This window comes from Xenopus laevis, chromosome 4L (genome assembly GCF_017654675.1).
Source record: "Xenopus laevis strain J_2021 chromosome 4L, Xenopus_laevis_v10.1, whole genome shotgun sequence".
Lineage (NCBI taxonomy): Eukaryota > Metazoa > Chordata > Amphibia > Anura > Pipidae > Xenopus > Xenopus laevis.
The window spans coordinates 137,101,840-137,207,839 of NC_054377.1; the positions used below are offsets into that span (position 1 = coordinate 137,101,840).

A 106,000-nucleotide genomic window follows, 5' to 3' on the forward strand; every position below is an offset into this window, starting at 1 on the left:
CATTTTTTCTTTTAGATGGGGTCAGTGACCCCATTTGAAAGATGGAAAGAGTCAGAAGAAGGCAAATAATTGAAAAACTATAACGAAGACCAATTAAAAAATTGCTTAGAATGAGCCATTCTATAACAAACTTAAAGTTAACCTAAAGATGAACCACCCCTTTAAACTTTAACCTTCAATTTTGGAAAAACTGTAAAATAAGAAAATGGAAAGCAATTGACAAAAGTCTGTATTTCTGGTGAACAGTGTGAAAACAACTAAATTGAAAACATTGTCATCACTTTAATATGATCAATTTTATCAGAATCCCTGCAAAGATTGAAAGGACAGAAATCTTGCAGTATTCCCCATGATATTTAATAAATTAGTTTATGCTGCACCAACTTGTTTTTGTATTTGGATCAAGTAAATAGTGGAATGCATTGGTTCATGCAATATAGTCATTACTGCTGGCTTTTTATACATTTTATTTTACCCTTTAATTATACAGCTTTTAGATAAAACTAGATGCTAGTTTGGCAGATTGTCAGTTTCCCTCCTACTGGTTGATATAACTTGATATGATGTCATAATGCTATTGCCACAGTAAACAGCTTCACTCCTACTGGTTGTTAGAAGTTGATTGTGATGCCATAATAACATTGCTATGTTAACCAGTTCATTGCCTACTTGTTGGCATCATTAGATGTGATGTCATAATGGTATTGCCATAGTAACCAGTTTATATCTTACTTGTTGGCATCATTTCCCATCATATTGTCTTGAGATAGCGATAGATACAGACCAGGACTTTTTTCTGACCTGTATCTTAATCTGCAATCAAGAGATTTTTTTTCCCCTATTTTCCCGATTTACTCAATTTTAAGGTGAGTGCTGTTGCATTAGCGATTTGACCAATCTTTAATTAATGTTAATTTAATGGAATTTTAACTAAATCTGTAATACAGGTTTGGGTTATCATCTGGGTATATGAAAATGATGACGTTGGATAGCTGGTTGTATTTATATGTGAATTTGTATGGGTGATTGTGAGTCTGGAATTGTTTGTAAATATATGTGAGTGCAAATGTATTTTGATAATGAAATAATAAGACCATGTTTGATAATGAACAAATGCCTAAAGCCCTACAAGGGCTAGTATTCCGAATACGTCTGTATTTTTATTTGTTGTGCTTTTTATATTAGTTTTTATTTGCAGCTCTCTAGTTTGAAATTTCAGTAATGTGGTTGCTATGGTCCAAATTACCCTAGCAACCATACATTGATATGAACAAGAGACTGGAATATAAATAGAAGAGGCCTGAATAGAAAGATGAGTAATAAAAAGTAGCATTAGCAATAAACTTATAGCCTTACAGAGCATTTTGTCTTTTAGATGAGGTCAGTGACCCCATTTAAAAGATGGAAAGAGTCAGAAGAAGGCAAATAATTGAAAAACTATTTTAAAAAAAAAGGTAACGCAGACCAATTAAAAAATTGCTTAGAATGAGCCATTCCATAACAAACTAAAAGTTAACCTAAAGATGAACCACCCCTTTAAACTTTAAGCTTCAATTTCTGAACAACTTAATTGAAAAAAATGTCACCACTTGAATTCCAGCAAAGATTGAAAGGACAGAAATCTTGCAGTATTCCCCATGATATTTAATAAATTAGTTTATGCTGCACCAACTTGTTTCTGTATTTGGATCAAGTAAATAGTGGAATGCATTGGTTCATGCAATATAGACATTACTGCTGGCTTTTTATACATTTTATTTTACCTTTTAATTATACAGCTTTTAGATAAAACTAGATGCTAGTTTGGCATATTGCCAGTTTCCCTCCTACTGGTTGGTATAACTTGATATGATGTCATAATGACATTGCCAGAGTAAACAGCTTCACTCCTACTGGTTGTTATATGTTGATTGTGATGTCATAATAACATTGCCATGGTAACCAGTTTATATCTTACTTGTTGGCATCATTTCCCTTCATATTGTCTTGAGATAGCGATAGGTACAGACCAGGACTTTTTTCTGACCTGTATCTTAATCTGCAATCAAGAGATTTTTTTTCCCCCTATTTTCCCAATTTACTCAATTTTAAGGTGAGTGCTGTTGCATTAGCGATTTGACCAATCTTTAATTAATGTTAATTTATTGGAATTTTAGCTCAATCTGTAAGACGGTTTTGGGTTATCATCTGGGTATATGAAAATGATGACGTTGGATAGCTGGTTGTATTTATATGTGAATTTGTATGGGTGATTGTGAGTCTGGAATTGTTTGTAAATATATGTGAGTGCAAATGTATTTTGATAATGAAATAATAATACCATGTTAGATAATGAACAAATGCCTAAAGCCCTACAAGGGCTAGTATTCAGAATACTTCTGTATTTTTATTTGTTGTGCTTTTTATATTAGTTTTATTAGCAGCTCTCTAGTTTGAAATTTCGGTAATGTGGTTGCTAGGGTCCAAAAATTACCCTAGGAACCATGCATTGATATGAACAAGAGACTGGAATATGAATAAAAGAGGCCTGAATAGAAAGATGAGTAATAAAAAGTAGCAATAGCAGTAAACTTGTAGCCTTACAGAGCATTTTTTCTTTTAGATGGGGTCAGTGACCCCATTTGAAAGATGGAAAGAGTCAGAAGAAGGCAAATAATTGAAAAACTATAACGAAGACCAATTAAAAAATTGCTTAGAATGAGCCATTCTATAACAAACTTAAAGTTAACCTAAAGATGAACCACCCCTTTAAACTTTAACCTTCAATTTTGGAAAAACTGTAAAATAAGAAAATGGAAAGCAATTGACAAAAGTCTGTATTTCTGGTTTACAGTGTGAAAACAACTAAATTGAAAACATTGTCATCACTTTAATATGATCAATTTTATCAGAATCCCTGCAAAGATTGAAAGGACAGAAATCTTGCAGTATTCCCCATGATATTTAATAAATTAGTTTATGCTGCACCAACTTGTTTTTGTATTTGGATCAAGTAAATAGTGGAATGCATTGGTTCATGCAATATAGTCATTACTGCTGGCTTCTTATACATTTTATTTTACCCTTTAATTATACAGCTTTTAGATAAAACTAGATGCTAGTTTGGCAGATTGTCAGTTTCCCTCCTACTGGTTGATATAACTTGATATGATGTCATAATGCTATTGCCACAGTAAACAGCTTCACTCCTACTGGTTGTTAGAAGTTGATTGTGATGTCATAATAACATTGCTATGTTAACCAGTTCATTGCCTACTTGTTGGCATCATTAGATGTGATGTCATAATGGTATTGCCATAGTAACCAGTTTATATCTTACTTGTTGGCATCATTTCCCATCATATTGTCTTGAGATAGCGATAGATACAGACCAGGACTTTTTTCTGACCTGTATCTTAATCTGCAATCAAGAGATTTTTTTTCCCCTATTTTCCCGATTTACTCAATTTTAAGGTGAGTGCTGTTGCATTAGCGATTTGACCAATCTTTAATTAATGTTAATTTAATGGAATTTTAACTAAATCTGTAATACAGGTTTGGGTTATCATCTGGGTATATGAAAATGATGACGTTGGATAGCTGGTTGTATTTATATGTGAATTTGTATGGGTGATTGTGAGTCTGGAATTGTTTGTAAATATATGTGAGTGCAAATGTATTTTGATAATGAAATAATAAGACCATGTTTGATAATGAACAAATGCCTAAAGCCCTACAAGGGCTAGTATTCCGAATACGTCTGTATTTTTATTTGTTGTGCTTTTTATATTAGTTTTTATTTGCAGCTCTCTAGTTTGAAATTTCAGTAATGTGGTTGCTATGGTCCAAATTACCCTAGCAACCATACATTGATATGAACAAGAGACTGGAATATAAATAGAAGAGGCCTGAATAGAAAGATGAGTAATAAAAAGTAGCATTAGCAATAAACTTATAGCCTTACAGAGCATTTTGTCTTTTAGATGAGGTCAGTGACCCCATTTAAAAGATGGAAAGAGTCAGAAGAAGGCAAATAATTGAAAAACTATTTTAAAAAAAAAGGTAACGCAGACCAATTAAAAAATTGCTTAGAATGAGCCATTCCATAACAAACTAAAAGTTAACCTAAAGATGAACCACCCCTTTAAACTTTAAGCTTCAATTTCTGAACAACTTAATTGAAAAAAATGTCACCACTTGAATTCCAGCAAAGATTGAAAGGACGGAAATCTTGCAGTATTCCCCATGATATTTAATAAATTAGTTTATGCTGCACCAACTTGTTTCTGTATTTGGATCAAGTAAATAGTGGAATGCATTGGTTCATGCAATATAGTCATTACTGCTGGCTTTTTATACATTTTATTTTACCTTTTAATTATACAGCTTTTAGATAAAACTAGATGCTAGTTTGGCATATTGCCAGTTTCCCTCCTACTGGTTGGTATAACTTGATATGATGTCATAATGACATTGCCAGAGTAAACAGCTTCACTCCTACTGGTTGTTATATGTTGATTGTGATGTCATAATAACATTGCCATGGTAACCAGTTTATATCTTACTTGTTGGCATCATTTCCCTTCATATTGTCTTGAGATAGCGATAGGTACAGACCAGGACTTTTTTCTGACCTGTATCTTAATCTGCAATCAAGAGATTTTTTTTCCCCCTATTTTCCCAATTTACTCAATTTTAAGGTGAGTGCTGTTGCATTAGCGATTTGACCAATCTTTAATTAATGTTAATTTATTGGAATTTTAACTCAATCTGTAAGACGGTTTTGGGTTATCATCTGGGTATATGAAAATGATGACGTTGGATAGCTGGTTGTATTTATATGTGAATTTGTATGGGTGATTGTGAGTCTGGAATTGTTTGTAAATATATGTGAGTGCAAATGTATTTTGATAATGAAATAATAATACCATGTTAGATAATGAACAAATGCCTAAAGCCCTACAATGTCTGCATTTGTTGAACTCATGATACTTATTAATATCTACATTCCAACACATATGAGTGGTCCCATTGCATATTAGAGAATCAAACTCAATCAGAAATAGAGAAGCTATTAGTATTTGTATTTTCTAGCGCTAAAAATCATGGATTACACTAATTGCTCCAAACTAGTGATGGGCGAATAAATTCACCTGGCGCGAATTCGCAACGAATATCCACGTTTCGCCGGTGAAAATTTGCATGCATGAGTTTGATTGTGCTTTCAAAAACCTCTAATACCGCTAAAATTTTATAAATAGGCCTCTGCATAGTTCAATAAGATTAGGCTAATTGTAAATATAGTGCTAAGCAGTAATACAATAGAAGAGGAGAGAACTGTATATGGCTGATCCCTATAATCATGTTGTTTTTTATCCCACAGACTATAACATCATCTGAACATCATCAAATACAGAGACAAGAATGTATAGGGTAAGTGTTGGTGTATGGGTGGGATTATCCTGCCAATTAATGATAATAATCCAATACCACTGGTTTCAGGGCTAGTTTTATCTTGGGCACATGGGCCATTTTTTATTGATTATGGGCCCTAGAATCATTGAGGATTCCATGTCATTTAATAACATGTATTTACTTTTAAAACATCTCTGTAATAATATTACTTGAGGCTCAGAAATCCCACGCCATTAACTAATAATATTTTCTGTCAGATAATTGTAGTTGATTCTGACACAGGAGAGAACTACCATTTCCCATTGTGCCCTATTTACACAAACAATTTTTAGTTTGATTTTTCTCTTTACTGAAAAAAGCATAAAATCATATTGATGGGACCAGGGTCGGACTGGGGGGCCCGGGCCCACCGGGACTGCTGACCAGGGCCCGGGCCCACCGGGACTGCTGACCAAGGCCCCATCAGGCTCCGCCATCCCCCTCCTGTGATGCGCCATGCATGAATGTTCGCATGCATACACGGCGCTCCTCAGCACACACAGCGCTCCTCAGCACACACAGCGCTCCTCAGCACACACAGCGCTACACGCCGCTGAAATTACTTTTTTTTTAAATAAAAACCCGAGCATCGGGTGAGGGGGTCTGGCCTGGTGGGGGCCCATGAGGGTCGGGCCCACCGGGTTTTTTCCCAATTTCCCACCGGGCCAGTCCGACACTGGATGGGACATAATATTTAAAAGTATAAAAGTATTTATATAAAATTCCAGACAATAGATCCCACATCTCTTCAATAAATATCCCAAAGGCTCATGATCTTTTTTGTCTCTGCAGAAACCTGAAATGCATCAATCAAAATCATCAATTTCTGTGAAAAAAGCAAAGGAGCCTAAGCGTGATGGTAAGTAGGCAAGCAACAGCCCCCAATGAAATATACACATTTCTGTCCTGTGATACCACTATTTGTCCTTTGTTTATATTGCTCCACTGTCTATTCCTCTGCACCTTTTCTAACTTCCAAAACTCTCAATTAAATCCCATTACCCCAATACATCCAGGCCAAGCTACCAAGACTAGGGGGGTTATTTATCAAAATCAGTAAATATCTCATTATTTTCTGAAAGCTACTCCGACCAAATCCGCATGGGTTTTTTTCCACCTTATTTATCAATAACAACTTGAAAAAAATGGTGAAAAATTAGAATCATACAAATTTTCAGATTTGAAGACCAAAAACTATGATTTTTTTAAAAAAAATTTGCCCGAAAACAACAAAATCTTCGGGTTATTTCACTTTTTTATTTGGACTTTTAACAACCTCGGGGTTTAATAAATTCCAAAAAATTTGAGGGTTTTTTCCACTAAAAATTCAGATTTTATAGTAAAAAAACTTTATTAAAAACCCCCTTAAGCCTTACCTGTTGGAAATTAGTAGCAGAATAGCTGCTTTTGTATCTTTCCTCTCTTTATACAATGGGTTATGCATTTCCATATTATTAGCATATAATGAATGGCTCATTTACAAATCAACTGTGTAAAATAAGTAGCAGCTGATACAACTTGTGCCTGATATTCCAAAAATCGTTCTGCACTTTTTAGTGTTTTTTAAATTCAGATCTTTTAATAAATTCCATGGCATATGAGGTTTTAGGCAAAGTGGGTTTATTTGTGATTTATAAAACCTCTAAAACAGGGGTCTCCAACCGCCGGGCTTCGGCTCAGAACCGGGCCACGGAGACTCCTGCACTGGGCCACCGAGCCCAGCGCACAAAAACGAGGCTCGCTGAATTGGATCCTGGTGCATCTAAACTTGCTGCCTACCCCACCAACCCCGCCGATTTTTACACCGGTCCAAACAAGGTTGGGGGCCCCTGCTCTAAAATCAACAGTCTCATTTTAGTGGTTTTAGAAGTTTTTGTAACCATGAGTAAACTCTATTTCTCTAAATCAACAATGGACAAGTGATCTATTAAAAGATCTGAATTAAAAAGCACAAATGGAAAAAATATGAATACCTCTAAAACTTCCAAAGATTTTAGTTTTTCTGGCCAATTCATAGTAAAAAGAAATCAGAATACATCTAAAAGCCCAAATGAATTAAAAAGGGTCCAGTAGGATGAGCACAACTCCCATTGACTTCTATAGCCTATTGGCTTTCTGGTTTTTACACTTAATAAATCTCAACTTTTTAGCTATATATATATATAGTGAATAAAGTACCCCCTCTTGTAAATTATAAGGACATTATAAGTTACTGAGGAGTTTCATGACCATATAAAAACACGAGGCCAAAGGCCGAGTGTTTTTATACTGGTCATGGAACCCCGAGGTAACTTCTAATATCCTTATAATTTACAAGAGGGGGTACTTTATTATTATAATACACAAGTTTCAGTGAGTCATGTGACAGAAATTACATCAGAACTCACCGTTTATAAGTAATGACATCAGAACTTACTGTTTATAAGGATATCATTTAAAGGACATTCATGGCTTTTGTGTATTATATATATATATATATATATATAGTGAATAAAGTACCCCCTTTTGTAAAATATAGGGATATTATAAGTTACCGAGGAGTTTCATGACCATATAAAAACACGAGGCCGAAGGCCGAGTGTTTTTATACAGGTCATGGAACTCCGAGGTAACTTCTAATATCCTCATATTTTACAACTGGGGGTACTTTATTTATTATAATACACAAATTTCAATGAGTCATGTGACAGAAATGACATCAGAACTCACCGTTTATAACTGATGACATCAGAACTCACCGTTTATAAGGATATAATTTACAGGATATTCATGGCTTTTGTGTATTATATATATATATACATATATATAATACACAAAAAATAATAATACACAAAAGCCATGAATATCCTATAAATGATATCCTTATAAACAGTGAGTTCTGATGTCATTAGTTATAAACGGTGAGTAGTGATGTCATTTTTGTCACATGACTCACTAAAACTTGTGTATTATAATAAATAAAGTACCCCTTGTTGAAAAATATGAGGATATTGGAAGTACCCTCGGAGTGCCATGACCTGTATAAGAGTACTCGGCCTTCGGCCTTGTGCTTTTATATGGCCATGGAACTCCTTGGTGACTTATAATATCCTTATATTTTACAATAGGGGGTACTTTATTCACTATATATATATAGCCGTGAGTGCTATCTTCTATTGGACTAAATATATATTTAGATAGATAGATTTAGCATCCTTATTTTCCTATTAGAGAAAAATAGCTAAATAGTCCTATTGGACACATTTATGTGGGAATGTATCCAGTGATGAGCATAAGAAAAACACTCACTATTTGCCCGGTATGTGGTAGCAGCTGTGTATCGGTGATCCTGTATGATTTAATAGATTAAAAAAGTTTATTTTTTATTTATTTATTTACAGCTTTTATTTATGAGGCATTTGTGAAGAAATCCGCCCATGACCCCTCAAAGGACCTGGGACTTGCAAGAAGCACCAGAGATATAGTGGAGGCAGCCATAAAGGTTGGTTATTTTTATTTATCACTTTCACTATCAGTGACAGGCTGCTTTGCCATAGGAATTTTCCTGTAATGTAAAATTAAACTCGCAGGCACTACATCATTGTCAGGCTTTGGTTACTGACATCAAACTATTGCATTAGTGCAGTAAACTGTCAGTAACATATATGATATAAACAAATGTACAGTATTAAAGGAGAACTAACGCCTAACTAAAGAAGTAGCTAGAAATGTTGTACATTATGTTTTGTGCTTCTGTACCAGCCCAAGGCAACCACAGCCCTTTAGCAGTAAGTGTCTCCAAAGATGCCCCAGTAGCTCCCCATCTTCTTTTCTGCTGATTCACTGCACATGCTCTGTGCTGCTGTCACTTACTGAGTTTAGGGACCCACTCACAATATACAGTACACATAGAATAGAAATGTCACAATATAAGGCTGATTAGTAATTAATACAGATAATTACTACATGGCAGCACAGAAACCAGTGCAATTAGCATCAGAATTTAATAATCAGCAAACCTGTAGCATCAGCTTATATTACAGGGGAAGCTCATTTTCTGCTGGATAATTAGTGACGAGCCCTAAGCTTAGCTTCTCAACAGCTGCTCAGAGCCCACTGAGCATGTGAGTGTCACAGACACTTTCCAAGATGGTGACCCCCTGTGACAAGTTTGAAGTCCTGGATCATTGCTGCTATTTACAAGCTAAAACTTTAAGCTGGTGCTATAACTTCAGTATATAAAATATGCCATTTTTAGCCATATTCATTTTTAGGGTTTAGTTCTCCTTTAACAGGGGTGCAATATATGTCACTTTGTTTTCTTTATCGACTTTTCTTAGTAGTGTAAATAAAGAAACCTGATCCCCACCGCCGAACTGGTGCCCCTCGCACTGCGCACATGCCTGTGCTCAAATTCTCCTGCCCGCAAATTTCCAATTCTGTAGCTCCAGCCCCTGGGGGTGCAGGTTTGGGTGCAATTGCTCCCCCCTCCATATCCCTGTAGTAACACCACTGACTTTTCCCCATCAAAAATGTAGTGTAAATAAATGGGCAATCTTTATTAATATGTCTTTTTCCCCAAACCTTACAGGATAAAAAGATTTTCAGTATTTCCGGCTGTTATCCTGTCCTGCGGAATTGCTTGCTGAGAAGAGGATGGGTAGAAAAGACGACTTTAAGAACTGGTATGGCTGCCCAAAGAACGTACATTTACGTACTATTTACAGGATTAGGGACAAGGGTGTAAATGCTTATAGTTATACTGTAACCTAGAACATGGAGTTCTCTTAACTTAAGAATTAAAGTTCTGAAATACAACCCCCAAAATCATATTCAAAAACTAGAAGATCTGAATCTTGATAAAACTATTTAGTAAATGGTTTCCCTATCCAATAGCCAAGTAGTTGCAATATGGTGTAAACAGGTTTTTCTTCGCTGGATATATCTGTAATTATAGCAGGATAAATTTTAAAGGGGTGGTACTTTTAGGGGGTTATTTATTATGCTCCGAATATCCGAAATTCGAATAGTTCATAGTTTTTGGACTACGAAAAAAACTCAGAATTTTTCGGAATTTATTAAAACCTGATGGTCTTAAAAGTCCAACTCTGAGTCGCATTTCAAAGCTCTCGAGTCAATGGGGAAGGTCCCAGTATCTGCACTGCTGTCCGTACTGATATCCAATAATTTCGGGGATTTTCGGCGAAAACTCAGAAAAATTTGTAGTATTTGCAGAAAAGTACAAAAAATTTGTAGTTTGCAGGCAAAGCTCCAAAGTTAACGGATTTTTGCCCAACCCAATTTTTTCTGACTTTTTTAATGATAAATAAGGTCCATTTGGGCAGTCATTTTACCTTGATAAATAACCCCCTAATTCTGTTATAGGATGGATAATTCTAAGCAACTTTTCAATTGGTCTTCATTTTGTCTCTTTTATAGTTTTTGAATTATTTGCCTTCTTCTTTTGATTCTTTCCAGCCTTCAAATAGGGGGTCACTGATCCCATCTAAAAAACAAAAGCTCTGTAAAGCTATACATTTATTGTTATTGCTACTGTTTATTACTCATGTTTCTATTCAGTCCCTCTCTTATTCATATTCCAGTCTCTTAATCAAATCAATGCATGGTTGCTAGAGTCATTTGGACCCTAGCAACCAGACTGCTGAAATTGGAGAGCTGCTGAATACAAAGCTAAATAACTCAAAAACCACAAGTAATAAAAAATTAAAACCAACTGCAAATATTATTAGAATATCACTCTCTATATTATACTAAAGCTTTAATGGAAGTTAAACAACCCCTTTAAGATAATGTTTCAATAACTGCTTATTGAACCAAGAAAGGGCTGACCACTGAAGAAATACAACTCCCAGTCTCCAGTCATAGACTTCAGCAGTTGTACTTCAACAATAAATGAACTAATGCAACTTGGCTATCCCTAGTTTAATGTTATGGTAAAATGAACGTATCTGTATAAAAGAGAATTTCTGTTTTATTTCCACATAGGAATTTCGTGTAAATGTAATGCTTTTGTTTGCTTTTCAGCTGCAGATGCCAATAAGTTGGTTGATCCAGATGTAAACGCAAGATTCAAGGTAAACCTATAGAAAGTTCCAGGTTACTCTATTAGTAGAACCTTCTTATTATTCAACTTTATTATTAATATTTAAATTAATTATACCCTATGTATTAATACAGCTGATCTGCTTTATTTCATGAAACCTGTTACCCAGAATGCTTTGGACCTGGGGATTTCCTGATAAGGGGTCTTTCCATAATTTGGATCATCATACTTTAGGGGCCTATTTACTAACAATCGAATTTCTATTTTTTCGACAAATCTCTAAAAATTTGTGGTTTCTCTATATCTCTTTAAAACTAAAAATTTGAGATTTTTTTTAAGGGTAAGAACCACAGCAAACTCTAATACAAAATTTACCAGGTAAAAGTAGTCGAGGTCCTACAGGAGTCAATAGGAGCTGATCATATTGGACCATTTTTTATCTATTCGGCTTTTACAGGTTTTCTAATTTTTTTGGCTAGGAGTTGCCTAAAAATTTTTAGAGATTTTATAGAGGTATTCGTATTTTTTGCTTTTTTTTTTATCACTGGTGCTTTTTGCATTTGGATCTTTTAATAAATTCCATGACATTTGTGGTTTTAGAGAAAGTGAGTTTAGTCGTGGTTTCAAAATAAATATAAAACCACTAAAATGAGAAAATATTGATAAATAGGCCTCCACGTCTTCTCAAAAATCATGTAAACATTAAATAAACCCAATAGGACTATTTTGCCTCCAATAAGGATTAATTATATCTTAGTTGGGATCAAGCTACTGTTTTATTATTACAGAGAAAAAGGAAATAATTTTTTAAAATGTTAATTATTTGGATAAAATGGAGTCTATTGGACAAAGCTTCCTGTAATTCTGAGCTTTCTGGATAACAGGTTTCCAGAAAACAGATACTATACCTGTATAGCGATTCTTGATCTATGGGTCAGGACCCAAAAAACAAGTCCTTATGATGTTAGATCAAATAATGGCATAGGACACCTTTTACAACACTGAAGAAGCAATGCTGTGCATTATTATTTCAGTTTATATTCCTAAATTGTGTGACAAAACCTTTTCATAACAATATGTCTGAGAAATCTTATTGTTTCTCTTTTGTAGGAGACTCTTCTCTTAACTGTGGATCCCAACTTCCTCTGGAACCCAAGGGCTGACGCAATAAACCACGACTCACTCAGACAGGATCAAATGATAAACCACTTTAAAAACGCTAAATGCTTCACAACCAAGGTGAGTCCCTTGTACGCGTAGAACCAGGACAACAGGTTCTGTGATTTTGCACAAGCAATATTATTGTCCTATGTCAGTTTCTAACCACTAAATCTGTGTCTTTCTGCTAGGCTGGGTTGTGTACCCTTATGGACAGCATGCGTTGGTTTTCAGATGTTGATCCTTACTCGTTTGTCCCACGTTGCTACAGACTGAGGCAGAATGATGAACGCCAGGAATTTATAAGTAAGATCACTCATACCTTTTGGCTTTGCTAGGCTCCTCTAATTTTAATACAGAGAGGAGGCAGTCATTTCATTATATTGATACAGTAGTTATTCTGACTCAAAAGTAGGTATTCTGACTAGGTTTGCTGCCTTTCACCGCTGCTAACTCTGGGAGAGGGGAGGGATGGTGACATAACATGGGCGTGACAATGACCTGGCGGGGGCGGGTGGTGACATCAGGGGCAGAGCTATGACGTGACGATTGTCCGATGTCAATGTCAGGGAATCCTGCCTGATTTTCCTAATTTATTAATCGGGTAGGCAGCTTTGACCCAGACAGCCCTTCAAAAAAATGGACTGTCTGGGTCCAAACTGACCAGGTTGGAACTGGGCCAGTAGAAAACCAGGAAAAAAACTGGTGGGCTCCAGCCCTCTTGGGCCCCCCCAGTCCAGGCCCACTCCCCCGAACAACCGCTCCCTGAAGAATAGGAGATTAATGGTGAGATGCAGTGCGACACTGTGCTGGAATACATGCAGAGGGGGGTGAGTTTAAAAGGCAGGAGGGGGCCCCTGGTGGCTCCCAGGAAGGCCCTTGGTCTTGAAGCCCCAGTGTTCCAGACTGACGCTACAAGTTACCCTAGTTCTGACTCGGCATTCATAGAAATGAATGAAAACAGTCCCATGGCAGGCATTGAAGCTATGAGCAATGGGCCTTGTTAGTTTTACAGCTCATCTGATCTCATCTTACAACAGACTATCATTTCTAACCAATACCTTCCTTTCCTTTAGATGACTTCATTCAGACAGCTGCCCGTGGCATTTTGAAGTGGGTTTCGGATTCTGACATTCCAGAATATCCATTCGATAAACCCAGACCCGGACAGAAACGTTGGATAGCAAGACATAGCTATTTTGAGTGGTTAGGTAAGTGATCATCACTGATCATTTCTGAACTAGTGTCTATACCTGTGTATACAGGTATGGGACCTGTTATCCAGAATGCTTGGGACCTTGGTTTTCCGGATAACAGATCTTTCCATAATTTGGATCGTCATACTTTACATTTACTTGATAATTATTTAAACATTAAATAAACCCAACAGGCTGTTTTTTTGTCTCCAGTAAGGATTAATTATATCAAGTACAAGGTGTTTTATTATTACAAAGAAAAAGGAAGTAGTTGATTGAAAAAAGTCTGGATGCTTTGGATAAAATGGAGTCTATGGGAGATGTCCTTCCTGTAAATCGGAACATTCTAGATAACGGGTCTCCGTACAGTGGCGGAACTACCGGGGGAGCAGGGGGTCCGAGCGCGCCAGGGCCCCTCAGGGCCCGTGCGCCACTGAAAATGCGGCCGTATGGAGGGGGCGGGGCCCGGCTGCACGTCACGCACCAGGGCCCGCCCCCTCTAGTGACCCTACTGTCTCTGTATAATGGATCCCATACCTGTACTTTGGCTATAATATGTCCATTGACATCAATCAGACACTACATACATATTCCCTTCAATAAGGCACTGATTACAACAATGGTGCCTCCACAGCCTTTTTCATGTGATGTTGCTACCACTAACAGATCAATTGTTGTAAAACTATTTTATTTCTTTGCCATAGTATGCTAATTCATTGCACAAGAAACCTATAGTAACCTATGAAATTATGACAGATAACAAAGGGACTTAAACCTCTATCAAAATTACCCCTAGCAGTTAAGACTTAAGAGTGCTAAACTATGAATTCTAGACTTGTGTGGGTCTGAATTTATTCTGTAATGGTATGAGATCCCTTATCCGGAAAACCCATTATCCAGAAAGTTCTGAACTCTGGAAAGACTATCTCCCATAGACTCTTTTCTGTAATAATAAAACAGTACTAAGATATAATGAATCCTTCCCTTTAAACAGGCCTTCAAATGTTCCCATTAGACTTAGGGTTAGGGTGGGGATTGTAGTCAATTGTGTTTCATTTCTCTAATGATCTTTGTTTTGTTTTTAACCCCAAAAGCTGAAAGGACCACTCACAAACAACGTGTCAAATCAGACATTATCTTGAAATCGATTGAAATCTGCCAGACGTATCTGGATAAGTTGCAACACAAGAAAATAGACCAAGAAGAGACTAAACCCAAGCCAACTGAGTTCTGGAAAGACTTCTTGAAGGACTATTCCCATGTTATCCAGTAAGTTATATCACATAGGATAAAATCCATGGCAATTCAGTTTTTAGGTTGGAAGGGGCTGTTTCTAGTGATGAAACGTTCACCTTTAAGTACATTTTTAGTATGTTATAGAATAGCTAATTCTAAGCAACTTTTCAATTGGTCTATATATTTTAATATAGTTTTTGAATTATTTACCTACTTCTACTGACTCTTACCGGCTTTCAAATTGGGTCAATGTGCCCTCATTCTTATATGTGATATGATAATGGGACAGTCGTTATATTATTATTATTATTATTATATAATAGTCATTATATGTTAACATTTCCTTTTTCTTTTTGTAGTGACGGCGCAACCATAGAGAATGCTGCACACTATGCTACTAGGTGCCATTCTCTCTTACACACTCTGGAGACAGTGTGTCCTCAGATTGATATTGAAGGTGAAAGGAATATCTGGATTATAAAACCAGGAGCTAAATCCCAAGGAAGAGGTAAGAGACCTTGCTTAATGTGTATTTGTATATTCAGAGAATGTTACAGTCTCTGTTCCATTAAGTCATAGATGAACTTGTTCTGACTATAAACATTTTTACAGGTATAATATGCAAGAACAATCTGGAAGACATCATGTCACTCCTGGACAAAGATCCTGTGATTCCCAACGAGGATTACTGTGTGATACAGAAATACATAGAGAGGCCACTGTTAATTCACGGCACTAAATTTGATGTGCGTCAGTGGTTCCTGGTCACGGACTGGAACCCTCTGACCATTTGGTTCTACAAGAGATGTTATCTTCGCTTCTCGTCACAGCCTTTCTCAGTGAAGAATCTAAGCAGGTTGGTAGAGGGTTGAATATGTGAGCTGCTAGATGGGTGTTTTTCCAAGAAAGTCAGAAGGACTTTATAGAGTTTTTTTATTCTCTGCAGGACAGAGTGCAAAGTGCCAAAGATGGGCATAATCCATGGAAAGAGGCACATAGGCACCTTCTCACTTGCCTGTCCCCTAATCTGTGCATCATTAGATACATAAATTGGGGAACAAAGATGGATGCAGGTTGCATCACAGTCCTGTACTTTCCAGCTGCCATATGACAGGTGGTGAGGACAAGGTTCCTTGTGCCTTAAACCTTGTGCAGGATTTGTTACACCTTATCTATCCCTGTGATGTTGCAAGTCAATATGTACATTACCACTAACTGTCTTTTGAACATATTGAGCTGCACCATCTTAAGAAAATATAAAGTCCTTCTGAATTTTTATTTACATTTTGGAATTTTAGCTTTAACAGGAGGCTGCCAGTAGAAATTCCTAAGCAGGCTATGAATTCCTGATTCAGACTTAAATATATAGATATTGTAGGCAACCACCTCTCCAATTTTATTTTAATAAATATCCCTTGTTCATTTAATTACTGGAAGACCCATGGTTTAAAATATTCTAAAGTGCTGGTGCTATATAAAAAAATATGATGAACCCCAAAGGAATCACTTTGGTCAGTATAAGGTTAAAGTATAGGTGCATAAACCCTTACAATTGTGTTGGTTATGTTTTTACAGATCCATACACCTGTGTAACAATGCCGTACAGAAGCACTGTAAGAACTCCCCGAAGCGTCATCCTGACCTTCCTGAAGAGAACATGTGGCATGATTATCAGTTCAAAGAGTATCTGCAGATGACAGGAGCATCTGATGCATGGGATGATATAATCTTGCCAGGGATGAAGGAAATCATCATCCATACCATGAAGAGTGCCCAGAATAAAGTTGAGCACAGGAAAAATTCATTTCATTTATATGGTGCAGATTTTATGTTTGGCGAGAATTTCCAGCCATGGCTGATAGAAATCAATTCCAGCCCTGCACTGTCAAACTCCACATCTGTCAGTAGCAAGTTGAGCACCCAGGTTCAAGAAGACATCCTACGTGTTGTCCTTGACCGGAAAGAAGATAGCAAATGTGATGTGGGTGACTTTGAACTCCTATTTAAACAGGTATGTATATACCAGTCAATATTTGTCTTTTTATTGATTAATCGTTATTTTGTGCAGAGTACCAGGGTCAGATTGGGGTGCGGGGCACGCTGGGCCTTCCGTCTCATGGGTCCCCCACACCCCTAGCTCCCCCTCTGAGCCACATCTCCCTGTTCTGCTCCACCTTCCCCTCACAGTGGGATCGGGGCCTAGGGTCACTGGCAGGGTGCAGACTGGATCAGCAGAGCCCACTGGGTTTCTTCCCGGTGTCCCCCTGGTCCAGTCTGACCCCACAGAGTACTTTTCAAGGATAGAGAAACAAGGATTGAATGGTCCATGTGCCCTTGAATCTTTTTTTCAACCTTCTGTATGTTTATTTTTTGAAAACAATTATATTTTTTATAAATCATTAATTATATGCAATTTAATTTATTTACTGATGTCCTAATAATTTAATTCATTTATTTTTAGCCTAAAATTGAAATTCCTACTATTTCACAAGAAAAACTGCTAGTGAAAGGAGTTGCCATTCAAAAACCTTGCCTGCTAGAGAAACAAAATACTCCTAGGGTCATGAACTGCCAGACTTTTAGCAAGCCAAATGACTTAGTCTATAAAGAGAAGAACATAAAGGTGGATCTTGCTAGTAATTTAAAGAAGATGGATATACTTCCCAGGAAGATAGTGCTAGATGATATTAAAGGAGGAACCAAGCCTGTAACAGTAAAGGAACGTGTGTTGCCAAAGCTTCCTATCCTGGAATATAAGCAACCAAAGCCAGAGAGAAAACTAAGAGATCATAGCAAAGAAAGAGTAGATCTCTATCCTATAACCCAACCTCAACATCTCAAAGTAAAGGATACCATGAGAAAACTGGATTATGAAAAAGAAAAGCCTAAACCTTGTGTATATCCTATAACCCAACCTCATCATCTCAAAGTAAAGGATACAGTGAGAAAACTGGATTATGAAAAAGAAAAGACTAAACCTTGTAGATTCTGTAGGCAACAGATATGTACTTGCCACAAACCCACCGCAAAGAAAGCTTTTATTACTGCTGAATTTCCTTCAGATCTTTGGAAGAGAAGAAAATGAGATAATTCTGTACCTGAAAGTGTACAACAACCTCCAGGCTAAGCAAACGGTATTAAGAATGGCACACAGTATAAAGTATTTCCTGCATATTCCATCTCAGAATGAGTACTAGGATTAAAGAAATGAAGGCCAGCCGAAAACCAGTCGACTGGACAAGACAATATTTATTTTTATTACTATTTATTTAATAAAATATATAAAATATACTTGAGGATTTTAGTTTTTATTCATGAAATATTTGTTTACACAGTTACAGCTTTGATTTAGAATGTGATTCGAATACGAAATATCGCAATGGTGTCTGTCCAACCTTTCTTACTGTAAATACAAGAAAACTATACACAAAATAGGGACTCTTTAATATAAACTCTTGTATGAATTCATTACAAGTTAAAATAATTGACTGGAATGAATTCTTCCAAATATTTAGGAGATTTCAACATATTAAAAAAATGTTTTTTAAATTTAAATATGATGTTAATTAATCTTGGTACGAATACCTCTTTTCTTTACAAAGAACGTAATCCATGACCATTGTTCTGTGACCATTAGTTCGCCGATTTCTGATCTAACTGGCAACCAGGACCAGCAGCCAGGCCCACGGCCCCCCTCCGTACGCCATTTTCTGTAGCCGGAGTCAGTGGCGCGCAAGCTGCCGGGGGGCCCTGAGGGGGTGCGGGCCCTGGCCCAATAACACCCCCTGCTCCCCCGGTAGTTACACCACTGGGCCAGACCTATGGACAGCCAGAAAATAAACATACCTAGGGGACAAAGCAGGGGGGTCATCTTCTCTGTTGCCTACCCCTAGTTCGGTCACCTGTCTCCACTCTCCTCGCTCGTTCTGCATTGTTTCCCCATAGTGGGAGACTGTGAGAGTCTTATCGCGTGCACGTATCAGGGGATGGGAGGCAAAGCGACTGGCTGGGTTGCCTATGGCACCCTGCCAGCCTGGCACTAATTGGACCCCTCCAGTGTCTGACTTTAACCATATGTTTAGCTGAACGTATTTTAAGAATCAATTGGATTTGGGAACCACAATAATTTGGTTCAGGAGGAAATATATTAACCAGTGCTATTTTGGGGCAAGATGCTTATTTTGGTGAAAATGTAAGACTTTCATTACATCAGGTCCACCACATGTGCATATATGTGCCCATCTCCCTGCTGCCTCTAAAGCATGTTGGGGGTATGGCACCTCTCATTTTATTGATTTTCTGAGGCATCATATACCATCTGGTTTTATAGCCCCCTCCTTAAGCAATGACATTTTATTAATATTCTCATATATTTTCCTCCATTCATCCTCCTCTAATGGGCCCCTAGGTCTTGCTCCCATTGGGCTTGGAATTTAGGTAGAGTCTTTTTACTCCATGTATGATATGGTGATAAATTCTATATACAGAACCCGAGAGCCTAGCCACTTGTTTGCATTCTAACTCAAAGCTAATGTAATTACCAACCTCTTTATCCTGTTGAATGCTTTCAGCCAATGTGGCAGTTGCATAAACTGAAAATGCTCTTCGTCTGAGATATGATATTCAGTGTCAGACTGGAGGTCAGGGACCCACATAATGCGCACAGAGTAGTAGAGCACATGTAAAAGAGCTATTGTGGTGAGTTCTTGCTGAACTATTATAAAAGGATATCATGGAGAGTTCATGCTGAACATAACTCCCTCCATGGTGCGCACAGTGTGGTACAGCACATACGGTGTTGGGGGTCCTTGGCAGGCCATCTCATGCCCCACACACAGGTGGATGTCCTGGACTTACACGTTTCTTGCCGCAAATCCAGGCCCGGATTTGTGGCGAGGCCACATAGGCCCGGGCCTAGGGCGGCACATTTATGGGGGCGGCATTCCGCCCAGCCGTCTGTGCTCCTCAGTGATTCGGCGCTTTTGCGCCAGCGTGTGGTAGTGCAGGCGGGCGCTAGGACTGCGCAGAGTGCACGGCCTAGGGGCGCCTGCCCAGCGAATCCGGCGCTGCGCAAATCTCGGCACTTCCTTAGAGTCACTAATAAAGCCGATTTTTGAAGATACAGTCTGTGACCTCTAATGGATTTCCAGAACAGCGCCCACACAAGCGGGATTCTCTAGTGCTAAAAAATACCAGCAAGCCCTACAATGTCTGCATGTAGAAGTCAATAGGACTTGTCATTTTTGAGTTGTAAAATCTTTCAAGCTTATAGAGGTTTTGGGTGTTTTTTGTTTGTATTTGCATGAAAAATTAGATGAGTTCAAGGTTTTGTGTAAGTATTCAGATGACTTCTGTATTTTTATTTGTTTGTTCTTTTTATATTAGTTTGTTTTAATAAATGACTTCACATTCGTTGTTCGTGGAGAATTTTTTTTTTTTCCGCAGTTTATAAAACCTATAAAACCACTAAAATCAGAATGTTTATATATGGGCCTCTAAGTTGCAAATTTTAAAATGTCATTATCTATGAACAAAAAATTTCACATTCAGATGTGCAAGCTTTAGTGGCAAATTTATCAATATACGAGATTGCTTGAAAAAACAGGATCAGAATATATTTGCGTTTTATTTTTGTTTTGTTTTATTAACTCCAAAATGTGAACATTTGAATGTTAACTTTGCAAAGTGTATCTGAAGATTTCAAGCAATTCTATTTTATTTTTCCAAAATTATTTAAACATTTGAGATTTTGCCAACAAAGAAGAAAAGAATGAAAGTATGAATACAACACATGTGGGGGCCTATTTAAAATTGCTCAAGCTTTCAGTTTGAGCAATCTTTAAGCAAACTCATGAATCATTGAGGATTCCATAGGTAGACTTTGTCATTTAATAACATATGTATTTACTGTTAAATCATCTCTGTAATAATATTACTTGAGGCTCAGAAATCCCACACCATTAACAAGACTAATAACTGTAGTTGATTCTGACACAGGGGTAGAAGAATATATATATATATATATATATATATATATATATATATATATATATATATATATATATATAAATGTATATACTGGATCTATCCTACCATTTCTGATTGTGCCCTATTTACACAAACACTTTTTAATTTATTTTTTCTCTTTACTGAGAAAGCATAAAATCACATTGATGGGATTAAATATTTAAAAATATTTATATAAAATTCTCTGTGCTGTAAATATTCTGAAGGCCCATCATTTTTTTTGTCTCTGCAGAAACCTGAAATACATCAATCAAAACCATACATTTCTGTGAAAAAAACAAAAGAGCCTAAGCGTGATGGTAAGTAGGCAAACAACAGCACCCCATAAAAGACTTCATGAAAGATACGCATTTCTTTTCCTGTGATACCATTTTTTATCACTTGTTTATATAATTCCACTATCTATTCCCCAATACATCCAGGCTAAGCCACCAATATTAGCAGGTCTGGATTGGGCATCAAAATAGGCCCTGGCATTCCAAGTACACAGAGGCCCAAATGGTACTCTACCACCCCACTAAATAGTCACCATCTATCGGACCTTACAGCAGCCCTTCTGGCATTTGCCAGAACCCACAGATTCCCAGTCCGGGCCTGAATACTTGGTCTGACCTGTTGGAAATTAGTTGCAGAATTTACTGCTTTTGTACCTTTCCTCTCTTCCTATAATTTTTATGCATTCTCCATATTATTAACATATAATTTATGGCTCATTTACAAAGCAACTGTATAAGTAGCACCTGCCTGATATTCCAATATTTGCCCAAATGAACACCTGCTGTTTTTGTGGAACACGATCCCATAATGGGGATGATGTCACTTTTGATGTGCCATTGCTCATAGGGGGCCTATTTACTAACATTTACATTTTAATAATTTGTGTTTTTTAATTTCTATAATATATATTTAACTCTAACATTTTGAGATTTTTCAAGTGTAAAAACCATGAAAACCACTAATGGAAAACTGCACCAGGTAAAATTAGTACCATAGAAGTCAATGGGAGCTGCGTTGATACATATATATATAGATAGATAGATAGATTTAGAATCCGTTTTTTCCTATTAGAAAAATTACCCGATTCTAGTGATGTGCGGGCCGGCCTGATACCCACGGGACCCGCGGATGGGGCAGCTTTGGGCCGACTTCACACTCCTCTTGCGCCACCTTGAACTGCTGGCTTATTATTTTATAGGTGCTGTGCCTGCTTGCCCCTGCCAGTAACCAAATGTGTCATTTATTTTGTCCATGCACAGCTTTTATTTATAAGGCATTTGTGAAGAAATCCACCCATGACCCCACAAAGGTCCTGGAACTTGCAAGAAGCACCAGAGATATAGCGGAGACAGCCATAAAGGTCAGTTAGGAATTACTCTTTTATTATTTCTTTATTATTATCAGTGACAGGCTGCTTTGCTAAAAGCATTTTTCCTGTAATATAAAATTAAACTCATAGGCAGAAGAATCCTTGGCCCCACCCTCTGAACTGGTGTCCCTCACACTGTGGACACAATTGTGCTCAAATTCTCCTGTACTTAAAATAACCTATTCTGTAGCTCCAGCCCCGAGGGGGTTCAGGTCCGGTGCAATTGCACCCCCCGCACCCTGGATGTTACATCACTGACTTTTCCCCATCAAAAACAAAGTGGAAATAAATGGACAATCTTTATTAATATGTATTTTTCCCCAAGCTCATAGAATAAGAAGATTTTCAGTATTTCCAGCTGTTGTCCTGCGGAATTGCTTGCGGAGAAGAGGATGGGTGGAAAAGACAAATTTAAGAACTGGTATGGCTGCCCAAAGAACGTACAACTATTTAAAGGATTAGGGTGACAAGGGTGTAAATGGTGTTGGTGCAACCTAGAACATGGAGTTCTCTTAACTTTAAAATTAAAGTCCCAGGCTCTTGTTCATGGTTCTGAAATGCAACCGCAAAAATCGAACTCAAAATTCAAAAACTCGAAAATCTGAATCTTGGTAAAACTATTTAGTCAATGGTTTGCCCCATCCAATAGCTAAGTAGTTGCAATATGGTTACGACACTTTTTTCTTCACTGGATATATCTGTAAGTGTAGAAGGATGAATGTTAAAGGGGTGGTTCACCTTTAAGTAAACTTTTTGTATGTCATAGGATGGATAATTCTAAGTAACTTTTCCATTGGTCTTCATTTTTTCTTTTTTCATAGTTTTTGAATGATTTGCCTTCTTCTTCCCACCTTTAAAATGGGGGGTCACTGACCCCATCTAAAAACAAATGCTTTATAAGGCATTTATTGTTGTTGCTTCTTTTTATTACTCAAATTTCTATTCAGGCCTCTCCTATTCATATTCCAGTCTCTCATTCAAATCAGTGCATGGTTGCTAGTGTAATTTGGGCCCTAGCAACCAGATTGCTGAAATTGGAAACTGGAGAGCTGCTCAATAAAAAGCTAAATAACTAAAAAATGACAAGAAATATATAATTAACCCCTTTAAGATAATGTTTTAATAACTGCTTATTGAACCAAGAAAGGGCTGACCACTTGTTGTTCCTTAAAGGAACAGTAACGTCAAAAAATAAAAGTGTTTTAAAGTATAAAAAAAATATAATGCAGTGTTGCCCTGCACTGGTAAAACTGCTGTGTTTGCTTCAGAAACACTACTATTGTTTATATAAATAAGATGCTGTGTAGCCATGGGGGCAGCCATTCAAAGGAGAAAAGGCTCAGGTTACACTGCAGATAGCAAATAAGCTCTGTCTGTCTAATGGTGTTATCTGTTATCCATTAGTTAACCTGTGCCATATAGCTTTTTTTTCAATTTCCGCCATTGCTCCACAGCAGCTTGTTTATATGAACTATAGTAGTGTTTCTGAAGCAAACACATCATTTTTACCAGTGCAGGGCAATACTACATGATATTTTCATTACTTTAAAACACTTTAATTTTTTGGTGTTACTGTTCCTTTAACTCCTGAGGAAATACAACTCCCAGTCTCAGTTGCACTTCAACAATAAATGAACTAATGCAACTTGGCCATCCCTAGTTTATTGTTCTGGTAAAATGAACGTATCTGTGTAAAAGAGAATTTCTGTTTTATTTCCACATAGGAATTTAGTGTAAATGTAATGCTTTTGTTTGTTTTTCAGCTGCAGATGCCAATAAGTTGGTTGATCCAGATGTAATCGCAAGATTCAATGTAAACTTATAGAAAGTTCCAGGTTACTCTATTAGTAGAACCTTCTTATTATTTAATTTCATTATTAATATTTAAATTAATTATACCCAACATATTAATACAGCTGATCTGCTTTATTTCATATTAAAGTATGAAGAGATTGACATACTGTGGGGCAGATTTATCAAGGGTCGAATTTCGAAGTAAAAAATACTTTGAAATTCGACCATCGAATTGAAATACTTTGAATTGAAATATCGAATTCAAACTTTTTTCATCTAATTTGGGTATTCTGCGGTCGAATTAAGATCGTTCGATCGAACAATTAAATCCTTCGAATCGAACTAATCGAACGATTTTATCGTAGGATCAATCGATTATACTTTGACTTAAAAAAACTTAGAAAAATGCTGTAGAAGGTCCCCATAGGCTAACATAGCACTTCGGCAGGTTTAATTTGGCGAAGTACTGAAGTCTACGTTTTTTAAAGAGACAGTATTTCGATTATCGAATGGTCGAATATTTGAACTATTTTACTTCCAATCGAATTCGAAGTAAATTCGAAGTCATAGTATCCTATTCGATGGTTGAAGTATCCAAAAAATTACTTTGAATTTCGAATTTTTTACTTCGAAAATTCCCTCTAATTCACTTTGACTCTTGATAAATCTGCCCCTATGTGTATAGGTTATTACTTTTAAAACTGCAAATTTTATCTCTTTTAGCAGAGTTCATATGTGTGTAATACAGGTATGAGACCTGTATCACATGCCTGGGACCAGGGGATTTCATACTTTTAGGGGCCTATTTACTAACAATTGAATTTCTATTTTTTCCACAAATCTCTAAAAAAAAATTGTGGTTTCTTTATATTTCTGTAAAACTCAAAAAATTCAAGATTTTTTTAAGTGTAAAAACCACAGAAAACAGTAATACAAAAATTTGCCATGTAAAAGTAGTCAAGGTCCTACAGAAATTAAGTATAACAGATGCTATACCTGTATAGGGATTCTTGATCTATGGGTCAGGACCCAAAAAACAAGTCCCTATGATCAAATAATGACAAAGGAAACCTTTTACAACACTGAAGAAGCAATGCTGTGCATTATAATTTCAGCTTATAGTTCTAAATTGTGTGACAATATCTTTTCATAACTCAATATTGCTGAGAAATCTCTTTGTTTCTCTTTTGTAGGAGAAGCTTCTCTTAACTGTGGATCCCAACTTCCTCTGGATCCCAAGGGCTGACGCAATGAACTACGATTTACACCAGTGTTGGACTGGGCCACTAGGATATCAGAAAAACACCCAGGTGTTAGTGGGGCTCTTGCTTCTTACCATTTGGCCAATTTCATGGTTATTCCCTATTTCTTTATGGGGAAAAAGAGGCTTAATATTGGAAGAATAGAATATAGTAAGTAGTTATAAAAGACTAGGAGAATAAAGAGGTTGAGTGAGGAGAGGAGGAATAATAGTTTGAAAAGTGGCCACAGTCTAAGGTTTTCTGGTGGGCCCCTGGAATCCGAAACTGATTTACTCAGACAGGATCAAATGATAAACAGTTTTAAAAACGCTAAATGCTTCACAACCAAGGTGAGTCCCTTATACGCGTAGAACCAACACAGCAGGTTCGTGATTTTGTACATGAAATATTATTGTCCTATGTCAGTTTCTAACCACTAAGTCTGTGTCTTTCTGCTAGGCTGAGTTGTGTACCCTTATGGACAGCATGCGTTGGTTTTCAGATGTCGATCCTTACTCGTTTGTCCCAGACTGAGGCAGAATGATGAATGTCAGAAATTTATTGGTAAGATCTCATTCATTTCATTATATTTATATAGTAGTTATTATGACACAAAAGTAGTTATTCTGACTAGGTTTGCTAACTCTGGGACAGGGGCAGGATGGTGACATAACATGGGCGGGACAATGACTTGCGGGGGCGGGTGGTGGCATCAGGGGCAGAGCTATGACATTACAATTGTCTGGTGGCTGCATCAATCTCAGGGAATCCTGCCCGGTTTTCCGAATTTGGTCAGTATAAGGTTAAAGTATAAGTGCATAACCCATTACACTTGTGTTAATTATATTTTTGCATATCCATACACCTGTGTAACAATGCCGTACAGAAGCACTGTAAGAACTCCCCAAAACATCATCCTGACCTTCCTGAAGAGAACACGTGGCATGATTATCAGTTCAAAGAGTATCTGCAGATGACAGGAGCATCTGATGCATGGGATGATATAATCTTGCCAGGGATGAAGGAAATCATCATCCATACCATGAAGAGTGCCCAGAATAAAGTTGAGCACAGGAAAAATACATTTCATTTATATGGTACAGATTTTATATTTGGCGAGAATTTCCAGCCATGGCTGATAGAAATCAATGCCAGTCCTGCACTGTCAAGCTCCACATCTTTCAGGAGCAAGTTGACAACCCAGGCTCAAGAAGACATCCTACATGTTGTACTTGACTGTAAAGAAGATAGCAAATGTGATGAAGGTGACTTTGAACTCCTATATAAACAGGTATGCTATGCTACACTATGCTACTAGGTGCCATTCTCTCTTACACACTCTTGATGCAGTGTGTTCTCATATTGATATTGAAGATGAAAGGAATATCTGGATTATAAAACCAGGAGCTAAATCCCAAGGAAGAGGTAACTGACCTTGCTTAATGTGTATTTGTATATTTAGAGAATGTTACAGTCTGTGTTCCATTAAGTCACAGATGAAGTTGTTCTGACTATAAAATTTTTACAGGTATAATATGCAAGAACAATCTGGAAGACATCATGTCACTCCTGGACAAAGATGCGGTGATTCCCAATGAGGATTTCTGTGTGGTACAGAAAAACATCACAGCCTTTCTCAGTGAAGAATCTAAGCAGGTTGGTAGAGCGTTGAATATGTGAGCTGCTGGATGGGTGGTTTTCCAAGAAAGTCAGAAGGACTTTATATAGGTTATTTATTATCTGCCGGACAGGGTGCAAAGTGTCAAAGATGGGCATAAATTATTGGAAGAGGCACAAATGCACCTTCTCACTTGCCTGTCCCCTAATTTGTGCATCATTTAGATACATAAGTTGGGGAACAAAGATGAATGCAGGTTGCATCGCAGTCCTGTACTTTCCAGCTGCCATATGAAAGGTGGTGAGAACAAGGTTCCTTGTGCCCTACACCTTGTGCCACCTGTGATGTTGCAAGTCAATATGTACATTACCACTAACTGTCTTTTGAACATATTGATCTGCACCATCTCAAGGAAATAAAGTCCTTCTGAATTTTTATTAAACATATCGGAATTTTAGCTTTAACAGGATGCTGCTATTAGAAGATCCTAAGAAGGCTATGTATTTTTGATTCAACCTGAAATGTAGATATTGTAGGCAACCGCCTCTCCAATTTTATTTTAATAAATATCCCTTGTTCATTAAATTACTGTAAGACCCCTGATTTAAAATATTCTAAAGTGCTGCTGCTATAAAAAAGATGATGATGATGAAGACCCCCCCAAAAAAAACACTTTGGTCAGTATAAGGTTAAAGTATAAGTACATAACCCATTATACTTGTGTTGATTAAGTTTTTGCAGATCCATACACCTGTGTAACAATGCCGTACAGAAGCACTGTAAGAACTCCCTGAAACATCATCTTGACCTTCCTGAAGAGAACATGTGGCATGGTTATCAGACAAAGAGTATCTGCAGATGACAGGAGCATCCGATGCATTGGATCGGGCCTTGGGTCACTGGCAGGGTGCTGGACTGGATCAGCAGAGCCCACTGTTTTTTTTTCCGGTGTCCCGCTGGTCCAGTCTGACCCCACAGATTACTTTTTAAGGATAGAGAAACAAGGATTGAATGGTCCTTGTTCTCTTGAACCTTTTTTTCAACCTTCTGTATGTTTATTTTTTAAGAACAATTATGGTTTTATAAAGCATTAAATAAATATATGCTTCTCATCACAGCCTTTCTAAGTGAAGAATCTATGCATGTGGCATGATCATCAGTTCAAAGAGTATCTGCAGATGACAGGAGCATCTGATGCATGGGATGATATAATCTTGCCAGGGATGAAGGAAATCATCATCCATACCAGGAAGAGTGCCCAGGAAAAATAAATTTCATTTATATGGTGCAGATTTTATGTTTGGCGAGAATTTCCAGCCATGGCTGATAAAAATCAATGCAAGGCCTGCACTGTCAAACTCCACATCTGTCAGTAGCAAGTTGAGCAAGAACACATCCTACATGTTGTGTTGTCTTTGACCGTAAAGAAGATAGCAAATGTGATGTTGGTGACTTTGAACTCCTATATAAACAAGTATATTTATACCCGTCAATATTTGTCTATTTATTGAATAATCATTATGTTGTGCAGAGTACCAGGGTCGAATTGAGGGTGTGGGGCACACCGGGGCTTCCGTCTCACGGGTCCACCGCACATCTAGCTCCGCTTCCTAGCCACATCCCCCCTGCTCTGCTGCCCCTTCCCCCCACGGCAGGATTGGGGCCTTGGGTCACTGGCAGGGTGCTGGACTGGATCATCAGAGCCACTGGGTTTTTTCCCGGGGTCCCATTCTGACCCCACAGAGTACAGAGTACACTGTCCAGTCTGACCCCACAGAGTATTTTTCAAGGATAGAGGAGCAAGGATTGAATAGTCTATGTGCTCTTGAACTTTTTTTTCAACCTTCTGTATGTTTATTTTTTGAGAACAATTATAGTTTTATAAAGCATTAAATATATGCAATTGAATTTATTTACTGATATCCTAAATAGTTAACTTGTTTACTTTTAGCCTAAAATTTAAATTCCTAATATTTCAAAAGAAAAACTGCTAGTGAAAGGAGTTGATGTTCAAAAACTTTGCCTGCTAGAGAAACTCTATACTCCTAGGGCCATGAAACATGACTGCAAAGAGTTCTAGCAAGCCAAATGACTCCCCAACCAGTAGCTCGTGAGTAACATGTTGCTCTCCAACCCTTTGGACGTTGTTCCCAGTGGCCTAAAAGTAGGTGCTTATTTTTGAATTCCTGGATTGGAGGCAAGTTTTGGTTTCATAAAAACCAGGTGTACTGACAAACAAAATCTCAATGTAGGTTGACAATCCACATAGGGGCTACCAAATGGCCAATAACAGCACTTATCTGGCACCCCAAGGACATTTTTCATGCTAGTGTTGCGCCCAAACTCATTTTATTTCTGAATGTTGCTCATGGGTTCAAAAGCTTGGGGATCCCTGCTATAAAGAGAAGAAAATGAAAGTGGACATTGCTAGTAAGTTAAAGAAGATAGAGATACTTCCCAGGAAGATAGTGCTAGATGATATGTCAATGACTTGACAAAGGGCCTGCGTAGCCCGAAACATTGCCTAAGGCATTTTAGTAAAGTTTTTCACTACTTTCAACAATACCGGAGTGCTGCTGCTTTATTTGATATATGCACAGTTTGCCCTGGCAGGGGGTACAGCTTGCACTTGGGGCTGCAAGGAACCTAATCCGCTTTTGAAGCACACTTGAACTACATTCGTTGAATACTAACTGGCTATGGTATTTTAGCCCCTTTATTTCAGCAATGAAATTTTAGTAATATCCTCATATATTTTCCTCAATTCATTCTGCTCTAATGGGCCCCTCAGGTCTTGCTCCCATTGGGCTTGGCGTTTAGGTGGAGTCTTTTAACTCAATTTACGATATGGTGATAAATTCTATATACAGAACACATGTTTGCACTCTGATTCAAATCTAATGTAATTATCAACTTCTTCGTCCATTTAAATGCTTTCAGCCAACGTGACAGTTAAACTGAAAATGCTCTTGGGCGGGATATTATATTTTTCCTGTACCTTCATAAACAATCTAATCCTATTCCATACCAATAAATTGGCTACCTTCGTAATACCATTCTGGTTCCACAATTGGAAGTGTGAGGGGGTAAGGCCTGGAGGGAAGGCTACATTATTAAACAATGGAGTCATTCATTTATTTTTAAACTGTTTTTATATGTTATATAAAAACGATTTTGGAAATGCATAAAGTATACTAGCAAAAAATTAAAGGGGTGGTTCACCTTTAAATTAACTTTGAGTATATTATAGAATGGCCACTTCTTCTTAATTGATTTTTTTCATAGTTTTTGAATTATTTGCCTTCTTCTGATTTTTGCTCTGTAAGGCTACAGATTTATTGTTATTTCTACTTTTAATTACTCATTTTTCTATTCAGACCCTCTCTTATTTATATTTCAGTATCTTATTCAAATCAGTGCATGTTGCTAGGGTAATGTGGACCCTAGCCACCAGATTGTTGAAATTGCAAACTGGAGAGCTGCTGAATAAAAAGCTTAATAACTCAAAAATCACAAATAATAAAAATTGAAAACCAACTGCAAATTGTCTCAGAATAGCACTCTCTATATCATAATAAAAGTTAATTCAAAGTTGAACAACCCTTTTAATTACCAATAACACTTGGACCCCTAAAATTGTTTATCTACTTTTTGATGTTGAAAAAGATGAATGTATTGAAAATAAAATGTATGATCTTTTTTATAGTTTCAGTTGAAAATATTATATGGGTCACAGGCCTGGACAGCCATTGTGTACAGAGAGATATGTTGGAAGGGAAAAAATTATGCAGACATAAAGAAGTAATCTCATGCACTGGGATTCTCCGTGTTTTGGATGCAGAGCACCTCATTATACAGTATGTAGTCCCATCTCATACAATGTACAATCCCCCCAATGCTCCTGTTATGTGAACTGCCTCTTTCCTAAGATTTGGGTCATATATGACCTTCCTTCCTTCTAGTGTTCTAGCCATACACTGCATGGAACCCCTATCATATGGTAACCCATAAGATAAATAGCTCGTCCATTAAGCAAATATCCTTCACAGTCCACTCTGAAGCTCAGTAGATGTGTATTGTTCTTCTGATGGCATTCTGATGCTGGCTAGTCTGTAAGAACTCAAATAGCCACACTATTCACTCTGCACACACCCCACCCTGTTCCCCTAGCCCTTATGAATCTATTGTCAGTGTGTCGTAGCCTGTCCTGCCCATACCATTTGCCACATCTCTGCCCACCTCCAGCCCAGATCTGCCAAGTATTTCCAAGGGACAGTCCATGGTTTTTACTTTTTATCCTCAGAAACTTCTGTCACAGAAGAATTTCAATGACCTGAAGAACAGAAATCCGGTGTCCCTGCCTGTTCTTTGCATGTCACCTTCTAAATATTGGAAAAAAGGACCATTAATTATATCTAGAGTTGCCAACTATTCTGGAAAAAATACTATATTCTTAGATTTTAACTATTAACTACTGTGGCATGAAGCATAATTTTTTTAACAAAAAAGTCTGCTAAAATACTGGCCAGATGGCAACCCTAAGCATATCCTGGATATTGGGCAAGGCACTAGGGTCACTAACTATTCCTGCAAAAGAAAACTGTCCTTTTTAATAGGCTACCAATGGTCCCAGGACAGTCCCCACCAGTGGGCCCTTAAAATTCCTGTTTTCTAGCTGCCCATCCAGGGCTGCCATCAAGGCGGCACAATCATCCCAGGCCTGGTTGCTTCTAAGTTTTAAGGGGAGCCCTAATTATGGTTTAGCTGGGCCCCCCTTGCGTCACTGAAGTAGCAGCCGCAAAGGGATCCAAGCCGCAAAGGGAACCAATGCCACGAAGGGAGCCAAAGCTGATGAAGGGAGCAGAAGGTAAGAATACACAAAGGGTACGTTGCACTCAGCACCGATTGTCCTTTTTTTTTTTTAAACCCCTGACCACCAAAGTTTTTTTTTAAAAATTTTTTTTAATGGGGACCCCTGGCCATCGATTCTTTTCAAACTTTTAGGACAGGGCAAAGAAAATGTTGTACAGGGCCCCGTGATTTCTTTATGGTGTCCTTGAGCATAGGGTTGCCAGCTGGCTGGTATTTTACCAGCCTGTAGTGTTGCCACCTTTCCTGGAAAAAAATACCGGCCTTCCTATATATTTATCTTTTTTCCCTATTAATAACATTGGGATCAACCATCATTTTTACCGGCCAGGCCCGTAAAATACCGACCAGGTGGCAACCCTACCGGCCTGGCTGGTAGAAATGATGCTTGATGCCAATGTTATTAATAGTAAAGAAACAGCAAGAATATAAAAAGGCTGGTATTTTTCTTCAGAAAAGGTGGCAACCCTACTTGCGCCCGCCAGAACCCCATCATCATTCCCCATATAATATAAAGCATGGCCGCCTGGGGAGGAGAGGATTGTGAACATGGGTTTTCTTTCAACATGGAGGTCACCACTGTTTCAGTCATAAAAAGTAAGGAAAAGCAAAACCACACTGTGTCGTCTTTCATAAAACCCATGGTGGTGGGGTAGAGGGAAGCACCACTGTTGACTGCAATGTTTGTGAATATGCAGCGCCATGACAGCTCTGCCCTCAGCTTGCTATAAACTTAAGCCTCTAACATTATGGATATTTTGTCTTGGTTAGTGTAGATTTATTTTTAATATGGTTTTATCTGCTGGCTGTGAGGTATCTGTCAGGGATCCTATAAAACTATGAGCGTCTGCTCTCAGAGAAAAGCTCACTTCAACACTCCCTCCCTCCCAGCTTTCTATGTTTACACAGCAACGAGGCTGGCCCCGCCCCTTCCTGCACTTCAGTCACCTGACCGTGTTGTCATCACACGACGTCCCTCAGCTGCAGACCCAGTGACATGAGGTAGGAGTTGCAGGCATGGCTTCCTGTATGAGCTACTGCACTGTGAATAGGCAGCACCTTGATATACAGATACCCGGCCCAAGATCCATCCGCGTGTCAGGAGACTGTGTGGGAATTAGTTTTGCTTTTATTGATTGGGGTCATTTACTGCCCTGGGTGCCCTGAAGCTGTAACACTAATGTTTCTATTTAGCAACTCCCAAATATAATGTTTTGCTTCTTTCTTGTCAGTAAATGCCAATTGAATTATAGTCTCCTCCCAGATTATACTCATAATGAGAGCTGAAGTTCAACATCAGTATGTAGTTAGTTGTAATTTCTGTAGCCACTTCTTATTCCAAGTTGGCTGGTATTAAATCTCGCATTACCCTCCAGCAACACTTTTATTGTGATATTCAGGTTATTTATGCCCCTGGAACTATAGCAGGGTGACTTTTACCCCAATGTTTCTATATATCTGTAACCTTGTTATGAGCTAAGGGAGCCCAGTCTGAAGGTCAGTTAGGGGGAGATTTGGGGTGAGTGCTTATTTGTAACCTGGGTACCCCTGGAACTATAGCAGGGTGACTGTTACCCCAATGTTTCTATATATCTGTAACCTTGTTATGAGCTAAGGGGGCCCAGTCTGAAGGTCAGTTAGAGGGAGATTTGGGCTGAGTGCTTATTTGTACCCTTGGTACCCCTGGAACTATAGCAGGGTGACTGTTACCCCAATGTTTCTATATATCTGTAACCTTGTTATGAGCTAAGGGGCCCAGTCTGAAGGTCAGTTAGGAGGGAGATTTTAGGTGTGTTTATTTGTACCCTGGGTACCCCTGAAACTGTAGCAGGTTGTCTGTTACCCCAAAGTTTCCATATATCTGTAACCCAATAAGCAAAGGGGGCCCAGCCTGAAGGCCAGTTAGGGGGAGATTTGGGGTGACTGCTTATTTGTACCCTGGGTACCCCTGGAATTATAGCAGGATGACTTACGCCAATGGTTCTATATATCTGTATCCTTGTTATGAGCTAAAGGGGCCCAGTCTAATGGCCAGTTAGGGGAGATTTGGGGTGTACAAAAAATAAAATAAAATGTCCTCAAAACATACCCACTTTCAAATAGGCCACATGCGTGCTAGTTATTATAGGTCTTCCAGGTTGTGGTCTTTACATTCTTTGCTTTGCTCTCATTCTGGCCAGGGCACTATCTAGAAGGAGTTTTTATGTTCTTTCTGTGTGTTTCATTTGTGTACAGGTATATAGCTTTAAAAATGATAAGGCAACTGTCGGGTACTAAAATTATATTGGCTACAGAACTTTTAAGTATATAGTACAAAATATAGCATGATAGAGACCTCTAGTGACCAAAAAGAGGTAAACATGCTAAGAAAATTTCTCTATACTGATGCCATTTAAAAATTGTATTTATTATGACATATTAAAAAAACACCAATCACCCCACATGGAGTTCAACGCGTTTCATGCTTATCCAGCACTTAATCATATGCAATCTGAGATAAGTCAAAGAGAGACATGTGACTTATCTGGGATTGCCTATGATCAAGTGCTGGGTAAGCATGAAATGTGTTGGGCTCCATGTGGGGTGATTAATGTTCTTTAATATGTCATAATAAACAATTAATTAACTAACAATTTTTAAATGGCATGAGTATAGAGAAATTCCTTAGCATAACCTGCCTGCGGTGATGCTACATATTGATTTCTGCAGGATATTCCTGTCTCCATGAAGAAAGGATCTCAAGGATTCTCTAGCTAGAAGTGTTGGACAATCCTAACTAGAAATGGAGTCTCTGCTGCTGATTTCACCGATTACAGCGCTGGAGTTTGTTGCTGACCATCTCCTGTCTGGTAGGTTGTAGTGACAGAGTTGCTGTATATAAGAACTGTGAAGGTTTAGCTGGGCGATGGGCTGCAGGCAGAACTGCTGTTTATCATATAATTAAATATTTAGCAATAAATGTAAGGATACAATTTAAATGTATTGACATAGAGCAATTTAACTAAGTGACAAAAAAAAACCCTCCCATAAACATTAGCAATTATCTCAGGCCTGCGCTTGTGAATGTATAAGGAACCTTACACAGTAACATCTGAGGGCAACCCTATAACCAGATGTCAAACCTGAGGCCAGAGGGTGTGGTTATAGTAAAAAAAAAATGCAAAACTTGGTTCCTTTTTCATGCTTTTGGTTCATGTTTCTTGCAAACACCAGATAACTTCTTTATTGCAGGCGACCTATTAAATCTTTGTTTATTCATTGAGAGCTATACATGGGCAAATTAAAGCTGCCAATATCAGTCCTTTAGACCGTTTCGGAAGCTTATCTGCCCATGTGTGGGAGTTTCTGACAGGTCTCCCCAATCGATATCTGGCCAAAAATCAGCTAGATATCGATGGAGAAGGTTTGATTTTTCCTGCAATTGAGGAACGCATCGGCTAGTTGATGCAGTCCTACAACCTGTCGGCGCCCATTTCCTTTCGTATAATCCGATTGTTTGGCCCAGATTAACCTGATATCGCCCTGCCGTTGGTGGGTTTATCGTGTATTGCCACTTATAGATTGCAAAGAATGTTTCCCTAAATTGTTCACACTTTTTTTTTTTTTTGGCTGCTCAGATCCTAGTTTTTCTTTACCGCAAATGTGTTGACTTTCAACACCTTTAAAATAGGGGCTGCATATCCAGCTCAGTGGTCTAATATATTTCATCAAAGTGTATGGGGGCTTGCTAAGCATCACAGTGGCTCACTGAGAACTATAAGATTAAAAATTGGCCATTTTGTTTGGCTTGTTACTTCCCCCTTGAAAGCTGCCATTGGGGTCTTGTAGACTTTATCTCTGCTTATCTGTTTATCAGTGTTGACTTTATAATGGCGTGTGGGAAAATTGTATTTTTATATACTTTGCAGGTGAAGGCCCTTATCTTACTGTGTATAGTTTGGAGAAAGATCAGCTTACCTCGCACAGGAAAAGGCAGAATGTTCTCCGAGGTTACTCCATCCATGGCATAAAGCTCCGTTCATCTGCTACCGTTGAAGGAGAACCTGTGCTAATAACTGTGTTTGGAAGCAAGGGGCTTATTGTTCTACAGCTGACCATCGATGATCATGAAGTGAGCCTGTCAGAAATCTGTATGCTTAGAGAACTACATGACTGGATTTGGGATGTACAGTGGCTTGAAGATGGCCTACAGCCAGCATCTTACCTTGGCTTAGCGTTGGGCCACAACTCTGTGGCTCTTTATGATTTCATAAGTGGTGAGGTTCTGAAAGAGGTCCATTGTGCTGAGAAATGCATCTTGTACTCTGCTTGTTTCTATGGCCAGAGCTGGGAGGAACTCGTGCTGGTTTCAGGGACAGTGTTTAACCAGCTGGTTGTTTGGGGAGTGTCAGATCCAACAAATAAAGACGGACGAACTGAACCAAGGCAAAGAATAAGCGGCCACAATGGTGTCATATTTAGTATCTTTTATGAAAAGGAAAGAGGCCTTTTAGCTTCGGCATCTGACGATCGCAGTCTTCGGATTTGGGACGTTGGTGACCTTGCTGCTAACAGCTTTGATGTCCAGTGCCTTCTTGTGTTATACGGCCATCAGTCACGAGTGTGGTCTGTGAAGCTGATCCCTGAGAACATTATAAGCATAGGTGAAGACTCTGCATGCATCATGTGGAATTACCAGGGAGACATTGTTAATCACTTTAAAGGCCACAAAGGTCGAGGCATCAGAGCAGTTGCTGTACAAGATCAGCACGGTTTGATAGCTACAGGGGGGGCAGACTCTGGCATCAGACTCTGGCAAACAAATGAAAAGTCTTCTAGGTCCAACGAGCTCCTTCCATTACATTTTAGTTCATCTCATAGCCCAGGGGCCCCAAAGGCCCTAGCTATGGTAGATACCACTTTGCTCATTGTTATGACAGATGTAGGCTCCATCTATACTTATGATTTTATCTCCAAACAGTGGAGTTTCATTCTGGCAGATGAGAACTACCAATCCTACTGTCAACTTGATGTTTATAAAACATCTAATAGTGTCATATGTGCTATAGGGAACATAACAGGTGACATCAAGGTTTTTACTCTCTCCTTTCCTAATATTGCCAGGGACCTCAAATGTCACCAGGGTAAAATTCATAGCCTGACCTGGGTGGCACCTTTATGCCCTGGGTCATTCACTTGCAGTCTTTTCTCATCAGGCCCATATGGAATAATGGTGTTGTTGGAGGTCGTATGTGTTTCTGGACATGTGGAGTCTGTGACAGAAAAGGGTCGATTTATTTTGCCACCATGTAAGCAGAGGTGGCATACCAGTGTGGCCTTCTTGCCTGATGAGGATTTCATTGTGTGTGGGGATCGTAGGGGCTCCTTAATGCTTTTTCCCACGAATGACACATGCAGAGAACAAAGCAACTTCCTGGGCACCACCTCCATTCAGAGTGATAGTGATACCATACATTTGAAGGAGAATGTAGATGATCTGGTAGGTGTAGAAGAAAACAACTGCCCCTCATCTGATTGCTCAGTGCTATCTGCAAAATGTCCTGTTTCGCCTCTGTTTGGGATTCATGGCAAATTAGGGGTAACATCCATCAATTGCCACAATGGGTTTGTGTACAGCACAGGGCGGGATGGATTTTACCGACAACTGAAGGTAGAAAAAGGCCAGCTAACTGTGTTGCGCAAACAAAAGTCCTGCAAGGGAATGGAATGGATAGAACGTCTGTCATTTACTGCTGATGGCAATTTGTTAGTGATGGGTTTCCATGCCACTGACTTTGTGGTTTGGAGCACAGGAACCAATGAGAAGCTTCATTGTGTCCCATGTGGAGGAGGGCACAGGTCATGGAGTTACAGAAAAGAAGAACACAGCGAGGTATTTGCTTATATCAAGTCATGTGATATTTTTGCCTATATGAGCCACCCAGTTGGGAATACCCACAGCATATTAAAAGAGCCAGTGCATGGCAGAGAATTGACCTGTGTCAGATCTGCTGGGACCTTTAAGACTTTCAGGAATGAACGCCTACATGTTTTATTAACAAGCAGCGAAGACACCACAGTGAATATATTATGCTTTAATGAGGCAACAAAGAGTCTGTGCCAACTTGCCACAATCAGTGATCATATCTCTAGTGTAAAAACCCTGGCATTAGCCAGAACTAAACCTCATTTCCAGGAGGACAGCATCCTGTCTGTTGTGCTGTTCAGTGCTGGAGGGAGGGCAGAGATTGAGTGTTATTGCCTACAGATTAACCAAGGCAAAGGTGAAGAAAGTGTATCGTGCCAAGTGATCCACCTTGCGTCCCACAGACTGGATGAACACTGGGACAGAATAAAGAATAAGCACAGACTTGTCAAGATGGATCCAGAAACAAGGTAAAAACTTACATATAATAAATGAAAAAAGACCGCACTCACAGGACTTCTCATGAAAAAAAGCCACAAGGGCTGTGGATTTATTCCTCAACGTTTCGGCTACCAAACTGTAGCCGTCCTCAGGAGGTAGCCGAAATGTTGAGGAATAAATCCACAGCCCTTGTGGCTTTTTTTCATGAGAAGTCCTGTGAGTGCGGTCTTTTTTCATTTTATATATATATATATATATATACTTCTCACTGTCTGCAGGTAGGTGGCACTAATGATCAACCTAAGGATCTAGTAATAGTTGCTAGCAACTATTCCAGTGATCCGATGGACTGTTTCTTAATGGGATTCTGTCATGATTTTTATGGTGTCGTTTTTATTCCTAAATTACACTGTTTACACTGCAATTAATTCACTGCCATATGAAATGTCATTCCTAATCCCACAAGTGTGTTTTTTTATTTATTTAGTTGTAATATTGATGTGTAGGCGCCATCTCAGGTCATTTTGCCTTTCAGAAAGAGCCAGTGCTGCACTATGGAACTGCTTTCTGGCAGGCTGTTGTTTCTCCTACTCAATGTAACTGAAGGGGTCGCAATGGGACATGGATTTTTATGGAGTGCTGTTCGTATATCTACCAGGGAGCTGTTATCTGGTTGTAGAAAATAATCGTAGCAGGGGATGCAGGTATATATGGCCCTGGCCTAGCCACACGCCAGTATAAATCTCAGAAAAGAAAGTATTGCCAATACCTGTATTTGATTTCAACGGGGTGCTCCCACTTTTATTCAAGGTGCTTCCAGACACTTAACAATGGATCAAACGTTTCGGGACCGCATGGCCCTTCCTCACTGAGGAAGGGCCATGCGGTCCCGAAACGTTTGATCCATTGTTAAGTGTCTGGAAGCACCTTGAATAAAAGTGGGAGCACCCCGTTGAAATCAAATACAGGTATTGGCAATACTTTATTCCTAAATTACACTGTTTACACTGCAATTAATTCACTGCCATATGAAATGTCATTCCTAATCCCACAAGTGTGTTTTTTTTATTTATTTAGTTGTAATATTGATGTGTAGGCGCCATCTCAGGTCATTTTGCCTTTCAGAAAGAGCCAGTGCTGCACTATGGAACTGCTTTCTGGCAGGCTGTTGTTTCTCCTACTCAATGTAACTGAAGGGGTCGCAATGGGACATGGATTTTTATGGAGTGCTGTTCGTATATCTACCAGGGAGCTGTTATCTGGTTGTAGAAAATAATCGTAGCAGGGGATGCAGGTATATATGGCCCTGGCCTAGCCACACGCCAGTATAAATCTCAGAAAAGAAAGTATTGCCAATACCTGTATTTGATTTCAACGGGGTGCTCCCACTTTTATTCAAGGTGCTTCCAGACACTTAACAATGGATCAAACGTTTCGGGACGGCATGGCCCTTCCTCACTGAGGAAGGGCCATGCGGTCCCGAAACGTTTGATCCATTGTTAAGTGTCTGGAAGCACCTTGAATAAAAGTGGGAGCACCCCGTTGAAATCAAATACAGGTATTGGCAATACTTTCTTTTCTGAGCTGTTATCTGGTTACCTTCCCATTGTTCTGCTGATGGGCTGCCGGGGGGAAAAGGGAGGGGAGTGATATCAGTCCAACTTGCAGTACAGCAGTAAAGAGTTACTGAAGTTTATCAGAGCACAAGTCACATGACTGGGGGCACCTGGGAAACTGACAATATGTATAGCCCCATGTCAGATTTCAAAATTAAATATAAAAAAAATCAGTTTGCTCTTTTGAAAAATGGATTTCAGTGCAGAAGTTCGCTGAAGCAGCACTATTAACATGTTTTCCCATAATAGTATTCCTTTAATAAGCAGATAGTCGTATTAGATGATGCTGCGCTCTGTAGCCTTAGGCTAAGGCCACACTAGGCGATAGCGCCGCGATTTGACTCGCGGCGACTTTTCGCCGCGACTTTTAAGCCGCAATCGCTGGGGAAACTTTTGCGCTGGCGTCTATGGGGAATCGCGAAAAATCGCCAGCGTAAAAACACGCGGCGATCTTTTTTCTATTGTCGCTCGAAATCGCCTAGCGAGGCAATTTTGAGCGACAGTAGAGAAAAGATCGCCGCGTGTGTTTTTACGCTGGCGATTTTTCGCGATTCCCCATAGACGCCAGCGCAAAAGTTTCCCCAGCGATTGCGGCTTAAAAGTCGCGGCGAAAAGTCGCCGCGAGTCAAATCGCGGCGCTATCGCCTAGTGTGGCCTTAGCCTTACGCAGGAACAGGCAGTGAGAAGGAGTTACATGGAAGTCTGAATTGCTCTTTAAAGCTTACATCAAAGCTTTCCTTGAAAGGCTACATGATTTTTATATATTAGACCATTTGGCCTATAGCTTTTCAGTAGTCTGCTATCTGCAATGTGCAGTTTTCATAAACTGAGTATCAGGCTGGGTATTACTGGGTCCAGGTGTTGCTATAATAGGTTATAGAGGGCAACTTGTGAGTCTCCCCACTGTGTCATTACCCTAAAAAAAGGTATTGGCAGGGGATTAATAAACTGAATTGCAGCATTGTCTAAATCAGTTCTTCATATGTACTGAATGTAAGTCCTGCTGCAATATAAATGTTTTAAAGTCTTGTAATGTTTCATCTTTCCAGATACATGTCAATCACAGTGGTTGGCGAGGAGATTGGCGACATCACAACTTCCAGTTTGGTGTTTCTTGCTGCAGCCTGCAGTGATGGATCTGTAAGGTGTGTATTACACTGACATTTGGTAACTGACTGAGATTTTAGGTCCCCAAACTTGTCCTCCCCAGTAGTGCACCATTGCACGGTCGAATCCATCAGAATTTAATCACTTATCAAACTATGTCTGATGTGTACTGATGTGAGTGTATCCAGAAAATGTTCCCTGTTGGTGAGGACTGAATACAAAATTGAGTAACAGTGCTGCATGGCAAATAATTGGGGTTGATGCATAGCCACAACCCATTTAGTGTGAAGTTGCAGTCCTGATGCTGCCTTCTTTTTAAGGTGCAAAATACAGGACTTGTGGGCACTATGGAACCCTGGAATTAACTCCATCCTTGAGGAAATGTTACTTCCATGGCTACGTCTGTGTGTTTTGCCTACAAACAAAATTGCTTTGCACAAAATGAACTACGTGCAAAAACCGTGACCATCTCCACCTCACAAATTACGCAGTTATCACACACACGACACTAGAAAAATGCAACTTGCATGCTGTTTATCAGTTTAGTATTTTTAAATACGCTAACTTGCATCTGCAATGATAAAGAGTGTGTATGTTGCAATGCATGCTATTTAGTGGGAGCTAGCTTTTATGCCTGAATTCTGGAAAGATGGAGCATAGTGATTAAGCAAGTGTGGCATATTGCATGTATTTTTGCATCGAGTTTGTTGTACTCGTATTGTAAATTGGCCTTAACACACTTCCCCATCCCTTTTTTCCAATGTCATAGATTTTTTTCCATGTGTACAAGGTATCGGAAAATGCTGCTGGTAGCAGAGTCCTTTTATCATCAGCGCTGTGTACTGAAGCTTTGGTCATTTGTGCACCGGTTTGTTGATGGAAAAAGGTGAGGATCCAGAAATAATATATTTCTTTATTTTTTATAAATATATGTAATGAGAAAGGTCCAGAACAGGACCGAAACGTTGACCACAAATTTTCCTTTTTAACTGCATTATGAAGTCCTGGAGTGCGTAAATTTTGGGAATATATATATATATATATATATATATATATATATATATATATATATAGCCAAGAGAAAAATGTATAGGTATGGGACCCGTTATCCAGAATGCCCTGGACCTGGGGTTTTCCAGATAACTGAACGTAATTTGGATCTCCATTCCTCATGGGGCACATTTACTCCGTTCGAGTGAAGGAATAGAATAAAAAAATTTCAAATTTCGAATGTTTTTTTTGGCTACTTCGACCATCGAATTGGCTACTTCAACCTTCGACTACGACTTCGATTCGAACAATTCGAACTAAAAATCGTTCGAAGTACTGTCTCTTTAAAAAAAACTTCAACCCCCTACTTTGCCATCTAAAACCTACTGAACCTCAATGATAGCATATGGGGAAGGTCCCCATAGGCTTTGCAAGCTTTTTTTGGTCGAAGAAAAATCGTTAGATCAATGGATTAAAATCCTTCGAATCGAACGATTTTTCATTCGATCGAACGAATTGCGGTTAATCCTTCGACTTCGATATTCAAAGGATTTACCTTCGGCAGTCGAATATCGAGGGTTAATTAACCCTCGATATTCGACCATATGTAAATCTGCCCCCATGTCTACTAGAAAACCATGTCAACATTAAATAAACCCATGTCGGTTTGCTTCCAATAAGGATTAATTATATCCTAATTTGGATCAAGTACAAGGTACTGTTTTATTATTACACAGAATAGGAAATCATTTTTATATATATATATATATATATATATATATATATATATATATATATATACATACACACACACTAAACAAGTTATATAAAACTATATTTTTTGGGTCTAAAGTTTCAGCCTCTCAATAGCAGCAATGATCCAGGACTTCAAACTTGTCACAGGGGGTCACCATCTTGGAAAGTGTCTGTGACACTCACATGCTCAGTGGGCTCTGAGCAGCTGTTGAGAAGCTAAGCTTAGGGCTCGTCACTAATTATCCAGCAGAAAATGAGGTTGGTCTGTAATATAAGCTGATGCTACAAGGCTGATTATTAAATTCTGATGCTAATTGCACTGGTTTCTGTGCTGCCATGTAGTAATTATCTGTATTAATTACTAATCAGCCTTATATTGTGACATTTCTATTCTATGTGTACTGTATATTGTGAGTGGGTCCCTAAGCTCAGTAAGTGACAGCAGCACAGAGCATGTGCAGTGAATCAGCAGAAAAGAAGATGGGGAGCTACTGGGGCATCTTTGGAGACACAGATCTTTACTGCTAAAGGGCTGTGGTTGCCTTGGGCTGGTACAGAAGCACAAAACATAATGAACAACATTTCTAGCCTACTTCTTTAGTTCTCCTTTAAGAAGCATGCAGGGCATTATGGCAGCTTTGAACATGATAGTGTGAGTGGAAATAAACATGTTTTAGATGTTTTATTCTTTTTCCAGTTGGTTTATTGATTTGTTGCTTATATGATTCTATGTGAACACATTTCTTTCCATTAGAGATTTGCTTTGTAGTGCAGCAACAGATGGACGCATTGTATTGTGGGATGTCACTGACACTATAGAACAAGCACGTAACGTCCTGCAAGAAGAACATGAAGATTTTCAGCCACTGAGTAAGTGATTCTGAACCCATTTCTGTACGGAAAGCAATGTGTGAACTGGTCACTGCATTGAATTATACAAATAAAGAAAACTATTTACATACTACTAAAAAAAGTATATAATTATGAAAATGGTTAATTTACATGAAGCTGTTTTATGCAATATCTTTTTATAGAGGCCTACATTGTTTCTTGGGTATAGTTTTCCTTTAAGTTGATTTGTACATGTTGACAGTCCATTTATGAGACCCGTTATCCGGAAACCTGTTATCCAGAAAGCTTGAATTATGACCATCTCCCATAGACAACATTATAATAAAATAATCCAAATATTCAAAAATTGTTTCCTTTTTCTCTGTAATAATAAAACAGTATCTTGTACTTGATCCAAACTAAGATATAATTAATCCTTATTGGAAGCAACACCAGCCTATTGAGTTTATTTAATGTTTACATAATATTTAGTAGACTTAAGGTATAACTATCCAAATTACGGAAAGATCCATTATCCGGAAAACCTCAGGTCCCGAGCATTCTGGATAAAAGGTCCCGTACCTGTAAAACAGGGAGGTGAATTCAACTATAATTCTGCTCATTACAGATTCATTAAGTAATGAGTGAGTTACCCTGGGCTGGTACAATAGTTAGAATCTGATACACAGCCCTTGTACGGTTGGAAGGCTACGCTTTTAGGGCCTTTCATCACCAATACAAATAAACTGTCAACCTGCTGTCTATCATCCAAGTTTGGAATTCATTAGCGTTCTTAATAATTAAAATACTGTTATATAAAACTGTTTGCTTTAAAGATATAAGACACTTCCACACTTCATAAAATAAGATTGTAAGTGCCGAGGCGTCCAGTGCAATACTGTTAGATATTTGATAGGAGTGAGCTGCCTTTATAAAGTCTGCTGCAATACTAATTAACTAAAACAGTGTTTTATTATGTATCAGAAGAAAATAAAAACCTGAGCAAAACTCTTAACGATTATCGGAGATGTGGCAATTTCTCTGCCGGTGTTATTCAGCCAACGGAGCTGCACTAAAACTCAAATGTTCAACCTGTCCTAAACACCAGAGCACTGTTACAGCAGCAGAGTACTTGCCTTCAGTTGCTACTCCAGGGGAGCTAACTTTTAGTATGATGTAGAGTGATGTTCTGAGACAATTTGCAATTGGTTTTTATTTTTATCAGCTCTCCAGTTTGCAATCTGGTGGCTAGGGTCCAAATTCCCCTAGCAACCATGCATTGATTAGAATAAGAGACTGGAATATGAATAGGAGAGGCCTGAATAGAAAGACGAGTAATAAAAGTAGCAATAACAATACATTTTTAGCTTTACAGAGCATTTGTCTGTAGATGGGGTCAGTGACCCCCATTAGAAAGTTAAAAAATACAAATAATTTAGAAATTATAAATAATGGAGACCAATTGAAAAGTTGCTTTGAATTAGCCATTCTATTACATACCAAAAGTTAACTTAAAAGTGAACCACCCCTTTAAAGGACCAGTAACATCAAAAAAATGCAATTGTTTTAAAGTAATAAAAATATAATGCAGTGTTGCCCTGCACTAGTAAAACTGTTGTGTTTGCTTAAAGGGGTACTACACACAAACATAACTTGAGCTTTTTGAATAATAAACACAATGTCAAGCAACGTTGCAATATACATCAATTAAAAAATATACAGACTTTTCATGATTTCTAATGGTTTGGAACAGTTCCCCAAGTCTAGCCCCCTGCTCTCCTACTGATCTTTCTGACTTCTTTGCTGAGCTGTCTGACTACTGTTACTTTGTATCAACAGCCATCTGTCCTCAGCCTGCATCCTCCAAACCCCACAATTCCCTGCACACATGATTTCAATAAGGAACAGAACATCCCAGTGCAATGCATTGTGGGTTATGTAGTTCCTGCATGCTGTCTGTAAGCTGTGTAGAAGTTGTTACAATTTGTAACATCAGTGTTTAGTCTCTCCTTCCCTGCCAGGATTTCAAATGATGCAGAAAGAAAATAACTGTTAAACAGCTGGATTTCAGCATAGAAAATGGCATTTATTCATACTTTTTTAAGAAACCGATAACAGTTATGGGTATATTAGGGGTTTCTGTGTTATGTGGGCCTCTTTATCACATTTTGGTTTGGAAGCCAGGATTCTCCTTTCAGAAACACTACTATAGTTTATATAAATAAGTTGCTGTGTAGCAATGGGGGCAGCCATTCAAAGGCGAAAAAGGCTCAGGTTACACAGCAGATAGCAGATAAGCTCTGTAGAACATAATGGTGTTATCTGTTATCCACTATTTATCCTGTGACATATAGCCTTTTTTCAATTTACGCTATTGCTACTCAGCAGCTTGTTTATATGAACTATAGTAGTGTTTCTGAAGCAAATACATCCGGTTTACCAGTGCAGGGCAACATTACATGATATTTTCATTATTTTAAAACACTTTAATTTTTTGGTGTTACTGTTCCTTTAATCCAATCCAATGCATTCTGGGGAAGCAGCAGGAGGAAACAGAGCAGTAAAATAAGAGCAGAAGCACTAATTAACTATTTACGCTAAACAATGGTGCCAAATTTGCACTTTTAATTAAAAATATAGATAGTATTACACTATTGATGACATATATAATATTATTTCTGCCCCATTTAAGTGTTTATATTTTAAAGGACAAGCTAAGAAATGTATGTATTCCCACTTTCCAAACTGCACCACCCACACTCCCCCATACTGCCTGTTTGCCCATAATGCAACAGACTTTGTGGTTGATGTGCTTTCCCCAGCTATCAGGAGGCAGTCACTGTCCAGGAACAATGCACAGTTAAAGTCAGGACTAGATTGACTTCAACTTCGTATTTTCTAGGTTCTACCAGGTACAATACATCAGGTGGCCCAACATGGCAGCCATCAACCCAGCTGTGCTATTCTACTCTATTGGACTCCATCCCCCCCAATAAAAAATCATAGGGATACTATATGGTAGAGTACTGGGTTTCAAAAAAAATGGACCCCCACAGGACTCTACTACATAATGTAAAGGTCAAAATTACATATATGAACAAAAGCTGAAAGTGAAGGAGATGGTTTGATACAGGGTCCTTAAAGGAAAGTCTTTTTTTGCACTTGGGGGTGCCAAATGTTAGGCACCCCCAAGTGATTGTATTGACTTGCCTGAAGCCCTGGGCTGCTGCATTTATCGGCAGAAAACTGCACAGGCCCGGGGGATTATACCAGTGAGCACCACGGAGCGATCTTCTTCCATCTTCCTCTTTCTTCGTGCGGTTACGCATGCGAAGTAGAACGAAAAGCCGAACTTTAACTAAATAGTTGGCTATTTCGTTACATGGTGGTCGCTAGTAGAAACCTCAGGCGAGTGCAGTTATCTGCCGATAGGAGCACCAGCCCGGGGTTTCAGGTAAGTCAAAACAATCACTTGGGGTGGATAACATTTGGCACCCCCAAGTGCAAACAGACTTTCCTTCTCCTTTAATAGAACTTAGAAGACAGGCATATTCAACAGAGGAGAAGAAGCAGAACTAAAGGGCTACATTTGGATTGCAGAAGAATAAAAGGCCACATTAGCAATGATGTCTTTACATTATAAATGAGTGTATTGAACATACTCCTAAATATCTATTTATTTTTTTATTTGCCAGACCTAGGAGACCCTTGCTTTACAATCCCTGCTCATCAGTGTGGGATCAACAGCCTCCACATTCAGGAGACCAAGGATGGACATTACCTGGTGGCCAGCGGAGGAGATGACAACTCCATTCATATCTGCCGTCTGACAGTGAGAGTCACAACTTTCAACACAGATAACAGAACAAGCTTCCAACTTCTCCAAGAATTTTCCATCCCCTCGGCTCATGCGGCCCATGTCACCGGGCTTCGTTTTCTTCAAGAAGATTTACTGGCCTCTGTCTCTGTGGATCAACGTCTGTGTCTGTGGCACTTTAGCAAGGATGGAGGTCTGCATCACACAAGTACCAAGCTCTGCCACGTGGCTGATGTGTCTGAACTAGATTGCTGGGACAATCTCACGACGGGAGGACATTATTGTGTTCTTTGTGGACAAGGACTGGAAATTGTTATGTGTAAACTGAGCAAAGTCCCCCAATTAGATCAGGAAGCATGAAACCAATAGAATTAAAGAAAGCACTTCTGTTAATTTTTATGTTTTTGACAATTTCATAGTAAAAAAAATTTAATTAAATCAATTTCTGTCGTTTATCTGATGTCTCTTGTATTCATGCTGACCTGACCTTTCACTTCCCTGCGTGTCCTGTTGCACATGCAACCGTAAGCGATACCTGGGAGTTTCTTTGCCGCCTTCTGATCTCTTTACAGCTTTTATAATGAATACAAATGGGCTGCACCATCCTCTCTCTGAATTATTAACTATTTTTTGCCCTTGATAGGTTGACATTACTCCTGCCTGAAAGGGATTGTATTAATATTTAATCTTCAATTTATTTCTGCATTCTAGGCATGTCATCGGGAGAGTCTTGCACAGGGGACACTTACCGTGGATAGTGAACTTACTTACTTCTCTTAGGTGTATGGAGAGTGCACGGAAAAGAAGGTATGTTTGTCTCTTTCAAGTAGGTCCAAGGAGGTTCAAATACAGGACGTCCAGCATGCATCATGCCAGGGTTACCCAAAAGAATGGAGGAAGCCCAGAATTAACAAGCAAGGTGATGTCTATGTTCTTACCATGCCATGACAGTGTTGCCAATCAGAGACCTTTATTACCTAGACCTCCGCCTTACTCCACGCCAGACAAGCTCACCTCCTTGAGCTTCACAGTACATATGGATTGGGCCAGTGATATAAGCATCAGCCCAGAAGGCCACTGTTGGGGCAAGGTAAGAACTAGATGACCTCATCAAATCTATATTACCCCCCTGAGGCTCAAAGCTATGGGTAGACTAGACAAAGCCAATTGTGTGAAATGTGGTAGGGGATAAGCTGGTTTCCTTAATTTTATATGAAACTGCCCTAGAGTAGCAGCATACTGGACAGAAGTCATCCACTACACCAATGTATTCCTATCCTTTTTAGGAATCAAGTCCCCTGAGACTTGCTTATTGGGTATTATAGATGAGGCAGCGCCCCTACAAAAATCACTTCTATGGTCTATTTTATAGTACGCCAACAAGTTAGTAATAATGAAATGGATGAGCCCCAGTCCTCCTACACTTCAGCAATGGATCAAAATTAATAAATGGTGCATTGCCCCTAATTAAACTGACGTACAATGCTAGGGGAACACCTGGGAAATTTGAGAACATATGGGAACCCTGGTTGGATGCCAACCCTCATGCATCCCTTTCAGAAGATCCAAAATATACAACGATAATCACTATGTTACATGCTTCTCTATGCTTTGAAACTGTTACTGTACATATGAAATTATTGTAAACCGTAGTCAAATAAGTGTCAAGAATATTTGTTTTATTTTTGCTTTATGTTTAAAATGCAAATTAAAAACCTTGAAAAAAAAAAAAGAACTAGAGGACCTTGTGCAGGAGACAAGTTATTGAGGCAGAGAGTGGGGCTTTATTATTGGCATTGCACCAGAGAAGTAACTTGCAGCATTTTACAGAGCGTGTTACTGTAAGACTGTTTACTATGGATTTCCGTATGCAATTCAGTGCAATCTTTTTAATGGGCAGCAGGTGACTACTGATGTATATCTTTTAGTAATGGAGATTGTGCTTGGAAGGGAAGAGAGAGCGGTAATCTCAGTGAAAACACAAGGGAGTATCTTTATCAAAGAGTGAAGTTAGAGATCCCCACAGTCCACTAGAGTGAAATTCCGCCACTCTACGTTCATTTCTATGGGATTTTAAAAGAATATTTATTAATGTGTGAAAGTTCACCCTTTGATTAATATGCCTTTAAAAACCCCATAGAAATAAATGGAGGGTGGAGGAATTTCACTCTAGAGGACTGTGGTGATCTCTAACTTCACTCTTTGATAAATATACCCCGATGTATCTGCCTTGCGTAGTGTATGGTAATGCTGTATTTGAAGTTGATCCCAATGTTATTAATAGGGAAAAAAGATAAATATATAAAAATAGGAAGGCCGGTATTTTTTTCCAAAAAAGGTGCCAAGATTGGGATCCTGAGTTTAATTCCAACCTGGGCACTATCTGCAAGGGGTTTGTATTTTCTCTATTGTCTGCATGGGTTTTCTCCTAATGACACTGACCCTGCTGTGTGAATGTGAAATTGGACTGTAAGCTCTACTGGAGCAGGGGCTAATGTGAATTAGATGCAATCCCCGTAAAGCACTAAGTAACTTGGCCCTATAAAATAATGGCTAATAATGATCAAAAAAATAAACCTATCTATATCTGAAAGCCATAGAGCGTATTGATGTTGCTGATATTATCTCATCTGATTAATTCTTAAGATGAAAATAAACAGCAGCATCTCAAGCTACAGCTTTGCCTGGGTCACACTATGTGTGTACGGTATATATATATATATATAATTTTCAGACTGGCACACCCTATAAAAATACCAACAACTTTATTCCAGACACAAACAAACATCTGAAATTTCGGTCCTTATTATATATTATATATCCTTAAGAAAAGTTCTAATAAAGGGCGAAACACAGGATTTTTGTACAATGCATCTGTGAGTTGTTTGTATTTTTTTATAGGGTGTGCTAGTGTTATACACACAAAGTTACATAGTACCAGGTCTGGACTGAGAATTAAAATAGGCCCTGGCATACCAGGTACTCAGAGGCCCAATCAGCCCACACAGAGGCCCAAACAGCCCCCACCAGCCCACTAAATACTGACTTTTTATGGGACCTTATAGCAGCCCCTCTGGCATTTGCCAGAACCCACAGATTGCCAGTCCAGGCCTGCATAGTACCACACTCAACGGGAATACTTGTGAAAAAAAATCAAGCTTTATTGTAAAAAATCTGACGTTTTGAACACCAACTGTGCTCTTTCTCAAGGATAACAAACCAGACTGTGACCAACACAAACTGCTAAATACCCTCCCACAGAAGTGAGTGCGTTTTTTTATGGTACAGTGTGTATATATATATATATATATATATATATATATATATATATATATATATATATATATATATATATATATATATATATATATATATATATATATATATATATACACACATACATACAGTGGTGTGAAAAACTATTTGCCCCCTTCCTGATTTCTTATTCTTTTGCATGTTTGTCACACTTAAATGTTTCTGCTCATCAAAAACCGTTAACTATTAGTCAAAGATAACATAATTGAACACAAAATGCAGTTTTTAAATGAAGGTTTACGTTATTAAGGGAGAAAAAAAACTCCAAATCTACATGGGCCTGTGTGAAAAAGTGATTGCCCCCCTTGTTAAAAAATAACTTAACTGTGGTTTATCACACCTGAGTTCAATTTCAAAGGTTAAAGCCATTTCTAAAGCTTTGGGACTCCAGCGAACCACAGTGAGAGCCATTATCCACAAATGGCAAAAACATGGAACAGTGGTGAACCTTCCCAGGAGTGGCCGGCCGACCAAAATTACCCCAAGAGCGCAGAGAAAACTCATCCGAGAGGCCACAAAAGACCCCAGGACAACATCTAAAGAACTGCAGGCCTCACTTGCCTCCATTAAGGTCAGTGTTCACGACTCCACCATAAGAAAGAGACTGGGCAAAAACGGCCTACATGGCAGATTTCCAAGGCGCAAACCACTTTTAAGCAAAAAGAACATTAAGGCTCGTCTCAATTTTGCTAAAAAACATCTCAATGATTGCCAAGACTTTTGGGAAAACACCTTGTGGACCGACGAGACAAAAGTTGAACTTTTTGGAAGGTGTGCGTCCCGTTACATCTGGCGTAACACAGCATTTCAGAAAAAGAACATCATACCAACAGTAAAATATGGTGGTGGTAGTGTGATGGTCTGGGGTTGTTTTGCTGCTTCAGGACCTGGAAGACTTGCTGTGATAGATGGAACCATGAATTCTACTGTCTACCAAAAAATCCTGAAGGAGAATGTCCGGCCATCTGTTCGTCAACTCAAGCTGAAGCGATCTTGGGTGCTGCAGCAGGACAATGACCCAAAACACACCAGCAAATCCACCTCTGAATGGCTGAAGAAAAACAAAATGAAGACTTTGGAGTGGCCTAGTCAAAGTCCTGACCTGAATCCTATTGAGATGTTGTGGCATGACCTTAAAAAGGCGGTTCATGCTAGAAAACCCTCAAATAAAGCTGAATTACAACAATTCTGCAAAGATGAGTGGGCCAAAATTCCTCCAGAGCGCTGTAAAAGACTCGTTGCAAGTTATCGCAAACGCTTGATTGCAGTTATTGCTGCTAAGGGTGGCCCAACCAGTTATTAGGTTCAGGGGGCAATTACTTTTTCACACAGGTTTGGATTTCTTTTCTCCCTAAATAATAAAAACCCTCATTTAAAAACTGCATTTTGTGTTTACTTGTGTTATCTTTGACTAATCTTTGATTAATAGTTAAATGTGTTTGATGATCAGAAACATTTTGTGTGATAAACATGCAAAAGAATAAGAAATCAGGAAGGGGGCAAATAGTTTTTCACACCACTATATATATATATATATATATATATATATATATACAAAACACACACACACATATACATAAACACAGTATATACAGTATATTTTAAATTCAAGTCATAAATTGATCTGTTGGTGGGGGGGGGGGTCACGGTCCCTGATTGTTTTCTAGTTTGGAAATTAAAGCATTTCTCTTTTAGGTCTCATCAGGCACCATAACGATTTTATTTTCTTGACTCCAGATTGTGCTTTTAAAGGTTATAAAGACACTGATCAACCGCCTCCTATCTGAAATTACTGAGCTACAGATTTTGCTGCAGAAGGGCCCCTGGTGTTGCCACTATTTAAAAAAACAACAAATCAGCACCTGAGCCAGATGAGAGATGGTAGCGATCCAATGAGCATGGTAAGTCTGCCCCCTAGAGTAAATCACGGATGGAAAACATATATATAAATCTATGCAGAGCACAATTCTGTTACAGGGTAGAACCTTTGAAGATGCCGACCCTACTGTACTGGGCTTCATCGTGAATATTCCAGCTTACATATTGTTTATACCTAAATATGCTCAGTCTTACCCCCCAAAGTACATGGCATAGCTCACAGGTCTTTAACACTCTCATCAGCACCACCAGAAGTGCATCACATGGGCTCAATCCAGAGGAATAGTAGCTGTCTTCATTTTTTTTTGGGGGGGGGGGGGGTTTAGCTGTGTCCTGCATACAGCACAAAAGCAGTTGATTTTGTAGGAGGGACTTGATATATCATTTGGAGAGGCAGACACACAGGAAGTTTCCATTAGGGATGCACTGAATCCACTTTTTTGGATTCGGCCGAATCCTTTGTGAAAGATTCGGCTGAATAGCAAATCCGAACCCTAATTTGCATATGCAAATCGATGAGGGGAGGGAAAAAGAGATTTTTTTTTTTCTTCCTTGTTTTGTGACAAAAAGTCACATGATTTTAAGGATTCGGATTCAGTTCGGGCACAAGGATTAGGCCGAATCCTGCTGAAAATGGCCGAATCCTGGCCCAATACTGAACCGAATCCTGGATACAGTGCATCTCTAGTTTCCCTGGCTGCACATTATATAAGCCTGCAAACTGATAATAGAATCATGTTAAATGGACACATGTTCATCTAAAATTATGAGCTCAGTTTTAATTGAGAATGTGTTTTTATATACCTGTTACCTTCTGGTACAGGTTAAAGGCCCAGTACCCCCCCCCTCCCTTGTTCAACATGAGTGAAATGAATAGGACTTGGGCTGAAGATAATTTTTGCCTATTGTTTTAATCATGAAAAAGCTTTGTTTTTTGGCATTTCTTGAACTAAGCAGGGCAAATAAGTAAACTGAAGCTACTTCATGTGTAGTCCTTGCAATGAAATTAATTAGACAACCAGTATCAGTATACAGCCCCCACCATTCGCCCTTTGTTGTGACTGTTTTGGTTTATAGATAAGCAGGCGTCAATTATGCAGGGGTGTATTTGTGCACTGGGAAGGTAATTATCTACCACACAAGGATTAAACATGGAGTGGCTTCAATTTCCCAGGGCTCCCAGTTGTACCTTGTGCCCCTATGCTTCCCTGTCTGCCTGGGGACATTCAAGGGGTTTCCCAAGTGCCAACCTCTTGCTGCACTGCTCAACACATTCTACATCCTAGGATAGGATCAGGCTTGATGGGTTTTTTTACACATTGCCCTCTAGGTACATTGAGAGTGAAACATGGATGTTGTACAGCAGACATGCACAATAGATGAGACAAGCTGTTTTAAAGGGAAAAATATACTTATTAGTTGGGTTCATCTGATTTTTCAAAAACATAACATATTGGCAGTGTTTATTCTGCATATTGCACATTTGTGTTTTTCTTCCTATGAGAGGGGCAGCCATGATTGCTCCAATGAGGTCATCATACCCAAGTGATGCCATAGCAGACACCCACATTATCAAGAAATATTGGACAATGTTTGATTCAGGGAAGCCTCACAGAACAATTGGTTAAAAATGGGAAATGGGTTGCTATTACTATACAGGTATGGGATCCGTTATCTGGAAACCATTAGCCAGAAGGCTCAGAATTAAAGAAAGGCCTCCCATTTTATCCAAATTTTTACAAATGATTTATTTTTTCTCTATAATAATAATAAAACAGTACATTGTACTTGATCCCAACTAAGATATAATTCATCCTTAATGGAAGAAAAACCAGCCTATTGGGTTTATTTAATGTTTAAAGGGGACCCGTCACCCAAAAAATTATTCCAAATCCTATTTTATAATGTTAATCAAGCAAAATGAACTTTAATTTTACACTGTAAAAATTATTTGAATCTTGTTTCCTTCTATCTGAGAATTCATAATTACAGCACAGCAAGCAGGCAGGAGCCATTTTGTGGACAGTGTTATTAAGACAAGTCTTGTATCATCTCAGAATCTTGTTTGTGCACCAGAATGGGGGACCTGATGTCCATCCCCATGTACTGGCTACACAATTAAATGGTGAAGAGAACTGGGAGAATGTGATGAGAGCAGTGACATCTAGGAAGTGCTGAATGGAAAGTGAACATAATCGCCTGCCCCGCCTCTATGCCTAGGCATAGAGGAGGGGCAGGCAGTATTTGATTGACAGCTAAGATTTTTAAATGAGTTTACAACAGCTATAAATGCTTAAATAAAAAAAAAAAGAATTTGAATTTCTTGCTTAATTTTAAAAGGACTTTTATTATACAGATTTTTATGTCTGGGTGACAGGTCCACTTTAAAGGATTTTCTGGTAGACAAGATCTAAAGATACAAATTACGGAATTATCTGTTTTTTCTGAAAGTCCCAGGACCCCAGGATTCTGGATAACGGGTCCCATACCTGTACAAAGCTGATATACTATGAATTATTTAACATGAGAGAGTCAGATATTCATTATGTTCAGGCTTCTTTATTGCAGACAGCAGCAAGCAGCAGATGTTTTGATGGAGCAATTACTGAGCCGCTGGATGAGAAGGGAAAGAAATCTGCTTTACCAGTAATCAAGAAAGAAGCTGGGAGGGGCGCAGGTAAGGTTTCTGTTGGGGAGCATATGCTTGGGGGGGCGTGTGGATCCCGCCCATAGAGAAATGATGGCTTCCATTATAAGTGCAGCTGTTTCAGTCTTGTAATCTTATCCAATGGACTGGGAATATTTTGTAGTGCAGGAGTATAGCCGGGCACCGCCCTACAGCGTAACCCTCATAGCACTCGCTTCTTTGAACCTGTGCCAACCGTTGATGATCCTAATCTCACATCTGCCATAATAAAGTGCCAGCTTTGCCAAGATCCATCAATATTATGTTTGGGTAATGACAAGGCTTGTGTCCACTCCCTGCTGCTTCATCCCAGATCTCAGGACGCCCTTCTGTTTACACTACACTTGGCACATTTGGTTGTATCGCCCTCCTTTTATTCAGCCGTTGGCTTCTAATGCAGTTTTGGGGCTGTCCTGTTACAGGTCGTGTGTCGGCACTTCTGTTGCAGAGAGATCATTTGTAAAGAGCTAATGAACCCAACGCAAAATTAATGATATGCCCTGTACAGCTGATGCCAGTTCCAGCCTCTGACAAGTCTGTCCAGGGTATCAGGGATTTATCTCTGGGGCCCACCATTGTTACCAGGGGGTAATATCATAAAATACTTTGCAGCAGTCACACATAATAAAACATATGTTTAACCACAATGCTGCCAGTTTTACCTCTGTGTGTGTGTATAGAAAGGCTAACCGTTTTCAAACGGATTAAAGGGGTTTGTTCACCTTTAAATTAACTTTTAGTATGATGTAGACATTGATATTCTAAGACAATTTGAAATTGGTTTTCATTTTTATGTTTTTTGAGTTATTTAGCTTTTTATTCAGCAGCTCTCCAATTTCAGCAATCTGGCTGCTAGGGTCCAAATTACCCTAGCAACCATGCACTGATTTGAATAAGAGACTGGAATATGAATAGAAGAGGCCTGAATATAAAGATGAATAATACAAAGCAGCAATGACAAAACATTTGTAGCCTTACAGAGCAATTGTCTTTTTAGATGGGGTCAGTGACGACCATTTGAAAGCTGAAAAGAGTCAGAAGAAGAAGGCAAATAATTTAAAATACAGGTATGGGACCTGTTATCCAGAATGCAAAAGGATGTAAATATTAAACAAGCCCAATAAGCTGGACTGAACTGAAAGATACATAATAAATAGTACCAATAATAATAATAATGTCAGCTCACAGAGCAATAGATTTTGGCTGCCAGTGACGTCAATTTAAAAGCTGGAGAGATGGAGAAGTGGAAGGAAAGTAATTTGAAAATAATAACAAATAAATAATGAAGACAAATTGCAAAGTTGCTAGGAATAAGACATTCTATAACATACTAACAGGTGAACCGCCCCTTTAAATACTTTCTTTTATTAAATCTGTATTTCCGGATGTGATCCATGGGGTCCTTTCAGCTTCATTGTGATAGGGAATGATTGACAGTTCTTTCTACTTGTCATTGTTTCCTTATATGTCCTGGGCCTGCCTTTTATTCCAGCCATTTGTAGCCCGCATTGGTGTAAATAGTTGCCTACAGCAAAATCTTTTTGGGCCCCTAAATATAAAAAATATACCGTATATACTCGAGTATAAGCCGAGTTTTTCAGCACCCAATGGCTCCGCTTCAGCAGAACTACCCGGCCTGCATCTCCCCGGCACCTCCTGCTCATGTGACGTCATCAGAGTATGTTCCTCCTACTGCAGCCTCCCCGCCGCTGCAGTCCTGCAGTGCCTCACGTCTATCTCCTGACACAGTTCATTTCCCAAGCACAGTGCACTGCTGACACGACGCTGACTCTTGTGTCACATGACGCGAAGCGACGTCTTCCAGGAAAGCCGATGCTCGCGCCGCAGATTAGTTGACGAAATAGGAAGTGGCATGACAGAAGTCATGTGACCTGTGCTAGTTCGCCTGCTATGGAGGGAGAAGATTACCGGTATATCGGGTTGCGTCTGATCGGGAAGCTCCCTGTAGCTCAGTGCCCACTGGTGAGGAGAGAGAGGGCGATTGACGGTTAGATTTATCGTAATAGTCTACTGAGCAGGGTCGGTTTTACTGGAGGGCAGAGAAGGCTTTTGCACTAGGCCTCCAGTAACCCTGGATCCTCAATATTATTTACAATCCATGTAAAACATATGTTAGATATATTCATTATACTGATCAGGAATGTTAAGCTTGCAGCAATCCAGCTGTTGTTGGACTACACCTCCCACTGTCTCACCAACAGCTGGTTGGATAATTTGTAACCTCTGTCTTCCCTTAAATTAACTTTTAGTAGGATGGATAGAGTGAGATTCTGAGACAACTTGCAATTGGTTTTTATTATTTGTGGTTTTTTAAGTTATTTCGCTTTTTATTCAGCAGTTTGCAATTTCAGCAGTCTGGTTGTTAGAGTCTAAATTATCCTAGGCGAGTTCTTCCCTAGCAGAGTGCACGCAGGAGCGTGTGTTCTGCTGAAGATGTCCTAAAATGCATTTCTCACCCCTAGGCTTATACTCGAGTCAATAAGTTTTTGTAGGTAAAATTAGGTACCTCGGCTTATACACGGGTCGGCTTATACACGAGTATATACGGTATTAAAACTGCCAATCACTGAGTGCCGCCCCCAACGGCCGCTTCCTCTATTGTTATGCCAATGGCAGCACTTGGTTTAGAGAGACAGTGTCATAGTGAGCTAGGAGCAACAGGGATTTAAAGGAGAGTCCGAGATGTACCTCAGCCCTGTCTGACATATCCTAACAACTAGGCAGCATGGAAGAAGAATAAGAAAAGGGTCTCTGTAGAAAGATTACAATAAAAAGTGATATTAAATGTGTCACCTCGGTGACCCAGTGCCCACATTCCAGATTGGGGCGATGCAGGCAATCAAAAGGTTTTAATTCAGAGACATTATATATCATATTTGAATTTGGGGAAATAATACAGGTCCGTTATCAGTTAACCTGTTATCCAGAAGCCTCCGAATTACAGAATGGCCATCTCCCATAGTCTCCATTTTAATGAAATTAAAAAAAAACAGATTTCCTTCTTCTCTAATAATACATTGCCTTGTACTTGATCCTAACTAAGATATAATTAATCCGTAATGGAGGGTTAGATTGGTTTATTTAATGTTTAAATTATTTTTAGTTGACATAAGGTATGGAGATCCAAATTATGGAAAAACCCTTTATCCAGAAACCCCAGTGTTCCAAGCATTCTGGATAACAGGTCCTATAACTGTATTGTATATACAGCTGCCACCTTGTATCACAGATTTTGCTTTAATAATAAAAAAAAATATATATATATATATATATATATATATATAAAATTCCTTTTGAAATCATTAAATCCAATTTCTGTTTTTTATTAACGCATTCATAGCTTCAAAATCTCAGCTGTCAATCAAATATTGTCTGCCCCTCCTCTATGCCTTAGGCAATTACTTTCACTTTCCATTCAGCGCTTCCTAGATGTCACTGCTCTCCCCACATTCCCCCAGTTCTCTTCACCATTTAATTGTGTAGCCAGGGCATGGGGATGGACATCAGGTCCCCCTATTCTGGTGCACAAACAAGATTCTGAGATGATACAAGACTTGTCTTCATAACACAAAATGGCTCCTGCCTGCTTGTTATAATTATGAATTCCCAGACTGAAGGAAACAAGATACAAATAATTTATACAGTGTAATTAAAGTTCGTTTTGCTTGACTAATGTGATAAAATAGGATTTTGAATATTTTTTTTGGGTGACAGGTCCCCTTTAAGTAAAGTCAATAGTTTTCTCATGATTAAAATAGGAAATGATTTAATGTCTGGAGAAGGGGAGCTAAAATGTAATACAATGTGTTAATCCCCCCCCCTCTTTATATCCAGTTTTAAAGAGCCGAAACCTCAGCAGGGTCACCGAGCGCTCCCCAGCACCTCGCTTATCACAGAAGAGGATGAATAGCAAAGGTGAGCAGTTCTCTGTGGGAGAGATAACACCGTGGGTCAGTCAGTCGCCTTCCGAGAGCTCCCTCAGTGCTTTTCTGAGTAGTATCCCGTCCCTGAGGGCCTGCTCTGACAACATCACTGACCCACCACAGAGAGATTTGGGTGCCAAGAGCAACCTGCACACAGACGCCTCCAGCCCACAGACACCCATTTCTGCACAGACCTCAGGAGAGAAAGATGCCAGGAGACCTAAACAAAGACCCAGGACCAATGTGATCAAGAGACGCTTACAGAATAAAATCCACGGCACCAGGTTACCGCCTGTCCCCCCGGTGTCCGAGCTGAGCTTTAGCAGGAATTTCAGCTTCTCCTTCTTTGAGCTTCCTCAGTACCAGAGTCCTCAGCACTGGCTCCAGCGCCAGAAAACAGTCTATGTAGTGATGAGGCAGCTGCACTGAATGAAATCAAATCTCTATTCGGGAATGCTATTGAAATTAAAACAATTAGGGCCAAGCCTTTCCGTGTCAGACTGTAAGTTCATTTACTTGGAGCTAACGTATATCTTCTGCACTATATAACATGGCAGCAAGATGCAAAAAAAAAAAAAAAAAAAAACAGTTGTAGGGCACTACTTTAGGCAAGGCCTGGACTAGTACAGATTCGCTTCCCTCTGCAGGTCTCGCCGACCCCCTCTGTCCGTCCCTCCCTCCCCTGTCTGTCCCTCCCCTGTCTTTCCCTCCCTCCTCTGTCTGTCCCGTCCTCCCATGTCCATCCATCCCTCCCATGTCCGTCCGTCCCTCCCTCCTCTGTCCGTCCCTCCCTCCTCTGTCCGTCCCTCCCTCCTCTGTCCGTCCCTCCCTTCTCTGTCCGTCCCTCCCTTCTCTGTCCGTCCCTCCCTCCTCCGTCCCTTCCTCCTCTATCCGTCCCTCCCTCCCCTGTCCCTCCCTCCCCTGTCTGTCCCTCCCCTGTCTGTCCCTCCCTCCCCTGTCCGTCCCTCCCTCCCCTGTCCGTCCCTTCCTCCTCTGACTGTCCCTCCCTGTCTCCTCTGTCCATCCCTCCCTCCCCTGTCCCTCCCTCCCCTGTCTGTCCCTCCCCTTTCTGTCCCTCCCCTGTCTGTCCCTCCCCTGTCCGTCCCTCCCTCCCCTGTCCGTCCCTTCCTCCTCTGACTGTCCCTCCCTGTCTCCTCTGTCCATCCCTCCCTCCTCTGTCCGTCCCACCCTAGGGTGCCTGGTCGGCTTGGCCCAGCCCTGACTTTAGGTTTACACTTTGCAACCTGACACTCCCCCATCAGAATATTCAATTGCTTGCAGGGTGCAGAGCAAAAACACAAGGGGTTACTAAATAGAATTGAAAGGATTGCCAGTGCTAACCATACATATATAACCCTCATTTGCCCATAAATTAATGTCCATGTACTAACCTGCTTTTTTATTACCACCTGAGACAGAAGTCTAGTCAGAGGTGTAATGATAGGTAGGTCCAACCCAATGGCAACTGCACTGTTTCCCAATAGGTGTGCACAATAATCCTCCTATCCCAGGGCTGGATCCCACTATTGCAATAATGTCTAGTTATGCCACTGGAAGTACAGAAGCAGTGGGGGCACCACAAAATCAATGTTATATACATACAGCTGATGTATTCAAAAATAGGAACACAAATATTATATTTTTTATTGCATTTTATTTAGCATATTCAGCTAACAGGTCAGTGGATGGAACATGCTCTATATTCTCATGATGGCTAATAAGGGCATTAACCGTTACATGTTCCAACAGGAACTTTCTCATGCAATGGTCACTAAACATACAATTATGTATAGGAGCAGATTCCCTAAACTGAACTGAACTGGCAGGCAGAGAAGCTAGGAAATATCCCTTTAAATTATAATGTGGTCCCTATTTTATGGCACAGGAGCAGCAGCACAAGGTTGGACTGTAAACAGTAAGGTTCCCCTTTATCAATGCATAGTCTGAAACTTTATTATTTATTCATATGTCTCTCTACATGCCCCACACAGAACATTGTCCTTTTAGAATTCTGTTCCTGGTCCTCCTGTCAGATTTGGTTGAGAGGCAGGAGATGCAGTGTCTCCAGTGCAGAATGCAGCACGCTCTCAATCGCCTTCATCAGCTGCAACCGGGAAAACATCTGGCCAAACAAATGGCTCAGGGGTTCCTAAAAAATATCAGGGCAGTGTGAGACGAATCAAAGTCAAGAGAAGACACAGGGTCAGATTGACCTGTCCACATACCAGAAAATCTCCCAATAGGCCCAGGCCCTAGTAAGATACTTCCCATCAGTTCTTTACTACATACACCCAAGAGTGATACCATTTACAATGTTTCACTTCTAACAGTTGTGCCAGGTTCTCTGGTCTGGCCTATGAGCTCCAAGAAGTTTTGTATTAGTGGTGGACAAGATTAAATTATGTTGGATTCTAATTTAATGCACTTGAAACCTAAAGAACCATAATCATCTATGTCCCACCAATGGTTTCTATTATACAAAGAGACTTACCCCTAAAATGTGCACCCTGTTATAGTACGAGCTGAAGTCCATGCTGAGGTTGACAAGGAACTTGCATACCTAGAACAATAAGAATCTAGAATAACATTTCAGCTACACTTATTTACAGATCCATTACTTTTGTCTGAATCCACCATACAACATTCATTGCACTGGGCACATTTCTATGACTGCAGTCAGATCTTTTCACTCTTTTTGACCACTCAGTCCAAAAGTTTATAAAGAAATGACAAGTGTTAGAGTGGCACACAGAGTCTATCATCTGCAGGTGTGGGGAGAGGATATGCTCCTTCTTGTAGTTCCACAATGCTGCCCAGGGTGGAGTATATATAGGGGCGGAAATGCAAAAGTATCTGATATCTGCTCAGTGTGGTTCCACATAGCCCAGCGCTGTGTCTTAAGCTGGCCATAGATGTTGAGATTTTTAAAAGATCAGATTCTCATCGTGAGACCACGATCTTCTCAGAACGATCGTACGAATTTACCATCAACTAAAAAGACCAATTTGCCAGGAAAACAAAGGGGAGCTGACTGCTTGTCCCTGCAAACATAGATACATTGCACTGGGACTGACAAAGATTTTTTGACCTGGCCGATCAATTTCCTGACAGATGTCGGCCGAAAAATCGTAAGATGTACGATCGTTCGAATCCCACTAACCGTATGATAATTTCGAAGGATTGGTCGGACTTTCCTAAAATCGGTCGTTCGGCAAGAAGAATCGTCGCGTCTATGGGGAGCTTAACAATGGAGCTACCGAAAGGAGTTCATAACAGTGGATCTGGAAGATGATCCGCTTTGTGTGCCCATGGTCAAATAAACTGAACTTAAAATGAGAATCCAGCAATGAAATCCAATGTATAATCCATTATTTATGCAGATAGCAGGTTAGACCAAACAGGTTAACCCTTCCTCTGCTTGCAGCATGGAATAATGCAAATAATGCAGGGCCCAGGCTAGAAAGCCTAAGAGATAGTCTCTGTGGGTGTCAATATGTCAGGCACCCCAGAGTGAGAATAACTGCTTAACTAAAGCTGGCCATAGACGTGCAGATTTACCTTCATATGAGACGAATGATCGTCATCTCCCGACCTGCCACTAACCATTCAGATGAAGTAGTAAAAGAACAGATCAGACAAGGCTCTGCCCCTGACAGCAATCATACGAATATATACGACACATATATCGGCAATGCATGCAGACATATTATCGGTAACCAACAGAAATGTTCTAACCTGTCTGATCAACTGAACGACCGATCACCTCACGAAAAATGTAGGGACACGGCACGGAAATTGTACGAAACGGAGGTTCGTATGTTCAAATCTTTGCGTCTATGGCCAGTTTAAGACCAGAATGAGCCCTGATTGTTAAAAATTGCATCGGCACAGGATACAATGTGTGCATCACAATAGTGCAAAAAGCCAGCTTTCTACCTCAAAATGTGGCTTTTTTCTCTATTGTTCATGTACATATTGGCCTCAAGGGACCCCAAGTAAACAGAATAGGATGGTGTCGTGCAGGGGCTATCCTGGCCCCTCCACCGCCCGAGGCAGCAGCAGTTGCTGCAGCCCCCCCTCCCCCGTGCGCTTACCTTTTTGCGCCTGAGGGGGTCCGGGGGGTCCACCAGGGCAGCAGAGAGGGTCAGTGCACGAACGCAGAGAGCCTAACTGTGCTCTCTGCGCTAGAAGAGCTGAATTTCCGGTTTGAAAACCGGAAATTCGGCTCTTAAAGTACCAGGAGCGGCATTTTTTCCGCCCCTGGTACCTAGTGGGGCGATGCCGCCTGAGGCGACAGTCTCAAGTCGCCTCATTGGTGAAGCGCCCCTGGTGTCATGCTGCTGCTACAGTAGTAACCAGGTTCGGTGTAGTTTTCAGTGAACAGAAGCACCAGCCTGAGGTCTTAGGTAAGCAGATGTATTGCACATTGAGAAAGTCTCCAGTTTGCATCAGAGAGAAAAAAAAGCCTTGCTGCGGTTTCCCCTGTCCAGAACTGAGCTTTGTGCATATATTGTGGGGGGTCATTTATATACATTGGGGGTGCAAGAGTGTGCCCCTTAGAGCTCACTTACAGAGCACTTGCGCCCCCCAGAATTGCTGGTCTCTGCACTGAGTGCTGGATCCAAAATCTGGAGCTCAGTGAAGAGAGCAGCAGCTCAAAGTAGAAAGATATAGACTAAATAAATATAGATTTTGGCTTTTTTTTGATACTACACTGTAAATGAGCCCTAGTGAGTTTCTGAAGTTCAAGGCTTGCACTACTGAAATGTAAGTGACCTCGGAGGCTCTTCAGACACACAGGAATGTAGCACTGGGGGCTTGATCATTTTGGAAAAGATCTTTATAGAGGCGCTTATTGCTTATTGACATATCTAAAAGCACCAACGTATTCCACAGCGCTGTACAATAGTCTAGATTTTAAAAAGCTGCAGCTTCATAGGAGAAGATGTTACGGTACAAAACCACAGTATGTGCTTTGGGGGGTGACTTACCGCCTCTGTGTTTGCTGTGACGCGGATCCCTGGGGAAGATAATGATATCTGTGCAGACTGCGAGAGAACCTCGGGGAAAGTCAGGATGTAATTGAACAGAAGGAGCCATTCTCCCTGTGGGGGGAAGCAGTGAGTTTCAACAAAAAGAAGGGGAGATGGGACAATGTAGAAACAGAACAGCATCCGCGTCCCCAGACAATTACTTTCAGCTTCTGTTGTATGTAAATAATATTGTCAATAATAAATGTCTGAGGGAATTGCAGTCCACAGAAATCTCACTGGGATGGTGTAATGAGCGTTGGGCAATTAACCTCACACATTTGCAACTGGCTGGAAGCCCATAATATACTGTTTTCTTACTGAAATCCATGTAGGAACGATGGAATTGCTGATATTGGAAAATCTGTCCAGGACATAAATTGCATAAGTTCCCTACAGCCAAAAGGGCAGAGCAGAGTAATTAAAGGAACAGTTTACCATGCAGGGCCTGTCTGGTCAACCATTTATCAAAGTCAGAATTTATTTCAATATTTTCTGAAATCCGCATGGGTTTTTTCCCCTCCGTTATTTATCAATACATTTTCCCGAAACTTTTCTGTGCAGGAAAAAAAACGAAATTCCGAAATTTCTGTATGCGGACTTTTTCCATCCTCAGAGTATAATAAATCCCCCCCCCCAAAAAAATCGTTTTTGGTTTTTTTTTTCTACCGAAAATTCGGATATTCTAGTAAAAACACACAAATTTTTCGGGTTTTTGGCATTCGGAGTTTAATAAATAACCCCCAAAATGAATGGCAGTGAATGCTAAAAGATCTGACATTGACATAGGTAAAGCTTATCCAACAGACATGGGACTGTGTCCAACAATATATTATTGATTAATGATCCTATACCAGCCCTCCAGGCTCACCAATGGTACAAGTTTCGTGCAACCCCAGTGTAGCACAGGTAGGTCTGTTGAATAACACATCCACTTACTGATCCACCTGTGTTACTATAGGGATATCCACAAACCATGCACTGCTGGTTAGGCATACAGACAGGTTTGGGAACCAATGCTATGAGTTAATTTTATGGAAAAAGTCGTGAATTAGGATTTGTTATAGGAAATGTAAAAGGCTCTATTACCTCTTCCCGCAGTGTAGAGTAGTTCAGGTCTCCAGCTGGCGGGAATTCTGGGTACAAAGCTGAGAACAAAACTTACTAATTACTTAAGGAATAAAAATGTACAGGTATGAGACCTGTTATCCAGAATGCTCAGGTCCTGGGGTTTTCTGGATAATGGATCTTTCTGTAATTTGAGTCTCCATACTTTAAGTCTACTAGAAAATCAAGTAAACATTAAAGGGATACTGCTCCAGCAGAATTCTGCTCTGAAATCCATTTCTCAAAAGAGCAAACAGATTTTTTTATATTCAATTTTGAAATCTGACATGGGGCTAGACATTTTGTCAATTTCTCAGCTGCCCCTGGTCATGTGACTTGTGCCTGCACTTTAGAAGAGAAATGCTTTCTGGCAGGCTGCTGTTTTTCCTTCTCAATGTAACTGAATGTGTCTCAGTGGGACATGGGTTTTTACTATTGAGTGTTGTTCTTAGATCTACCAGGCAGCTGTTATCTTGTGTTAGGGAGCTGCTATCTTGTTACCTTCCAATTGTTCTTTTGTTTGGCTTCTGGGGGGGGGGAAAGGGGAGGTGGGTGATATCACTCTAACTTGTAGTACAGCAGTAAAGAGTGGTTGAAGTTTATCAGAGCACAAGTCACATGACTTGGGGCAGCTGGGAAATCGACAATATGTCTAGCCCCATGTCACATTTCAAATTTGAATATAAAAAAATCTGTTTGCTCTTTTGAGAAATGGATTTCAGTGCAGAATTCTGCTGGAGCAGCACTATTAACTGATTCATTTTGGAAAGAATTTTTTTTCCCATGACAGTATCCCTTTAAATGAACCCAATAGGCTGATTTTGCTTCCAATAAGGATTAATTATACAGATGCACCGAATCCAGGATTCGGTTCGGGATTCGGCCGAATCCTTCTGCCTGGCCAACCAAATCCGAATTTGCATATGCAAATTAGGGACAGGAGGGAAATTGCATGACGTTTGGTCATAAAACAAGGAAGTAAAAAATGTTTTGCCCTTCCCACCCCTAATTTGCATATCCAAATTAGGTTTTGGATTTGGTTCAGTATTCGGCCGAATCCTTCGCGAAGGATTCGGCGGTTCGGCAGAATCCAAAATAGTGGATTCGGTGCATCCCCAATTAATTATATCTACGTCTGGATGAAGAACAAGGTACTGTTTTATTATTACAGAGAAAAAGGAAATCATTTTTTAAAATGAGTGGTGGCATCACAGAGACTGGTACCTTTCCGTACTGCTGAGCTGTAACTTTCAAACATGGTGGCGAGCCGAGCACAATTATACATCACAAATGCTCCACTTTTCGTCCCCTTTGTGGTGATGTTGGTATCTTCTAAGTCTAGTGTTACCTGTATGTACAGGAAAGAGCCTGAGGTCAGGTGAATCAGGATCCTAGAGCAGCTTATCCTAGGGTTACTGTATCATAGGTACCTACTAAGTACATTCTTACCTTCTTTTTAAAGGAGAAACAAAAACTAAGATTTATATTTAACATAAAAACTGTGGCTACAGTGAGGCCTGGCACAAGCAGCTATATGGGGTGTGAGGACAGCAGATCCCAGAACTGAGCCTATGCCTTGAGCCTCTGCATGCAGAATAAAGGAGCAACACAGCTTCAGTGTGCTTCTTGGGGTCATTGAAGCATTAAAGGAACAGTAACACCAAAAAAGTGTTTCATGGTGCAAAGTGTTTCCAGGTGCAGGTTACCTAGCAGAAAACAGATGCACTGTAGAATACCATTGTATTGTATTACAGAGCTTATATGTTATCTGCTATGTAACCTGTGCCTTTTCTCCTTTTTCAGCTTCAAGGGCATGTAAAGCAAAAAAAAATAAAATCCCATTTTTACTTTTTTTAATGAAAAAGAAACCTCTCTCTAATATACCTTAATTAAAAAATGTGTACCGTTTTTATAAGAACCCTGACTGTATGCAGTGAAATTCTGCCTTCATTTGTCGCGCGGCGAAACTTTTTTGACGCGCGTCTTTTTTTTTTTTGACACTCGCTGCCATACAAGTCTATGGGCGTCATTTCCACGGCGAAAGAAGGCGAAAAAATTTGCCCATCCCTAGATAGGGTCCCTAACTGCTCTGCAGGGAAACAATCATACTTATGGACAGCAGGGGGAGCTTTGTTTATGAATATCCCTAAGCAGCCCAGACCACACTGAGCATGTGCACAGTCTTAGTCTTGCAAAGATGTTTAACAAAGTTACAAGATGGTGACCCCCTGTAGCCAACTTTGAAAGCATAAATTATTTGTTTGATTAGGCTTGTGGTGCAGTAAGTTTATGTTTATATTTAGTATACAAAATTCAGCATTTCTATCCTTATTCTATTTTAGACTTTACATGCCCTTTAAATGGCTGCACATGAGCCTATTTTTTATAAACTATGTTCAACTTTCTAAAGCAAATTGCATACCTTTTACCAATGCAGGACAACAGTACATTATATATTAATTATTTTAAAACTCTTATTTTTTGGTGTTACTGATCCTTTAAGTATGCATGACCTAGTGAGCTTCTTATTTCTCGATGGGAGGGAGCTGGGTATGTTTTGGGGGCAGGCCCCTTCAATAGGGCTGTGCTTCTGAAACACTGCATCTTGATTTGTTAAACACAAAGGGGTTTCCCACATGCCTTCCTTCTGTACTGAGTATTGAGCATATTTAGTCGGTGTGGGTGTACTGGAGAATGTAATATAAGGGAACTAGGGAAAGCAGAAGACTGCAAACGTATAGGGTAGGTGAGGCTCATTATCCTACCAGCCTCCTGTCACTATCTTCAGCATCTCTGTCCATAAATACACAAAGCAGACCTAAAGGGCTTGTTACTTAAGGTTCATTTTTAGGGGCAGATTTATCGAGTGTCGAATTTCGAAGTAATGGGGGTTTTTTTGAACTCCCATAACTTTGAGATTCTAATTAAAAAAGACCAATCGAAATTTATCAAGAAATCAAAGGTTTTTTTTTTTGGGCAAATAGCTCAGTTTTCAATCAATTCGAATCGTACGAAGTCCACCAATTGACTCCAAATAGGTTCTATGAGGTCCCTAGAATTTTCACTTTGAATACAAACTTTCTCCAAATCTGCAAAACCAGTGGCTGCAGCAAAATAATCCTCCAAATAGAATCCCAGTTTATCTGTTTAAATCTGACTCCATGATCTTTGTCCCTGCAGCTGGAGTTGGAAACAGTAAAGGGGATGTAAAGCCAAAAATAAAATCCAATACAAATCTCTACACAGTTGCTGACTGCTCTACAGGGAAACAAACAAAGCTGCTTGAGTTCTGCATGGCTGGGAAGTAAGGCGGGGGCTCCCCCTGCTGTACATAAGTATAATTGTTTCCCTGCAGAGCAGTTAGGGACCATCTGACAATTCCTATCCACAGCAGTAAATAAGGGAAGAATTTCACTGCGTACAGTCAGGATTCTTATAAAAACGGTACACATTTTTTAATGAAAGTATATTGGACATAGTTTTCTTTTTCAGTAAAGAAAGTAAAAATGGGATTTTATTTTTTGCCTTTATATGCCCTTTAAGACTATTCCATGGCAGATGATACCAGCTATAAGAGATGTGACCAACACAATAAACGAGGCAAATGGGGAGAATGTTGGCTGTACTGATATTACCTGACTGCGATGTGCTGTAGACATCATCTCAAACTTGATGGCTGCTGATGCCAGGCCCATGATAATTTCTTCCCACCTGCTCCCTAGGCATAAAGCACAGGTTACACATATTAATAAAACACACTTGCTATTAGGAGAAACGCCCGTCACTCTTATTTAGATATTTCTGGGAAAGGGACATGGACTCCTCTAATGACGCCATTGTGTTCCTGACATAAACCCCGACATCCCAACTTTCCCTATTAGAGAGATATTTATGCTAATGGGTCTGTAACAATGTCGCTAGGCAGAATGAGGCCTAGCGAAAGCCTCAGAACAGCAATATTCAAGGCAGTGAGAAATAGGCAACACAGAATGAACCCACACGTATCGTCTTACAACACCACAATGGTAATGTAACACATTCCTAAAAGGCACCGGAGGAAAACCCATTTGTGATGTTTATGTACTATGCCCTGGCAGTGACTGACACACACACACACACACACACACACACACACACACACACACACACACACACACACACACACACACACACACAAAACAGGGATAAAAGTCCAGCAATGTAGAATACCATCCTACATCCTGATGAAGGGAGGGTGAACCCCCCCGAAACATTGATGCACATGTGGTGACAATAAAAGGGGCAAGCTCACCACCTGCGACAAAATTGGTGTTGTGCGACTCTCTTCCAAAATTCATTTGTATAGAAAACAGGGAGACATATGTTAAAAAAAATATCGCAAAAGAACCTTGAACACGGTCTCCATATTTCATGACAGAGGCTTCCTGCATCTGTGATTTCCGAATCCTGTGGGAGAGAGAGAATATGGTGGATTCTGAGAATTTCCCTACACAGGACTGGAAAGTAGTTCATTGCTGTTGGTCTGGTTCTGACTCATGAAGCAATGTAGCAATCTCCCCCAGATCAGTAGGCTGGCTTTTGCTGCGCTGCTTCACGAGTCAGAACCAGCAGAGCACAGACTATAAGCAGCCAGGCAAATACTTTTAATATAAATTATTATGCTGCAAAAACAACTACAGTGAAATCTCAATTTTAAGCCCCCTGATTTTAAGTTTTTCCCACATTTTACATTTTTTATTTGTGGTCCCACCAATTTATAATGCATTTTGAAGGATGCATTTCCCTGATTTTAGTAATGTTTTCTCGGATTTTATATCAAAACTTTGTCCTGATGTTCCCAAAAACTGATTTTGTTTCCTCTATGAATGTTATTATTTGTGAAATAAAGAGGATTAAAATACTAAGCAGATGTATATTTGCCCTGGTTCTGCCTGTAAATGGTCAATTGCAATGAGTCTGCCCCTTATACAGTCCTGCACCAATCACTTATTGCTTTAGGTTGTGTATGTGACAGAGAGTCTTGCCCCCCATAGTCTAACATTAACACTGCAATGTTTAACCCTTGTTATTAACACACTTAATATTGTATCTCAAAGGAAAACAGACTCCTGTGCTTATATCCTTTCTGTACTTGAAGAAAAAGTTACTTTAACACTGATTTAACATTTTCCCGGATTTTACATAATTTTTTCCTGGTCCCCTAAAAACTTAAATGGGGGTTCTGCTGTAGTTCACATACAAACAGCAGTAGAAATAATTATGCATCTATAATAACTTTCAAAAGAAAGATAATGTTGTATTATTCCGTGTTGCCTCAGGCTGCAGAGTGGGTGAGGTCTCTCCTGAGATAGGAGCTGGAACATGAATGGTTAATTAAATAGTAAATGCCTTACTGGAAGTATTGGGCGCTGCTGACAGGTGACAGTGGGTTCAGCACTTTGACTGGTCCGCAGATAAGATGCTTCTACAATACAGTAAAAGTTTTTATGAGGAAAGAGAAATGGGGTTTAGGCAAGTGTTTATCCTGTTGTTGAATTATAACTCCCAGAATAACTCTACTTCATCAGCACCTGCTAAGCATTAATGGTGCTGCTGGGAGTTGTCAAAGTTAGTGTGAAAGCCACCTCTGATTGTTTTAATGCTTTTAAACTAGCAATAGCTTTCCTATTGGCATCTATAGACTATATAGAGCAACGACAACAGCTCTACTTCATTGCTCTTCATCCATCTAAATGTCATGTCATATTCTGGTTATAGTGATACTCCCTGCACCTGCCTGGTCTTCAACAGGTGGCAAAACGTTTAGGCAGGCAAGCAAAAGCAACATGTCAGTGTTTTTACCATTCAATGGAATGTACCTCTGAGCCAAACTAAACTCCCACTGTGTTCAACAAAGCCTCCATGGTTAAAAGGGCACTATTGCGAAAATGAAAATTTTATATAAGATTCCTCATACTGAAATAAGAAACTTTCTAAATACAATCCAATAGTCTTCATTGTTTCTGAAATAATCAAGTTTATGGTCACTATCCCTCTCTCAGCATCTCTTTCTGTCTTCATGCAGCAGTTGGGTGTCAGATGAATGCTCCAATATATCTAATAGGGGGCTCCCTTTCCTAGCAGATGAATTAGAGCTCACTCAAATAACTGATTCCAGTGCAAAATCTAACAAAAAAGCTGCCTTTTGTACAAATTCTGCATGTAGAAACACAGGATTTCTGGTGATTTTAATAGAGTGAGCTCTAATACATCTTCTAGGCAAAAGGATCCCCCCCTAGAAGATATAATGGATCATTCATCTGACACCCAACTCCCGAATCAAGACAGAATGAGGAGAAACAGACGCTGAGAGAGAAATAGTGAAGATAAACTTGATTATTTCAGAAACGATATCGAATATTTAATTGATTGTATTTAGAAAGTTTCTTATTTCAGTATGCTGAAGCTTATATTACATTTTCATGTTTGCTATAGTCCCCTGCAGCCATGACAATGTAAATTAGCCTTTCAGCAGTTCTGATTGGGCTTATAATTCTATAACTACTGCCTTTTCCATACTAATTATTTTTGTGGAATCTTTATATTTAAAGTGAAATGCATGCTTTATTAAACACCTGTGTGGTCGCTCCAGGATCCAGTATCCTCCAGAGTAAGTCCAGCTTCTGCTGGTGGAATTCGTCCTCACAGCTCACCACGTGTAACACAGTGCAGTGTGCTGCCTCCTCCTGGTCATAGAGGGAAATACAATGACGCGTTCAGAACTCGGTCAAATATTTCAATGCTATTCACAAGGATGTATATCTATAATAATGACTAACAAGGATGTCTCTAGCCACAAAAAACTGCCATCTCTGTGTTGTTTGTCTTGTATGTTAAAGTGATTGTAATAATAATACATCTTATTTAGCTCAGTTCCTATAATACAGTCCCATACCTCATTACATGACGACATACAGGCAAAGGGGTTCATAAACAGGAGAGGCATGCACTATGTATAGCCCTTTGTTTTGTATTTGTCTGTTTGGTTGAACTGAAAATACCATATTAGGGGCCATAAACAGTATGAGTTCCTTCCTATTTTGGAGTAGGAACCAGCCCATAGAGCAGCACACACTTACCTGGCACTCCTGAACACACGTCTGCAGCCAAGCTACATGCTCCAGGTCTTCCTCACTCACTAAAATATACAACATGTTCAATCATCAGCCTTTACAGAGATCAGTTTAATTTTCAGTGCCGATGTAAGACTCGCAGATCCTGATGTGGACATATGCTTAAAAGGGACCTGTCACCCAGACATAAAAAGCTGTATAACAAAAGTACTTTTTAAATTACAACATGAAACCCAAGTTATTTTCTTATTAAAAACACCCATACCAGTTATAAAGGCAATTGAAAATGTCAGCTCATATATTGCCTGCCCTGCCTCTATACCTCAGGCATAAAAGTGAGGCAAGAAGAATTTCACTGGCACACAGGAGTTGCAGTAGCAGGGCAAGCCCTTGCAATTTTATTATGCAGTAGTGCAACGTTTCGGGGTCACGCCCCTTTGTCAAGCATTTGGCAACGTTTCGGGGCGTGACCCCGAAACGTTGCACTACTGCATAATAAAATTGCAAGGGCTTGCCCTGCTACTGCAACTCCTGTGTGCCAGTGAAATTCTTCTTACCCTTGTTGTGAGGTGGCCGATTCCTCTATCGCTGGGCACCAGGATAAGAACCTTTGGGAGTGTGTGGTGTGCGGCTTTTCCAAAGTTCACTTATAAAAGCGAGGCAGACAATTACTTTTACTTTCCTGAACTGGGAACTGGCACTTATATGACAGTGTTACCCACTGTAACCTACAGCGCTTTAATACCCCTCCAAATTGTGTCCATAAGTTACCCTCCCGTTTAGACTGTAAGCCCCACAGGATAGGGTCCTCCATCCTTTTGTCTCCTTGACACTGAGCACAATATGTATTGTAATTATATTTTATATTTATGTGAATTTTATTTCTAATAACGTACTTATTGTTACTTATTAATGCAGTGACCTTTTGTTTGTTACTACTAATTTATTGTATTGTTGTAGTATTATACAAATAAAAATATACATACATACATACAGTACATATATACATACATACTTTCTATTCTGCACCTCCCAGATGTCACTTTTTTCCTTACATCACCTCTCTGTCTACACAATCTATAATTGCTTAGCCAGCGCATGGGCAAGTGCATCAGGCCACTATTCTAGTGCATAAATAAGATTTGGATGATGCAAAGTTTGCCTTAATAACTGCCTACTTGCTGTAAAAGTGAATTCCCAAAAAGAAATAAACAAGATTTAAATGATTTACATAGTGTAAGTAAAGTTTATTTTGCTTCGCAAATACAACAGAAAAGAATTTGGAATTACATCTTAGGGTGACAGGTCCCCTTTAACTCTATGCACTGAGAGTAATCGGGTCACACTGGGGGAAATCTCTTTGTCAATAATCTTGAAAGTAACTCTTACCAAGGAAAGCATCCAGGTTTGGGTCATACCCCTGCTGAGACAAATGCTGCTCCTCAATAAATGGTCTTAGGTGCATGTTAAAAAGGACACGTGCTGGTGCCTCATCCTGAAGTTCCTGTTGTTCTCCATCTTTGTGTTTGACATAAGTACATTGCTTCAGGCTTTGCTGAAAAGCTGAAACTGCCTTCCCAACAGAGGGCGCCTCAGATACAGAAGGCCATGATACACCCAAGTGGTGCAAGAAGCTTATGACATCATGGCTATGCAAAGCGGGGGTCAACTGGACTTTTACTCTGAAAAAGAAGACACACAAAGCTGAGACAAGTGACAGGAAACAGAAATGTAGAATTTGTGTATTATGTGTACCTACAGGATTTTCCTTTTTTCTATTGTCATCAGCTGATTAATTATCAATTTTATGTTTCCAGGGCTGGTTTTAAAGGGGCTGTTCACCTTCCAAACACTTTTTCAGTGGAGTTGTTTTCAGATTGTTCACCAGAAATAAAGACTTTTTTCAATCACTTTCCATTTTTTACCATTTTTTCAAAATATAAGTTTAAAGTTTAATGTCCCTGTCTCTGGTGTTTCAATGGCAGCAAGTAATTCAGGCGCAGACTCTAAACTGTTACAATTTGCTCCATTAGTTGATACATTTCTCAGCAGCATCTGTGGAATATTAGCAACTATGTGAAAAATAAAACTTTACTCTTAAATATTAGAAAAACAGTCTACAGAATACAAAGTGATTGGAAAAGGTCTTTATTTCTGGTGAACTACCTGATACCAACTGAACTGAAAAAAGTTTGGATGGTGAACAACCACTTTAAAGGTGTAGACCTGGTAACCCAACTTCTGAGGAGGCAATGCGGCCAGAATATGGTATTAGTAAATGTACAAATTGTAAATTTTATATTGCAGATTTTTTATTTTGTGGATACACTTACCCTTCTCCCACACCTCCAGCACTAACTAGTCAATTGGTATGGTTCACATGCACCCTGTTCCAATTGGCTGTGCAGAACTGGTGGCTCAACATCTAAAGCCATGACAACTACAGCCCACAGACATTGGTATAGTTGACTAGGTTCAGGAGGAGAAACAAGAAAAATGAAGTGACCAAAACCACCCACCCAACTTCCTGTGCTGCAAGTTATAATTCAACAACAGCTGGAGGGCTGCAGATTGCCTATGACTTATATAAAGGCTGCTAACTGGGAAACTACTGACCCTCTAAGTCTAAGCAGCTCAGCCAGATGATCTGTGATCAAGACAGCTCTTAAATGGCTCAGTCTCAATGAATCCAGATTCCGGCAGGAGTGCAGTGGGCTACAGTTCAGTATTACTACACTCTGCCCGTTGGGTAAGTCCGAGGGTGTAGGTCTAAGATATGGAGAATAGTCTGTGAGGACACGTTGGAAAACAGCAGGTCTGTCCAACTGTATGACAAGTCCAGCATCATTTTGCAAGGAGCTGTGGATCGGGGGTATTCCTGGGGAATTCAGTGACTTCAGTTTATTTAATAGATCCCCAGGAACCTGTAGGTAGAAATAAAAGAGAGATGTATGTCATTGTAACTTACAACCCTGCTGCTGAACTATAACACCCACCAAACTGGAAGCGGTAGACATGAGATCTGTAAGTCCAAGTTAGCTATGTCATTGCCAGAAAAAAAGTAAAACATATCTGTCTATACCCAGCTATCAGTGCAGCTAAATTAGGTGTATGCAATAACACCTTGTTTGTGAATGTGTTGGTATCAATGGCATCTGTCGTTGTCTGTGCTCATGTGCATTTCAGCACAAAAATGTGATTGGCCTTGAACTAAACGAGGGAGGAAGAGAGGGTTCATGGCATCTAATAAGATAAGTGTTATGCAAATGAGCAGGGAAGCAGCAGGGCACCTATTGGAGGAGAGGTTTTATAACCCCCACATCCAATGGGATGATGCATTGCCATAAAAGTCAGAAATCAGACTGTTTTATTGATTTTTTGTTTAGTATAGGTCAGGTGTTGGGCAGGTATAGGGGTTGGGATGACAAAGTACTCTTGCTGGTTAATACCACCGACTCCTCCAACCCTGCTTATGCAAAAGCTTCCTTAGACACAGACGGTTTCAGGGTGGCCTCCAGGGGAAAAGGTGGTGGGGACAATCATGGGTAAAAATGGGCAAATAAATATGGTATGGCTACGGCATAAAAGTAAAATGACCAAAACGTGGGTATGGATAGCCGCTCAACCTCACAGTAATGGGGTCATGAGTGTGCTTGGACAGAAAGCTTGAGCTACAAGAAGGTAGTATGTTTCTAACAGGTATTTTGGCCTCCTTGCAGACTCCAGTAAAACACAGGTCTGTTCCTTGGCTCCTCGTGAGTTGACCCTAGTCTGTGTGAGTGTGATAGGCTGTAACTTAGTTCCTCCTGGGCAGAGACTGATCAGACAAGTGGGATCTTGGGTAATTATGCCACTGGAGAGGGAGGGAAATTACAGGTGGAGTGGGGCCTGTTTCATTGGCTGAACTGCAACTTGTCCCCATATTCGGGCCCCAACTCATGTATCCCTAATACAAACACAGAGTGAATACATTGGTATCTGCCGTCTCTCCTCCCCCAATTTTTAACACAAGGGGGACTTCCAATATGGGACCAACATTGAGAGGCTGCTGCCGCCTGAGTATGAGAGTGTACGCTAGTAATGTTATTCTGTGTATTGTCAATGGCTCTGCAGCTGCTACTGCTCAGCTACATCAGCCTGCTGGACTCTCACAGCCAATGTCATTGTCAGGAACAGCTAGCAGGCCATGTGACTCACCTCTCCATCCGGGAATGATTTCCTTAGGGCCCCTCTTGGCACCAGAAAGTCTCTGCTCTTCAGGTTTCTCGGGCTGCTCTCTTTAAACCAGACTGTAGGGGGCGCCCCCGAACTCTGAACTGCATCATTCAATGCCCGCAGAGCCTCTGACACCCGCACTGGCTCCGCTCCGCAGAATTTAGTCTCCATGGTGATTTTCAAGAGACAGCTCGGAACCTTTATTGTGCGGTCGCAGTTTCCGGGGAACGCTTGGGATCGTACACAGTACGCTTCTAAAGAGGGAAACGGATGTGACATCGTTGAACAGACCCTAAAGCCATGTTGATAGAGGCTTATCGTGCAGAACTGACGTGAAGATAATGTTTCTGTTTCTTAAATGAGCAGGTGGCCACGCCCAAGCCCCTATACATTCCGAATAAGGGACCCACCCTTAGATCAGGAATATAGAAACATGACCTGATAATCAGTTCTGCTTAAAAGAATTGTTCAATGTATAAATAAAAACTGGGTAAAAAGATAGGCTGCGCAAAATAAAAAATGTTTCTAATATAGTTAGTTATAAATGTAATGTATAAAGGCTGGAGTGACTGGATGTCTAACATAATAGCCAGAACACTACTTCCTGCTTTTCAGCTCTCTTGGTTTCCACTAGGGTTGCCACCCAGATGGTATTTTACCGGCCTAGCCGGTTAAACACCTGCCAAGGTCAGGGGCCGTTATTACAAATTTACCGGCAATGCAGTTGCCGGTAATTTGTAATATCCTTTAAAAAAAGCCCTATCTATCTCGCTTCGCAGAAAAATTAGTGTAACTGCTAGAAAATTTGCAAAACACATTGAAGTCAATGGGTATCATTACACGCGACAATTTTCCTCAATCAATCAGTCAATGGGAGTTTTTTCTTGTGGCAACTTTTTGTCTCTGCGACTTTTTGGTCCAAATGCATTAAAGTCAGTGGGTGTTTTTTCTTACGGGGACTTTTTTGTCTTGGCAACTTTTTCATTGCGGTACATTTTTCCACAGAAAATTTTTGCTGCAGTTTCGCGAGACAAATTGCAGATGGGGAAATGCTGAATTTTGCAATGAATCCATGGCTTGTGAAAAAATTTCGCTCATCACTAATTGTGATTGTTAATTCACTTCTTTGTGTGAAACTTTAATTTACTCCCACTGTTGCTTTTGTAGTTTGGTAACAGTAGTAACTATATGATTTTTAGACAGGGGTTTCCTGTACGGATGCACCTGAATCCAGGATTCAACCTGTTTCAGCAGGATTCAGATTCGGCCTAAACCTTCTGCCAGGCTGAACTGAAACTGAATCCTAATTTGCATATGCAAATTAAGAGCGGAGAGGGAAATTGTATATGCAAAATTGGTTCAATCTTTCTCGAAGGATTCAGGGGTTCGGCTGAATCCAAAATAGTGAATTCGGTGCCTCCCTAGTTTTCTGATGCTGCATGACATATATGGGGGGGGGGGTTTGAAATGTAGAAGATGTGGCTGTTCTCTCTTCTTATTTAATGACGCCACCTCAACCTGCCGTGAAAAGGCATCAGCAGATAAAATGTTAAGTTTGGTTAGCCTGTGCCATTAGGATCATCAGGTAAAAGTGACCAATCCTCAAGGCCCCACACAGAAGGGGAGGGAGCTTTCTGCCAAATCTGTATAATGAGGGAGAAGTCAGTAGTACTGTGTTTCATTCTCTTTAGCATCACAGTTAAGCCCTAAATATTACTGACAATAGATTATCATACCTCCCAACATTTTGGAAGTAAAAAGAGGGACAAAAAAAAAATTTTCCGCACGTAGCGCAGCAATTTTTTGACCACACCCCTTTATGTGGCCACACCCCCTAATTACCATGTTCGTTTTACAAAATTTGGCAGGTTATGAAAGTTTGAAAATATTTCTCCTTATCTAAACTGTCTTTTTGTGTCTCAAAATTCTTACAAAGTATCTTATTTGCACCTGTTAGCTGTTCTGGGCTCTCTGCTAAAAGCCAATTAAGTGAGAAACTTTGTTTCTTTTTCTGGCTGTTCAGTGCAGAGAAAAGAGGGACTTTCCAGTACAAATGAGGGACTGCAGGTTGAGCTGTTAAAAGAGGGACTGTCCCTCCGAAAAAGGGACAGTTGGGAGGTATGGATTATAGATAGAGAGCGAGAGACATATGATAGATAGATAGATAGATAGATGGATAGAGATAGATAGATGATAGAGAGAGGGAGAGAGAGAGAGAGAGAGAGAGAGAGAGAGAGAGAGAGAGAGAGAGAGAGAGATGCTATACAGTAGATAAATGATAGATGATAGATAGATAGATAGATAGATAGATAGATAGATAGATAGATAGATAGATTCCACTGCAAGAGAGATGCTATACAGTAGATAAATGATAGATAGATAGATAGATAGATAGATGATAGATAGATAGATAGATAGATAGATACCACTGCAACTTTTGTGGTTGGTGTCACCTTTTAAATACATTTTAATAAGTAATATTCTGATTACATTTGAAGTAGTTCCTAGTGTTTTTATGGTGGCGTTTAAATTTTTTTACCCTTTCTCCAGATTGGAATTTCAGCAGCTATCTGGTTGCTATGATCCAATTTCCCTAGCAGCCAGGCAGCTGTTTGAATGATGGACTGGAAAAAGAAAAGGGCCAGAATAGAAAATTAAGTAATAAATAGTAGCAATAACGTTTTATTGTTTTATTACTTTTTTATTGGTTATCTTTCTTAGCTGTAGCTTTATAGAATAAGGTTTTTTAGTTACCCGAGTCAGCGACTTACACCAATATAATAGAATTTTAAAATAAAAACAGGAGAGTAAGGCAAATACAGGTATGGGACCTGTTATCCAGAATGCCCGGGAACTGGGGTTTTCCAGATAAGGGGTCTTTCCATAATTTGGATCTTCATACTTTAAAGGGCACTTGTTGGGTAAAAATGTTATCCCCAACCAAAGGTGAGGGCTAATAGAGCCCGCATTCTGGTGGGGATAACAGTAGATTTTTTTTTTTAAAAATGCCCCCCCGCATGCGAGTGACCGGACATGGTTGCTCGCACTGGGAGCTCCCTCCCGGTGCGTGTAGCCTAGCGCTGGCGGGGGCATTTTTTTTAAAAAAAACTACTATTATCCCCAACCGGAATGCGGGCTCTATTAGCCCTCACATTTGGTTGGGGATAACTTTTTTTCCCCAACAGATGCCCTATAAGTCAACTGAAATATCATGTAAACATTTATAATATACAAGAGCCATGAATATCCTGTAAATTATATCCGTTTAATACACAAAAGCCATGAATATCTTGTAAATGATATCCTTATAAACGGTGAGTTCTGATGTCATCAGTTATTAACGGTGAGTTTTGATGTCATTTCTGTCACATGACTCATTGAAATTTGTGTATTATAATAAATAAAGTACCCCCAGTTGTAAAATATGAGGATATTAGAAGTTACCTCGGAGTTCCATGACCTGTATAAAAACACTCGGCCTTCGGCCTCGTGTTTTTATATGGTCATGAAACTCCTCGGTAACTTATAATATCCTTATATTTTACAAAAGGGGGTACTTTATTCACTATATAATATACAAGAGCCATGAATATCCTGTAAATTATATCCGTTTAATACACAAAAGCCATGAATATCTTGTAAATGATATCCTTATAAACGGTGAGTTCTGATGTCATCAGTTATAAACGGTGAGTTCTGATGTCATTTCTGTCACATGACTCACTGAAACTTGTGTATTATAATAAATAAAGTACTTGAAGTTCCATGACCTGTATAAAAACTGGTCCTTTAATAAGTGCAACTCGTTACTCAGTTGACAGTCAGATCCTATGATTTCCCACATGACAATTATTAGCCTGGATTGTTTGCTTTCCACACATACTGGGTTGAGAAATGCAAAGTGATATTGCAATAAATCAGGCAAATCCGCATCCCATGAGGCAAATAATTCCATTTGATTTTGTGTACCTTTATCAAACATATTATCAGTGAGTTGCTACTGCGCCAAATCTCTTTTCTTAGTGTCTGTATAATAATGAAGGATTTGGGAAAAATGACACACTGTCAAATATTACCAGATAGGCCAAAAGGCGGCTAATTAAGTCATCATTTTAATGCCCTACTTAAGTTAGTCAGCATTGTAAACATTTGCTTGACTCTCGGGTGCAATGTGCAAGTCTGGGCCATGGAGATGAACGGGGTGCAATTCTGGTTTGTGCAATTCTGGTCATTTTCTTTCCTGCTGGTTCAGCTACTAAATGGTTGGGTGATAAATCCCCAGGATTGCTGTGTATGCCATTGCCCTAGAAGAAGTTAAAATATAATTGGTCAATTAGGAGATTTGAGATGCCCTTTAAAGGTTAGCTTTCTTATTCTCTTGCTCATGATTACAATCATTAAAGGAACAGTAACAACATAAACTGAAAGTGTCTTAAAGGAATGACAATATAATGTACTGTTTCTCTGCACTGGTCAAACTGATGTGTTTGCTTCAGAAACACAACTATAGTTTATATAACAAGCTGCTGTGTAGCCATGGAGTCAGCCATTCAAGCACAGGATACACAGTCGATAACAGATAAATACTACTATAGTTTATATAAACAAGCTGCTGTGTAGCCATGGGGGCAGCCATTCAAGCACAGGATGCACAGTAGATAACAGATAAGTACTACTATAGTTTATATAAACAAGCTGCTGTGTAGCTATGGGGGCAGCCATTCAAGCACAGGATAAACAATGGATAACAGATACGTTCTGAAGAATCCCATTGTATACTACAGAGTTTATCAGTTATCTGCTGTGTATGCTGTGCCTGTTCTCTTTTTTCAGCTTTGAACGGCTGCCCCTATGGCTACACAGCAGCTTGTTTATATAAGCAAACACATTCGTTTTAACAGTGCAGCACAACAGTACATTATATTGTCCTTACTTTTAAAGATCATTTTTTTATGTTATTGTTCCTTTAATATAAAAGATTTATATCAGCGTGGGTGGGTGGGAGTGAAGGCACAGCATAAAGATGTTCCCATCCCCTGCCAGCAACCGTTCAAATGCCACAATCTGTTATAGCAAAAAGGATGTCAACTGGACTTATCAAACCACATCAAGAAACTCCCCTGTTGCAGCTTATGTTTCACACATGTTCATTAACGATAACCTCTCATTTTGTTGTGCAATTATTTTATTATGTAAATAAAAAAAACAGAACTCTGTTTTAAATAAAGACCTTTCCTAAAAGTTTATTATAGACTGTAAATAAATAAATGGTGAGTCAACTTTCCCTTTAATCAGCCATCAAAGCAAGTTGAAACACAAAAAAACAGCCCCATGTGTCGATTCTTTCACAATAGAACATATTAATTTGCTTTTTATTTTTCTTAATTTTTATAACAAGGGGTACAGAATCCGTTATCCGGAAACCCATTATCCAGGAAAGCTCCGAATTACGGCAAGGTCGTCTCCCATAGACTCCATTATAATCAAATAATGCAAATTTTTAAAAATGGTTTCCTTTTTCTCTGTAATAATAAAACAGTAGCTTGTACTTGATCCCAACTAAGATATAATTAATCCTTATTGGAAGCAAAACCAAGTTATTGGGTTTATTTATTGATTTTCTAGTAGACGTAAAGGTATGAAGTTCCAAATTAACTGGATAACAGGTCCCATACCTGTACAGTTTAAAAATTGTTAAATTAAATTAAAGTACACATTAGCATACCAAAATAGGAAAATATGTTCAAGTTTAAAAATAATAATAAAGAATAACAGAATAAATTGTTGTTAAAACAAGTTTCTGTATCATCCCAGTAGGGTAATCGTTAGTGATGTGCTGTCGGCCCGAAACCCACGGGCCGGTGGGATCGGGCCAGCTGCCGTAAAAAATCTCCCGGGAGCACTCACATTGCCGGCTTCTGTTCCCTCCACCTGCCCCCCCTCCTTTCGTGACATCACCACGGGCAGGTCTATAAACAGAGGGTCGGGCTCTGGTTGGGAGGGGGCGGTTAGTGTTGGGTGGGGGTGGAGGGAAACTGGACCCGCACATCACTAGTAATAATAATATCACATCAAGCTCTACAATAAAAGAAATAAGTGAGAAGCGAGTATTCTTGAGATTTAGCGAACTCTTAATTACTTTAAAACATTTTAATTGTATGATGTAACTGTTCCTTTAAAGGGGTGGTTCACCTTTAAGTTAACTTTTAGTATGTTATAGAATAGTTAATTCTAAGCAACCTTTCAGGTGGTTTTTATTATTTATTTTTCATAGTTTTTGAATGACTTGCCTTCTGACTCTTTCCAGCTATCAAATGGGGGTCACTGACCCCCATCTAAAACAGCTCTGTAAGGCTGCAAATGTATTGCTATTGCTACTTTTAATTACTCGTCTTTCTATTTAGACCCTCTCCGATTCAAATTCCCGTCTGTTATTCAAATCTGTACATGGTTACTATGGTAATTTGGCCCCTAGCAACCTGATTGCTGAAATTGCAAACTGCAGAGCTGCTGAATAAAAAGCTAGTCCTGTAATCAAGAGCACATAGTTGCTTTATAAGATTTCTCCACAATTAATCACCATTCGTTCATAGTTCCTGCTCCTATTTTTGTTTAAATGTGTCCATCGGAGAGTCTGGGAGCCAAGTTACAATTTTAATATTCATCTGCTTTTGAATATAAACAAAGCCTGGCATATAATGTTGGCACATAACCTGTACTGGCAGAGAAAGTCATGAGATTTACTCTGTGAATGGGGTGCAGCTCTATGTCCTGAATGCTCCAAAACTTGCACCAGTGAAAGTAGTAAATGAGTGTTGCTAAATCTGTGACCCTTCAGGTATTGTGGAAATAAAACTCCCAAAAGCCAAAGTTGGAGGGGTTGGGTGAATGGAGATGCTAAGTATTTCCACAACAGCTGAAGGACCATTTGTTGTACAGTCCTACTTTACATAAAGGTTTGTTTCACCTTGGGCTCCACATAGAACATGGTCTGCCAAAGAACAAGCACTGATTTTAAAACTGGTTCCACAACTAGAGCAACTCCCACCCTGTGTAGCTTGTGCCTTTGACCTATGTAGGTTTAATAAATCAGCTTCATATTTAGATGATACTTTTTGCAATATGAAATGGCTTAAAGGAGAAGGAAAGGCTTGCAGCACTTGGGGGTGCCAAATGTTAGGCACCCCAAGTGATTGTACTGACTTACCTGAAACCCTGGGCTGGTGCTCCTATCAGCAGAAAACTGCACCGGCCTGGGGTTATACCAGTGAGCACCATGAAGCGATCCTCTTCTGTCTTGTGCAGAATGTGTGAATTGTCCCAATATTTTTCATACCATGGCAATCGGCCGTTCAGTCAATCAGACAGGTTAAAAGATTTATATCGGCTAAGGATAATATCTCTGCATGTATTGCCTATGTGAATTTTTGTACGATTGCTGTCTGTCAATTGCCTGAGCATCGTGCGATTTGTTCTTTTTACTACTTTATTTAATCTGAATGGTTAGTTGCAGGTCAGAATATATATATATATATATATATATATATATATATATATATATATATATATATATATATATATATAAATCCAGCTCTCCTCTCGGGCTTCACATAGTTAATCCAATGCATAGAATGGGGCAAAAAAATTTAATTTTCCAATTAACCATTAGTGTCCACGTGTGGCTCACCGTTGAATACTCTTTGGCCCGGGTGCCTCATGCCCCCGGACCCCTCATTTAAACCTCGGAGTCAGCACAATCTTCCTGATCTCCCCACATGTCGGACCAGATATGTATGTGAAAAAGGTATACGAATAAGGATGAGTCTTACCCCAATGTTGCTGTGACCCGGGTGCCGCCACACGAGTCCGTCACTAAGAGGAACGTAATCAGCACATCAATTGTTCGGGCAGCGCACTCCGGGAACCACTTTTAGGAATCGTACTACTTAAGATCACCGGTAAAAGCAGACAATCTTTACTTCTATATATAAGTTACAAACATAGCGTCTGAGGTCTGATGCGTTTCGTGACTATGCACGTCCACAGAGAACCTCTGAGGAAGTGCATAGTCGTGAAACGCGTCAGACCTCAGACGCTATGTTTGTAAATTTCATATTGAAGTAAAGATTGTCTGCTTTTACCGGTGATCTTAAGTAGTACGATTCCTAAAAGTGGTTCCCGGAGTGCGCTGCTCCGACAGTCGATCCCCAGATCACATTGTAATGCAAATACCAAATGTATACTATTACAGAACACACAAGTTAAATGAAGTTCCAATTTATTGTACAATAACTGCTGGACACATGGCAGGATAAATGCAGTGCCAATAACCCCAGAAAACTGTAATAAAAATGCATTGGCAGTTAAATGTATAATACATTCCAGAACATATAACATTCCATGGGGGAAGGCTTAGTCCCCTCAATCCTTCATAATCTGCCTACAATGCTTTTGAGCTGTTGAATTGTATTCAGGGTCAGATCCAGACCTGCTTCCCGCCCTGGAAGCTGCATTTTTATCTCCATCCCAGCCTTCATCACGTCTCCGTAAGAGGAGGGGGTTGAAGCTTGGGTGCCCCTGACCCATGAGACTGACACTAAGGGGATTATTTAATAAAGTCAAAAACTTGAAAAAAAAAAAATAATAATAGTTTTTACTATAAAATCTGAATTTTTTGTTAAAAAAAACCATACATTTTTCATCATTTATTTTACCCGAGGATGGAAAAAGTCTGAATCGAAAAAATCCGGCATCTCAGACCTGCTGATGTTGTTTATAAGTCAATGGATGAAGTCCTGAAGATATCCTGATCTGTGATGGGTTTCGTGTAATAATCCGAAGATTTTGTGGTTTTCGGGCAAAAATCTGAAGAAACCTGAGTTTTCGGCCCAAAATATTTGCACAATTCAAATTTTCATAAGATCTTTTAAAAAATTTTCCTGTACTGGAATTTTTTGGGTAAAATGTATTGATAAATAAGGGGAAATAACCCATGCGGATTTGGTCGGAGTATACTTCAGAAAAGAATGAGATATTATCGGATTTTGATAAGTAACCCCCTGAGTGTATATCATCTCATTACCGTTATCTCAATTATAAAGCGCTGATCCTTCCATGAACAAGGTGTGCCGGGGGTAAGGGTAGGTGGCAGCATTGGACCAGCTCACTCTGGTGACATGGATCTCAGAAACACCCCAGAAAATTTCCAAATACTGAACACCATAGGCAAGTGGGTAAGTAGTCCTTGGTGAGAATAAAAAGTCCTTGCTTCACCTTTTTGTGCCCATTTTTTGCAATTTGCACAATGCTTAGTACATAAGGCCTATTGTTGTCAAGTGTTACCCTTCATCCATCTTTGCCCTAGTACATTTCCAGTCATATAGTAAGATTTGTGTCTTGTGCCTTCAGCTCCCCAGCAGTCCTCTGGTCCATTTCCACTCAGTGTGTAATTCTGTGGGGGCAATAAACACATTTATGACAATATTTAACATTTGTTTGTTGTGCCACCAGCTTCCCAGCATTTCCCTGGTAGCTGACATCAGCCAAGAGATGATCTGAGAATATAATCTCCCGCCAGACCAACTTCTGACTGTCTGCAGCAACAGGACAGAATCCAAGGACCTCTGCTTCCATTGATTAGACACTGCTGAAAGGCAACGGGTCATACGGAGACAGATTTGAAGAGCCAACTGTAATGCTAGATACTGTTATAGTTGTGTTAGTCCCAAGGCGAGGGCTCCAATGCAGTAAGGTTAGTTGCACCTTTATGTTTCTCAGCCAGTGGTCTGGCTACCTGGGCTATATTATATTGTTTATTATTGTATCATGTGACCAAACATTACATTGCTCATTTAGTAATGTAAGTGAAAGTTATAGGTGGAAAAGCATGCACAAACTGGCACATATTAAGCAATAGTACGTGTATTGTGCACATGACACAAATTGTCCAGAGGAGCAAATGAACCCTGTTGTTTATATTTCCAATTAACCAGTTCCCTTTGCACATTACACCTAAATCCTCTTATGAAAATTTGGGGGTCAGTAACAGAATCTGTTTTGTTGTGGGTGCAACTCGTGCACAGGTGCATGCCACTTAATAGCTGGTCCCAAAATGCTGTGCCACAATGGAGAAAAGCACAAAAGCACTGGGTGCAAGTCCATTAGAATTATGTGAATAATGCTGCACTGCGGCAAAATGGGTCTTGTGGCTTTCACACTTTAGTAAATAAGGCCCCTTGTCTCCTGAAAACAGTAAAAGATTTAAACACACCTCCCTCATCAAAAAACACACTGGGGTAGGGTACATTATGAATAGTGTCACACTATATTTTTCCAGCACCCTTGTCGCCTATACTCTTGTCGACATATTTTATAGGTGCCTAGTGGTACCTGGGTGGTTGGAAATAAATACTAAAGGCCGGTGCATTTTATGAACAAGAGAAGCGTCAGTATGGGGTAGGACGTGAACGACTAGAATGGCTTGGAGGGTAACCTTAAAGGGATCCTGTCATCGGAAAACATGTTTTTTACAAAATGCATCAGTTAATAGTGCTGCTCCAGCAGAATTCTGCACTGAAATCCATTTCTCAAAAGAGCAAACAGATTTTTTTTATATTCAGTTTTTAAATCTGACATGGGGCTAGACATTTTGTCAATTTCCCAGCTGCCCCTGGTCATGTGACTTGTGCCTGCACTTTAGGAGAGAAATGCTTTCTGGCAGGCTGCTGTTTTTCCTTCACAATGTAACTGAAGGAGTCTCAGTGGGACATGGGTTTTTACTATTGAGTGTTGTTCTTAGATCTACCAGGCAGCTGTTATCTTGTGTTAGGGAGCTGCTATCTGGTTACCTTCCCATTATTCTTTTGTTTGGCTGCTGGGGGGAAAGGGAGGGGGTGATATCACTCCAACTTGCAGTACAGCAGTAAAGAGTGATTGAGGTTTATCAGAGCACAAGTCACATGACTGGGGGCAGCTGGGAAATGGACAATATGTCTAGCCCCATGTCAGATTTCAAAATTGAATATAAAAAAATCTGTTTGCTCTTTTGAGAAATGGATTTCAGTGCAGAATTCTGCTGGAGCAGCACTATTAACGAATTCATTTTGAAAAAAAATATTTTACCATGACAGTATCCCTTTAAGGGGTTATTTACTAAACTCAGAATTTATATCATTTTATAATTAAAAAAAACACAACCAAACTCCCATTTAAAAACTTGAATTAATTGAATTGGGATAAAACCCAATATAATCTAGCAAAAACCCAAATAGTCCAATGTTTTCTGACTTTTTTCCCAAATCGATTGTTTTTTTCGGGTTTTTGACCCAAACCCCAAATTTTTCGGATTTTCAGGCTAAACCCAGCACAAACCACAATAACTTCAAAATGAGATTGGTGCCTCTCCCATTAACTTATACAAGACCTTGACGGGTCTGAAATGATGGGTTTTCAGATTCGGCTTTTTGCAACATTGGGGTATACTAAATCTTGAAAAATGTGGGATTTTTTTCCCACGAAAAAATGTGGTGTTTTTTTCCCCCACAAAAAAATTGAGTTTTTGCGCCAAAAGTCAACTGGATAAATTCATGTTTTATTAAATAACCCCTTTAGTCTAGGGATTTGTATCCGGCCTTTTACAGCAGGATTCGTATTAGGCTGAATCCAACTCCTTAATATCACGTGATGTTTCGTCACAAAACAAGGAAGTAAACAAATTTTCTTTTTTTCGCTTCCTGGCCCTAATTTGCATATGCAATTTAGGATTCCAATTGGGATTGGTATTCGGCCAAATCTTTCACAAAGGATCGCTATTGAAATCACTATTGGCCTGAGGTTTCCAATCATTCGACTTTTGTTCCCTTCATGCCTGCAATTGAGTCACTCGCCCCTCCACTTTTTATACCATTTGTAAATTGTTGTTTCTGCAATCAGATCGCCATCCGAATGTCTTGACTGGTGTTGAAGAGAGAGCTTTGGAGCGACACGATATTCCCGATGGCGCTATGTGTTTCGGCTCAACGGGAGTGATCGTGTCATTCCAAGGCTAAGTCTCACCGTGGCGCCGCCTATATAGGAATTGTCATAAAATTGCCAAAACACTTCATTAGTAGCCATTATGTACTTTCCTGTTAAACATCCCCAATTATACAGGCCGTCATTGTTATGGATTATAGACTGCATGCGTAACATCACAATCCCATAGTCTGAAAAAAAACAACAGAAGCAAAAGCCAATTGATAGAGCTATAAAGAAACATGTAAATCAGTGTGGGAATAAAAGTAGAACAGGCATGCAATTCATTATCCAGAAAGCTCTGAAATACAGGAAGGCCATCTTCCATAGACTCCATCCTTAAAAAATAATTCATGTTTTTAAAAATAATTATTTAAAAATGATTAATTTTCACTCTGTAATAAAAAAACAGTAGCTTATACTCAATCCCAGCTGAGATATAATTAATATTTATTGGAAGCAAAACCAGCATATCGGGTCTATTTAATGTTTAAATGATTTTTTAGTAGACTAAGGGCAGATTTATCAAAATGTAAGTTTAGATCTTAAAAAATAAAAACTCCTCCATGTTCTGTTTATTCCTCTGGGATTTTTAAAATCGTAGTTATCAACGGGTGGAAGATAAAACTCACCATTTGGGAATGAATAGAACGTGGAGGAGTTTTTATTAAGCTATATACTCACATTTTGATAAATCTGCCCCTCAAAGTATGGCGATCCAATATACAGAAAAAATCCCTTATCCGGAAAACCACAGGTCCTGAGCATTCTAGATTACAGGTCTTTTTTCTCTGTAACAAGAAAACAGTAACTTGTACAGGTATAGGACCTGTTATACAGAATGCTCGGGTTTTCCAGATAATAGATCTTTCTGTAATTTGGATCTTCCTACCTTAAGTCCACTAGATAATTATATTATGGATGCACTAAATCCAGGATTCAGTTCAGGATTCTGCCTTTTTCAAAAGGATTCGGATTCAGCCGAAAATTTGTGCCCGGACGAACCGAATCTGAATTTGCATATGCAAATTAGGGGTGGGAAGGGAAATCGTGTGACTTTTTGTCACAAAACAAGTAAAAAATGTTTTCCCTTTCCTAATGCAAATTAGGATATGGTTCAGTATTTGGCCGAATCTTTAGCAAAGGATTCGGGGGTTCGGCCGAATCGAAAATAGTAGATTCGGTGCATGCCTAATTCGGCCCTTTCTTGATAACGAGTTTCTGGATTATGGATCCCAATCCTGTAGTTTATCCCAAGATCCTAAAATATAATTAATCCTTATTGAAAGCAAAACAATCCTGTTGGGTTAATATAATGTTTAAATTATTTTTCAGTAGACAAAGTATTTCCCAAGATCCCTTGTCCAGAAAACCACCAAAGATTCTGGATATCAGGTCCCATACTTGTAACTCTGTTTCAAAAGTCAAAACCAGCAGTGCAGAGAGGAGAAAGGGACAGAAACCCACTATAGAAGCATTCACATCATGTGGCTTTATTTGTTTTGCAGGAAATGAGTAAATTGTAATTGGGAATTTTAATTTAAAATGCCTATTACTTTCCAAGGGTCTTTTTTTTTTTCTTTTGTCAGTGGTCGGGTGTACAAAAGGATACAAGACTGTTAGAGGCATGGCTACCCACAGGCCGTAACCACAGCGAGGGGCTCACACATGTGACTCTCAACGTTTTCCTGTGTCCCTCGGGCTTGTAATCCCCCCGCACACTTGTATCTAACACATCATTTCATTCATACACGGCACCCAAAGTTGTCGTTCCCTCCAACGGCTCTTGTGGTTTCTATGCAGGAAATCAGTAGTTATCTTTAGAAATCACTTGCTTAAGAAGACAGGGAAGCAGAATCAGAAGAAGTTTCAGATTAGTCTAAAGGGGAAAACGTGGGCGAATGGCAACTGTTGAGACATTTGATCTTTGCAGAAGTGGGATAAGCTTTTCATTTCTGATCGGTACTAACTATTCTTGGCATCAAGCACGGCTTCCCAAACGATGGGGCTGCCCAGACTAGAGGGCTTTTGTCAGTGGTCGGATGTACAATAAGAGATTTTGAGAAAATGCCGATTTTGCACTTAGATACTCCTGGAAGCCCAGATTGAAGGTCTTAGAGATTTTTGGAACTATGCCTGAAGGACTTGCACAGTAATGTTTCATATATAAGTAACCATATTATGAGTTAAAGGTGTGGCATCAGCAAATGTTGGGTCTTGAAAATTTCAGAAATGATTGGCAGAAAGTGTGTGCTCCCACAACCAGGGGTGCTTCGCCAATGAGGCGAGTTGAGGTGTCGCCTCAGGCGGCAGCGCCCCACTAGGTACCAGGGGCAGCAAAACTGCTGCTCCTGGTACTTTAAGAGCGAATTTCCAGGGGAGGGGGGGGCAGCAGCAACTGCTGCTGCCTCAGGCGGCGGAGGGGCCAGGATCGCCCCTGCCCACAACATGCTGAGGAGGAACATTCCCTTAACCAAAGGTATCCATGGTAGTGCCCTGCCTAAAGCTTAGTTTTGAGAATTGGATATAATGTTTATGTTCTTTATATTTTCCTGGAATCTTAATTTGAAGGGCAGCTATAGGCAGGGTCGGTCTGGGTCGGTGGGACACTGGGAAAAAATCTGATGGGCCCCAGGCCCTTGCCGAACCATGACCTGCTCCCTGTCCTGGGTGCTGCACCCTTTCCTCCTCCCCAGCCCTGATCACAGCTGCAACAAGATAAAAAAAAGGCGGAGGGAGTTGCGGCTGGGGTAGAGGACCAGGGAGGGGGTTTCAGGCATCTGAAGTAGCAGCCCCCCAGTCTCACACTGGCTAAAGTTATTAGAGATGCACCAAATCCACTATGTTGGATTCGGCCGAACCCCCGAATCCTTCGTGAAAGATTCGGCCGAATACCAATCTGAACCCTAATTTGCATATGCAAATTAGGATTCAGATCGGTTCGGTTTGGCCGAAGGATTCAGCCGAATCCAAGTCCTACGGAAAAAGGCTGAACCTGGACGAATCTTGAACCAAATTCTGAATTCGGTGCATCCCTAAAAGGTATACCCTGCCATAGGTACTGTTAACATTCATAGCCGAGTAATTGTTCTGGCATCATTTTTATTTTTCCTAATCCCTGATAAGAGGTAAAGGCCCCCTGAGTCAGTAATGTACTATAGGGGATCCTAAAAGTCTCAGAATCCACAGCATTCGACAGCTGCGCTTGGGATAAATAGTATGTTTAGTGGCAGGCACTTTTATCCCAAATTATAATTTATAGCTGAGATGCAATGCCATGAAAACATACCCAAGTAATACACTCTGTGAACTTGGCAAATTGCACTGAAGTGAAAGGTAAGAAACCAGCAAGTGCAGTAAATTTGCATATAAATCAGAATAATTAGGAGAATTACATAAATGTTACTAGACTGCTGCAAGTTTTTATGTGAGTTTCAGTTAGTGACTTTTCAGCCCTTTAAACCATACCAAATGTGCCAGTATTTATATGATGATGGCATGCCTAAAAGGTGGTGCCGAAAAATGCATTTCTGTGCTGCTTTTGTATGAATGTTTCTGAATGTCATACTTCAGTCATATGAATAAGGGAACAGATTTCATAGGGAGGACCGGGAAGTCATTAATTCAAGCAACATCCTAGAACAGAACATGATGGCAGCTTCATGGAACTGGGGTTTTAATTTAGGTCATTTATTTAATAAGCTCAAGGCTAAATTAAGGATAGCTGTACCCCACGCAAAGAGCACCAGTTCATGTGCCCAAGACTGTATTCACAACAAGAAATGCATTCTATAGTAAATATTCCATAAATGCAAAGCTATCATTAATTCATGTCAGTATACACATCATAGTGTAGCCTTTGTTAGTTATAGGTATAACTAGCTAATAATGACATCACAATTATCAATTCATCTGTTCATAAATGAATCTGTTCATAAATGTGATTAAAGCTTCAAGCTTTGCAGCAAGTCTAGTAATCCACAACAACCAATCATCAGATAATCTGAACCAATTGCCAGTTTAAAGATGAGTTGCTATGGGCTACTAAAAGGAAGCAATGGCCTGTTCTGCAGTTATTGGGACAACTATAGCGAGTCTATTCATTGGATAAAAGTGGCAGTTAAGCACAACTGCTTTCTTTATATTACCAATCTGACATCTATTAAACTTAGCCATGACATCTCTTAAAATGGTCAGTTATAGACAGTGCTATATTAGAATGCTAGTATTGCTGCAAAAATGATCATACCAATGGAGGTTACAGCAGTAACTGTTTGTCAGCCGGCATGAGAAACGTTTCCAATAGGTCGGACAAAGTCTTTCCCTCACGCCCAAGCCCTGTGGATGATGAATTTGCAATAGATCAGTGAACGGGTCCCAACTGCAGCTGAACATTTCCACAACAGCTGCTTTTGGGATTCCGTTGCCAGAGCTACCGCCTGTACCTCCGCTTCATGAGTTGCACACGAAAACCTGTAAAAGAGAACAACAATGTACCAATTATTCCAAAAATCTGCCATATTTTAGATGGAATCATTTTTCATGCTTGTAAAATGTTTAATGGATACTAGGAACGCAAAAGGAGACCATGGACAAAAAACTATCTTGGGGCAATAGAGTCTTGTCTCTGCAACCTTCAGTAGCTGTATGGGCAGTGGGATAAAAGAGTCAAAATCCCAGAGCACCTTTCACTTCTTGTAGCAATGATCTAGGCAACCAAATGCTATAACTGCCCAGCATTCAACTGCCAGATTTATATGTGTTTCCTGATTTGAAGTTGTTCTTAAAATATTCCAGTTTAGCTAAGTCTTCCCCATTCTCATACATCTCATTAAGGCTGACTCTCAAAGTTAATTTGGGTTAGAAAAAGACAAGGGTCCATCAAGATCAACCCTTCCAAATTATCTGCAGTACATAGTTAATATATGTGGTGTATTATTTGAGCACTATAAGTTTTGGGAATTGGAAGTACCTGAGGAAATGTAGGAAATGGAAGAAAGGGAAAGCTAAATCAATTCATTATTTTTTCCTGGGCCAATGTTCTTTTTAGGGAAAAAATGCACCAACCTGGTGAAAAAAAAGTAGCACAGCGACAACATCTTGTTTTCCATTGCCAGAAATCACTTGGCAGACTTTTATCTTAATTGAATTTCTCTTTACTATGCATGTGTGAGTCCTAAAAGGAGCCCTGGCCAGGGGAAAAACGTAGTAATTGAATTCAAAGGGGGTGCCTAACATTTTAGGCTTTCCTTGTCCTTTAAGTTCCATTTGTAATTGGACCACATCCTATCCTGTTATTTCACCACAGGGTGCCAACCCATAGATACACAGAGGGGGTTATTTATTTAGGCACCAAACGCATTTTTTCCCGATTCGATTTTTTTTAGTTTTTTTTTAATGATAAATATGGAAAAATCGTGGATTCTAGTTTGGTCAGACTTTTTTATTTAAAAAAATCAGAAAAGTTCGGATTTTGATAAATAACCCCCCAAAAAGTTAGAGGACCATCTAGTTTCCATAGGCATCTGGTATCAAACTGCCTTGCCAAAACATCACCATCATCATTTATTTATATAGCACCAGCAAGTTATGTAGCACTTTACATCAATGTTTAACAAACAGGGGTCTCAATACAGCAAAAAAGGGTTACACAATAGAAATGGGATCAGAGGATTCTGCTGGCAAGAACTTACAATCTAAATTATAAAAATGTCCCATGGGGAATCCATTTACCTTCTGATTTTATAGTTTTTATAAATAAAATTTTATTTTCCCATGGAGCACTGTAACATCCTCAAACAAACACTACTGGACAGCACTTTCAGAGGATGCATCACCATTTCAATCCATTACCACCTCTTGTCCCAGGTGGATCTACTACTCATTTTACCTTCAATCGGTAATTGATACAATTGGAAGGCAACTGCCAGCTTTTCAAAGGATCCAATCAGTCATCTGCATTCATAGAGGTACCCAGTATCCAGACACCTGTAATTAAAGGGGACCTGTCACCCAGACATAAAAAGCTGTATAATAAATGTCCTTTTCAAATTAAACATGAAACCCAAATTATTATTTTTTATTTAAACATTCATAGCTGCCCTCCTCTATGCCTTAGGCAATTACTTTCACTTTCCATTCAGCACTTCCTACATGTCACTGCTCTCCCCACATTCCCCCAGTTCTCTTCATCATTTAATTGTGTAACCAGTCATCAGGTCCCCCGTTCTGGTGCACAAACAAGATTCTGAGATGATACAAGACTTGTCTTAATAACAGTGTCCACAAAATGGCTCCTGCCTGCTTGCTGTAATTATGAATTCCCAGATGGAAGGAAACAAGATTCAAACAATTTTTACAATGTAATTAAAGCTCATTTTGCTTGACTAATATGATAAAATAGGATTTGGAATTATTTTTTTGGGTGATGGGTCCCCTTTAAACACAGGAAAATCATCACCCCAAAGCCACCTAAAGGGGACCCCGGTATTTCCCACAGACACCTCTGCTGAACAAACACTTTGGTTGGTAAGAAGAAAGATAATACAGTCTAATCACGCCAACAAACAAACTTCATGGTCTGAGATCTGAAAGAGTCAGAAGGAGTGAGTGGTTAAAAAATCTGTGACCAGCAACAAGGAAAAGGGTTAATAGGGGCAGAACAAGCCTCATACTTGGGTCTTGGCTCCTGACTTCACAGGTTCCAAAGAGATTCACTGAAGTGATTTAAAATGCAGAACAAAGCGGCTACAAAGAGGAGAAACCAGACACCGGGAATCTGCACTAATGAGGAAGACAAAGTGCTTACCCTACAGATCCTTGTTTTGTTCCTCACCTGTGGCGTGGAATTACATCGCCATTAACCCTTTGTGGCACGGCAGTCTCAAGCAAACCAAAGAGTCTAATGATCTTTGGTGCAGAGATGTTCCTACCAGCGTTACCGCCACAATTACATCCCTGTTGGGTGGGCCAGTGGAGCTTAGTACTTAAAGGGGTGGTTCACCTTTATATGGTGACCAATTATAAGCAACTTTTCAATTGGTCTTCATTATTTCTTTTTTTATAGTTTTTTAATTATTTGCCTTGTTCTTCTGACTCTTTCCAGCTTTCAAATGGGGGGTTACCGGCCCATGTAAAAAAACAAATACTCTGTAAGGCTATACTTGTATTGTTATTGGTATTTTTATTACTCGTCTTTCTATTCAGTCTCTCTCCTATTCATATTCCAACCTCTCATTCAAATCAATGCATGGTTGCTAGGGGAATTTGGACCCCAATCTTGGAGTCAGGAAGGAATTTTTTTCCCCCTCTGAGGCAAATTGGAGAGGCTTCAAATTGGGTTTTTTGCCTTCCTCTGGATCAACTGGCAGTTAGGCAGGTTATATCCAGACTTAAAAGATTGAATTTGATGGACATGTGCCTTTTTTCAACCTAACTTACTATGTTACTATGTTACTGTGTAGATTGCTGAATAAAAAGATAAATAACTAAAAAGGTACAAATAAAAAAAATAAAAACAGTTGCAAATTGTCTCAGAATATCACTCTCTACATCATACTAAAAGTGAACTCAAAGGTGAACATCCCCTTTAAACTGAGAGCAGATATGTTGCCAACTGGGCCCTGTCTAGACCTGTAAGAAATACCTCCAGTGCCATTTGGAAACAAAAGGGCCACAAGGTTAGGAAATTAAAGTGCAAGCGCACTGTATTGTGTTACATCTGCAATCTGTCAAATTACTAAGGCTTTAGAAATTTGCCCAAAAATACATCTGCCTTATACAACTGTCACCTTTAGTGATTTACTTATCTGCAGTTTATATAGGCATCTTCTTGTCTATTTACTAACCTCACTTTATTGTGAAATGGTAAAACTCCAATTTGAAATGTACATACTAGGGATGCACTAAATCCTCTTTTTGGGATTTGGCTGAATCCTGGAATCCTTTGTAAAAGATTTGGCCGAATACCAGATCCGAATGCTAATATGCATATGCAAATTAGGGGCAGGAAAGGAAAAGGTGGAAAAAATTTTATATTTTTTTTTCAAACTCAAAGAACAGGCACAAAAACATTTTCAACAAAAGTCCTATTTATTGTGCTCATGTGGGAAAAGATCTATACTGTCCCTCTGACCTAACGGAATGAGTAGTTGCCACGGGTGGTACATGCCTTAGAAAAAATAAGGGATGCACCGAATTAACTATTTTCGATTTGGCTGAAACCTTTTTAAAGATTCGAACGAATACCGAACCAAAACCTAATATGCATATGCAAATTGAGGAGGGGTAGGGAAAAAGAGAACCATGCATAATAAAAAAAATATTTTACTTCCTGGTTTTGTGATGAAGTCGGGTGCTTTTAAGCAGTTGGATTTGGTTCAGTCAGACACGAGGATTCGGCCGAATCCTGCCGAAAAGGCAGAATCCTGGCCAAATACCAACTTGAATCCTGGACCAGTGCATCCATAGTTTAAATACAAAAGTTTGAAGTAGGGTTGCCACCTTTTACAGTATTAAAATCTGGACAAAGTGGCGGGTTTGTGACATCAGAGGGGCTGTTCTGTGTGAATAAAAGACGCCAGAAAAAAAAGATGAGTCATAAAAAGTAGCAATACCTACATCTGTAGGCTTAAGCTGGCCATAGACACAAAGATCTGATTGTAAGAATTGAGGATTCGTGCGATTTTCGGAGAGTCACGACATTTTTTTGTCTGGCAGAGATCGGTCGTTTGGTCGATCGGACAGGTTAAAAGATTTCTGTCGGCTGCAGATAATATCTCCGCATGTATTGCCGATCGGGCAATTTTCAGAGAGAGACTGTCACCAGCTTTTGTAGGACTTAATTTTCGTACGATTGCTGTCAGGGGCAGAACATCGGCTGATCTGTTCTTTTCTACTTTATTTGATTGGAATGGTTAGTGGCAGGTCGGGAGATGGGGAAAATCTTTGCGTCTATGGCCATAGCATTTGTTTTTGGATGGGGTCAGTGACCCCCATTTGAATGCTGAGATGAGTCAGAAAAAAGAAGGCAAATAATTAAAAAAAAACTATAAAAAATAAATAATGAAACCAATTGAAAAGTTGCTTAGAATTAGCCATTCTTTGACATACTAAAAGCTAACATAAAGGTGAACCACTACTTTAAGGTAGGTACAATTTTAACAATATGAAGAAGTGTTACATAATATATTTTGGACTTGTATTTATGCCCCCCTGCATCATTGTACTGAGAAAAAATAATATAGTGTACTGGGACACTAAATTATAGCCAGTAAGGGGACGATGCTGGGGGACGATGCTGGGGGACGAGGGTTAATTCCCTTTCAGCCATACCCAAAACTGGACGTAATTTTGGTCTTTTTTTTATTGCAGTGACTTATAACATGATTCATTATCTTTTAGATCTGGAAATACTGAGTCAACAGCCCATTTATAGGCAGCCGTTGAAGACTTCCCCTTCATATGAAGACGCTTATTAAAAAAAAAATGTTTTTCAGGATGAAGATATGGGTTATGGTTTTCACACACTGCAGTTTTCATTTTTCACAAGTGTCCTCGTTTAGATTACAGGCCCATTAGATGGAAGGGTGAAAGTTTAACAGCCCTGGTCTAGATGCCGCAAACTGCTACAACTCCCAGCATTCTCAGCCGAAGAAGAGATAACTCTAGAACCCCTGTCTTTTGATATGACTGAAGGAAGTTTGTATTATATGTGTGTGTAGGGGCCACACAAGTCAAGGTCAATTTGTGGCTCATTCGACAAAAGACCAAACAGATATTGTAGTACAGGTATGGGACATGTTATCCAGAATGCTGGGGACTTGGGGTTTACCGGAAAACTGATCTTTCTGTAATTAGGATTTCCACACCTAAAGGCTGCTAAAAAAATCATGTAAACATTAAATAAACCCAATAGGATTTGTCTGCCTCCAATAAGGATTAATTATATATTAGTTTGGATTAAGTACAAACTACTGTTTATTATTATTACAGAGAAAAGGGAAATCATTTTTAAAAAATAGGAATTATTTGATTAGAATGGAGTCTATGGGGCAGATTTAGTAAAAGCCGTGGCTATGGAAAATTCATAAATCATAATCATAAATCTCATCTGCAGGGACATCACCAATTTACTAACAGGAGTAGAGGACAATTCGCTAGCGAATGAACGAACGTTACGCGGCAAAAGTGCGAATTTTACAGAACGTTCTTTCACCAGAGTGTCCTCCGCCACCTTAGACCTGGCGAACTGATAAGATGAAGGTACATCCTCCTCAATCTTATGTCTGTGACATCATATCCTTTATGCCGGAAAATTCATAAAAAGTTCTAAAAAAACGCTGGCGTTTTTACATATTTTAAAGCAGGACTGTCTTCAAAAGTCCTAACTATTAAACATTGTTGTTCCAAACAATTGAGGGACATGCCACATTTGTTTTAGGGTGCGCTCATGTCTAAAACATTAGAGGATCTCTTTTGTATTTATTTTGCTTCCTTGGATATGTGTAATAATAAGTGGCCACTTCAACATCTCTAATAAAGACATACTGTATATATGACCTATATGTATCCGCCCTATTCATATTGACCTAAGCATAAGTGTAATAATGAAGTTTCAGTAGCCAGAATTGAATGCTAGCGAAAGTTCGCTATGAAATTGTCGTGATGATGAATTAACGCTAGCGAAACTTTGCCAGCGTTCAGCTGCTGAGACACAACTTCACATTTTAGTGAATTAGCGTAGTGGTAATGAATTTGAGCCTGGCGAGAAGTGTGGCGGATCGTTCGCTGGTCAAAATTCGCCCTTTAGTTAATTTTCCCCTATGGGAGATGACCATCCCATAATTGGGAGCTCTCATTCCGCATAACGGATCCCATACCTGTATTGCCTGAGATCTAATGGATCTCAACAGAGTTTATAGATCTGTCACCTTATCTGACTTCAACTGATGCACTAATGAGAGACATCACAAACTAGATTTGATTCTTGACTGTGCTTTGATACAGTCCATTGAAACTATAGTCCAAGAGTAGTTGTGAACTCAGTTGATGGTTATTTCACAAGCACAAACAAATACTTCCAACTACAAACAAGGCTCAGACCTAGAAGGACTCAGAAGGTTCATGTCAGAGCAGGACATTCTCATAACTGGGTGAAGCAGATGATAATAAATGAGGAAACTGGCAGAGCAGGCTGGAAGATGGGGGTTTCCATGTGAGCTGCAGTTCATCTGCTGTGGACATATACTGTCAGCTTAACTGCCAGTCTAAACTGGCACTGAACCACGGCTTACATCACCCCTGCCAGCAGCCCCAGAGCTGAGAAAGCTGCACGGGCACAGACTCAGGGAATGCAGATGCTCGGAGGTGTTTACTGCTGCATTCATGTACCTACCTGCCCTTGCGAGGACAGTGCCAAAAGAAAAAGCAAGGAAACAAGTAATCAGGGGCAAACGTTAAGCAATCCATCTACATGTTCTTGTGCTTTCCCATTGAGCAACCACATAAATCTGCATTCTTCTGCTTCCCATTACTTCTGGGAAAGATCTCATTAAAGGAGAAGGAGAGTCATTTATACTTGGGGGAGTTAGGCACCCCAAATGATTATATTACTTACCTAACACTCCGGGCCGGGTTCTGCCAGAGAGCACCACAGAGGTATTGTCTTCTTCGCTATTTTAAATTTCCCGGGGCAGATGCATGCGCAGTCGAATGAAATAACTGGCTTTTTCGTTAAAGTACGGCTTTTAGGTCTACTTTGAACCAAAAGTTTCACAAGAAGCATAAATCTTAATGTATCATTAGGATAAGCTTACCGCTTTCCCAGTTGGGTCGGGGTGCACATGCCCCAGATCTTCAGCATAGGGGAGTACTTCACAACAAACCACAATAGGCAGGCACCAATCCGGAACATCCAACGAAAGTAGATTCCAAGAGCCAAAAATTGTATATTAAAAATATGATACTTTATTTTACATCACATCGAAAAAAATAACGCCTAACGCGTTTCGTGTCACACAGGGACACCTAATCATAGGCTCACTTAGGTCTCCTGCACATGTGCAGCCGCGAGAAGAAAGAAGAAGCAGGAGACAGTTGCTCCATGGTGCTCGCTGGAAGAACCCCGGGCTGGTGCAGTTTTCTGCTGATTGGAGCCTGGAGTGTCAGGTAAGTAAATATAATCACTTGGGGTGCCTAAGTTTTGGCACCCCCAAGTATAAAAGCCCTTTCCTTCATCCTTTAAGTCAATTTCTCATTTGTCTATTTATCAATAAAAATATTTGCAGCAAACCAAACATTTGATTTTTTTCGTCAAACTTTCTCTCCGCTGGCAGCAATTCTCATTTCTCTCCACTGTCTGAAAAGGGGATTTTAATTTCTAGTTTTTGTTCACAAATTAATTCTCTTTGCTATTTTACGCTTAATTTTCACCAGTCATTTTCCACATTTATACCTATGATAAAACTTATTTTTTGGAGTGATAATAAACTGCTGAAAACTTTCTCTGGTGAAGTGGATGAAAACAGGAAATCAAACGAATGGGCAGGAGGCCCTGAATGTTAGTAAATAAACTGCAAAGGGGAAAAGATAATAAAAGGTAACCCTTGAAAAAAATTACATTATCATATTATTGTTCTAACTAGTACAGGTATCACATTTTTAAAAACAATTTCTTTTTTCTCTGTAATAATAAAACTGTACCTTGTACTTGATCCAAACTAAAATATAATTAATCCTTATTGCTAGCAATAATGTTTAAAGGATTTTTAGTTTACTTAGGGTCGAATATCGAGGGTTATTTAACCCTTGATATTCAACCGTCTAAGTTAAATCCTTCGACTTCGAATATCGAAGTCGAAGGATTTAACGCATTTCCTTTGTTCGAACGATCGAAGGAAAAATCGAACGATTCGAAGGATTTTAATCCGTTGATCGAACGATTTTCCTTCGATCAGAAATTGGCTAGAAAGCCTATGGGGACCTTCCCCATAGGCTAACATTGATGCTCGGTAGGTTTTAGGTGGCGAAGTAGGTGGTCGGAGTTTTTTTTAAAGAGACAGTACTTCGACTATCGAATGGTTGAATAGTCTAACGATTTTCAGTTTGAATTGTTCGATTTGAAGTCGAAATTCAAAGTTTTTTTCCTTCTAATCCATCACTCGAGCTAAGTTAATGTGTTCCTTAATGTATGAAGGTCCAAATTACAGAAAGACCCCTTATATGGAAAACACCAGGTCCCAAGCATTCTGTATAACTGATCCCATACCTGTATCTCAACCTGTATCTGATGGTTCCACTTTCCATAGAAACTAGGCTTTTTATTTTGTAAAAAAAAAATTTCATTTTACAATTTTTTGGGAAAATAAAGAAATGTTTACAGTAACAATGTGAATTTGATGGGTTGGGATGGGATATTGTGGAGGATCTGGGTAAAGGGCAACAGGGGTGTCTAGAAAAAAATAAATAGGTAAAAGACTGAATCAAATTGTGTCTCTGGCTGCTGCACTAACCAGGCATTTACTTGAGTGCAAGAATGAAGGATTTAAATGAATATAAAAACAGGTATGGGACGTGCTATCCGGGACCTGGGATTTTTGGGATAACAGATCTTTCCATAATTTGGATCTCCATACCTTAAGTCTACTAGACCAGGGGTGTCTAAACTGCAGCCCGAGGGCCACATGCGGCCTAGGATGCATATGAATGCGGCCCAGCTTGAAACGCTTGGTTCCCGAGGAAATAGGAGGAGGGGGGACTCTGCCCATTGCCCAGTTAGTAATAATAATATAATAATATGTCTATTTAATATTCCAGTGTAAAGCTCCATCTGGTTATCCAACTGGCATTGTAGTTCTTTTCTGTGTATTTCCTCTACTTTTAAAAATCAAACGTGTTTGTGTATTTCATGTGTGGCCACAGCCAATTTTCTTTTTCCAATGTGGCCCGGCGAGCCAAAAGTTTGGACTCCCCTGTACTAGACAATCATTTAAACATTAATTAAACCCAATAATAATACTTTGCCTTTAGTAAGGATAATTCTATCTGAGTTGGGATCAAGTACAAGATACTGTTTTATTATTACAGAAAAAAAGGAAATCTTTTTTAAACATTTTAATTATTTCATTAAAATGGAGACGGCCTTCCCGTAATTTGGTGCTTTCTGGATGATGGGTTTCCGTATATACTTGTTATAAGCAATATGTCAAAACATATCTACACTAAGGGGCAAATGTATCAAGGGTCGAATATCGAAGGTTAATTAACCCTCTATATTCGACTGGGGAATTAAAATCCTTCGACTTCGAATATCGAAGTCAAAGGATTTTGCGCAAATAGTTTGATCGAACGATCGAAGGAATAATCGTTGCATCGAATGATTAAATCCTTCGAACCGAACGATTCAAAGGATTTTAATCCATCGATCGAAGGATTAGCCTTCGACCAAAAAAAGTTAGCCAAGCCTATGAGGACCTTCCCCATAGGCTAACATTGACTTTGGTAGCTTTTAGGTGGCGAACTAGGGGGTCGAAGTTTTTTCTTAAAGAAACAGTACTTCGACTATCAAATGGTCGAATAGTCGAACGAGTTTTAGTTCGAATCTTTCGAATCGAAGTCGTAGTCGAAGGTCGAAGTAGCCCATTCGATGGTCGAAGTAGCCAAAAAAACACTTCGAAATTCGAAGTATTTTTTCTTCTATTCCTTCACTCAAACTTAATGAATGGGCCCCTTAGCCTCACAATCGACCTGCATTCTCATGGTCAGGGTCCCTGAGATTGTATTTGATTTAAACCATAGAGAATGCAGACTCTGCGGCTGCTGGTGGTCTCAGGAATCAGAAGTAGTTGCATTAAAAAAGATCTTTTTGCCCAAAGAAAAATGATGGCCTGTATGTAAGGGCCCTTAAGGGTTTCTTAGGGCTCTTATACACGGGCGTTTTTTCCTGCGATCCCCTGTGTTTTGGCAGGAGTAGACGCACTCAATTATTGTCAAGGGAGCTGTACTCACACAGACGCATGTATGCGCCAAACGCAGGTAAAATGCAACCTGCTGCGTCCAGGGTCGGACTGGGGGGCCCGGGGCCCACCGGGACTGCTGTCCAGGGGCCCCCCTCCGGCCCCCTGCACCCCTACTAAAATGCGTCGGGCCAGCAACACCGCCGCTTGGCGCGCATGCGCAACCGCGCCGTTCGGCGTGAATGCGCTGGCGGCGCTGCGCATCGCCAGAAAAATTTTTTTTCCCCACGATTCGAAATATATAGAGAAGGGTTCTGGCCCGGCGGGGGCCCACGAGGGTCGGGGCCCACCGGGTTTTTTCCCGGTTTCCCGCCGGGCCAGTCCGACACTGGCTGCGTCCCACCTGCTTTTGGCACATACATGCGTCTGTGTGAGTACAGCTCCCTTCACAAGTGTGTCTACTCCTGCGGCTGAGTGGAAGAAAGCGCAACGCAGGGGAGCGTAGGAAAAACCGCCCGTGTGTAAGAGCCCTAAAACAGAGCATCACCATCTATGGCAGGGGCATTTGTAGGCAGTGTGAGAACTTTCTTAGCACAAACAGTGAGTTCTGTATTCCCTGTATCCTCAGCTTGGAAATGGATTAAACCCTGAGACGGATCTATAAACATGAGAGTGTAACGTCTGTATCACGAGTGGCCTGGGGGCTGTGTGTGTGGTACAAGTCACTGCACTCGCCCCGTGTCCCAGGCATATGAACAGGACAAGGTGTCAAAAGCAAACAGCAAGAAAACTTTCTTAATTACTGTAAACAGCCTGAGCGTTATCTGAGTAAAGTATCTGAGTTATTCCCAGGCAGGAGGGGGACATTAAGGGGCAGATTCACTAAGGGTCGAATTTCGAAGTTAAAAATACTTCGAAATTCGACCCTCGAATTGAAATCCTTCGACTTCGAATATCGAAGTCGAAGGATTTAGCGCTAAACGTTCGATCGAACGATCGAAGGATTTTTCGTTCGATCGAACGATTAAATCCTTCGAATCGAACGATTCGAAGGATTTTAATCAAACGATCGAAGGAATATCCTTCGATCAAAAAAAGTTTAGCAAGCCTATGGGGACCTTCCCCATAGGCTAACATTGACTTCGGTAGGTTTTATCTGCCGAAGTAGGGGGTCGAAGTTTTTTTTAAAGGGAAAGTACTTCGACTATCGAATGGTCGAATAGTCGAACGATTTGTACTTCGAATCGTTCGATTTCGTTCAAATTCGAACGAATTTAACCAATTCGATGGTCGAAGTACCCAAAAAATACTTCGAAATTCGAATTTTTTTCATTCGAATCCTTCACTCGAAGTTAGTGAATCTGCCCCTTAGAATTGTTCAGTGTAAAAATAAAAACTGGGTAAAAGCTGGTAATGTTATCCCTTTAAAGGAACAGTTGAGTGTCAAAATAAAAACTGAGTAAATAGATAGGCTGTGCAAAATAAAAAATGTTTCTAATATAGTTAGTTAGGCAAAAATGTAATATATAAAGGCTGGACTGACTGGATGTGTAACATAATAGCCAGAACACTACTTCCTGCTTTTCAGCTCTCTTGGTTTCCACTGATTGGTTACCCTGGTTACCAGGCAGTGGTGACTTGAGGGGGGGCACATGGGTCATAACTGTTGCTTTTGAATCTGAGCTGAATGCTGAGGATCAATTGCAAACTCACTGAACAGTTATGTCCCATGTGGCCCCCCTTCAAGTCGCTGACTAACTCAGAGTTATAGAGCTGAAAAGCAGGAAGTAGTGTTCTGGCTATTATGTTAGACATCCAGTCACTCCAGCCTTTATACATTGCATTTTTGCCTAACTAACTATATTAGAAACATTTTTTATTTTGCACAGCCTATTTATCTATTTACCCAGTTTTTATTTTTACACTCAACTGTTCCTTTAAAGGGACACCATCATAACATTACCAGCTTCTCATACACATATTAATCACACTGACTGCTTTACTGTCATACATCAGATTTCACAGGTTTATTTATAGTTGAAAAGTTAAATGATTCAGTTTCCTCCGTTGTGGGCATTTGCATTGCATATATAGCTGTAATCCAACTGCTCACATGTATATATACAGTATATATATATAAATTGCACTGCCTTCCTATCCTCATCATTACACTGTTCATCAATAAGCGTTGTATGAAGGAGGCCACAAACCATCCGCAGTACTGTGCTGCAAAACTTTTATTCCATATATATAATATATATATATATATACAGGTATGGGACCTGTTATCCAGAATGCTCGTG

At 39.7% G+C, this 106,000-nt stretch overlaps 5 protein-coding genes and 1 long non-coding RNA gene across 8 annotated transcripts; 5 read left to right on the top strand and 1 right to left on the bottom strand.

Annotated features, from left to right (window-relative positions):
* Positions 1 to 4,306: 4,306 nt before the first annotated feature.
* LOC108713586 (tubulin monoglycylase TTLL3) lies at positions 4,307 to 18,399 on the top strand. Its single transcript, XM_041590849.1, has 13 exons — positions 4,307 to 5,412; positions 6,226 to 6,292; positions 8,814 to 8,914; positions 10,004 to 10,097; positions 11,458 to 11,507; positions 12,587 to 12,715; positions 12,826 to 12,940; positions 13,711 to 13,845; positions 14,925 to 15,099; positions 15,426 to 15,574; positions 15,679 to 15,922; positions 16,642 to 17,077; positions 17,528 to 18,399. The coding sequence occupies exons 1-13, from the start codon at positions 5,404 to 5,406 to the stop codon at positions 18,149 to 18,151; spliced, it is 2,328 nt and encodes a 775-aa protein (XP_041446783.1). The 5' UTR covers positions 4,307 to 5,403; the 3' UTR covers positions 18,152 to 18,399.
* Positions 18,400 to 21,286: 2,887 nt separating this feature from the next.
* Positions 21,287 to 23,246, top strand: LOC121402864. The gene is made up of 3 exons (XR_005966832.1): positions 21,287 to 21,392; positions 22,350 to 22,450; positions 22,785 to 23,246. It is a non-coding gene; the product is annotated as an uncharacterized LOC121402864 (long non-coding RNA).
* A 1,784-nt stretch (positions 23,247 to 25,030) lies between these two features.
* Positions 25,031 to 28,787, top strand: LOC108714675 (tubulin monoglycylase TTLL3-like). 2 transcript variants are annotated; one of them, XR_005967071.1, is made up of 3 exons: positions 25,031 to 26,058; positions 26,381 to 27,150; positions 27,845 to 28,787. XR_005967071.1 is itself a non-coding variant. In XM_041590850.1 (2 exons), the coding sequence occupies exons 1-2, from the start codon at positions 26,035 to 26,037 to the stop codon at positions 26,810 to 26,812; spliced, it is 456 nt and encodes a 151-aa protein (XP_041446784.1). In that variant the 5' UTR covers positions 25,031 to 26,034; the 3' UTR covers positions 26,813 to 27,445. The 2 variants fall into 2 exon arrangements, 1 of the variants encoding a protein (XP_041446784.1); XM_041590850.1 differs by lacking the exon at positions 27,845 to 28,787 and having other exon boundaries at positions 26,381 to 27,445.
* A 4,051-nt stretch (positions 28,788 to 32,838) lies between these two features.
* wdr6.L (WD repeat domain 6 L homeolog) lies at positions 32,839 to 47,899 on the top strand. The gene is made up of 7 exons (XM_018259096.2): positions 32,839 to 32,983; positions 34,691 to 34,830; positions 35,890 to 38,356; positions 40,993 to 41,088; positions 41,820 to 41,936; positions 43,551 to 43,666; positions 47,323 to 47,899. Exons 2-7 carry the CDS (start codon positions 34,764 to 34,766, stop codon positions 47,802 to 47,804), a joined length of 3,345 nt encoding a protein of 1,114 aa, XP_018114585.1. The 5' UTR covers positions 32,839 to 32,983; positions 34,691 to 34,763; the 3' UTR covers positions 47,805 to 47,899.
* Positions 47,900 to 47,999: 100 nt separating this feature from the next.
* Positions 48,000 to 59,752, top strand: LOC121403124. 2 transcript variants are annotated; one of them, XM_041590851.1, is made up of 4 exons: positions 48,000 to 48,251; positions 52,497 to 52,660; positions 55,191 to 55,314; positions 59,179 to 59,752. In XM_041590851.1, the coding sequence occupies exons 2-4, from the start codon at positions 52,631 to 52,633 to the stop codon at positions 59,694 to 59,696; spliced, it is 672 nt and encodes a 223-aa protein (XP_041446785.1). In that variant the 5' UTR covers positions 48,000 to 48,251; positions 52,497 to 52,630; the 3' UTR covers positions 59,697 to 59,752. The 2 variants fall into 2 exon arrangements, with proteins under 2 accessions (XP_041446785.1, XP_041446786.1); XM_041590852.1 differs by having other exon boundaries at positions 55,206 to 55,314.
* A 1,183-nt stretch (positions 59,753 to 60,935) lies between these two features.
* Positions 60,936 to 77,048, bottom strand: dalrd3.L (DALR anticodon binding domain containing 3 L homeolog). Its single transcript, XM_018259098.2, has 13 exons — positions 76,714 to 77,048; positions 75,133 to 75,440; positions 73,906 to 74,198; positions 72,523 to 72,581; positions 72,019 to 72,129; positions 70,798 to 70,868; positions 69,792 to 69,850; positions 69,040 to 69,122; positions 66,629 to 66,752; positions 65,387 to 65,445; positions 64,259 to 64,372; positions 61,759 to 61,827; positions 60,936 to 61,416 (listed from the first exon to the last, which is right to left on the bottom strand). The coding sequence occupies exons 1-13, from the start codon at positions 77,008 to 77,010 to the stop codon at positions 61,297 to 61,299; spliced, it is 1,767 nt and encodes a 588-aa protein (XP_018114587.1). The 5' UTR covers positions 77,011 to 77,048; the 3' UTR covers positions 60,936 to 61,296.
* Positions 77,049 to 106,000: the final 28,952 nt, after the last annotated feature.

What these genes read in the sequence shown, in the direction of transcription:
- LOC108713586 (XM_041590849.1), top strand. An exon ending in AAAGGAGCCTAAGCGTGATG is followed by an intron (nt 6,293 to 8,813) that starts GTAAGTAGGCAA and finishes ATTTATTTACAG; the next exon opens with CTTTTATTTATGAGGCATTT. An exon ending in TAGCTATTTTGAGTGGTTAG is followed by an intron (nt 13,846 to 14,924) that starts GTAAGTGATCAT and finishes TAACCCCAAAAG; the next exon opens with CTGAAAGGACCACTCACAAA.
- LOC108714675 (XM_041590850.1), top strand. Translation starts at nt 26,035, where the DNA reads ATGATGAATGTCAGAAATTTATTG. An exon ending in TGAATGTCAGAAATTTATTG is followed by an intron (nt 26,059 to 26,380) that starts GTAAGATCTCAT and finishes AATGCCGTACAG; the next exon opens with AAGCACTGTAAGAACTCCCC.
- wdr6.L (XM_018259096.2), top strand. Translation starts at nt 34,764, where the DNA reads ATGGAGTCTCTGCTGCTGATTTCACCGATTACAGCGCTGGAGTTTGTT. An exon ending in AAGATGGATCCAGAAACAAG is followed by an intron (nt 38,357 to 40,992) that starts GTAAAAACTTAC and finishes TCATCTTTCCAG; the next exon opens with ATACATGTCAATCACAGTGG. An exon ending in TGAAGATTTTCAGCCACTGA is followed by an intron (nt 43,667 to 47,322) that starts GTAAGTGATTCT and finishes TTTATTTGCCAG; the next exon opens with ACCTAGGAGACCCTTGCTTT.
- LOC121403124 (XM_041590851.1), top strand. Translation starts at nt 52,631, where the DNA reads ATGAGAGATGGTAGCGATCCAATGAGCATG. An exon ending in GTAGCGATCCAATGAGCATG is followed by an intron (nt 52,661 to 55,190) that starts GTAAGTCTGCCC and finishes CATTATGTTCAG; the next exon opens with GCTTCTTTATTGCAGACAGC. An exon ending in AGAAGCTGGGAGGGGCGCAG is followed by an intron (nt 55,315 to 59,178) that starts GTAAGGTTTCTG and finishes CTTTATATCCAG; the next exon opens with TTTTAAAGAGCCGAAACCTC.
- dalrd3.L (XM_018259098.2), bottom strand. Translation starts at nt 77,010, where the DNA reads ATGTCACATCCGTTTCCCTCTTTAGAAGCGTACTGTGTACGATCCCAA. An exon ending in AAACCTGGATGCTTTCCTTG is followed by an intron (nt 72,582 to 73,905) that starts GTAAGAGTTACT and finishes TGTATATTTTAG; the next exon opens with TGAGTGAGGAAGACCTGGAG. An exon ending in ACTCTACACTGCGGGAAGAG is followed by an intron (nt 64,373 to 65,386) that starts GTAATAGAGCCT and finishes TTCCCCCCACAG; the next exon opens with GGAGAATGGCTCCTTCTGTT.